The sequence below is a fragment of the Amphiprion ocellaris genome, chromosome 18, assembly GCF_022539595.1.
Source record: "Amphiprion ocellaris isolate individual 3 ecotype Okinawa chromosome 18, ASM2253959v1, whole genome shotgun sequence".
Taxonomy (NCBI): Eukaryota; Metazoa; Chordata; class Actinopteri; family Pomacentridae; genus Amphiprion; species Amphiprion ocellaris.
The window spans coordinates 28,623,280-28,767,458 of NC_072783.1; the positions used below are offsets into that span (position 1 = coordinate 28,623,280).

The 144,179-nt window shown below is 38.8% G+C and overlaps 6 protein-coding genes across 9 annotated transcripts in view; 4 read left to right on the forward strand and 2 right to left on the reverse strand.

The window, feature by feature from the left end:
- The first annotated feature begins 2,222 nt into the window (after positions 1 to 2,222).
- On the forward strand, positions 2,223 to 24,617 carry itgb3b (integrin beta 3b). The gene is made up of 15 exons (XM_023268281.3): positions 2,223 to 2,448; positions 3,909 to 3,994; positions 4,650 to 4,851; positions 5,012 to 5,264; positions 7,746 to 7,908; positions 8,159 to 8,320; positions 8,449 to 8,544; positions 9,432 to 9,521; positions 10,001 to 10,135; positions 11,388 to 11,832; positions 17,475 to 17,697; positions 17,794 to 17,894; positions 18,909 to 19,028; positions 22,602 to 22,768; positions 23,437 to 24,617. Exons 1-15 carry the CDS (start codon positions 2,379 to 2,381, stop codon positions 23,503 to 23,505), a joined length of 2,382 nt encoding a protein of 793 aa, XP_023124049.2. The 5' UTR covers positions 2,223 to 2,378; the 3' UTR covers positions 23,506 to 24,617.
- A 2,100-nt stretch (positions 24,618 to 26,717) lies between these two features.
- Positions 26,718 to 40,025, forward strand: LOC111567287 (serine/threonine-protein kinase tousled-like 2). Of its 3 annotated transcripts, none has more exons than XM_023268282.3 (21): positions 26,718 to 27,230; positions 28,609 to 28,703; positions 30,059 to 30,130; positions 30,840 to 30,909; positions 31,162 to 31,199; positions 31,419 to 31,511; positions 33,685 to 33,792; positions 34,294 to 34,386; positions 34,854 to 34,964; positions 35,233 to 35,369; positions 35,455 to 35,607; positions 36,046 to 36,112; positions 36,218 to 36,315; positions 36,423 to 36,504; positions 36,713 to 36,804; positions 36,920 to 37,009; positions 37,573 to 37,742; positions 37,901 to 38,039; positions 38,240 to 38,351; positions 38,432 to 38,539; positions 38,974 to 40,025. In XM_023268282.3, exons 2-21 carry the CDS (start codon positions 28,611 to 28,613, stop codon positions 39,145 to 39,147), a joined length of 2,100 nt encoding a protein of 699 aa, XP_023124050.1. In that variant the 5' UTR covers positions 26,718 to 27,230; positions 28,609 to 28,610; the 3' UTR covers positions 39,148 to 40,025. The 3 variants fall into 3 exon arrangements, with proteins under 3 accessions (XP_023124050.1, XP_023124051.1, XP_035803152.1); XM_035947259.2 differs by having other exon boundaries at positions 26,732 to 26,843; XM_023268283.3 differs by lacking the exon at positions 31,419 to 31,511.
- A 158-nt stretch (positions 40,026 to 40,183) lies between these two features.
- On the reverse strand, positions 40,184 to 46,479 carry becn1 (beclin 1, autophagy related). The gene is made up of 12 exons (XM_023268300.3): positions 46,326 to 46,479; positions 45,966 to 46,098; positions 45,778 to 45,842; positions 44,339 to 44,397; positions 43,774 to 43,864; positions 43,503 to 43,639; positions 43,171 to 43,365; positions 42,925 to 43,071; positions 42,629 to 42,778; positions 42,222 to 42,282; positions 41,979 to 42,121; positions 40,184 to 41,026 (listed from the first exon to the last, which is right to left on the reverse strand). Exons 2-12 carry the CDS (start codon positions 46,090 to 46,092, stop codon positions 40,858 to 40,860), a joined length of 1,344 nt encoding a protein of 447 aa, XP_023124068.1. The 5' UTR covers positions 46,093 to 46,098; positions 46,326 to 46,479; the 3' UTR covers positions 40,184 to 40,857.
- Positions 46,480 to 53,108: 6,629 nt separating this feature from the next.
- LOC111567306 (BRCA1 DNA repair associated) lies at positions 53,109 to 83,396 on the forward strand. 2 transcript variants are annotated; one of them, XM_023268316.3, is made up of 21 exons: positions 53,109 to 53,206; positions 55,888 to 55,976; positions 56,120 to 56,173; positions 56,300 to 56,380; positions 56,485 to 56,573; positions 56,660 to 56,696; positions 56,784 to 56,914; positions 57,575 to 60,277; positions 60,449 to 60,522; positions 61,488 to 61,623; positions 62,170 to 62,227; positions 66,619 to 66,704; positions 66,847 to 67,052; positions 67,135 to 67,222; positions 69,265 to 69,342; positions 69,536 to 69,576; positions 70,122 to 70,205; positions 73,338 to 73,395; positions 75,915 to 75,988; positions 78,343 to 78,403; positions 83,154 to 83,396. In XM_023268316.3, exons 2-21 carry the CDS (start codon positions 55,903 to 55,905, stop codon positions 83,246 to 83,248), a joined length of 4,308 nt encoding a protein of 1,435 aa, XP_023124084.2. In that variant the 5' UTR covers positions 53,109 to 53,206; positions 55,888 to 55,902; the 3' UTR covers positions 83,249 to 83,396. The 2 variants fall into 2 exon arrangements, with proteins under 2 accessions (XP_023124084.2, XP_023124085.2); XM_023268317.3 differs by having other exon boundaries at positions 66,850 to 67,052.
- A 13,908-nt stretch (positions 83,397 to 97,304) lies between these two features.
- LOC111567299 (rho-related GTP-binding protein RhoN-like) lies at positions 97,305 to 137,398 on the reverse strand. The gene is made up of 5 exons (XM_023268307.3): positions 137,088 to 137,398; positions 135,407 to 135,494; positions 109,554 to 109,663; positions 102,567 to 102,701; positions 97,305 to 98,452 (listed from the first exon to the last, which is right to left on the reverse strand). The coding sequence occupies exons 1-5, from the start codon at positions 137,190 to 137,192 to the stop codon at positions 98,198 to 98,200; spliced, it is 693 nt and encodes a 230-aa protein (XP_023124075.1). The 5' UTR covers positions 137,193 to 137,398; the 3' UTR covers positions 97,305 to 98,197.
- Positions 137,399 to 142,977: 5,579 nt separating this feature from the next.
- The window catches only part of LOC111567301 (synaptic vesicle membrane protein VAT-1 homolog), a 17,891-nt gene continuing 16,689 nt past the window's right edge, over positions 142,978 to 144,179 (forward strand). The window contains exon 1 of the mRNA XM_023268310.3: positions 142,978 to 143,593. Within this exon, the coding sequence (XP_023124078.2) occupies positions 143,195 to 143,593 (399 nt within the window). The 5' untranslated portion in view covers positions 142,978 to 143,194. The remainder of the gene's footprint in view (positions 143,594 to 144,179) is intronic.

Genomic DNA, 144,179 nt, shown 5'->3' on the forward strand with positions numbered 1-144,179 from the left:
GAGACGAAGAGGGGAAGGACAAGGATGGAGAGAAAGCGGCAGAAAAAGGATGAAAAGGAGACACAATTTTAGACACAGGCAATCACAGTGCTTTCAGTGCATAATAATTTGCTGTTCTGTTATTGATCTTCCTCATGTTGTAAAGCTGAAACTGTCTCACATCACATGACATCAATGCTTTTCTAATTAACAAGCTAAAGCGAATGCATTGGATCAGTCCTCAGTGTCTCTGCAAGTGATTGTGTTTCTTCTGCTTCATTGTTTGCACATGGTATGTCTCAAAGCTCCACTCTCCACTCCAGCAATGCTTACATGTAACTCCCAGCTGACTGAAACAACCCCAGAAAAATGCAATTAAATCACAAGGGTCCAGCAAAAATCAAATGTTGCAAAACATTCCTCTGCTGCAGAGATAACGGGATTGTGACCCTGAATTCTTACAAACTCTTGACGTCACATCTTCACGCATAAAATCTGAGTCAGAGAAGTTGAACTTGAATTGTAACCTTGAGTGACTGTGAGCAGTACTGTGTTTTACTTTAGTGAAACCCGTAAAAACTGTAGTGTTTCCTCTCGACGAGCTAGTCTAAGTGTACATTCCCCTGCAGCAGCATCAAGTCAACAAATACGCATTAAGTGTTCATGATCATTTTTGCCGAAACTAAAATTCCAAGTCTGAAAATGAAGCTGAAAACCTGAAACAGAATGTGTCTGATTCTCACATGTAGATGCATCATTCAGTCAGATGCTCTCAGTGCCTCTCAAGGCCACACATTGTAAGAAAAGGACACCTGGTGGACATACATGGCACTACAACCATGGACACGTTAATTTTGTAATGGAATACTAGCCTATGTTTTGCTTAATTAGCACATATAAATGTTTAGAATCATACATCTATAAGTTACTGTTATATGTAACTATATTTTTGAGTAATAATTGTGTAAAAGCTAGTTGATATTTTGCATTTACAACATAAACAAAAAACTGTTTGACCTATGTTTTCGGTTACCCACATTAATTTCATTACAGTTGACCTGTGCATGAATGAGATTAAATCTATTAAAGTTCAGAGGATGAGCAAAGAGAAGCAGAGGAGAGTTCATTGTAGCTGCAATAAAAGAAAAAACCTACAGAAAAGAATGTGTGCAATAAGGTTTTATATATTTACATCAATATTCCTCCCAATAATCATCTGTATTTTGAGTCAGTGGACCTTTAGAGGAAGACATCTAAATAACTTCAGTGAGATTTTATGTTTTTAAAAGCATCAGTTTTATTTAAAGCAACAACCATGTGCCTATTTAAAGATCCAATATGGAAAACTAGTAATCAGGTTGCAGATGCTGGTTGCAGATTCATAACACGGTGTTTCTAAGTGTGTAAAAGAACTCTACTGTGACTGCAAAACACATAAAAGCCCACTCTAAAGCCAGCATTGTCCATTCTGATACGATGTAGATATGTGGCAGTGCAACATTTTGGACTCTTTATGCAGATATTAAGGCCTCATTTAAAATATAATAAAAACATTTTTAACTTTAGATGAATATGCATGCAAACATAATGATGGAAAGTATCTTACAATGACAAGAGATCCTCTTAAATCCTACACTGGTCCTTTAATAAGACAAACCTTAATTGTTCTGTTGACATATTTAGGACATGTTTTCGTATTTGAAGTATTTTTTCAATTATTATTTGGTCATTTGTAGCACTAAAAAGAGATATTTGGTATTTTTTCTGTAAATCCTGCAGCTGAGGTGTTCTGACATTAAAATAAGCAAGTGTTGTACTGACAGTGACACTACAGCTATTGTTCACTAGAGGGCAGTGTGTACTACCGCAAACCTCATACAAACTTGGTTACATGCAGTAAGTAGTAAATATTAAGCCCACTGCTCATTTGCATCACTTAATGAAGCCTAATTTTGTGGTTAAGCCAATTACACACACTGTTAGATACACTAATATCCAATTTTTTCAGTTTTATTTGATTAAAATTATTTTTTTAAGTACATTTTTAATCATATTTGAATTTCAGTGAACCCAACTTTTCAACAGATACCAAAGCAGCAAACAGAACCCCAGCTGCTCCAACAATCTGGCATATTTGATGCTCAAAGTCGCCCTCCAGCAAAAATCAAACCTTGTACAACTCGCAGCTGTGGATGCTGCGCTTTCCACGCCCCCTGTATTACCGCTACAACACGGAGAGCTGTGGATGCGGAGCAGAGGAGGTGGCTTTAAGACATTTGACTCTATTTGGAGTTGTCTGGATCACAGATGAACAAAGTTTTTTTTTTTCTTCTTCTTCTCTGTTCTTACTCATTCCGCAGCTCACTGGCGCGCTGCGTCCTTAGAGAGTCCAGAGCAGGATGGGTGCGCTCCTTACGCACAGCATGTTCTTCTGGATTTTGTTCTGTACGGGAATAACAGCAGTTTGCGGTGAGTTCTGCTCCTTTTGTCGCCTCTCGTTTTATCCAAAACACGTCAATCTAGAGGCAGCAAAACGTTAAAATTCTGTTCTTAGATCCGGTCCTGGTTGCATGATGTCCAAGTGAGGGTGCCAGTGCCATTTAATAACAGGCTATTCGCATGCGTTTCGTTCAAGATAGAGTATAGATAAAAAGTTGTGCAAGTGAGGGAATGATGAAGAACTTATTATAGTGTTCTATACACAATGGTGGAAGAACTATTGTAATCTTAGCTGCATCTATGAAATGAATTTAAGAAAGAATGCACTTCAAGTGAATCAAAATTGATAATATCAAGGCATTAATGAATGAATAAACAGCCTTTAACTGTTGCATCTGCATTTGTGGTAGTGCAAGTTTAAGCAATTTAGGCAGAGGGGAAGGTAATTAAGTCAATTTAGTTAAACACTGTACCTAAGTAAAATTGTAAGGTACTTATACTGTCATTAACTATTGTATTTGCGTTTTCTACTTCAACTCCACTATATTTTAGAGGGAACTATTGTACTTTTAGTTACTACAGTCATCTTACAGCAGATAAGGACTCCAAAAACAATCAGTTGTTAATTCAAAGTAAATTAAGCCACCTGACAGTTTCTAAAATTAGTAAAATCTGCTCTACTTCAATCTGCTACAATATTTAAGGGGTGCTTGCATCTTAATTCATCAATAATAATCAAAAAACAAATAAACGCAAGACTGATGGGTCTCATTTTGGTTTATATTGAATGTTTTTTTATAGTTTTACATTTTTCTGGTAATAGTTACAGACTTTTACATAAATACAATGTGAATAGTGGGGCTTTTGGCTGTGACTAGATATTTTAAATAGTAGTTGTACTTACTTCTATATCTGAATCCTTTTTTTTTCTGCCACTGCTTTCAGTTAGTCCAGTGTTTCCCCTTGAGGGTTCGGGCCCCTTTAAGGGGTCACAATCTTTCACACATAAATCTGTGGGGTTTTAAGATGATTATTAGGACAGGAAAGTAGAAAAAAACAAAGGTCTCCTGTTTACATCTGTTTTCATTTGGATATTTGATGCATCTGGGCCTTGAATTGATGTTGAAATATTAAAAAGAACCTTGTTAGAGGTTCATGTAGAAAATGACAAGGGGTCTCAACAAAAAAGGCTCTGAATTGAATTTTACAAGCTTGTTTTTCATGGAACATCTTGATAATGACAGCTGTCAGGTAAAAGTAGCGTAGTAGTAGAAGTTGGCAAAATGTTATGAAATGCAGGTCTATGCAAACTCTATATATTTAACTTGCCTTTGTTGTTCAACTTTCCAGTAAAAATGAGCTAAAATTCTAGTGTCACGTCCAAATGTTACACATTATGATCACACAAGGATGTAAGACACTTCATCTGTTCTTCTACTTGAATCTTTCTAGATTCCAAACATATTTTTTTCTTCTTCTCTTGGCTCCAGGTTCAAATGTGTGCACCTCCAGAGGAGCCAGCACATGTAAGCAGTGTCTGGCTGTTCACCCCAGCTGCGCATGGTGCTTCCAAGAGGTGGGTTCCTTTTCCACTTCACTTCATTGAGGCAATGAGTTTTCTGCCAGGCAGGCTGGTGCAGGCTGGTACCAATCTCCTCATCAGCCAGCTTTAATCTGGTTGAAAAGAACACTCTCTTAGTGGTTATTTAAGGTCACATCTACCCTCAAACTCCTTGTACAATCCAGAACAGCTGGATTTGGACTTCTTGTTTCTCTGTTAGAGCAACGAGAACGGTGCAGATGAATGTTTTTGAGCTGCTTCAGTGACACTTCCAGCTGCTTATGTGACGGACATCCTGTGAGTGCACGAGGATAAAGTCATATTTTCTGGTTCAAACTCATGAGGGCAATGATTTAATATTGTAAAACACAGTCTGGGAGTCAACATTTTGACTTCTTGAGGATGACTTCAGCCTGAGGTCTCCAAGCTAAGAAGCATTCGTTAAACTATTTGAGGGTGTTCAAAGAGGATAGACATTTACATTTAAGGTGAAATTAGTCTCTAAGCACAGTTTTTTCCTAGACATAATGTTGGGCTGTTTCTGGATTCTAGTCTTTATTACAGATGCATCTTATGTATCACCATAATTTCACAAATTAAAGTACGTCCAAACTACCAAATGCTCCTAGAAGCTGCTGCCCTCTATAAAATGACCTGCCTCTCCCTTCAGGACTTTGGCCAAGGAGTCGCTGGCTCGTCCCGCTGTGATCTGAAGACCAACCTGGTGGCAGCAGGATGTGCAACATCAGCTCTGGAGTCTCCAACCAGCAAACTGCAGGTGATCGAGGACCGGCCGCTCAGCAACAAGGCGGCAGGAGCAGCACAGGTCACTCAGATAAAACCACAGAAACTACACATCACCCTCAGGCCAGGTGAGCCCATCTGTGGTGTTTAGATCAGACATGCTGTTTCGATTTAGAGGGAGCTAAACGGGAAATGAGGCTGGGTTCTTGCTCCTTGTTTAGATCCAAGTGTAGCATGAGCAGTGAGTGAATGAAAAGACCAGTAACATCAACATTCTTCTCTTCTCAGATGATGCCAAGCGCTTCACAGTGAAGGTGCGTCAAGTGGAGGACTACCCTGTTGATCTCTACTACCTCATGGATCTCTCCTACTCCATGAATGACGACCTCTTCCGCCTGAGGACGCTGGGCAGAGGCCTGGCCGAGGCCATGAACCGAACCACCAGCAACCTGCGCATGGGCTTTGGCGCTTTTGTGGACAAGCCGCTCTCACCTTACATGTACATTTCACCCAAAGAGGCCGTGAAGAACCCCTGCTACAGGTAAAAGAAATAATGCAGGATGAACTTGAACTTGTGCACCCACTGTTAGGTCAGCAGTATACTGTGCAGCCATGCTGACAAACACAAGAGAAAATTACATTCAAGTTCCTGCTTTTAATTATGCTGACCAGCATCAACTGAAATATTTGGCGATGAATCAGAGGAAATAGGAGTTTATTGTGACAGTTACAACAGTTTTAAGTGTCATTTCCTCCTTATAGTTGAATATTAAGCACATTTGCTCAGATTTAATGATGTACTGTAAAAGGGAAACCACTCCCTGTGTTTTTGTGCAGTTCTACCAGAATACTAAGGTTTTGCAATGCTATTTGCCTGCATTTTAGGAACATATAACAGCATATAACATTAACCATATGAAAAGCAAATATAAGATATTTAATGGAATAGTTTGACATTTTGTCACCTTTGGTCATTCAGTCTTTAGTTAAAGTGATTTTTTTCCTAAAACTACTCCTTCCTGCTCACTTAATTCTACATATTCTAATAATAAACCCTGTTTCAGTGTCCGCACAAGAGCACCTCAACTGACTCCAGACTTCACCGTAATGGAAAGTTTATTTTAGTGGCAGCATTCTTACATTTACCAGTGTTTTGCATTCCTAATATGTACCTACCAGTGCTGATTTCAGTGGCTGTTTATGTCTGCATGTGGGAAGTAACTTCATTATGCAGATGATGTCATTTTTGTGAGGACATCTTTAAACACAGCGTTGCTCGGTAATAATGCAGGCAGCCTCCAAGTCACAGCACTTGTTAAAGGCTCACAGTAGCTCCCAAGTGCTTGGTCAGCTGCTCTGAATCAGCCGCAGGTAATTTAGAGTGAGAGTGTTGCAATGTGAGCTGCTGTAACTCCACCCAAAGGCTCCACCGAGGTTGATTTGGTGGTTTAATGTCTCCTGGGGTCATTTACTTTCCCGCCTACAGACAGTCTGCTGAGATCCAGCCTCCAGGAATGTTTGGATAAAAGATAAGACAACAGAAGAAATTCAGTCTAGTAGTGTACAATAGAGAGACAAAAAGGGGTTCACGGTGCAGAAAATCGTTTTTAAAATGAATGATGAATAGAAGAAAAAACTCTGACATGTGCTTTGAAGGGAACTTTTAGAGCAGTTTCCCTAAGTTGGCCACACTGCATGTGGCTTTGGGTATGGTACTGCCACTGTGATGAAAAGTACTAATACATTAATGTAAAAACACTCCACTGCAAGTATAACATTTGCATAAAGAATCCTACTTAAATAAAAGTGCATAAGTATCAGCAGCAAAATGTAGTTAAAGTATCAAGGTAAAAGCAGTGATTTTGTTGCTTTGACTGAAATATTACTATGTATGACATCATTGGATTTTTAATTAATAATTAGTTATTAATAATATAAAAGCATTAGTGTGTCAGCATTGTGCAGACATTAGTGTTCCTCCTGAACAGTTCTGACTTTTCCTCCAGCATCTCTGTTAGCGTTGACATTTATGGTCTTGACTATAAAACCAATGACTTTGCCATGAGCATCAATTGTGTTGTGTTGAGCGCTCAGTAGCAATTGTTAGCTAACTAAAGATAATGTAGTAGTGAAGTGGTACCACATGTGGTACATTTTTTTCCCTGCTGAACATTAGCATTGTGATAGTGGGAATGCATTTGCGTTTAGCTCAAAGAATTGGAGAACACAGAGCAGGTTCTGGGTGTTTTTTGCTCCTGTTCATTTTTACTCACTGTGGGTTCATTTTTCACTGCACTCCCCTCTATGGAAACAGCACAACCATGGCGAGAAGTTGAGAGAACGCCGTATAATGCAGCATAACACAGTTGTAATGCCATAAAACCTAAAAACAGAAAAATTACAAGCTGAATCGTTTTGATTGTCTTTCAAAAAGGAAATAAAAACATCATTATTCATTCTTCAATCACCAAATATACACCAAGTGCCAACAGGTGTTACCAATCAAAGCACAGTGACTCTACATACCATTTTATACTATACTATTTTATACTATTTGCTATTTTACAGTGACATTTTGAATTTGTTCCCATACTTGTCCTATTACTGCTCTGTGTAAACACAGCCTGCAGTTCAGCCAAATTCAGGTGAATTTTTGTTACTTGACTGTTGGTTGCAGCAGAGTGCGTAATTTTATTAAGTTTTACAGAATCTGGTTCGTGCAAATGGCATTTATTTAAATGAGACACTTAGAATGAAATTATTCTGACAAAGTATTATGATTTAGAGCTTAGATTTGGTTATTTTTCCTGCCAAAACTGCGTGACACAGCAGTTTGCTTTAAGGACAGTCAGACAGTTAAAAACCCTTAGATTTTTTTGATTTCACAGTTTCTTGCTCTGACAAATGATAGAATTTTGGCAATTTTTCAAAACAATAACATGCCTTTTAAATCCACCTGCAGATTTTGGGATCTTGAGGGTTAACTGCTAAATTAAACATTTTATCTCTGTTGACATGGCAGCATTAATACCACCTGCCTGCCTCAGTTTGGCTACAAACACGTTCTCTCTCTGACGGAGGAGGTCGGCCGCTTCACAGAGGAAGTGAAGAAGCAGATGGTGTCCAGGAACCGAGATGCCCCCGAGGGAGGCTTTGATGCCATCATCCAGGCTGCTGTGTGCAAGGTGAAGAAACCGGCCACACGTGCAAACACATATTTCACTGTCTCACACACATGATTTTGTTTTACATTCTTTTTCTCTTCTGTCACACACAAACACACTGTGAAACTCTTTGAATTTGCAAAAGAAGCCCTCAATGTTGAAATTAGAGAGAACCCAACTCGAACTGAAAAAGAAATAAAATCCCTCGATCAAAAGCGGAGTTAATTTTTTTTGTCTTACCCGTTTTCTTTTACGGTTTGATGGGAACCAGGAGCAGATTGGCTGGCGGCCTGGCGCATCCCACCTCCTCATCTTCACCTCAGATGCTAAGACTCACGTTGCTCTGGATGGTCGTCTGGCTGGAATCGTGCAGCCGAATGACGGACGGTGTCACCTCAACTCTGAGAATATGTACAGCATGTCGACCACCATGGTTTGTGGATACCTTGTTAGAGAGAATGAAAGACTTGATCCAAACATGCAGGCCTCTGGAAGTAATAAAGCAAGTAATCATTTGTAGTTGTTGTTTTTCTAACCACACTGTCGGGTCTGGCCCCGCAGGATTACCCATCTCTTGCTCTCATCACAGAGAAAATGTCGGAGAACAACATCAACCTCATCTTTGCAGTCACCAACCCTGTGGTTCCTCTCTACCAGGTCAGGACACATTCAAGTTCGCTTCTGACTTTTAAATGCAGCATATTAAATGCACATTAAACAGTGAAATACAAACATACAAATACATTTTTGAACTGCAACTGAGATGATGACCAATCCCACTCCGTAATCATCTCCTCTTGCACATAAGGGAGTGTTTTCACTAAAGTCCTCTAAACCTCATTGGTTTCAAAGGGAGATTTTTTGGATGTTGCATTAGAGGAAGAATGGAAACTCAAAAAGAATCCCTTTTACACAGTGTTCAGACACTGAAGGGTTCAAACTCAGTTTTTCCTACACTGGAAACACTGTTACAACCAACTGTGTATCTACATGACCTGGTATTAAATTTATAGTTGTGGCTGCAGGATGGAAACAGTTGAACATATATCAGACTGCTGTTAAAATCAGTAAAGTGTTTGTGAACACTGAGTTTGTGTGTGAGGCTATATTCACGACTAATAATAATAATAATTAATCATCAGTCTTCCTTCAACAACAGTCACCACATTTTACGAAGCTAAATGATTTGCTCAAACAAATTTGACAAACTCATTTTGGTATTGCAGTTTGTAGGCCCCATTTGGTGCTATCCTCTGTGATGTTCCTGTTGTCAGGACTAATTTGTCCCTTTTGCAGACACACCCATCCTCTCTGGGCAGGACTGTTCTGTCCAGGATTAAATCTTTTTTTTTTCCTTCCTGAGAGATTTAACATTTTGTAGTTTATCATGGAAATTATAGTGCATTTTGTTACTTCTTACCTTCAGTGTCAGTTCAGTTTTCATTGCTCCAGATGTTCTGTTTAGTGCATCATGTTTTAGACCTCAGTGTCCTTCAAAAGAGTGTGTGTCGGGTGACAACACTCTTCCTGTCTGTGTCTTGTAGAACTACAGTGAGCTGATTCCCGGCACCACAGTAGGAACTCTGTCCAACGACTCGGGCAACGTTATTCAGCTCATTCTGAAGGCCTACGCTGTAAGTGCTACACACAGACACACACACGTCCTCGACTAGACGGTGTTTGAGAGGATGACATGTGTTTGTTGACACACACCCACAGTGTCTGAGTAATGCTCGCAGTGGAGCCAAAGTCTTAGTAGAAATTCCACAGTGGCTGAAGTGTGAAGTTGACCAAACCTGGGCGACTCCTGGCTGCACTTCAACATTTATATTCTACATGACTTTATTATGCAGATGACAGGTGAATGAGCTGAAAACTGATTCTTCGTCTTTGTGGTGTTTGTACAGCTGCGTGTACAAGCTCATGTTATACTGTGTAACTTTAAAAACATATGTATAGGCAGTTAGAGAACAGTGTTATGAACAGAAACTGAAACAGAATTTTCGCTTGTAATTTTACACCTGCTGTATTGGTTTCCTGTAAGAAAAAAGAAGAGGGACTTAACTGTTTGTAAAGCTGCCTTCTGACTGGTTTCTTTTGTTGGTTTTGTCAGAAAATCCGTTCCAAGGTGGAGCTGGAGCTTCAGGATGTTCCAGAGGAGCTGTCTCTGTCCTTTAACGCCACTTGCCTGAATGGAGAGCTCATCCCGGGCCTCAAGTCCTGCTCTGGCCTTAAAATAGGAGATACGGTCAGTTATGCAAGACTTTGCTTCAAAGCTGCTAGCCTGGTTTTAGTTATCAGTCTAGAAAAGAGAAGTAACAATATGTTAATTATATACATACCTTTTCCTACATAAAACAATGTTGTTGTGTGATTATTAAAATGGTTTTTGTCCAAAAGCACACAACCAGTTGTCTAATAAAGTCTGTGAAAGAGCAACATCTTATTTTCTGTGTTAAATTTGTCTTTGCCACATTTGTTTCTGTGTACACACTTGTTTTCTTGCTCCTTTGTATCAGGCTGACAAATGCACTGCAAAAATGTTCATCTTTACAAGGCAAACTCTCACATTCAGCCTTCAAGAAATATTTACAGGTGTTGTTTGATGGGATAAATCTATTTATTGCCCATTTTTTTCTTTTTTTGGATCATATTTTGTGATGGATTGCAATTAAAGTCAATTGGTTTGCATGTGAAACATCAAGCAGAGGCAGTGTTTCTATAAAAACTAAGCCTTAATGTCGTATTTACGCAGATTATACTTTAAATTGCAAACAAAATCTACTTTTTCTGCCACTTCTTGCTCAATGTGTGCCCTTCCTAAGCTGTAAAAACGCTATCAAGAGCTTGTTGCCGACCATAATAGCGTCGTGATTACAAAAATACCAAGCCAGTTAGTTCCATATGCTATTTTTCACTGTCTTTTTGGTATTTTTCCATTTCCCTTATTGCTGCTATCTACATGTCTTTAAAATTGTTTTTTCCCTCTTTTTTCATGAAATCAAAAAGCAGATGTTGGAAAAAATTGATCAGTATTGTCTCTCAGTTTGTCTTTCATAGTTGACATTTTCTTAACATCATTTTTCTGCCAGCTACATTCGAGTTAATTGTCTTCTCTTTATCTCAGCTGCTTTGGCTCTTTTCCCTGGTCTCTCCTCACTCCAGGTGACATTTTCTGGCCTCCACACATTTCTTTCTCCCTGCCTCAGCTCCTCTTATTATTTCCATATATGGCTGTTTCTCCAGATGTAGTAACTGCCCAGTTTTGGACATTTACCAGATTTGGATGCAGTAGTGAATGAACAAGCACTTTGACTAAATACATTTGGAGGCTTTCCCTGCCTTTGTGCTGTTTTTGCTGACACTGATTAGATAAGGCTGAAAACTTGAGCGCTTATTAAATGAACGGCCTGGATGTAGAATCTCTTTGCCATGTTTTAGCCTAAAGTTTCACTAAAAATTTTGCCATGTGACAGTTTTATCTCTGTCATCTCATTCAGGTCTCTTTCAGTGTGGAGGCTCGTGCTCGCGGTTGCCCCAAACAAAAAAAGAAAACCTTTGTCATCAAACCCGTGGGCTTCAAGGACTCGCTCTCCATCACCGTCACCTTTGAGTGCGACTGCAAGTGCCAGGCCAAAGCTCAGCCCAACAGCCCCAAATGCAGCCAAGGCAATGGCACCTATGAGTGCGGTATCTGCCAGTGCCACCCGGGTCGCCTCGGGCCGCACTGCGAGTGTGCAGAGGGCGACTATAATCCCACCGAGCAGGACCGCTGCAGCGGACCTGCAGGCACCGGAGGATCTCAGTCAGTGATCTGCAGCGGACGAGGAGACTGTGTGTGTGGCCAGTGTGTCTGCCACAGCAGCGACTTTGGAAAAGTCTGGGGGAAACTGTGCGAGTGTGACGACTTCAACTGTCTGCGCTACAAAGGAGAACTCTGCTCAGGTAAGGATTAGGAGCTACAGCGAGGAAGAGGTTTATATTTCTTGTGAAATCAATTTGCTCTAAGATTTTAAGCTGAATTAGTAGACCTGAATCAATAAGACGATTGATCAAGTGACAAAATGGAATTGATTATTTTCATTATGGATGAATTGGCCAAACATTTTCTCGATTTCGAATTTGTCCAAGATCTCTTCAAAGATGTTGTTTTCACAACTGTGACTAAGAGCAGAGAGAACACAAAACTGTGTTTTATGCAGTCTTCCAAAGTTTTAATGCTGTAAATGATCAAAAAAGAAATCAAAAGTTGAATTTCTTTGATTATTTTATAGAAATGTTAAAAACCTAAACTCAGCATGTACAACTTGTTTCTAAGTTTCCCCAGTTAGTAGAAAGAGGAAAGAAGAAATGGTTGTTTTATATACTATAGATATTTTATAACTAACATTTTCACATTCATTTGTTTCCATATGTATCTCTTATTTTCCTTGGGTAAACACGGCCTGCAGTTCAGCTGAAAAGTCCCAGAAATTCTGTCACATGTTGGTTGCAGCTGAGTCACTAATGGCTTCCTGGTTCCTCAGAACTTTCTGTTTTTCACAGAATCAAGAGCAAAAGGTCTATTTTTTAAATGAGGCATGCAAAAGTAAGTGATGAAATATCACAATTTTACGCTTGGATTTGGTTCCTGACAAAACAACACATCACAGAAGATAAGTTACTGGACTGCTGTAAAGTTACAAATCAGATGATTCACTCTGTTTTTGCAATTTTGGACTTGATAAATTGTTTAATTTAGGGAATTTTTTAGGTGCAGTAACTTTGTAAAGTCATCAGGTAAAAGTTGCCAGCTGCAGAATTGCTCAGCACCAGCCAAGAAGTAGTCCTACACATAGCCAGCTTCAAGTTTTTTTTTTTTTTATGCCAAGCTAACCTGCTGCTCTCTGTAGCTTCAGATTTAGCAGAAACACAAGGATAGCATTGATCTTCTCGGCCAACTCGAAATATTCCTTTGACGTTGTTTTGACATCAAACAGCACACTGTATGAGTACAAGTGAAAGGTGAAGGAGGTTAAAATAGCCCACTAATTCCATGAATATTGTGTAGGGTTGTGGTAGAGTTTCAGAATAAGTGTGTACCTTTGGGGATGTGGTTGGCAGTCCCATTCAACACGCTGACTTGCCACCCACCTCATCTGGGAAGAATTAGTTACAATAACAACAGCTCTCCCCTCTGCCTGGGACATGGGCTCCATTCACAATAAACATATGGGGTGTGTGTGTGTGTGTGTGTGTGTGTGTGTTTGCCATGTGTGTGTGAGTGTAAGCTCAGGTTGTGCGTTTGTGTCAGCCAAGCCAAGCCTTTGTACCACGGAGGTCAAAAGGATTCAAACACAAAATGTTTTTCCAGTTTGATGGTAGATTTCTCCAGTCAGAAGGGACTCTGTAGCTTCTCTGCTGTGGTTGAGATTCTTAAACAGTGGGAATGAGTTTGTGTTTGGTAATTGTTCAGAGATTTAACTCCGAACCTCACAATCCTCCTCCTCATTTGGCGTTTCAAAACAGACAGTATGTCACTGAGTCAAAACACATGATGGTACCCTGAGGATGTTGGTAATTGAGAGCTTATGAATGACTTTTCCTCGTGGAATTTAGCTGTTTAAAGTGTTGCACTGTACAGAACAATACAGCCAGTTTGTTTACGTTAATCACCAACAGGCATTACAGTTACATTACAGTACTGCATTCCTGCAAGAATCTTTGACCAAATTAGAGATACATATTTAAAAAAATTTGTCTGCTGAAGCTCAACAGGAAAAATGTTTGTTTATGCTGAAGAGCTGACTTTAGCAAGTCAGTTATTCTCCCCCGTCTCATGATTAGTTTTGTAATATAATTGATTCAAATCAAAAAGCGTAATTTGACATTTTGGCAGCAATTCACAGCTTTTTGGATAAGAGTTTGAGGAGAAGATCAATACCACAACCATGACGTTAGTGTTGAGTTCTGGTAACATAAGTTCAAACTCAGTTTAGCACCCAAGTGGGGAAAAAAAAAGTTGTACAAAAATAATGAATAATAATAATGAATATATATATATATATATATATATATATATATATATATATATATATATATATATATATATATATATATGTACACCATTTGTCGCAGATGAGGTGCTCATGGTTTCTCAGTTGTGTCGAGAAGCGCTAAAGCTGATCTGGTGCAGTATTATTTTTTGGATAATTTTTTACTGAGATACGTAGAATCATGATTTTAAGCATAAATTTGGTTTATTTTCCCAGCAAAACTTTTACCAATGATAAGTTCAAGGACAGTCAGGAAGATGAATACCCAGTGATTCTTTCTCTATTTACAGTTTCTTGCTCTAATAAGTTGTCTAAAAAGATAACATACTTATCAAACCTACTGGCAGGATTTCAGGTTCAAAGAGTTGAGGGAACTGTAAACTTTTTACATCTGCTTTCATTTGGTCATGAACTGCTACAAACATGTAACAAACAAAAGTAGGAATGAAGGGAAGTTTTTCCTATTCTGCCCACACTTCATGGACCATGCTTGGCTTCTCATGTAGACTGAGAACAGGGGAAACAGCTAGCTAGAGTCTGTCCAAAGAACACAAAAGCACCTGCCAACACATGTAAAGATCACTTAATAAGATGTTTTTTCTCCTTTGTTCAATCTGTACAAAAAAAACCTATACAAAACCAACAACTCTGAGCATGGCCAGACTTTACTCTTCATGCTAGGTCAACTAATCTAATCCAGACCTCATCCTTACCTAAGAGTCAGACATGAGTGTGGTACCATTCCTCACACTGAACTCTTAAAATGAAGCTGAATAAACAGTTCCCTTATTGCCCAACTATTATGTTTAACATTAAAATGTCAGATTAATGGAGTCAAATTTTACACGCCTCTCTTCCAATTGCTCCACTTCATTTAGGAAATCCCTTTTTGTTATCTATTAGCAGTTAAAACACAAACAGGTATTGCGTTTGCTCTGGAAATATTTTTAATTGAGCGCTGCTGATTGCATAATGCCATGTTTTGGCAGCAGACTGTTTTTCTGCCTTCATTGCATCATCACATCTCATATATCACTCAACCACCCCTCGGCAGCTCTCGCTGAGAAATGTTTTGCTGTACTCCCCAAAGCCCATAGCGTAACATGAAAATACCTTTGGACTTACTCATTGGCTGTTGTGGTCTAATGAGGCTAAAAATAAACCCATGTTTGGTCAGAAAAGGGCCAAGTGGGAGAGTTCGGGAAATGTTCTGAGAGTGTGTGCAGAACGTGGTCTGCTGTTGTCTTGAAATACCTTATTCAGAGCGAGGGCCATTCTTGCTCCCGCCACAAACTGGTCTAATTAAAAGCCAGTGGTCCTGTGGTCAAGTGATAATGACAGTTTGTTCATGGATTATCCTTTATCCAGTCACACTGTCCCAAGCAGCTTCCTGTCTCATTGTTTATCAGGGCATTGTTTTTTACGGCGATAGGCCACAGTGTTTTCTGCATTGTCACTCTTTGTGGCATGTACACTCACACGCACAGATACGGGGAATAACAACAAGCCAATGTGCACAGATTCACTAACACATGCGCTTGAATCATGCTGCCAAAAATAATGCAGACACCACAAAGCACACAATGAAACAGGGTACAGCAGTTTGTGAAAAACCACTTCTGCTTTCCAGTGTTTCCAATCTAATGTCCAAAACTTTAGACGTACAAAACCACTAGATGTCCTGAAGAAATAACACTCACTGTTCTTAATGAAACATTAAACTGTAACACTCAGGATTAATGTAAGCACATTGTTACTATTACCATGCAACGACTAACAAGGACAGCATGTTTGAATATATAAGAGTTTAACCCCTCTGAGCTCACCAGCAGGCTCGAAAAACATGTGATCTTTAAATAAACATCAGCAAGATGACACCATTTATCAGAACCAGAAACCCTAAAAACAAAAAAGGACAAATTTTCCACTTAAAATTTGGAGTTTCATCCAAATAATTTTATTTTGTATGTCGCTTTTTTTAAAGTGCCAAAAAATAAAGTCTTTTCACTGACCAGATTCTGTAAAAAAAAAAAAAAAAAACCTAAAATTCTGCACTCCTCAACATTACTGAGAAGTTATTTGTGACCCAGCTGTGACTAAAAGTCGTATGATATAAATTCAGGGAGATTTCAGCTGAACTGCAGGCTGTATAGTGCCACCGTTTGTTTTTCCAATATTGGTAACACCTGTCAGCACTTGAAAAATGTTGTATCTTTTTTTTTTTTTTTTTAAATAATAATCGGTTCAACTTAACTTTTTTCTCACTATTGATGGTAGTACAACCTTGTTATACTGCACAAAAGAGTAGAGTTCTCTCTACTTCTAGTCATGGTTGTGCTATTTCCATCGAGATGTAGGACTTCATAATGCAGTGAAAAATCCACAATGAGTAAGAATCTAACAGGAACAAAAACTGCCCACAAACTGCTTGGGGTTCAGAGGGTTAGAAGCAAAGTACAGGGAAATACAGAAGACTGTGACACAAGCTTGTGGTTCACTCAGTCATAACCACTTAACAAGCAGCGGTCAGTCATTACAAAGTCATGCTGACCAATGAAACATGGTTCAAACCCACACAATTTTATTTTAAAGTCTAGTGAAGTTCGTAAGAAATTTTTCAAAGATACTGCGTGTGTAATAACACGGAGTCTTGAAATCAAATGTTTCAATCAAGCTGAATGAATGCTGTTTAAAATAATGTGGAATACAATTATTTTTACTACAAAGCTACTGAAAGGAATTTGAACACGAGATGTTGAAGAGTTCGTGCCTACTTATCATATTAATCCTTGTGTCGTCCTGCGGGTCAAAATTGATCCATTTTAAAGTTTGAAAATATGGGGAAAAAATATATATTTTCACAGTGAAGCTTCTGATGTCCACATTTTCAACATTTTTGGGAAATCTTTGAACATTTTTTGGTGGAAAAAAAGAAATGTTAAAAATATTTCTTAAGAACATTCACAAAAAAAAATCAACCAAAATCTAGTGAATTTCGCTGGATTTTGGTTGATTTTTTTGTGAATGTTCTTAAAGAAAATAGAAGTTTTACTGATATATATGTAATCACTTTAGATATTTTTAAGATTTTTTTGGAAGATTTTTACTCATTTTTAAAAAATATTTACAAGAATTTTCTTGCCAAATTTGGGGGATTTTTTTTTTAAAGATAAAACTTTTAAGGAATTATTGAAATTTTCTTCCTGAAGGCTTTGCAAATTTTCAGAAATTTGGGGAATTTTTTTGCTGAATTTTTGGATTTTTTTCAGACAAAGAAACAATATTTTTTGGGTGCCCATAAGTGAAGACAACAGGAGGGTTAAAAGAACCACATATAAACTCATATTAGTATAACATACTTAAAATAGTTAAAACAAGTTTTAAGGAATTTAAATTTCTCTTGTCAAATGGTTTAGTCTCTTCATACTTCATCATTTTACTTCCTGTATAGCAGTTCCTTTCATAGAAAGGGAAGCTATAATAATAATAATAACATATGATTTAGTAGCTTTGTCAGGATATTGTTTACGGTGTCTTTTTTTCCCCTTACAGGTCATGGTGTCTGTAACTGTGGCTTCTGCCAGTGTGCACCCGACTGGCAGGGTGAGAACTGTAACTGCTCCAGACGGACTGACACCTGTATGTCCAGCCTGGGTCTGCTGTGCAGTGGGAGAGGCCAGTGTATCTGTGGGGCCTGTGAATGCACACAACCAGGAGCCTACGGGGCAACGTGTGACAAGTGCCCCACCTGCCCCGACGCCTGCACCATGAAGAAGTGAGTCTGAAAACACACGAGCCTGTATGTAGAGTTGCTACACTCTGTCCAGAAGGTTGTTTTAAATGATGTGAATCCTTGGTTGATGTGTTATAGGGAGTGTGTGGAGTGTAAGCACTTCAAGAGGGGCAGGCTGTTCGAGGACAACACCTGCTCCCGAATCTGCAAGGATGAGATCATGCTTGTGGATGAATTAGGTGAGACACCCGGCTGACCAAAACTACAGTCAGGAAAATAAGACTTTGAATGTTGGAAGCAATTTCTAGTAAGACACTGTTTAAAGGTTCTATGAGTAGCACCTACTTGCATTAATAATGGTTAATAATACTTCACTGGTGCATAAAGATGATGTAGATTTGTGAGAAGATGTTAATGAGTTTTGTGTTGTCCAGCTGAGAAAAACTACTATCACCTCTAAGATTCTACCTATGTGGTAAAAATATGGTAATATTGATTGATTCAGTCCAGTTCAATTTGGATTATTGACATTTAGGCATGTTAAAAACATGAAGTTACACCATTTCAATCAGCCATTGTGGTAAATACTAAAACAGTGTAAAGCCTTAGTAATGTGAGCTACAATACAAGATCTACTGGATGTTTGCTGTAACACCAACCACCATAGACTACTGGTAATTTCCACAGACTGTCTGGTTTGTGGACTATTATTTTGAAGTCTCAAGTTTTCAATTTGACTGTCGCCTTCTCGGTGTCCTGAAAGCAGCCGTAAAAAGCAAGGAGTTGATCTATCTGAAAGCTCAAGGACACTACAAACAGCAGCTTATCCTAAAACATACCCTATTTTCTCATCTTTTTTACTTTATGTGGGACCATAATTTACCAAATTAATCCAGTGCTGTATTTATGAGAACTGAAACTAGTCATTAAGACCATAAACTCTTCAGGAAAATGTTTAGTAAGGAGATGAATTAAGTGCAAAGTAGGGTCATTTTCTGGAATCTGACTTCTGTTTGCATCCAGAGGAGTCGCCCCCTGCTGGCCATTAATAAGAATGCAGTTTGAAGTACTTCTTTACATTTTAGACCCAGAAGCTACATCCATCTCTGAATGTTTGCTAATGGAACTTCAAAGCAAGCTTTATTATAAATCTGTAATTTTCAATCTATTATTTTATCCTTCACACCAAAAACAAAGCACTAGATACATGTCCTGACTAACCGATGGACCATTTCCTCTACATTTTCACACAGTGCTCCACGACACAAACGCTGTGAACTGCACTTATAAGGACGAGGACGACTGTGTTGAACGTTTCCAGTACTATGAGGACGCCAGTGGCAAATCTATCCTGTTTGTTGTCAAAGAGCCAGGTAAGAGAGATCCATCAGACGCCGATACTTGACCCAGCAGACATGTAAGGCTGTGTTCATCAATATTTTTGTATTTAATAATGGATCAAGTGAATACATGTACTGTAAAATAGAGCACATGGAGCAAAAAAATAAATAAAATGCACAATGAGTTATAATGGATTGCAAACAAAAAAAGGACTTTAAGCTGGAAATCATAGTGGAGCATTAAGTAGTGACAAAGTCAGATATTTCACATTTAGAACTGTTGAAAACTAGATGAAAAGTTAAAATTAGAAAGGATGTAAGACTAAAATTGGTTTGGCAGCTAGAAAAACAACTCCAAATGAATTCTAATGTTGCCCTGTGGATGCTAGATTTGCAAGTCATAGTTGTGTTTACAGGTGGTCCGTAAGTGGTCAAGAAAATCAATTATTACTATCCTAATCACAATATGGTTCAGAATACACAAGGAAGAGCTGAGGGGCATCGTAATGACAGATGTTGGTACTGCGTGTTGAGCAGAAAACAAGGGTAAATCCATTAACCACCAATGTGACACCATCACCTGTGATATTTAACTTGTGGCACACTTCCTTGGCACATGAAATCAGTGTTTCACTTCCCCCAAGTACAAATTGTCACTTCCCTGCTGCCTGCTCTTCATCTGCTTGTTAAGTGGCCAAACAGAAAGAGTGTTGGGCGGTAAAACAGCCTTTAATGGCCAAGATTGCCCGCAGAGAAAGCCTGTCCTCAGGTTTCCTTTAATGAATGTGTGCATTTAATTTAGGCACAACTGGGTATCAGAGACGTACACCGCAATTTGCCTTGAACACGGTACACCCTGCCGTGTCAAAGAGGGTTGTAAACAGCTGCCCAGCTCCTCTTGAAACCCGCTGACTCTACATATCCTCAACAGGGAAGGGAGGAGAGGGAGAAAAAATAAACTAAGTAAGCAAAAGAAAGGCAAGGAACAGTTTTAGAAAGGAAACATGAAGCTGTGTTATGAAGCGGAATGAGAAAAGGTGAAGCCAAAATGGGAAACACTCATCCTTTTTAGAAGAATAAGCATGTTTGACATTTAGAAGTTAATCAGTAGTGTTGCAGAATTATTGTATGGTGTGTGTATATGAGCTGTAAAGGTCGAGGTTAACGGGATCAAAAGGGTCAGTTGAGGAGCAGGAAATAGAGCAAAGTAAGAACGAGGGAGAGAGGAAGAGGAGAGGAGCTTTGATGTTGGCTGTAAAAGTTCAGCCTGGTTGCCTCACTTGGTTACCAAACACCATGATCCACATGCATATATGCACACAATCACACAGACAACGGTTAGCTGCAGTGACGCACTTCCAGTCCTGCAAACAAACTAACACTATTGCTGTTAGCTACAAGTCACTGATCCAGTCAGATCATCAGATGACTACTTGCGAGGCTGACTATCATCATCTGGCTCTATGGTTTATTTACAGAGAATTTTGGCATCTTCTAGCTTGTTTGGTTTTCCAATTTTAGCATTTGTATTCACACTGGCCACTCCAACGTCTTTTCCAGCAAGAATGTAGCTGCTTTTTGTGGGAAAAACGGTCACGATGCAAGTGGGGTTTAACAATTAATTAATTTCAAATTGAAATTGTGTCTTGAAACAATGCAATTGGCAGTTTGCAAGGACTGCAATTTCGAATGCACTTTACACAAAATAACTGACCCAGGGTTTACACTGTTGTGTCAGTGGTTTTACAAATTAATGCATGACTTCCTTGTGTGGCAGCCACAAGTTGCAATGGTCTATCACAGGTTTTAAATCTATTGCAAGGTAAATACTGAACTGAAGCAGGACTGAAAATATATACACCACCAGTCAAAAGTTTGGACACAATTTCTCATTCCATGCTTTTTATTTATTTGTATTATATTCTACATTGTAGATTAATACTGAAGATGAACACTTTTTTGTTTACAACATAATCCCATATGTATAATTTTACAGTTTTGATGTCTTCAGTATCAATCTCCAATGCATGAAATAATTATCAATCAATCAATCAATCAATCTTTTAAATTAAATAAAAACCCATGAATGAAAAGGTGTGTCCAAACTTTTGACTGGTAGTGTATACATGGCAAATGAAAGCACAATATCAATCAGAAAGATTGCAATTTGACAGCTTCTTCAAAATTTTCAGCCCTAGATTTGACACTACCTTGCATCAAATGGCAAAAGTTGTAGACTAGCAGGAAAAGGCTGTTGAGCATTTAGCAGCTAAAACATTAAACACAGAACCTCCAATAGATTGAATATTTTACTTAGTTTCAACAGGTGGCCAAAAAGATGACTCCAAATTAATGCTAGTGTTGCTCTGTGTCTGCTGGGTCTCCATCTCTAAACTTAAAGGTTGCTAAGTCAGTGTTCAGAACTTTTTACTGCTGCCTAAGAGTGACCAGAAATCAGTTGCTGCACATTTAGTACTTAAGACTCACTGAATCTGCTTCCTTGGGGTTGTGCAGTTGTGGATTGATCAGATTAGATTGGGTTTCTGGTGGCATCAGCAAACAACCACACAACGGTCATCACATTTTGACTAACATAATTCTAAGCTGGAAATTCAGTTTTTCCTATTTAGTCCTGCTCACTCCAAAAGAGGAGGAAGACCACAGACAAGACCAACAATCTCTCATCTGCAATAACACAAATTGTTCAAACTTTGCTAACCGAAACACTCAAAGTCAGATGCTGACTGAGAAAAAAAATGTTTTAAGGGTTTCTACAGAACCATAATTGAAAACTTTGACTTGCATTCTTTTTGCCTCAGAAGGTTGGCTCCATGTCCTCATTGAAGTTTTTGCAATAGGATTGCTGTTTGGGGCAAGGGGGGGGGGGGCTTTAAGAGCCAATAAAGCCAAGAAACTAGAGGTCAAACCAATCAATGAAGTACAAAGTGTTGAGATGATGACTTGTTTCCTCCTGCAAGCAACTACTGATGTAGGCGTAAAATGAAGAATGGCTTGGCCCATTACTTCCCGCTGGTTTACTCAAAACATATTTTGGTGGAGAAAGTTTTCCGGAACAGCTAATGATGGGAAAAATGACCCAGGAGAGCACAAGAAGTGATGTGTTATTCCATTCTGGTGATGGAACAGTTCATGTTAATGACTCTTTAAAAGAGAGTTCTGTCAGTCATGTAGCCCTCTTGAAACTGTGCAAATCAGACGCCTGTTGAGTTTTGCCAAGACCACAGTGAGGGGAGAGAGATTTGTGGCCTGGCTGTAAGATGTTACTCTTTTCCACTTCAGTCCAGCCTCCTTTGGTATTTGACAGTCTCTTCACCACTGTTGTGCTGCCCTTGTTCTCTTCTATCACTTTCTCAGATCTGATGCCACCCGTCAGCTAAAAAGAACCGCACAATTCTGTTATATGCCACATGTCGACCAGCATGACAGGCATTCTGCATGTAGCAAAGAATGGAGTTGCAGCAAATGCAACTTCAAATCCATGTGACTGAAGGAAGAGACAGGGAGGAAACTGGGTTATGAAATCGGCTTATCTTCCTCTGTGCGTCCATTCTGCTCATTCCTTTATCTCTTCCTCCTTCCACTCAGACTGCCCCAAGGGTCCAGACATTTTGGTGGTGCTTCTGTCGGTGGCAGGAGCCATCTTGTTCCTCGGCCTGGCGGCTCTGCTTATCTGGAAGCTGCTGGTTACCATCCATGACAGGCGGGAGTTTGCCAAGTTTGAGGAAGAACGTGCTCGCGCCAAGTGGGACACAGTGAGTGAATTTAGCACAACATGGCATGAAAGTGATCTGAAATTGTTTATTTTGAAACTACAAGTGTGCTGATTGTTTTAGATTAAGACAGAAAGCAAGCAGGAGTCAGCATTAATTTAGACTGAAATTAAAATTTCCAAAAACTCTTTCCGAGAATGGTATGTGGAAATCTTCCTATATAACTCTTTGAACACACTGAGATACACAAACACCAACACACACCAACACCAAAGGCCACACACACAGTCTCTAGTCTCTTAAGGTGGTTTTTATTATTTTTGTGGCATGCTGTTCCTCCCAGCAGAACAAAAGACAAGTCAACGGAAGGGCTGGGTTTAAATTAGCTAATCAGCCTTTACTGGTAATAGGTCTCTTTGTGGCCTCGAAAAACACACCCAAATCCCACAGATCTGAAACCACAAAGAACCACAGCAGGTTTAAGATGCTCACTGAGGAGTGGAAGTGAAAACAGAAGCCACATATTCAACATAATATGTGCAACTTACAAAGAAACACCCCAGAAGCGAATGGATGTCAAGTGTAGGTGATGAAATTTTAATGGCTATTATTATTAGAGACGTTTAAAGTGCCTATGTTTAGATTTTTTTTTTCAGGCTTTATCTGTGAAACTTACTTTAACTTCTCTTTATGTGTTTTTAAACCAACAGGGGCACAATCCTCTTTACAAAGGAGCAACATCTACCTTCACAAACATCACATACAGAGGAAAAGACTGATGCTACTGAACAAAGACGAAAGGATGAAATAATGGACTTTTAAGCATCCTTTGTGAGAAGGCAACGAATCATGTGCAGGCTTCTACTGTCACAAGACAATAATTATTAATTATTTGTTTGTAAATATGTAGAAATGATTCCGAGGACACCTTTCAGGGATTTTGTCATTAACACCCACCAATACTACACTGACAAATACTGTTTTTGTGTGATTGACTGAAATTCGTTTTGTTGTGCAGGTCAGAATAAAGGTTTGGTTCATCCCAATTGTTTGCCTTACCATAGTATCCATCCTTGCCATGGTATTCGCCCATGCATTGACAATCACCAAAATGCTACAAAATGTGGACTGAATGAGCAAAATTGAGAAATATATGTTTTGGTATTCCACAGACTCCAAATATCTGCTACTGCAACTTTACCTCTAATGTGTATTGATGGGAAATGGAACTTATCCCCTCAAAGCATGCAGAAATTGCATTAACAGCAGCATCACTTTTTCATCCCAGTTACTCCAAGAGTACCTAGAGTCGCTGCCAATATTGACAATATTTTTGACCGCTGGTGGAAAACATTGGCAGCAAGATGAACATTTTTTTGGCATATAAAATCAAAACTATCCCCAAGACTGTAAACCACTGAGGCTAAGTGGGAAAAAATGATATATATACATACAAAAAAGACGTGAATAGTGTGGGCTGATCCTTGATGTCAGTGGAGGGACTGAAGGGCAGATAATGTTACACAGAACAAGCTTCATTTCCTTATCACAATGTTGGGATTTCCTGTTTGTGTCAGTGCAGTGATATAAAACTGTCCTTAATTCAGTTGTGACGTTCTACAGACACTGTGGTTTTGGAGTAAACTGTTAATTTACTGACAACTTGTGTGTTACTACATAATTGATATTTTAAATAACAGATTTAGAGACATTTGTTTGCAAATTATTGGAAATTTAGGAAGTAATATTATTTTTAGATATAATAAGCAAATGACTATTGTCTTTAAAGGTACAAAAATAACTAATTTCTGCTGTATTTTTTCAAAAAATGCTGAATACCTGATAAATTGAACATCCCTCCATGAAACTCAGTAAAAAATTCAGAAAATCAGAGATGTGTTTTCCTTCTATGTATATTGTACTTAAAGTCTTCCTGCTGTGACATTGTTGCCTTTGACAAGCCTTCATCTCAACTTGTCAATCTTTAATTTTATATGTTGCTGCCTACTCAGGATACACATCGCTTATCGTAAACTGCTCATATATTTCATGCATTAGCAGAAATTTTTCACAACAATTTGAAAATTTAACTCCTTGACGGCTGAATTTATTTACAGTTATATAAAAAAATGTACTGTGTTTTTGCTTTCAAGCTGATGCTAAATTAAGTGGAGCTTGTTAATTTGTCTCTAGCACATAGAATGGATATATAATAATAATAATAATAACAGATCTATAACAAGAAAAGCACTCAGAGAACACAGTACTGTGCCAAGGCGCTCAGTCGTTGTATGATTTCCGACAGAGAAGTTCTGATAAGTTTGCAGTGGTTGATTTGTAGTAGGATCACAATCGTGATCGTCAGCAGGCAGCTGACGTAGCGTTCACTTGTTGTCATGGTTACAGTGACATTGTGCCGCTATCTCCAAATGATACAGAAATCTTTAACAAATCTGTGGGTCCAGACTATAAGCCGCATCACTGCCAAAGTCTAATCCCTTGGTCCTTGTGTCTTTTCTGACCTTCTCAGAAAATTTCATCCAAATCTATTAGTCAGTTTTTGAGTAATGTTGTGCACAGAAAAACAGACAGATAAACGTATTCCAATCGTCACATAACTACGCCGCGCTCCTTGTCAGAGTAATAATGTAGGTCCCACATGAAACCAGTGTTCGCAAAAAGTTCCTACGTATGTACTGAATATGCATAAACCGGCAGTGGGAGAATGCATACGCCATCTCGGCTGCAGTCTGAATGCAAGCGGTATGATGCAAATTCATGACAATCAGCGTTATAGGGTTAATTATACAAAATAGGATTACAAGATCAAGCAAAAGACTCGGCTCTAAAATGAAACTTGCTTGAAGTGATAAATTCAATGTGGCTGGTAAGTTACTGTGTGCTCTTAAACTCCCACTCAAGTGTGCAGAGCTCTTTGAATGCAATGCATTTCTTCCACCTCCTGGACTTAAACTGTAAGTGCAGCTTGCTGGTCTTTGTGCAAAGTGTATTTCATCTTCCCAAAATAGTGCAAATGACACCCTATGAAATATATCGGATGTACTGGTGTTAAAAAAATACTTGAGTAAAAGTACAAAGTACTCTTCTCAAAAACTACTCAGAGTATTAATTACTTTTTAACAAGTGGGTGTTTTGAGTCATCAATTGCAGGCATTCAATTTGATTCTCCTGTATAAAATACCTAAGTTCAAAGCACATTTCTTAGACGAACAATGTATAGAAAAATTACACAAAGGCAATTTGTTTTGTAAACAAATGTAGATATAAAGCAGGGATTTTGTTTGTTAAAAGAAAAAATGTTTTGGAACCTGCACAGAACAGTAAACTTTTCCCAATACACTGCAAACAAGAGGTAGGTAAGTGTCTTAAACTCTTAGACATACTAGCATTTCTGTCACACATCATTTTGATTTAAACGCTCCGAGATCAAAGATTATCTGATTGTGAATCAATGGAAATATGAGCGATAAAACTGGAATTTTCAGGCTTTTATCTGTAATAGTTCCTGAGATACTGTCATTCAAACTTAGTCTCATACTTCAATGTGTAAAAATCCAGGGCAAATAAAAAAAATCTCTGAAAATTATAGATACATTAAGCCAAAAGTTTTGAAATTTCTTCATTATTAAGTATTCATATTTTGAAATTGCTCTAAAATGTAAAGATTTATCGTCTAATGACCCACAGACATAAACTTAATCAAAGTTTTTCATTCAAATTGGAAGTTATAAAACTAAACCATCACACAGTCTTGCAGCCCTAGAAAACAAGGGCACAAAACTGCAATAAATGCAGGGTCTACTTGCACTTTGGCGGTTGCAAATTTCCAAATAGTTCAAATATGTCAGCTTTACTCACTTAACCCTGGGCTTGTGGGGCCCCTTGAGGTTTGTGGCCCCGGAGAAGTCTGTCATGGTGATCCAGCCCTGGCTGCAGGCTGCAGTGTGTTTCTGGGTGGTTCTGACCTGAGGAGCCACATTATGTGTTCAAGCAGCGCCTGGGAAGCATCACTTAAAGCTCTCCCCTGAGCTCTGAGCGGCCTGGCGGCGGGGGGTTATGATCTGTCACTACCTGGTAAAGAATGGACTCTAACAAGGTGACTCCTCCCGGTGCAAACGCTCCATAATGACAAAAGAAAGACCGAGTGAAGCAGAAATGTGACAACACTTGTCAGGAGGCTTCAGAGCATTGACAGCTCCCGGTTTGCCCGTGCAGGGGCCCCAACACGGACGAGGAAACCCCGAGGATCACGGCCTCCTGTCCGGATGACACCGGCAGGAGCCAGCCACACTGCTCTTTTTAGCTAGCATTGGCTAAGCTAACAAATGTCTTCCCTGAATTCGAAATAATTGTAAATGGATTACTCAATTCAGACAGCTTTATTTGAGGCGTGTGGGACTGGGAGCTGCTAAGGAGTTTGCAGTCGCCGGATGGACGGACAACATCCTTTGTAGGATTGTGAAAACTGTTAAAGGTTCTCCAGGTGAGACTTGTAATGTAGCTAATGCTAGCTTGCTACATAACTTGACGCTAGCTAGTTTAGTTAACCTGCCATTCAACCTTAGCTGCTCGTAACCAGCAACATCCTGGCTGCTTTTGGCATTAATCAAATTCTAGTGTTAACTGATACATAATTAGTCGCCAGTTCATGTTAACTGTTCGCTGTTCTTTCTTGAAACGATAGCAACATTTTCATTAGCATAGTTAGCATTAGCCAAGTTTGGCATTCCTCATCTACTTGTCAGTCAACAACAGTATCGTAACGATTGTTTTTCCAACTTCCACTAAGTCGGTTTTGCTGAAACGTCGGTTAAATGCAATAATATTGAGTCCACTGCTTTGTCTTTAAAGTTGCAGTGAAGCTGGATATTCTTTCTGTTTAGGTAACGTTTGCAGACCAGCATTGTTTTGACAAACAAGTTGATGGGCTTTGGGTGCTGCCTGAGCAAAAACTGGTGTTATTTAGTATAATTCAGCAGTTGTTATTGTGAGATTGATTTTCAGCCGTTGTCTTCACTATGAAAGGTCGGTTGTATGTCCTCAGATTAATCCATCACTAGTTGATGGACTCCCTGCCAGGTAGGGGATTCCAGATGACAAAATTCAGTCTTGTTCTGCCATTTATGATTACCCCAAAAATGAGAAAAAAATTCGATTCAATTTTTTTCCTGGTCCTTAATATCTTTCTGATTTGAATTATCTAATGACAGTGGAGAGTTGCTTGTCTCACCAGATTCGATGGGTCTCCTTAATCATTTAGTTGATTTATCATTTTGAATATTACTTTGCATCAAATTTAAATGCAGCCTTTTGAACATGTTGGAGTTTAACTAGTGAAACTGACCAAAGTATTAATGTCACTGGAAAGATTTGACATTAATATTGTCTTTTACATACAGCAGAGGCTTTCCTTACATTCTTGTCAGGGTTGAGCAATTTTCTGCTGCTGGTTCATTGATTAAGTTAATCATAAAATCACTAGTGTAAACATGAGTTTGAAGAGGCAGACAGGGGAGTTTCTTTTATGATGGATTTTTACGACCTTGTCATGTGAAATCATGTGAAATAATTTTCTCAGTAGCAGAGTAAATTTGTCAAGTTTGCCTTGTCTGTCTTTTGAGCACTGGATCTATTTGGTCAGTAGACTTTTCAATTTACTGATCCTGCATAGATCCAGGCTTCCTTGAGGCTGTAATTAAAGGTGTCACAATTTGCTGGTCAGGCCTGAAGACTGACTAGATTGTTATGTCACTTGCTTGAATCAGAAATAAGATTTTACATGCATCTTGTGTGACACTAACCCAATCCATCTAATCCACATAAGTTGCACTTTTGTTCACCATTTGTGTCCCTCTTTCTAGGCATGATGGAAGGACTTCATAGCCAGGCTATTAGCCTGGACCCTCGCAGACAGGAACTGCTTGAGGCTCGGTTCACTGGAGTTGGTGTGGCCAAGGTTTGCACATCTTAATTACATAATAATTGTTTTGCTTGAGTAGTGTTCAGATTGTATCTGCAGATGCTGGACTTTACATAAGTTGTGGTGACATTTGATTTGAATATAATGCAATGTTGAGAAATTCTGTCCTGAAAACTTAACTGATGATTCATTTTTATGAGAACTGAAATCATTTCAGAGATACAAAAGAGTAGCTGCCATTTTTAGAAATAGTTTTTATTTTTTTTGGAGGGTGTCCATTTCATAACCGACACTTTGAATGCAAACACAAGCACTTGTTCAGCTCTCGAAAAACTCGGAAATCCTTTCTATATATAGCCTGCGCTCTATATTCAGGAGTTTCCTTCAGTGGCGTGATCTGTTTTCCTGATCTAAAGGTAAAACAAGACAAGCTCTGTTTTGGCTGACATGGGAGCTGGCCAGCAGCTCTTTGTTTCACTGGAGACTAGTGACACTGAAATGGCACCGCAGCTGAAGCTCACAGCATTGACTGCATGCTATGCTGCAACCCTGCTGTTGAACTGGGTGTTACTCTGTGTGGGTGCGCATTTGAGAAAATGGCAACCCCTGAGAAAGCAATCACTATTATTCATGCTCCGGCCTATATGGTGCCCTGAAATGAATCATTTGGCCTGCCCACTCTGGTATTAAAGCGTGAGTGTGAGTAATTTGACGCAGTAAATATTGTATTTCAGTGCCATTCAAGGCATTGTAATGTACATGTGTAGTGTACATGTAAATGTAAAGAAAGAGAGAGTTTCTTGACAGCGTGTGTGACCTTGAGTAGCAGAAAGCCAGCAGGCCTTCAAAGCATTAGCCTTCTGCCCTAGTAAGCCTGCTGTTGCTTCTTAGTCTCATCAGGCAGTGCAGCTGGCAATGAATGAGATCAACTGATTCTACCTACTGAATGTGAACTGAAGATCTGCAGATTAGCAGGGAAATGGATATTATACACCAGCTGTAGTGTCCAAGCTTAGCATTTTAGCTTAGTGACAGTAGTTATTGAGCTGTAACTGTAAGATGCATTTGCTGAAATTGCCACAAAGATAAGGTCCAAGGAGTGAAAAAAGAATGTACATGCATACGTGTAAAGGGCTTTACAATCTGAATCTTTAGCGTACTTTGCCACATCTGAAAGCTGTATAGAAATTTGCACATGAATTAGTGATTTTATTTTAGCAGACCTCAGAAATGGCTGCCGTCTTTCTTTGGTTTATTTGAGTACAACATCCACATCTTAGTATAAAGCAGAATATGGCATATTATTTAAATATCTCTGATTTCAGCTGCACTAACAAGAGAGGCACTCGATCCTAATCAATCCTGTCTGTTGTGTCTGTTCTGTCCTGTAGAGTTCAGCCAACAGCGAATCATCCAACCAGTCTCTGTGCAGCGCTGGATCACTCAGTGACAAGGAACTAGAGGTCAGTCAAGATAAAAATTGACAGGTTGTTCCTCAGGTCCTTTGACCATGTTTGCACTTTTCAACTATAGGCGGTCACTGTTTGCGATTTTAACAAGGAGTCAAGTATTTTTTATACAGCAGTGCTTGCTAACACTTTGGTACTGTGCAGTGTGTTTGTCATTTATTCATCTGTCTGTTCCTACTTAGCTGTGGACACGAGAGGGTTTTTGTGTGTGAGTTTTAGGACAGAAAAAAGCTAGAAAGCACCTTCAGTAGTTCACTTCTCATATATATTGAAGGTTCCATGGGTAAAAATTGTGAGAGAAACTGAAAGCAGATCAGAGCAATAAACACTGGTGCAGATTTCAGTTTAGCTTGGGGCATGCCTGGAGGAAACCCTCACAAACACAGGGAAAACATGTTAAGTCATGACAGAAAGAGCCATGACCCAGTTGTGATCCTGGACCCACTTGCTGTTCGGTGATGGCACAGAATAATGGCAAACAAACCACTTTGTAAAGGGCAAAATTAAAAACTCCACAGTAAGCACTGAGTTCCATAGTTCAGAAATACTTGACTAAAATAAGAATGTGTTTTATTAAAATTAATTTTTAACTACGAATACAGTTCTATCCATGCAATTTAAAAGAGGGGATTTGCCCTTATGTTACTGTAGTTAATGAAATAAACTAAATTTAGAATATAAACAGCTTCTCTGCTCATTTCAGACACCAGAAAAGAAAGCCAGTGAGAGAAGCAGGAAGCGAAAAGGAGACATCTATGACAGCAACAGTCAAGGTACGTCTAGCCTACTTACTGAAAGAGTTCCAAAATCAGCACTCTCTGGCAGAAATGGCTCTCTGTATTCTGAAATGTACAGCTGCCCTGGGTTTCACTTTCATCACTTCTTTCCTCTTGGCTCTAAATATTCATGGCCGCAAATATTCCAAAAGTTAGTTTTGCTTTGAGTGCACAATTTAAATGCTCAGGAGCGTAATGTCAAATCAAGTGGCTACATTTTCTCACTTGCACCTGTTTCATTTCTTATAGGAAAGGGAAGAGGGCACAAAATAAGTGATTATTTTGAGGTGAGTACAAACTAAACGGGCATAATATGGCTTTGAATGGATTTTGTTTTCTGGCCATTTTGGTGTGCATTGCTTCAAAACACTCTCAAGCTTTACTGTGATGTCTCACGCTCATGTTCTGACTGTGTTGGTCCTACATCAAACTTTCTCCTAAATAACCATTCTGTCCCCTTTCTCTCTGTCTTGTTTCTACACTCTTGTCTACTGCCCCGTGGCCAGTTTGCTAGTAGCAGTGGCTCTGGCACCAGTCCTGCCCGGGGCATCCCTCTGCTGGTGCGCTCCTTTCCACAGCACTCACTGTCTAATCCTCCGGTGAGCACCAGCTTCCATCTCCATTAGCTCTCACCTGGTCTGTTGTTTGTTTACCAGCTGTTCAATCTTTAGACAGTGTTAACATAAACTAGTGGTTACTTGAGTCCTCATCCTAATTTCTCACAGTGTCGCTATCCTCTTAATTGGGCAGCGTTGGGCGATCATTTCAACCTGAAACTAACAAAATATTTTTTCTTTAGATTAATTTTAAAGAACAGTTGAGTGTGTGGTAGCTACTAGCTGGGAGGTTTTAATATAGGATACACTCACTAACAACTGAAAACTGTAGTTTACAGTAATATTTTTAGTAGTGCTGTCATCCTTTCAGGTGTTTCCATGTTTGTTTTAGGTTTTTACATAATGACCTGGCATATAAGGCATGGAATAGCACACAACAAATGTGCATTATGGAAATTGTCACATGGATTTTCAAATTCATAGTGGTTTTGTAAGACAGTGCTCAGAAATCAGTCCCTAAAATAGCTGTATGTAAGAATGTCTTCACCTGTCATTTGTATTCATTGAATGTTAGGTTGGCATCTTCCCTCATCACAACTACAAAATCATTTTCACTGAATAAGTAAACAACGTGAACCTTTGTTATAGTTGCAGGGCTCTACAATAAAGGTGTATATTAAGTGAATGCTGGTGTCTCATAGCACAAAAGGACTATACAAATTGTGTGGAAGATTGATTGGGTGTTTTAATCAATACTGTTGATTGCTGGATAAGTTGGACTCTGAAACTTGATTCATTGAAACTTTTGACTTCCATCTTTTCCAAAATCTCTGCCCCAAACATACTTAATATACCATTTTAGTCTATAAAAGACATGGGGCTCATTTGGTGAATTGCCTCAGGCAACTGATGAATTTGAATGCCAAGGAGATGCAAAAACACTGACTGTTGAGCATTTAACATTATGAAACAGAAGTTGTTTTATGACTTCCTGTGACCATTTCAAGGTAAACAGTGGATTTTCTCTGTTCGTGTTACAAAGTAACCAACCAGGAGTGTGTGCTTGCATACATTTGATTTGCCAGTGCTGTTTAATGAGCTCAGATTTGTTGTAGCAAAGATGCAGCAAACAGTGAACCAGGTTCAACTCTTTCAGAGGCGAACGCACATTTTTTTAGCGGCGGGCCTTCAGTCAGGAGTAACAAAGTTATTTTGTTTGTGATGCAAATCTTGTGAATTATAACTCATCCTGGGAGGAGGAAAGACCCAGATGTCTTCATCAGAGCGATTTATTGTAGCTCAATATTGAGGAGAACCAAACAGGTTATCACAATTCAAACCTTCCCTAATCCTGAAGGGTTTTTTTCCTTTCACAAGCAGTACATGTGTATTGCGCATATGTCACTCTGAAGACAAAACATTACATATGTTTGACGACCTTTTACCCCAAGACTTCCTTATCAATAGGGAGAGACAGATAATAACTTCACTGTTATCTCACCACTCAGATGACTTTGTTTAACAATGAACTCTTACTCACTTAAAAAGTAGACTTGATTCCCAGCATTGAAATGAATGAAGGGGCTGCATTTTCCCCACACATGCTAATGTCTGTCTGAACAATACATTATAATGTCATATAGTGCAGCAGATGACCAAAAACTATCTTCCATTTTGTTGCAAGAAGGAAAGTTGCATGTACAGTTGTTTTTCCAGAATTAACCTGGGAGTTTGGTTGATGAAGTAACCGAATCGTGAAAGATGCAGTCATGTTTGTTTCTTAGACCAACCCTGGCAACAACATAAGTTAACTAAAAAGGAGGGATTTTACACCACTCTATAGGTGCCTTTCCTGTAAGAACTTCTAAACTAATACATACCATTTTGTTGCTGTCCTGTTATCTTCCTAGAAATAATTACTATTGTGTGCAGTTTGTTTTCATTATTATTATTATTAACAGATGTTTATGCTTTTTTGAGTAGACTCAAATTTTTATTTCAATTTTTGTCTAATACATTTTTTGGAATGAACAGTTACCATAAATCCTTGTAGATTCTATTTCAAGTGTATAAACCCTAATAACTGCAGCATTTGCTCAGTTTTTAAATCATTTTAGCTACTCTATAATCCCTTTATGCTGTCTGTGTTCCATAATTGCTTTTTCTTACTCCCTAAGTCTTACTATTTTGCTTTTTTCCTGTCTCTGGGTTACAGTTTCAGCATGGCAGTCCTTCGTCCACAGGCTCAGCTCACACAGACTCTTCATCTTGCAGCTCCGTTAAGACAAACCCCGCACACTCCTGCTCACATAAAGCCATCCAGGTAACTGTCTGACTGACCTCCATCACCACTTGACACCCGGTTTTATTTTGCGTCTTTCTCAGCTTTTGGTGTTTAACTTTTGAAGCTGTTTTTCGTGCTTCCATTTCTTTCCACCCAGTAAAAAATGGTTTTGTTTCCCAACCAATTAAAAAAAACACCTTTTGACAAAACTTGTGGGGATCACACAACCACACACCGCGTTATGCTAAAAAAAAAAAAAAAAAAAAAAAAAAGGCTGCACTAGTTTGCCAAGATGTGGATGCAACAATTAAAGGTCAAACTTTGAAAGGCCCTGCCACCCACACTGCTGCTCATCTGACACAGTACATGTAACGCACGTCCAGCTATCCTTGCAAATTACACTAATTGGCCTAATTAAAGGTCAACATTTGGAACTCGCATCTAATATTCAAGACACCAGTGGCCGATTTTTTTGTAAATTAAAAGTGATGGAGATCTGATGTTAACTGTTGGCTTGTTGTGTTTGCTCTATTTCTCCAGTCAGAACTGACGCTCCTGAAACTGACAGCGCTGGAGAAGGACAAAAACTCCGACCTGGAAAAGAAAGAAGGGAGGATAGATGACCTGCTGAGGGTAAAATAAGAAAATACTTCAAATTTGTCTTAAAAATCTTATGAGATAATCTTAGTTTGGAGTGTTTGAAGCATCCAGAGTAGGATTATGAAAGAATTTATTATTTTATGCATTGAATTACACATATTCATATTTTAGTTTACCAACAATGGCAGACATCACACATAATTGAGTGTGTGTCTACAAACAAATACATATGTGACTGTGCTAATTACCTCAGAGTTCAGACAAATTTGCTTCCACTTGTCGCAACGATCCCAGTGATTAACCTGCACTGACCTGGTTGCAGTTCATCATGAATGACGCTTGTTAACCTGCAAATGCCATTGTTGCTTAAATTACATTGGTTAAATGTCACCAAACCCAGCTGAAACACTGCTGTTTGCTGCATCTTGTCGCTTTAGGAATCCTGGCATTCTTGCCTTAATAAGAATCAGTTGTCAGAGTGATACTGTTTGTGTTTGCAGGCTAACTGCGACCTGAGGCGGCAGGTGGATGAGCAGCAGAAGATTCTGGAGCGCTACAAGGAGCGGCTTAACAAGTGTGTGACCATGAGCAAGAAGCTGCTAATCGAGAAGGTCGGTATGAATAGGGATCTGGAAAAATATGTCTGTTTGATTCTCTTAGAAGCTGTGATTTGTTTGTCACGTGTTGGAACATCTTTGTGAAAATCAAAACAGTTGTTGTCTTTTTATCATTTACATATGTGAACATTTGCACATGTAGCTTTCTAATGGTTTCTCTTTCATTATGATAGAACTCAGCAGGAATACTCAGTTCCTTATATCCTCTGAGTTGTTTTGTGAGTTTGCGTGCACCGTTTTGATAAATCATCTTCTTTTGTAGTCAAAGCAGGAGAAGATGGCTTGCAGGGACAAGAGCATGCAGGATCGTCTACGCTTGGGCCACTTCACCACCGTCCGTCACGGAGCGTCCTTCACTGAGCAGTGGACAGATGGATATGCCTTCCAGAACCTCATCAAGTCAGCATGCATATCGGGCACAAACATATGTTTTTGCATTTGTCATACAGAAACATTCACACCAGATTGTTCTTGCACGTTCTAGGCAGCAAGAGCGAATCAACTCTCAGCGGGAGGACATTGAAAGGCAGAGGAAGCTGCTGGGGAAGAGGAAACCTCCCGCCATGACCCTGACACCCCCGCCAAACCTGGAACAGAACAAACGAAAGAGCAGAAGTAATGGCCAGGAGAGTGAAACGTAAGAGCAAAAACAACAATTCAGTCAGTGTACACAGTTGATGGACGAGGCAAATAGGGTTTATACTAAGGCAAGGTGTAGTTACTGTAGTGTAGCTTGAATGTAATATGCTTTACTGCACTGCAAATTAATGACACAGAGTCCTTGACATAATAGGTTCTCCAGTTCAGACAGAAGATGCCTCTGTTTACTTGTATGTAGTCTAATTGTGTGTGGTTGTCTTTGTAAATACTAAGCTTCAAATTTGACATTTAATTTTTCTATTTTTATCAGCAGAATCTCAAACTGATACTAGGTGATTTAACACTACTTGTCAGGGTGTTGGGCCAGCCTGGTAGCCATAGTCTGTGTGAAAACCTAATTAGTATTATTATTTTAAGTAAACTTACTACTTTTTGTTCTCAAAATGCTGACTTTTTGCTACACCATCCCACACAGGTTGTCCTTGGCAGAATATCATGAGCAAGAGGAGATTTTCAAACTTCGAATTGGTCATCTAAAAAAGGTAACGGCTCAATGCTAAACACTTTTTGTTGTTTCCGAGTTCGAATTTTAGACTCATGTCTACCAAAAGAATGGGTTGATGTTAAAATTGTGTGATTATATGCAGGAAGAAGCAGAGATCCAGTCAGAGCTGGAACATTTGGAGCGGGTAAGAAACCTGCACATTAGGGAGCTGAAGAGAATCCACAACGAGGACAACTCGCAGTATGTATCATCTCCGTTTAACACACTTTACTCAAGTTCTGTAGTGTCATTTTAACTTAAACACAGTTTGATAAAATCAAGCAATTTATTGAAATGTTTCTCTGCAGATTTAAAGACCATCCCACGCTGAATGATCGGTATCTGCTGTTACATTTACTTGGAAGAGGTGGCTTTAGTGAAGTTTTCAAGGTAAGTGTGTGCTATTTATTTGGCTTTCATTCTTTATGAGCACCAGTTTATTGCTTTAATTCTGTAAACTTTGCAAGGAATTTTTGAATATCACTTGGGAAAGCCATTGCAGCAATAAACAGCTTCTGTACACAATTCATTGTGACTTCCTGGTGATTGTATTCTTATCTGACATTGCACTTGTTGATGTATAATGTTCTTTTTGCAGGCTTTTGATTTAACAGAACAGAGGTATGTGGCCATTAAAATTCATCAGCTTAACAAGAACTGGAGGGAAGAGAAGAAGGAAAACTACCACAAGTGCGTGAAACTGTTCATTTCACTTTTCCATCACTGAAAACATTCCCTTTTCGAGATGTTTTTTTATAATTGCTAAACGATTAACCCCAAATGATCCTTTCATTCGTCTTTTCAGACACGCCTGTAGAGAGTACAGAATTCACAAAGAACTTGACCACCCTAGAATAGTCAAACTCTACGACTATTTCTCGCTCGACACAGACTCGTAAGTGCCTCACGCCTCATAAAGCTAATGAAGTTGTGCCAATAAAAGTGTAGAAATGAAGTCTTAATAAATGATTTTCTGTAGTGTTCCCATGCAGTAGCTCTAAGCTGTACAACACTAGACTGCAGAAAAGCATCTGAGGTGTCATGTGGGGTATTGAAGAGACTCTGAAGCTTGGATTTAAGTTTGCCATTTGATGCGTTGTTTGTAGTTTATGGTAGTGGAGATGGAGGTGATGAGGGAAAAGCCTAGGCAGAGACAGGCTGAGATACCTGGCTGTAAGTCAAAAGGAACTCTTGTAAATCAGGCAAATTTAATCCAGAAGGCATTTTTAATTTGCCATTTTGCTGAAAAGGGAATTCTGGATGCAGCAAAATATATCTAGCAGATTTCCAGTGTAATCTGACTCATTGGCACATAATGCTCCTGGTTGTTCACACAGATAATGATATTGTTAATATCCTGATATTAATTCGAAGCATCTTTGGGTTTGTGTGAATGTGTGTAGATGATCTATGGTAACACCTTCCCAAATAACCCATCTGTCTTATTATCTCTCGCAGGTTCTGCACAGTACTAGAGTACTGTGAAGGCAATGATCTGGATTTCTACTTGAAGCAGAATAAGCTGATGACGGAGAAAGAGGGCCGCTCTATTGTGATGCAGCTCGTCAACGCCCTCAAGTACCTCAATCAGATTCGGCCACCCATCATCCACTACGACCTCAAGCCTGGTAGTCTCATTGAGTTTTCATTTGTCATTTTGCAATCCTCCATTGTACAGAGGGTAGTATTCTCTGTAGTTCAGAACTGTTTCCGTAAGTGATCTGTCAGGGTTGCCATAGGAATGCGTTGCAAGAGCTCATTTTGCTTGATTTTGTACTGTTCTCAGGAAACATCTTGTTGGTTAACGGCACAGCTTGCGGAGAGATTAAGATCACTGACTTTGGCTTGTCCAAGATCATGGATGATGACAGCTACAACTCTGCAGATGGCATGGAGCTGACCTCACAAGGAGCAGGGACCTACTGGTACACAGAGGCACATTTCACAGCATTTAGTAACCACGCAACCAATATGGCTTCACAAGTTTGTAGCGGAGGTGCAGTGAAATGAGTGAACTGCAATTATATCCTCCTTCCATTCAGCAAGTAGTGTAGTGTAAAAGTGGGTAGAGAGCATTTAGAGGAAAATCTAATTCAGCCTTATGTTGTGATTGTGTGGCTTGAAGGTATCTCCCTCCTGAGTGCTTTGTCGTGGGCAAGGAGCCCCCAAAAATATCCAACAAGGTGGATGTTTGGTCAGTAGGAGTCATCTTCTATCAGAGCTTATACGGACGCAAGGTAACCACAGGATTTCATTTTCTGTTGGACCAAAATGGCATTATCAAAATATTAACGGACTCCCTGTTGTCTTTTTCCAGCCGTTCGGTCATAACCAGTCGCAGCAGGATATCCTACAAGAAAACACCATACTAAAAGCTACTGAGGTGCAGTTTCCTCCCAAACCTGTGGTCACCACAGAAGCAAAGGTGTGGAACTCAGTTCTTCTGAACTGTTGCCAATTCACTGCACTGTTCCTATCAAGTTGAATACATCGAAACAGTATCACTTTGTCAGTTTCAATGACACTTAATTCCTGTTCAAACAGGATCACAGCAATAAGGGAAATATCAGCAGGATGTTTTATGAGCCTGTTTGATCTGGTAATAGAGGATAAGGGATAAATCAGAGCTGTGTGTTTTATTGGGTAAGGCTGTGTGTACTGTAAATATGCAGCAGCCAGACCCTTGGAGCTATTTACATTTATAGTCTTTAGAAAAGACTTAACTCTGAGTTATGCATGAGTTTGTTTTAATAAGCATGTCAGAAATACGACACTGTCAGGACGGCAAGTAACTCGAGAAAGAAAAACATTGGTCCAGATGTAACGAGTCACTTTCTTTGTCCTTCTTTCCCGTCATAGGCCTTCATTCGACGTTGTCTGGCTTACCACAAGGAGGACCGGGTAGATGTGCTGCAGTTGGCCAGTGACCCCTTCCTAATGCCACATATTCGAAAAACCCTGGGAAACAGCACACCTCTGGCACCTCCAATTCCCTCCACCTCCAGCTGCTACGGCAGCAGTGCCTCCAACTGAAGCAAGCTGAAAGAAACTGGAATAAAACCCCAGGGAGGACAAAGCCACATGGAGACAATACACACTTGATGAAACTCCTCCTTTGCTCTCTCGATGGCAAAGGAGCAGAGAGCACGATGTGGTGGAGGGATCCTAAAAGTGTGAAACGAACCAAAATGGTGGATGATGTGGTGATGTAGTAGTAAATGTGCCCACCACTGTTTGTCCAGGTGGTAACAATGAAGGGCCAGCCTCTGGCTGTGGGCTCAGTAGAACCCAAAGATTTGCCCATATGCATGCACTAACAAAAACTGTCTCATTTCAAGGGGCTTTTTTACATGATAGATATTAAAAGCACCTGAAAAATTGCACAACTGACAGGCTCAGAAGTATGCCATGTGTGGAAGATCACTTGCCTATACTCTGGAAGTTTTAGAAGAGGAAGCATTAATGAAATTTCATCCCATACTGCTTGAAACACATCATCTATCAAACTATTTTTCAGAGCTAGAGTGGTCAGTTTCATATATGTATCCCTAAAGGAATGAACCTGGAACTTTTTAGGAAGGGCTGCTTGGAGTGATTGAGGAGTGACTGATGACCAAAGTTCGAGGCCTGCTTTGTTGACATGACACCATTAGAGGTTCAGAAGTGACTTGACACAGAGGAGGGCTGATTCTGGAAAGACTGTCTAGTTTTGACCTATTTTAAATATTTTACTTGATAACTGGAAGTCAGCTCATTATTTTAATTGTTAAGTCCATATTTTTCCATGAGATTTACCCTCTCTAATGTTGTTAACCTTAAAGGGGGGGATGACTCTGAGTGATTGTTGTGATGCGAGGTAAGATTCAACAGAAATAATTAATGAAAACATTAAAAAAAAAACATTTCGTTAACTTTGTGGTGTCATACTTGATTTGGGGAAATTAGGGGGCAATTAATAGATATTCAATTTATTTTTTCAACAAGTTTCATCCTTAATACCACGTGTCTGCGTTTGCAATTACACCAATACATGTCAAACACATTTAATCTTAAAAAACTTGACCAGACATTTTTCACTGCATAAAAATTTTATTGACTAGAACGGAAAAATACTTGTGATGGTCAGAGTATGTACACATAGTAGGTTTATCAGTGCACCTCTAACAGTTTAATTGCATTCAACGTTAATGAAATGCTGACACTTTGAATACTCTGCTGTACACTAAAAAATTCTACCTTAACTGTAAGTATCACATCTTACAGGTTTTACATTGTGGAAAATGACTTCAAAAGGTGCAGTGCAGCAGGAGACAGTATAGCTTTACCTGGAAACATGTTGGAGCAGAATTTATTTTAAAGCACATTTTAGTCTGAAGAACGGTGAAATAGTTTTGTGACATCAGCTTTTCAGAAAAAGCCAGTTTTTAATAAGTAAAGCAGATACCAAAATGTAACTAGTGACAGATGTTGTGATGCTTGCCCACTGTTCTTCCACAATGGGCCCACAAATCATTTTGTCCACTCTGCAGCAAAATGGATTCAGATGACCTGTCTGTAACATGAGAAACACAATCTGGGCTGAAGCTGGTGACATTGCTGAATGCTTTTTGTACTGAGAATCCTGCGAACATGACCATTTCTGTTCTTCTGGCTAAGTGTCCAAACAAGAAAAACATGACATCCATTCATTAGAGACATACAGGACTATGTAAAGTCAATGTACGAAGGCATTGTCCAGCAGGTTTATCTGTTGTAGAACTGTGAGGTGACCCAGGCCAGTCCCCACTTCAGGTTGGTAAGCATGAACTTCAGGGCCTTGGTCCACTGTTCTTCAGAGTTAAACTGGGTTTTGATGGAGTAGGAGCCTCCACTGCCACCTGTATCTTCAATCTTGCCTTTCTCTACATCCATCCTGAGACATGGGAAAAACACATCAGTTTAGACAAGTCTCCAATTTCTACTTAGACCTGTAGAGTCAAGTTATGTGTATTTTTGACTCTATAAATGTAGAATTTAGAGGTTGAAATGTCAAAATAATTGAGCAACAACAGAAATCCAAGATCTGTATCACATTTAAATGAGCCTAAATACTCCTTAACCACATGTCTGTGACCAAATTTAACTCTTCATATGTTTCCATTCTGCTAACAATGAGCTTTTAAAGATACTCTTGTTGGCGGAGGGGAAAACAAATATAATGTCAAACAAAAGTAAGTGCTGTCTCATACACTTAAATTTGCTTCAAGTCAGCAGTACTACTAGTGGTTTCTCGAGGCTGAAGTGCTCATTACATCCTATATACTGAAAGTTTTGCTACTAGGAACATTGAGCCAAAGGTCATACGGTGCTGTATGCACAGTTCACTGAACACAGCATACTGTAATTATGTCATACAAACACAGAAGTCTAACTTGCTTTCATTTTGAAAGACTTTGATTTTGTGAAGGTTTTAATCCACCAGTTCCTTTACTCTGGATTTAATAGGTGATATTCCCCGATGGTGCAGGCTTTAGCACAAGCAACGCACCAGTGCAGACTGAGTGACGTGGACTTTTTTTAAAATGTTGGACTGATGCCAGGTAGGCAGTGGGCTTAAGATTTGAGATGTGATTGTTGGTAACAAGTATATGTATTTTAAAACTTATCGAATTGGATGTCTTCTTTTAGATATTCAGAGGTTTCCCAAATGTCCCTAATTTGCCACAAATGCAGATTAAAGTAGTCAATTCTGTAAAGCCCCTCTACAATTATTTTTTTTTAATTTGCATTCAAACTTAATGGATAATTACAGTTTTATTTTAAATGGCTGCAAAGATGTAACAGAAAAATCTTCATATTATGCTGCTGGCTTGCAGTTTTCTGACCTATATGGGAGGCAGAAGCCAGTGTCTCCTTTTTCCACCTCTTCTTTGAACTGCTGGACACAATCCAGGAAGGCCACCATAGCATGATCAAACTTATTGTCCCAGAAGAACCTCAGGCCGCCTGAGCAGTACAGTGGAAGCTCCTGGACAGAGACACGGCAGGACAAAAGGGCACAATTGTAGCCTGGACGACTGTTCAAATAATAATGGAAGAACTGAGTGTAAGAATGCTGGATGTGCTACCTTTGACTTGTCTGTCAGTGACTCTAAGTATGAGTGGTTTCCATATGGGACGAGGCGATATCTAAAGAGACAAGAGAAGTGTTGGTTAGACTGAATTTTGCTTTGTTGATTTGTAGAGAAAAATACAACATATTTGTGATAAAGCCAAAGCCAAACCACAAAAACATAAAAGCAAGAGAATTAAGGTCATATTTAAGACATAAAACTAAATAATTTAGTCAAAATATGAGTAAAATACAAACAAGCAAGCAGCCCTTATTAGTGGGAGGGTATAAATGAAGGACTGTACTACATCAAAATCAGAAAGAAACGTAAATACATTTGCATTGCTTGGAAGATTTATCCAAAAATACATGTTAAACTAAATGGTCAGTGCTGAATGCAAGCGAATTAAAACGCATGTGCACCTCTGGAAGCGCAGCCCCATTTTGTTGGCCAGGGCATGCAGCAGCAGCACCGTCTGCCCCCACGCTGCATTTATCTCATTCCACTCCACAGGGACGCTGGGAAGTCGACCAAGACGGAAGTTGTTGATGGTACCAAACTGGCCGCTGTGCCTGGAAGAGAAGAGAAACTATTCAGACACTCAGTCATTAGCTATTGATTTATTTTGGTCTGAGGGCCGATGTTAAATATTTGCAAAGCTACGGCTGATTTGTGGCCAGAAAAACAAATTATTCCTAAGCCAACATCGTGTGTGTACCAGATGTGAAATGTAGCATTGAAGACGTTGGTCTTTTTCAGGCGATCTAGCTGAATCTGGCAGTAACGCATCTGGTTGTCGACACTCTTCAGCTCATCGTCCAGCTCGAGCTGCTGCCGTTTAAACTCGCTGTACTCCTTTTGGTACCTTTGAGAAACAAACAATAATAGGAGGAGGAGCTGTTAGGTGCTGTATCATTTATAATACCCTGCGGACGTGTGTCTACATTGCTGCTAAGTCACTCACTGTAGCTCCTCAGTGTCCAGCTGCTGAGAGTGGATCCTGCTCTGAGTTAAGTCCTGGGCCACAGCAGCCCTCTGCTCCTCCACCGCCTCCAGCTCCTGGACCAGAGCCTCCTCCTCCTCCTTCAGTTGCTGCAGCTCAGCAAGCAAGGTTTCCTCTTCCTCCACCTGCAGGTGTGACAGCAGCTCCAGACACTGCCTGAAAATACATTCACATACATAGCTAGTTCAATGCATTAGGCAGGCTGGTATCACCTGCAGCAATTTCTGTCTCTCAGAAACCTCTTTGGAAACTGATACATAAAGAAATTTCACTTTTGCTGTGCACCAACTCACTTGTAATTCTGGCATTCATTCTCTGTGATGTTGAGCTGTGTGTCTAGGTGGTCCAGCAGAGTGTCAGTACATTCCTCACACAGCGGGTGATCCACATCTGTTTGGCCTGACATGATGTCAAACAGGTCACTGGTTACCTGGGTGGGGTAGGAAACAAAGCTGTTAGAAGTTACAACCCCACAACTATTATTGTGAGGATGTACCTCACTTGTCTAAGTCACGTGATGAGTAGACTGACATCATTTATTTGCAGTATGACAGTAAACATTACCTTCAATCTACGGCTAAGATTTTCCATTGTGCCGCCATCGGATGCTTCTCCAATCAGTGTGAAACTGTTGGCACTTTCTGTTGACATCATTCTGAAGGGAAGGGCAGAATTCAAGATTCAGCAGTTCTGTCTACTTTGTCAGATATGCTGCATTGGCAAGTGCATTTGCAGCCATATTTGTCAGAGTAATATATCAACTAAGAGATAATGAAAGGACATAAATTGTAATCAGTATTCTGCATCGCTGTCCAAATAAATGGTTTGAGAGAGGAGTGAAGGAAGCCATCTATGTCAAATTGGAACAGCCATCTCTAAACAGAGGAGGGGGTTTGTGACACCACTTATCAAACACCTATATGTAAACATTAGCCATGTGACCTGGAGGGACTATAACTTCTGTAACCCCCCCATTAGTCAGTTGGAACTGAAGAAGCCTCTTGGAAGAGAGGTAAAACATCTTCAAGAAACCACAAGAGAAGTCCAGTTGATCTTTACTGAAGCTCCTATGATTACCATGACCTGGATGACAGAATCTTCACAGATATGTCTAAATAAAAAGACTCACCTGGCAGGAGGGATGTATTTTCTTGACACTCCATCTTGCTTGTTTTCTACAAAAGTCTCCTAGAAGAAGAAGGGAATTCTGAGACTCAAATATGCTGCTTTGTAACAAAATATTGTCACAATGGAACAATGACTCATTTCAGTCCTTTACAAACATGCAGATTACATGTTTCAAAATGTGTTGCCCAATCACATCAGACTGTTGTGCATAGGTAAAATACATAAATATACATGACATTCATAAACAAAGCACTGCATCTCTACCTTGTGTGCTGGTTTGGTGGAAATTAATCAAAGGCTCATATGTCCCCAGAATGTGCCTTTCAGTTTGTCAGCTCAAAATACTGCAGAGACGGCTAATTTTACTATGACTGTGTAATCCCTGGTTTTAGTCCTGTTCTATATGGGTTGTTTAAGTGTTCAGCAGAACATTTGGGGTAGAAATAAACTTTACAAGTCCAAGTCTATAACAACCACAGGGATTACAATGAAATCGTTCACCATAAGGGTTCTTTGATAGTATGACTGAGGGACATGAGATAAATAAAATATTAAGATACTGTTACGGCCACAGGTATTTGTGTGCCGCCTGGTTTCTGGGGTGGTGTCCTGTTAGGCTTTTGTGTGGGGAGATTGCTTGTGTGGCTTCAGCTGTGGCTGGTTTCAGAGTCTCTCTGGAACCCCAGCTGCCAGCCATTCCATCTGATGACTCCGAAGTAGACGACCTGCACTGCAGCCTTGTTCTCCCCGCCTCCCAACCTTCCTGATTGGGCCACCATCCAATTCCCCTCCACCTCTAACCAACCGGACACAGCCATCACCACACCTGCAGACTATATACCTGAAACCAAGCTCTTAATCTGGGCGGCTGGAATCTGTGACCAGTCTGCCCTGGTGCCTCTCTGTGAGTGATATATTGTTGGTATTCCTGTGATGTGTTTCGGTCTGTAGATACTGGTGGTGGGTATTACAAACACTTCAGGCTTCTGTTGGCGGCTGCTAATTTGGTGTGGAGACTGAGGCTCCAGTTAGCAGTAAAGAAGCTGTTTGGTATTTAGAGTCTTCGTAAACTGTGTGATCAGTATGTGAGTTGAGGCACCAGTTTTGTTTAGTTCGTTTTTGCACTTTTGTATTAGTTTTTGTTACTGGTGGTGGGCGTTGCTGATGTACTTATGTTTGGCTAGGGAGTTTAGTAGTTTTGTGTTTAGTTTTGAAACTGTTAGCCTTTGTTTTGTTATATTCTGTTCTTTGATTTAGCAACACTCACCAGTCTTGTTTTTTATTATCACTGTTATGTTCTATTTGCTATGAAGCAATAAATTCATCTACCTGAACCAGTAACTTTCTGGTTATTTTGTTGCATCCAGCCAACCCCTAGAGGTTGGATCGTAACAGATACACAAGATTTCAGTTTAGCATTAATCATGACCAAGAACGTACCTCTGGTACGGTCTCCCCCTCACTGCTGTCAGCCTGTTTGCTTGGGGTCACTGTGACCAGTGGAGCTGAGGACCAAATAATCACACTCAGAATCACTACATGACATATAAAACAGAGTCAACACCACTAAACCGCATTGTTTCCTACATTTTATTGCACTGTTGATCAATCGTTAGAGGTTTACATACCAATAAGCTCGTGGATAGTGACCCGATCGAGCACATTGAAGGACGTGTCCAGCTTGAGCGGCTGGCAGCATCGCTGGCACACGAAGCTGACCTGCATGGTTGTGCTCGACGACTTGGAGCCCTCCATCGATAGCTGCAGAATGACAAGGAAAAATAACGGGTCACTGTAAGCGGGGAAAAAACTGGAGTTGCACAACAGTTTTTATCGATAGCCTAAAAATAAACTCCTACACATTAGACCTTGCTAGCTAACTAGCTGTTTGGCTAAACTGTTGGAGAGCTGGCTAGCGATGGTTAGCTTTACAGCTAGCGTACATGCAGCGTTCAACCACACGACAAATAAGCACCAAATAGACTCACCGACGCTTGTCCAAATTAAAAGTTATTGCATTATAATTCCAATTTATCCACGTCTAAAATAATAATCCAGTCCTGACATATTTAGCGTGACTGTTTCATTTTGCACCTCAGGACTTCCAACTCCACTTCCTTATTGTTGTTTACTGCGGTTATGACGTTGATGGGAAAGTCACGTGGAAAACTCAAGAATCAGTATGTAGATAGTTTATATGACAAACTGGTTTATATTAGTGTAATATTAATTTTACCGCCTAGAAATATTAATGAAAATTTAACTGTTATGAATTTAGTGTTTAAAGCACAAAAAACGATTTCCCCCCCAGAAAATTATGTAATAAATTAAAGCTGCAAGCAGCGTTGGACAGGTCCTCGCATCCTTGCCGGTCGGCGAATCCACGCACGTCCACCAGGTGGCGCTGCGACCGAGAGTGCATTTCGGCCTACGGATGCGATGAGGGCCGGACTCTGATCACACGTGTAAAATTTCACGCAGATTGGAGCATGTTCAGGCTACTTATAGAGCTTTTCTGTCCATCCACTGGGTGGCGCTGCGACCGAGAGTGTATATTGGCTTATGGATGTGATCAGAGTCGGACTCTGATCACACATATAAAATTTCAGGCAGATCGGACCATGTACAGGCCAGTTATAGAGCATTTCCTTTCATCCACCAGGTGGCGCTATGACTGTGACTGTATTTCAGCATGGGAATGTCATCAGGGCAGGACTCTGATCATACATGTAAAGTTTGAGACAGATTGGAGCATGTTTAGGGCAGTTACACAGCAGTTGATGTTTCATGGCGAAGCATCAAAGTTCAGGAGGCCGCCATGGCCACACCCTCAGACTTTTGCGGAGCATTTTGATAACTTTTGATCACCCATGCCTGGAGTACATCCTGGCTGAATTTCAGCTCTCTCGGTGTTACCCTGTTTGAGTTTATAGCTTTTTAAAATGTCTCAAAATGACCCAAAATTGTCAAAACATATGACATGTTTAGGGGTATGATAAGGCTGCCAAAAATGCAATTCAAAAGACGGTAAAAGAATGAATAATAATAAATAATTCCTTGCATTCCAATAGGGTCTTCGCACAATTCAGTGCTCGGACCCTAATAATTCCTAGGGTTTCAATAGGTCCTCGCACCACTTCGTGGTGCTCGGACCTTAATAATAATAATAATAATAAACCCTAGCATTCCAATAGGGTCTTCGCACCATTCGGTGCTCGGACCCTAATAATAATAATTCCTAGGGTTTCAATAGGTTCCTCGCACCACTTCGTGGTGCTCGGACCCTAATAATAAATAATTCCTTGCATTCCAATAGGGTCTTCGCATCATTCGGTGCTCGGACCCTAACAAGGAAGGAAAAGAAAATCATGGTGCACAAAGTGTGAGTACTAGACAGCGAGAGAAAGACAACAGAGAGGGAGGGAGGAATGTCAAACACCAACAACATTCCTATGCTTCTCCTTGCACTGCCTGCAGCAGTGTCACATTGTATTTTCTTCCTTTGTGTAACTTCAGTGTTCACAAGTCACCTACAGTCCATGAACAAAAAACGTGAGAAAGAAAAGCACGGCTGCATGTATCAACTTTGGACTAAGCACATGAGATTATATCAATTTCATTGCTTTGGCGCTCATTTGTAGAGGCAAAAAAAAAAAAGAAAATGCTACAGGCTGTTTCAGATATCTCTGAGGAACCACTGAAACAAATATAGGGAAATAAAACATATTACAAAATCATCCTCAGGGTTTCAGGAAAAAGGAAAAAAAAAAAAAAGTCAGACACTCATAATAGCATTTGCATATAATGTGCTGACAAAAGAATAAAACGCCTGACCCTTGAAGTAGACATCCTGGCCAGAAATCAGAAATACATGAACTGAGGAAAATTGCAAATTCTATACGTAACCATGAATGAAATGAGAATTAACATAAATGTAGAGATAAATGATCCCCAGAACATTATGCAAACTGCATCTTATCTTAACTAGAGATATGTAACCAAATTTATGTATGTTTGTATTTGCAGCGCTGCTTTACAATAATTTCACACTAAAAAGCAAACTTAAACTACTAGGAAGGGCCTGAGTGAAAGAAAATGACCTAAATTAGCAGGCAACATGTCAGACATTAAATATTCATCTGCTGGCCTCCATTACAGTGCACTCTAAGATACTTCAAGTGCTTTTATTCCATGCAAGGCAACCTTTCACTCCTTCTAAATCCTTGACCACTGTGAGTTGACTCATTGCCTAATCACACACCATAGGACCTGCTAATGGGCCCCAGTAAGTGGACACTAATTTGAGCTTAAATGTATGACACGTTAAAGAGACACAGAAACGCATAGAAGGTGTTAAATTTGAGTGAAAAATGTCATTTCCAATCACATTTCTGAGAATTTCTCAGCCCTTAGACCTATCATTTGGCATTTAACCCAAAAGGCAGTGCTGGGTTTTAAGAGGAGGGGGGAAAAAGCAAGTTAAGTCCTGAAACTCTACATAAGTACAGTGATTTTGATGGAGTTTTATCACCTCCATCACTGGCACTGGCTCTCTTAATCCAAGCAGAGCAGTCAAAACAAGGTTAAGTGTCCATTTTGAATTCTTTCTCTAGCTCTGGCTGTTCAACATCTGGGCAGCAGTGCGACTCTGCTCATTAGTAGGCCGTAGTATCCAGATTAACCCTCTTGTCGTCCTGCGGGTCAAAATTGACCCTTTTTAAAGTTTGAAAATGTGGAAAAATATATACAGTTTCACAGTGAAACTTCTGATGTCCACATTTTCTACATTTTACCAGGATTGTCAAGCTTCGGTGTCTTAAAATAAGCCAGATATGCTAAACAAAATAGCAGTTTTTCACTCCAAAATAGATTTTTGCTTTCATGTAACCTCCAAATTTGAGATGTATTAACCCTCCTGTTGTCCTCATTTATGGGCACCAAAAATATTGTTTCCTTGTCTGAAAAAAAATCCAAAAAATCAGATAAAAAAAAAAATTCCCCAAATTTCTGAAAATTTGCAAAACCTTCAGGAAGAAAATTGCAATAATTCCTTAAAAGTTTCCTTTAAAAGTTTTATTTAAAAAAAATCCCCCAGATTTGGCAAGAAAATTCTTGTAAATATTTTCAAAAAATGAGTAAAAATCTTCCAAAAAATGAGTAAAAATATCTAAAGTGATTCCATATATATCAGTAAAACTTCTAATATTCCCTTAAGAACATTCACAATAAAATCAACCAAAATCCAGTGAAATTCACTACATTTTGGTTGATTTTTATGTGAACGTTGTTAAAGAAAATATTAGAAGTAGGATTTTGGTTGATTTTTATGTGAACGATCTTAAAGAAAATATTAGAAGTGTGATTGGATGTCAGGTGGTGGCACGACAACAGACGCTGCTCAGGCATTTGGTCAGATGTCGTTGTTAATGGTAAACGTTTTCTCATGTTAGTTTGTTTGCACTCCTGCTATCCATTAACCGATGTGTCACTTGTAAATTTTAGTTCTGAGGCCTTATTTTCAATTCACGACTTCTTCTCTTACACACTTTGCTAAATATCCTATTTCGCGGTGCAGCCAGTCGTCCTGTGAGCCAATAGTAATGTTATATAAATCAGATCAGAGGTTCACTTTGTCTGCAGCACTGTTTTCCTAATGATGTCACTCCAGATGTGGACTTGTGTAGTTTGGCGAAAAAAGATGGGGTGAGAAAGGGTGTGGCTCTGCCTCGCAAGCAGAAAACACTGATTAGTTCCTCCTTGACTTTGCGCTGATGAAAGACTATCAGCACAGAAATCTGACAAGAAAAATGGATCATTAGAAAACAAAGCAGTGGGAAAGGTCAACGTCACCGACGCACCGGGTTGCGAGCGGGAAACGAACCCGGACCTCAGCGTTGGGGACCTAGTATATGCGTCAGTGGCTTAACCCGTGGAGCTATATGATCACACAGACCGACACAGAGGCAGGTCCTGACAGTAGCAATGTACAAAAAATGGGTATTAAATTTTACATATTTCCATAATTTAATATTAGGTCAAACAAGCCAAAAAATTCAGAAAAAGAATGTAGGGTTTTCCCGGTGGCTTTTGGCCGTGCTATACTGTTAAGGATATAGACCGGCCAAAAGCCAACGGGAAAACCGGGAATTATTTTCTCTTAATATTCGGCTGTTTCGTTTGGACATTAAAAATCATTTTGTATAAATATTTTTTAACCCTATTTTTGTTATACAACTGTAAGGACCTTGCTCTGTAACCCTAACCCTACCCCTAGACTTTCTATTTGATTAATACACGTTTTAAAACACACCACATGCGTGTTCATATAGCTCAACGTGTTAAGCCACTGACGTATGTACTAGGTCTCCAACGCTGAAGCCCGGCTTCGATTCCCCTTGTCAACCTCGTGCTATATAAATTGCCCTCATTCTTATTTCTGCCCCATTTTCTGGCTGTCTCTCACTGCGCCTATCCATCAATTAACTGAAAAAGAATACAACACTTATTTAAATAGTTAAATGTTTATTTACAATTAAAAATCTTAAAGACAATAACACTTTTACTAGGAATTAAACACAAATTACTATGAAAACCTTTAAATATACAATTAAACAATAAAATCTACTACAAGTTTTTCCAATTATTATCTACAGGACTCTATCTAAATATTTAATATTGAAATTTTAATTTAAACTCATAACAGCCAATATTACTTTTCACTAAACAATTACACATTAAAGCTGCAAGCAGCGTTGGACGGGTCCTCGCATCCTTGCTGGTCGGCGAATCCACGCACGTCCACCAGGTGGCGCTGCGACCGAGAGTGCATGTCGGCCTATGGATGTGATCAGGGTCAGACTCTGAGCACACATGTAAAATTTCAGGCAGATCGGACCATGTACAGCTGAGTTAGACACCACTTCCTGTTTCATGGCGAAGGATCCATTTTTTTGGGAGTCGCCATGGCCACGCCCTTTCAAATGAGATGAACATTTTGATACCTTTTCATCAGGTCGCATGTTTGCATGTATTGGCCAAATTTGAGGTCTCTCGGACTTATCCCCGATGAGTTATTAATTTTAAAACATTTACGGCTAATTCAAGATGACCGACTTCCTGTTGGGTTTCGAGCGTGGCCATGATTGACTTTTTTGGGTTTCCTGATGTGCTGAATATGCTTACAAAACTTTGTAGCTGTAGATGAAACGTCGTGCAACTTGGCCTAATGACCAAATTTTCAATTTTCCAGGGGGCGCTATGGAGCCATTTTGCCACACACATGCGCAACTCCCATAAAATATCAAATTTTTCACCACTCCTGATGAGCATGCCAAGTTAGACACATTTTGGGGTATGATAAGGCCGCCAAAAATGGCAATTTCCCGGCAGGCTAAGAAAAATAATAATTCCTTGCATTCCAATAGGGTCTTCACACCATTCGGTGCTCAGACCCTAATAATAATAATTCCTTGAATTCCAATAGGGTCTTCGCACCATTCGGTGCTCAGACCCTAATAATAACTAAGATAATTCGTCATAATGTTCTCCATGGTGATTGCAATGGTTGCAAGCAAAAAGAAACACATTACAACATCTTTTCCATACCAATACTATATCCAGTCTTTAAATTCTAAGTATTTGCAAATTATAGTACCATAAACATTAGTCAAACACATGCTTTACCACAGTAATATTTAACAAACTGAGATCAGAATAGAAATTAAAGTTACTTACATTGAAGGCTATTCAAAAGACGCATGCAAAACACATATAATCACTCAGCCAAGGCGTATGTGCATGTTAACAGTGGAAGAAGCATCGACTGCATAAAAAAAGAACAAACTGGAACTGAAAAAGTCATTTACATACAGTATATGGGCAAAACCCCCTACCTAGCCATCTACTTATGAAGTAGGAGTTACTACCACAAGTACTCTGAACACCACTTACTGTCTCCATAAGGAATGAACTTTAGTAAACTTGCTGTTTCTAACAGTAAGTCTATATATTCAGATAATAGACCAAGGAGAGTAACTGATTGTAGTAGCAGTATGTATTAATTTATTTTTAAATTAAGTTGTTAAATTTCAGTACACCAAATAGCAACTCTTAAAGTTTATGGCCTCTCCACAATAATTTAGGGGGCACAATTTTTCATCACGCCCATCAGAAGTAAAGCATGTGCTGAAATGTGAAAAAAAATTAAAGTGGCCATATGCCTAAAAACAAAAAACAAGAAAGCCAATCAGATCACAAGGTTTGTTGTGAAGTCATTTTTCACAAGTCAAATGTTGGTCCAGAAGTACATCATCTGCTCATATCAGTTTCAGCTTCACACAAAAATACAAAATGCACCCAGATATACTGAGAACATATAAAGGTGGTGCTTTCAAAATAAATATTTTATTAGCAATTGATCATTATAAACATCACATGCACAAAAGCACATAATATACAGAAAACTTGGTGTTAACAGTGAAACAATTCGGTTACCTAATAATATAGACTATATATTTGAAATTCCTGCTGATACCTCTATATATTTTCTGCAAAATAACTGGATTACTGTTGCACTACTATACTTCACAAACTCCACTGGATTGTAGTGTTTCACATCTAACTGTTCTCTTTGCAATTTTGTCCATGTATTTGAATTTATTTTAGTTCAAAAAACATCAAACAAAAAAAAGCAGAAAGGAGCCTGTTCGTTTAAGCCACCGCTGTGTGTAATTCATACATTTGACCTGCAGGCGGCGCTGTAGCGTGAGATGCAAACAGCAGTAAAGCTACTGCAGAAGAAGACGACAGTTGCGGGAAAACTGAAGCGGATGGTTCCTGTGTGGATAACTTCAACCTGTAACAAAACAAGGTAAATTCGGAAGTATTACTTTCTTTACAATTACCAATTAGCACGTTCTGCTTCTTCCGGTCAAACAGGCCTCTTCTAACGTTTTTGCATCTCAATTTTGAAAGTGTCAAACTAGTGCCGTAAGTTAACGTCCCAAAACAAAGCATAGCAGCTAGCAAGCCTCTAGTTTAGCTACAACTAATTCCAACTTTAGCTACTGACTGTGCTTTATAACGTTACAGTGAATTTAAGGAATATAGTCAGTGGGTGTTTCTGACTAACTTCACCGGGATCTACTTTGCTTGAAACACATTTACTGTTACTAATGTCCCGTTGGTTTACTATTATTTAACCGTAACTTTAACGACAGACACTAAAAACACTTGATAAATATAGCGTTGACATTAATGAAACTCATTGTCAGTGGAGCCAAATGCACAAAAAAGCACATCTGGGCAAGTGGGATTTTGTGTTGTGTAACCCTTTTATGAGCACATGTGTGGTAAGACCTCCTGAACACTGGAAACTTGCCTGAGTAGCTCCTTTTTTATACATCTACCAGGATAACAATAGAAGCTGTGTGAGCAGTGACCAAAGTACACACGGTTCATAACTGATCTGTCAAGGTTACACTGCGTTGTTCACCATTCAGTCAACAATAGGACCTTTCAGAGACATAGTGTGGATAGTGAGTAAGTCATTATATAACCATAACAAAGAGATGTTAATTCATTGTTAGTTTGCTGTATATATCAATATCCGTTCAGGTCTGTAAATCTTATTGTTAGTGTGTGATAAAGGAAAGTGTATAAAATCTATCAGACTTGTTTTGTTGATTTAAACACAAAGCAGTACATCAGAATTCACGTTTTTTTGCTTTATTTCCAGCACTATGTTGCATTTAGCATGTTAATAGTTCAGATAATGTAAGTTAATGAGCTTCAAAATCTAAACAGATGCTTTATTAATCCATTTGGGGTAATTCAAGGTATCGAGTAGCTCATACATGTTACATACAAGATAAATAAAGAAGCAATGTACAGAAGAACCTGCAATTAATGTGCAAATTGTGCTGGTCGAGAATGTGCACAGATTGTTGGTATTTCCAATAAGGTGCAAAATTGCTGGTATTTACAATAAAACTGAGTAATAGAAAAGTACAAAAAGGTGCAATGTGAAATAGAACTAATAATAATGAGCATATAGGGTGGGTGTGGTTCATGGATCCTGGTGGACACAGATTGTTGGTTTATTGCACGATTGAGTTGAGTCACTGGAATCATTTTACCTTGTTAACATAATCGTATTGTGTTTTTTTATATGCTGGGAGACATATCATGTGCAAAATGTGCAGTCAAATGCCATGGCAAAGCATTTCAGCATTGAAGCTGCAGTGTACTGATGACCAAAACCAACCCTGTCAACTTGTGGGATTGGGCTGTGTCATTATTCTTCTCAAGAATTGGTTTCTGGTGGTAACGTGTATGGCTGAAGCACAGCTAATTTGTTGGAGCATTTAAATCCACATCACAAAGCTGCCACAAATTAAAACCACTTGACTTCCTGTGATGCAGCCCAGAATTCTTGTGTCTTTCTATATCGCACAATGTCATTTTTTATTTATTTATTTTTTTTTAATACAGGGTATTCCCAAAAAAATTGACATCATTTGAGATGTCCATATCGGAGTGACTACATGGTCAGGAGAAATGAAACTTGATAGGATTTGTTTTGGACATAAAATGTTTTATTCTACAGATTTCAAATGAAAAATGCTGGGGGGTGGTAATTTTATAATGTTCCAAAGTTATTACAAATGTTCAATGTGTGCGCCGCTTCTGAAACTGCCAGCCATCCAGATTCATTTTCCGACACAAACAGCCCTCCTTTTGAAACTTCTAATGCCACATCCAGATCTGCTTTCCTGTTGGCTCTTGTTTATGAAATTTTCGAACAAATTCACGTTGTGCATTCACATTTGACAGAGTTTGGGCATACTTCAATACACAGAACGCCTTTTCTGTTGCAGTAAACAGCATGTCTATTCCTGAAAGGTGTTGTTGGTCCTCTGACTACTTTTACTGAAAAGCCCAACCAGGTACGGGAGTTGAAAATTACCCCCAATGCTATACACTCTATATGTAATACATCAGATGTGTTCTATGGTAATTGCATGGTCCCTGATCAAATAAATGAATAAATAAATACATTAAAAAAAATAAAAATGATTACACTTTTTTGAGCAAAAAGAGCAAACAAATTTTAAACTAATTACTAGGTGATGAAATAATGTCAATTTTTTGGGACACCATGTATTGTGCAACCTTAGTTACATCAAAGGATCATAATTTTATTTATTTATTTATTTATTTATTTATTTATTTATTTTTACACTGCAGATTTTTTACTTTAATACACAGAGATGGGTTTTCAGGGGTTTAATCAATGACTGGAGAGAGATTTCAATCTTATAACTTTGGATGACAAACAAATAACTAATATGCTGTATGTTTGCATATCAGTGCTGCTAGATCTCCCATCACTGAATCATGTTTTACTGAATAAACGGCACCAATTGCCAAAAATACCAGCAACATTGCTCACTATATACTGTTACTGGTATAATACTGACAATTAGTCATGCAAACTGAGTTCCTTTACATCTTCTGTGTGGACTCTGATTTTTTTGTTTTTAATTGTAGCCTTTAAAAGTCGCTATGAAAACCCCAGAGGCCACAGATGTCAAAAAGGGGATTTCAGTCCTTTGGGAGACTCTACAATGTCCCATATGGTAAGTGTCATTTGCAACAAGATTTGTTAATAATAAAAAAAATCTTATTATCAGGTCTGTCATACATATTTTTATAGCGCAATGAAAACTCATTTTGAAGAACTGTCAGACTCTAAACTGATTTTGTGTTCTGTCACCTGTAGCTTGGATTTAATGACTATGCCTGTATCCACTAAGTGTGACCATCAATTTTGCAAGTGAGCAACTGATGCATCCTCTTTACTGAGATGATTTGTAGTGTTTTGGTAAATAAACTCCACTTTTATTTATTTATTTGTACCAAGCATTCATGAATAATATATTTGTTTTCTGTTTTCTACCAGATTTTGTATGATGAAAATTTTGGACAGCTCCAAACAAAACAGGGCCAGCTGTCCTGTGTGTAAAGCCAAGATAACCAAAAGGTTGGACAGAATCAGTAGGATGACAGCGTAACATTTACTTGAGTCCCTGACAGCCAATTGTTATTAATACCTGCATCATTATACTTTCATATGTGTGTCTGCAGGAGCTTGCAAGAGAGTCCTGGATTTCAGAGACTTGTAGCAGGATTGCAGGATTTGATACAAGCATATGAACATGACACTGGCACAAACTGTAAGACTGCATCACAGACTAATTAAAATGACCTTACAGAAATGACTTGCATTGCATCACCTGACATTAAATTTTTACAATTTCAGACTTCACTGGAATGCCCAAGCCAGAAAAACACTCAAAGTAAGACCCATTAACCTTCAACATGATTAGTAGTGCTCCTTTATTCCCTCTGTCTGTTCCATTATTGTATTCTGTGTTTTCCTCCAGGGTCACAGATGCTGAACTTGCCAAACATCCTCATAGTATATCCTCTGGAGATACACTTAGCACTGGCCATGACAATGTGCAAAGTGCAGACCATGATGATCTTCCACAGTCAAACTCATCAACTGTAGCAGGTAAAATCTGGAGTTCTTGCATGGCTGTTCAAGTTATGACCTAAAATCAACTGCTGTGTTTATTTCTAATCTATTTTATGCCACTTTGGTGTGGATCTGCAGCTCTGAAGCACAGTCTGAAATGGATACATGAGCAAAATTGGAATTTCTCCAGAGTTTTTCTTGGCTTAGAATGACTATGCACGACAGGAATATTGATGCGTGTACAGCAAAGGCAATGAGTCTTATGTGACAGAGTGACAGAAAGCTATGCATTTGCCTGTTTTATGACTATTTGATAAGCAAAAGTGTATATTGTGGTTGAGTAAATGAAGCCCCAAAGCCACTTAGCTTTTTTTCTTAAATTTTCAATCAATGTCATTTCATGCTGGTGATTTTCTTTTTGTACTGGCTAAAAAGTCTTTGGGGATGCAGCAAAAATTCCTCTGTGGGAAAATACTTGTCTTCTGGTATCTGTCCTGCTTGAGATGCCTTGACAAAGACAAATAAAACCCTTTGCTCTTACTTAAACCACCTGAGGCACTTCTCCAGTAATGACTTTTTAGTATTAGATGACATAGGAATGAGTGTAACCTCATTATTTATCCTATTTTAAAAGAGTGTTGTCCTCCTAAAGGTTCAGTATTTATCATTATTTGTCATTTTCTCATTTCCTTTTAGCCCAGAATGGATTTGCAAGACTCATGGGTCTTGAAGACTCAACTCCTTTGGCGACAGAAAACGAAGGTCTGGATAGCGGCCTTGGTGACGCTCCTCCGACGTCTGACAAGAAAATGTCCAGCCCTACGGATAATGTGGACCCAGTGCAAACAGAAATGTCAGATGTGGCAAAAGCTACATCAACGCATAAAACTAGAAGCAAAAGGAAATCTGTCAACTCGGAGAACCCTTGTCCATTATTAGTTTCAGATGAAACTGAACCCCAACCTCTGAGAAAATCCTCAAGGAAGAAATGCAAAAAGGATTTGGTGCCTGACAAGATTCTTGAGCAGAAACAGAAGAAAAGTTTAGAGAAGGTCGCTGAGTGGCTCATGAAAGTCCCAACTGAAGGAAGTCTCGAGTTAGAGAAACCAGATGAAGACGCAGACGACTCCGACAGCTGTTCTTCCACTTCAACAATAAATATCAAGCAACACATTAGGGACTTGATTCCTAAGAAAGTAGAGCAAGCTCGAGCCCTTGAAGAGCAGGTGTTCGGTGCCGTCTACAAACGAGAGCGAAGAGGAAACCGTACCGTCTCTCCTCCACTTAACGTTTTTATTGAGCCACCAACACCTTCAGAGATGCAGACACATGAAGGTGTTTCCATACTAAGGGAGGAAGACAATCTCACGCCTGCTGATTGTGAAAGCAACACAGAGGGAGATAAACAAATGACAGAAGAAAAAAATGACACCAGCAGTGATATTTTTAAAGTAGCAGAACAGATGGACATCAGGGAGGAAAATAACACAGACACACATGTGGACGATTTGAACAACTTCCCAGAAAGTGACAAAATTCAAGGTGAAGATGAAGGTCTCTGTCCTGTGTCTGATATTGTACAACAGCAACCGGAAACCAAGACAAAGAAAAGGATGCATAACCCTGTGCAACATGTTGACAGTGATTTGAAAGAGAAAGCAATGGCAAAATCTGAATGTACTGAGCAAAAGAAAACTGACAAGAGGAAAGGAAAAAAGTCAAATAAAGGCAAGCCTGCGAGAGTCCCGAAGCCCCTTGTTCTGGTTGAAGTTCAAAATGGAGAAACCAGTCCAAAGACTACAGCAAGATCAGAAGAAGTACACGTACAAATTGAGAATTACCCAAGCAGTGAAGACCAAGAAACTCCTGTCATGAGGAGCAACAGGAGAAGCAGAAGACTTCAGCTCTTTGCCAGTGAAGTCCAGGAGGGCTTCAAGAAATCAAACTTGAAAGCAAATGTACCTGAGAAAAACAACAGCGCTGCAAAGAAATCTGAAAATGCAAAAGGTGAAACACTGGGTGATAAATCACCTAAAAAAGACTACATGACAAAGGCAGCTAAAAGAAATGGATGTATTTACGATGAAGATATAGGAGGAATTGAAAACTTGGAGTCTGCTGAGGGAGCATCTTTTCTGAAGACAACAGAAAATGTTAAAGAGTCCATTGCTGATGCACCAAATGCTGAAGCCAGTGCTGCTGTTTGTGTTTCTGCGGTCCCAAGTTCTTCAAGTCCACCTGATACAACTGTGGTAGGTCCAACTCTTGAAAATGACAAGCCAACAAAAACTCTAACAAACAGTGTTCACCTGGAAGCCTCAGTTTGTGAGATTAAATGTGCTGAAATGGAAAATGAGGAGGAAAAGAATGACAGTGAGCTGGACACTGAGCAGCTACTCAGGAGCTTTAAAGCTGCTAAAAGGAAGTCTTTCCATCTTGGTCGTCCAAATGTGAAAAAGAGCCGCCAGTCTGACAAAGAAAACATGCTTGTTACTGAAGCAGAGGAGGACTATCCTGATTGTTCTGGTGTTGCAAAGACATCTGAAACCACCAAGCAAGAGGCTTTAAGAGACACTGGAAAGTCATCCTGTAGTGATTTGATCCCACCTTCTAATTCACCCATCCAAACAAGAAAACCAATCGCTGAGAAACCAGATCAAGTGGCGATAGAAGCCTTGATCGCTGATAGCAGCTGTTCAGGTCAGGACAGTGCGTCTAGTAACCTCAGGAATAGTCTTAGCAGTGTCCTCAGTCCGAACAAAGTGACAAAATCTGAATCTGAAAGTCCTCAACTTTCTGTTATCCCTCAAATAGTAGATTCTGGGCTTCGTTTCACAGCAGTTGAACATGAGGAGCCAAACGAAGTCTCAAAGTCCTCTCAAATCGAAGACAGTCAGCTTGATTGCACTGCGAGGGATGCTAGCAAAGGGAGTGAGATAGGAGGTAGTGTTTCAGTGAGGAATTCAGCTTCTAATGTAAAATACTGTTCAGTCAATACAGCTGAACACATCGTGATTGCAGAGTCTTCATTAATCCATGACGACCTGGTATCTCCATCTGTGGAAATAGTCCACAAAGCAAAGACAAACAGTCAAGGCAGTGGAGAGGTCAGTGGCCATTCTTCCATTAATACCAATGTGAGGAAGACGAGAAGGGCTCAGAGGCTGGAGTCTTCATCCGAGTCCGATTGCAGCGGATCCAAAGAGGAATTACCAACTTTGACTCAGATCTTTGGAACGTCGACTCGTCCCTCTGCTGTGAATCAGGATCAGAAAGAGTCTAACGAAGCTGACAGATGTGAGGATGCTGGTGTTACAGCTGATGCAGCAGAACCGTTGAGCCCCAACAGTGTTCACTCCAGCCAAGGGTCTGTGGACTTGTTTGGCACACCAGATGAATGTAAGTTGAATCTCTGAAGTTTCTTCGGTTTTCATTTTTAGGCCTGTTACCAATCTAAACAGTATGTGTTTGCTCTGTTGATTCCTGCTGCAAGAATGTATGTGTCCCTGGGTTTTAATACATTCGTAAAGATTGCGGACACAAAGCAATCAGATTTTTGCCTCTCTGCAGGTGATGTCCCAGTAAATGACACCAGTGTTTCCTTTGAATCATCACAATTCTCAAGTGAAGTCCTTGTTACACAGGTAAATATAATTAGATTCTTTCTTTGCTTTCATGTATAGTTGTTTGAATGCACCCTTTGTTTTAAAAAAACGACAGTCAATTCAGTGTCTTAACAACATTCGGTCCTTGCCAGAGTGTGATTTTCCATTAATTCCAGCATTAGAATCATTTTGCTTGGTCAGCGTTACCTGTCTTCATTGTGCCTCCAGTGATGCACCGTCACTTTACGCCCCATAGAGGGCAGCCACCACATTTTCCCCAAACCCAACTGTCAGCCTCTGGATGACAGACTACCTCGCTCAGTGAAAAATGTCCCCCTCAGCAGCTTTCTAAATTGCATTTCATTTACGTTAGAGGAAATGCCGCCTAGAAGATGATTCTTGTTTTCTACCTCATCCGTCTTCCAGCACGCTCACTTTTATCTGTCGACTGTATTTGACTGGGGAGTTCAAGTTTCACGCCCTGGGCTTTAGAAAGGGCCCAGGATTACACACAGCTGAGAATACAGAGCTTTGCTATTATTTTGTTGTCTGTCTGTATACATAATCAATGCACTGGCACTGTAAACTCCATGGAAGAAATTAAAATAATGAAAGCATTAGTCTAGTGAAGCAAAACACACAGTTATAAACCAACAGACTGTTTTTTTTCTTTCAGCCTCCGTAGAAAAAGCCGGTGTCACTTCTCTCTCATATAAATATTACACAATCGTCTTCTCACTCACTTATTCTGCCATATGTTCAGCACAGTATCTGCTCTCTGGCACAAAAAGCACCCATTCCCTTCTAGTAATGAGTGTAGCTGTCACTGACTGACAGTTGTTAATTGTTTTCATACATCAGTGCAAGACTCCAAATATGCAGCCAGTGGGTGGTCCTCTTTTTTTGGGGGCATTAAATGTTGCTGCAGCTTTTTAAAAAATAAAATGTGTGACTCATTTTGAATTTTAAGCTGCTGTACTTTACTGTGTTTTCTGCTCTTTTAGCAAAAGATAGAAATGCAGAAGGAGCTGGTGAGGCTGGAGAAGCTGATGGCTCTGGTGTCAGAGGTGCTTCAGGAGAAAGAAGGAAGTCCGGCGAAAGAAGTCCCCTCAGAAACCCATCAGGACAGCAAAACTACAGGTAAGCAGATGGTAAAACTGTGTGCTTTTTTTCTAGAGCTGGGAAGATTTATTCATGAAATGATTGTTTACGATGTTTCTTAAGAAAAAATGGCTCAAACTCAGTTTCTAGCCTCTCAGCTGTAAATATTTGCAGATTTTTATTAGTCTCCTCTGATATTAATTAGAATATCTTGGAGCGTTGGAAAAACAATCAAGCTGAACACATCACCTTGGGCTGTAAGAAATTGAGATGGGCATTTTTTTGTATTTTCTGACATTTAATTTACAAAATAATTAATTGAAAAAATAATCTGCAGATGATCTGTGCTATTAGTGGAATTAGTGACTTTGTTGCGATTGAGCATGAATATTTGCCTGCTGTTTAAATTCAATATGAAGAGCAGATCAAAGTGAAGATACTCTTATTTGTATCTTTGTCTTGTTTCAAAGGAATGTGTTCACATATCTTGGCAAACCAAAGTGTTTATTTTAGTTCAGCTCATGGATTGGCTTTGTGCAAGTATTCAAAGCTGATTTTAATTTGATGGTAATTTCATGTCCTCAGGCCAAGATGCTCACAAATCTCATGTTTGTGACCAGGATGCAGGCCAAGGGTTAGACGGGTAAGTAAGACATGGAAGGGTGGATTATTTAATGATACTGGATAGAAATTTCTGTTTCTGCATAGAGATTATGTTAGTAAGTGTGTAATTCATTACTATAAACTGCAGCATTTATGAAGAGAAGAGTTGATGGCTATGAACGATGTTGAAGAAGTGATACATAACACTGAACAACACATAAATGTGAAAGAAAAAAATTGAAATTTGATTTAAATAACATATTTCATTACACATGTTTTACTTGATTCAAAAATAATAGCATGAATGTGAGAAAATAGCCAACAGAGACATAAATGTAAGAATGTAAACATGACTAAAATGCAGAATCTAAATTAATATAGCATAAACCCAATGTTCATCACATTGCAGCAATAAAGTCTCAGAAACCATCAACACAAAATATAAACTAAATCTAAGAAGAAAATGAGTGTTTACAGTGATGTTTAACATCCCTGTGAACACACAATTTTTTAGCAAGACAAAAGTACAAAAATACTTTATTTTAGCTTCATTGCTTAATTGTGAAAAATTTCAGCATCTCACTAAAAGCAATAGGCGTTATGTAAAACCACAGCATATCTCAAATAAATGGCAATTAAGCTACATTTATGCAAGTTATATTATTACTAGCTGTGCACTGTGTGGTTTAGTGTCATTTTGTGTGGTAGCGCCCCTCCTAGTTTTCGCAACCTGGCAGGTGTGGCGCATCTGCAGAATGGATGAGCTGCAGGCACAAATCTGTGAGCAGGTCTGTCTCTACAGGCATCTGCAGTCCATCTCTGCGGGAGCATAGGGATTCCCAGAAGGCACAGAACTCAAAGAGGGAGATTGTTGCAAAAATTTGGAAAGAAAAGATGTTCTCCAGAAAGTTGCGGAAGAACGGCTATTTTGTTTGTTTTTAAATGGCATGCTTTCTGTACATTGCCTCTACTGCTGCTGTTTCAGCAGTGTCGGCTGTATTTTTGTCAGCAGCAAGTCAAGCGTGCCTAAAGAGAGAGTACAAAAGGTTAGGACACTTTGCTGACGTCACAGTTCACATGTGCAAGTGTACCAGCGGCTTGCGAGAGGGCTAAGGCAACTCCTGTCTAATGTGAGAGCTGGCCAGCATTAACTTTTGCTGAGCAGGGACAGCGCGGCCACAAGTGGTACTTACGGGATTCTGGTGCTTTAAATTCCGCTGGCCTCTAAATTCAAGTGGTGAAGGGTACTGGAACGCAGTTGCAAAATCATCTTCTGAATAGAAACCAGCAATTTTCCTGTCTGCAACAACAGGCAACTTAATTTTATGTGTGCTTCAGCTGAATAAAGCTTGCTATTTTGCATAATGTTAGTTTACTTTGAGCCGTTCAGCCTTCTAACTTTAGGGTCTTGAATCACAGCACAAACACAGTGAAGAAAGAAAAATTTAATTCTCGCACTGAACTGCCACTTCAACACGCTATATCGTAGATGCCAGTATTGGAAGCTGTATTACAGGTGGAGGAGAGCAGACGCTATCTCTTTTGTTGAAATAGGCTGACGAGTCGTGATGAAAAACTAGCAAGTTGACAACTTTCACAACCAAAAGAGAGGTCCTGTTCTTTATTATATTTCAGTGTGTCATCGACATGTCTCTGAAGCTGTTTGAGGTAAAATATTTGCACAATGTTGCTTCAACTCCCAGTTGTCAGGAAATGCAGGAAGTGATTAGAGGAGCTGATGATATCACAGCTGAGTGATTGTCAGGAATTGGACTGTTAGAAACCAGTTCTACATCGTAGCTGCATTCCTGCAGAGAGGACATTCTTGATGTTGGCAATCCTCGACATTCACCAATCTGATAGCATGGTTATTAAAAGTGATAGAGAGCTTTGAAGCAACTTTTAGTCTTTCTGGTCTGATCAGTTTTGTGTTTGTAGTAACTGTCAGTGAGTACATTTAAAGCAACAGTTTGACGCGTTGGAAAAAAAAATGCAAATTTATCATTGATGATAGAGCTGTTTCATCCTGTTTGTGGTTTTTGTAGTAAACTGAGTTAACCAGCTTCTTCAAATTTACCATCCAGATATGAGAGTGTTATTGATCTTTTCAACAAACTCTCTGCCAGCAAGTGAATAAACATAAAACAAACCTAAATACCAAAAAAGTAAGCGGACCACTGACTGTACAAGGAATATGAGAATAGTATAATAGCAGAAGAGGTTTTCTTTATTTAGTGAGCAGGCCAATTAACCTGATACTGGCCTTAAGTCATGTTGTGACAATCTCCAAACTTAAACTTCAATAACAAATGTAATTAAATAATAGATGCCTCAGTGCGTCGCATTTCTGTCCACAAGAGTGCTGTATACATTGTTAATAAATTTTAAATGAAGCTATATTTCAACACAGCCACATTAAGCAGTACAATAACTGGAACAAGTGGCATGTAATTGGTCTCTTTCAGTCTGTAACTGAAAGAGATTTTTAGTGAGTGTGTATGTGAGTGTGTGTGTTGTTAGGCTTGTTCTCAGAGGGTGATGCATCTCAAGAGGACAGGCGGATAATCTCGCTAATGAACCCAGAATCTGCTTATGCTGTGGAGAATAAAAAAGTCATTACTGACTGCATCTTATATGTCATTTAGAGCACTTAGAGGGAAACTTGTGTTGCCACAGTAATTTATCTCTCCCGCCTGAATGCCGCCCCCCCTAAACCTCTCGCCTCGCAGGGTTCTAAGTGCTGTCCTCCGGGCAACAGAAAGAGGGAGCGGTGGAAAGAGTTGGATGACACTCGGAGGGGCTTAGAAGTACAAGTTCTACATTAAAAAGGAGTGCAATAGTGAAATTGAAAAGAATAGTTGGCACTGGAGTATAAGTGTTCAATGAGCTGCTATCACTTCGGGACAGGTAATTTTAAGTACAGGCGCGCTGCCAGTTATCAGTAATACTGGAATCTTTCCGTGAAGAAGAAAAACCAAAAAAAAAACCCAACAGACAAGCAAGGAGAACTTCCAAAATTTTATTTGTATTAGATATAGAATAGCTTGTAATCTATTATGACTAAATGATGGCATGTGACATTGGAATCAGTGTTTTTACAGCGATATGTTTTCTGTTGCTTTAAAAGGACACAATTACTCTGCGTTTAAATTGCTGTTATTCAGCTGCATGGCTACAGTACATTAACCTGCAATTACAACATAATGCAGCACAATTATGATCAGAAATGTGCAGACAAGGTAACCCTAGACATGTTTTTATGGCCAAAGTGTGAAGTTTAGGTCAGTCTTGTGTCCTTGATCTAAATGATGATATGTTTCTCTTGCTAAAGACCAGACTTAAAAGGGAAGAAAGCTGCAAACTGCAGTACATCCCTGTTTGAGCATCACCGGGGAAGCATTTACAGCTCAGTATTACATAATAAAACTTAATTGCAGTGTGTTCCCCTTCTTGTCCAGTTTGCTCTGCCTACTGAAAGTATGAAAAGGGCTGCAGCGTTCATCTTATGTGGAGGCAAACACACTCAAAATGAAAATGAAGAGACATCACAGTCATTGTTTCATTTCAGATGTCTTATGCACAAGTGGAATGTGTCACTTTCTTATTGCTTTCTGCACTGTATCCTAAAGTGAACCTACACTCAAATTATTAAAGCCAAAGTAATATATATTTATATATAACCCGGGCCACAGCTTTCCTTTGATGTTTCCCTGCTGTATAGTGTTTTATGTCATATCCAGTGCAAGTGCTGTCCAGTCCAGTCTGGGACTGTTGCAGTGTAGAGGTTTGGACAGGATGTGATAAGCATCAGCAAAATATTCAAGTTTAGCTGGTCTAGATGAAGTTAAATATAAGAAAATTCAATCTGAAATGGATCAGACTTAAACATCACCCACCAGCCTGTTTGAAGATGTATAAAAATACCCTGCTTTGAATAATAATGTGTGTCTGATATGATTTTTCCATTAAAAAAGTTCAATCATCTGGTTAGAAAATTCATAAAAATATCATCCACACCCTCCTCCTTATTGAAGAACCCAGAATCTATGCCTGTGCAAATATTTTGCATTTCAAAAGTTTACCCACTGGATACAAGATGTCACCATATATCACTGAAAGTCCTATCTCAGTCTGCAATGCAGGCTTCAAGTTTCTTGCTTTAAACTCCAAACTTTTTACCAGAATAATCTGAGAGCAGCCTAGTGTCAAACCCTGAACATATAGCACATCATTCTGTACTTGGAGGTCAAACATACAGGAGAGGTAGCGTTGACCGAAACCTGTTTTGAATAGAGCGAAACTTCAAATCATTTTAAAAATGTGTTATTTAGCCCCAGTCGAACAGATCAGCTTAGGTCATCCCTGAAGCTGCTGATGGGGAAGTGTACTGCGGTGTTCCACAAACGTTCATTGGTACGTCTTCTTTTGCAGGAAGCATGTTCCAGATGCAGGACAAGACCCAAATGCAGGAGTCATTGAGCCCAATGTATCAAAGCATGGCGGCATCACAGAGAACAGTAAGGCTATTTGTGATTTGGTTTTGTCTACTGCATGGTGCCTAACTGTATGGTAATGAGGTTTTTAAAAGAGAAATGGGTCTGGCCAGAGGTTCTATCTAACTGTTGATGATTCTCTGCCTGTTTTTGTCTCCTTCCTCAGCAGTGCCGCACTCAATATGCACAGAGTTGAGTGTAAAAGGCTCTGGAGGCTCCAAAATGCCAGGTCCGACTTCGGCATCCAAAGCACTAAAGAACTACAGTTCACCATCAGATGGGCATGAAGACAAAGAAAACAACAGCCCTCCCAAAGATGGATGTAAAGCTAAACTGTTGCTTGTGTCGTCTGGATTAGGCCCCAATGAGCAGGTGCCTGTTCAGTCGATTCATACGTTCACTGAGCGCAGTCATTTGTAGAATGCACAAACCAATTAGATGTTTTTGCCAACAGATAATGGTGAAAAAGTTTGCAAAGAGAGTTGGTGCCCGTGTGGTTTCCCAGGTGACCCCAGATGTGACTCATGTCATAATGCGAACAGGTATGTATGCTCTGTCCATTTACTAACTGCTAGAAGTGATAAATTGATGCAGTAGACTTCAATCAGTGGTTTAAAATTTGCTTGATACACAACAGAGTGATTAAATTGGCTCCTAAAGTTTCACTTTAATTGTTTCCAGTTCTACTTCTAGTTTTAACACATTCTCTCGAGAGTGAACATTTGCATTTCCAGAAGTACATTTTCTCTCTACATGTAGTTACAGCTTGTTTTGTGCGTCTTCTAAAGCGCTCCTTAGAGATAAGCTCTCCGTTGCTCCCTCACCCACACGCTCTCTCCTCCATTCATCCGCTTGTTGCTAATTACCCTCTCTGATAGATTATTTTTAATTTCAAAGCTCGCTGTCTCCAAAGCACCATATTAACTGTCACTGTTTCAGAAGTCTTTTTTTTTTTTTTTTTTTTTTTTTAATGGCAGCTGTTTCCCAGGCAACCAAAACACTGGACTGGTGGGTCTCTTGATCCTCATGGTTAAAGGTTGGAAAGGAGCAGTAGGTCTCGCATTATAACCGTTAGCAGGATTTAATTGGAAATCATTCAAAATGTAGTTTCTTTGAGCAACGTCAATAGCCAGCACTTGACTCATACTTGGAAGACGAACTTTTTGTCTTCTCTTGTCACAGGTTTAATGAGTTGTGACCAAATTGTTGGATTTGATTATAACTAGGGCTTGAAACAGTAAAACTATCCAGCAGTGAACCCTCTGTTTCACACATTATTACACCACCATGTTTTATTTTCTAACTTATATCGACTTTAATTAACAGGTTTAATTTTTGGTGTGGTGCTAACCACCATGCCACCGTGCAGCCTGAACTTTAATCAACATGTTTAATTTTTTAATAAATAATAGTTTATGGTAGTTGTGCTTTGAGTGGCATATGACAACGCTGTGCAACAACAGAAACAGTGTATTTAAATTTCTTACTAAATGCAAAATCAAATTAATTCAGCATCACACAAGTTTGTTGCAATGAGTCTCTCCAAGAAATATGGTACACTTGACTGTCTTTTGCTGTCTTTGTTAACCATTTGACATACAAGTCAAAATTTCTGACAGATAAAATCCAATTACAGTCTTGCCTAACAATAAACCTATTCACCTAGCCTACTGTATATGAGGTGTTTTTAATCACAGGAGAAAAAAATGTAGAATGTCTTGCTTTAAGTCATCAGAATAAACTTTGTTGGTTTAATTTTAATGCATGGGACACTGATATTGTACAATAAGTCCCAAATCTATTCAGGAAGTAACCTATTAGTCCATGTGGCATCTGATTGCATCTTCTGCATCAGCATGAATCCTAAATTTTATCTCAACTATAGCGCAACAATTAAAACTCTTAGATTAAAAAAATTTTAAGATGCCTTTATAGAATATCTTACAGCTATGAGTTTAAAAAAGTGTCACTGTACTTGCAAACGTTATGATACGGAAGAACATTTAGTTCCTTACAGTACCTTACCACCAAGATTTACCCAAGTAATTAAAATGTAATCAGTATAAGTGATAACATAGTAAAAATGTAATTTCTGGGAAGAGTGGGCAGTAGATACAGCCATATATTGTGCTTTTTTCTCTTTTTTTCTTTTTCCATCACATTAAAGCTCTCAGCATCGTCTCTAACAGCACACAGCGCTTCACATCTGCACATAATGATCGTCTGTGTACTATAATTTACTGTGCGCTCATTCTGTGTCACTGCCATGTCAGGTCTTTTTTTTCTGATCTGACTCATCTCCACAATTCCAGCACCACCACTTTGTTACATCCCAAGAGTCATTTAGTACATTCGTCTTGGCTCGTTTATCTAGATTTTTACATTTACTTATAAAATATCTCCAGAATAGCAGAACTTAAATCAAAATGTACTGTTTCTGAACCTACATATCCAGCCATCAATCAAACTAAACCTCTTTTATATCACTTAAATTTTAGGTTACTAAATCCAGGCATGGGAGAGGGCATACATGTATTCTTGCACATTTTTCACACATCTCTGCTTGTTCTCTTTTCTCTGCCAGATGAACAACTGGTCTGTGAGCGCACACTGAAATACTTCCTTGGCATTGCCAGCAGGAAGTGGGTGGTGAGCTTCCAGTGTAAGTATGACTTTACTTTATTGTGGAGCGCTATCGCTGATGCGCTTAGAAACAATGACTAAATGCAAAACAGCGTGATGTGGGGGGACAGGCTGGAATAAAAGGACTGTTGCATAATACAGGAGTCACCGGAATAGTGTTTGTGCTTGTGACAATAAGCTCATAAGTTTCTGTTCTTCTCTCCTCTCCGCAGGGATTACTGAGTGCTTCAAACAAAAGAAGCTCTTAGATGAGGTATGCTCGCCTGTGTGCTCCTTGAATTTGCACACCGGTGATTTCCAGTTTCATCTCTCCCAGTCTCAATGTTGAATTAAGGCTGCATGATGAATCTTTCCATGCCGTTTGCTGTGATACCTCATGAATTGTTTGTCATCCATTTGCTTTAGCAATCCCTACATCTGGTTCTTTGATATGCTGCTGTAATCCTTTGCCAGGATTTATTTAGTACAGCCATTAATTTAAAATTATTTCTCCGTCATCTGTGCCACTTTATAAGCTTTATCATGCCTCATATAGTCTATGTAAAAATGCACTCATTACAATTAAAAGATGAACACTGTCAAATTGAAGAATGTTCAGTATATTCTTAAAAGCATGGCTGGCTCTTGAAAAAACTAAAATAACTATTGGCAGTCTCCTTATTTGCATTTAGTCACTGTATTAGATGAGACTGAATAATTGCTTGACTTATTTAAAAGATAATACAACAGGAAAGTTTTACATCATTGTGACAGATTGACGTACACATGATGAAGTCATTTTACTTTGTTCGTTAACAGAGTCCATTTGAGGTGAGAGGCGATGTGGTGAATGGATTCAACCACCAGGGTCCCTGGAGAGCTCGTACTACTGACAACAGCAATGTGAGTCCCGCATGCACTGAACAGGACTGTCAGTTATGTAGTGTTTAATTAATGTAAGTAGCATTTGCAAGCTATAGTCCAGAATGTTAGAGTGGCAATGTATTTTATACAACACTTGATTTGCCGATTTAAAATAGCGTCTTGAAAGTTGTGTTTATTCCTTTCAAAATTCAGGTGTGAAAGATTTATGTGCTTTAAATATTTTTTTTAAAAAAAAAGACAAAATTGTGCTCTTGTCACTTTGCAAGTTCAGGGGTAGCTACACGCCTTTCTCTATAACATTAAAATAAACAAGAAACTATCACAGTTAAGGTTTAGAAAAGCACATCTTTAAATATTATCCTTGTAATTTACTTTGTTTAAAACTTAAGCCCTTTTTACAGCTGTCTGGGTGTGATTTGATCAGATTTAATTGACAGTGACTTTGAAACTAAGGCTGCACAATAATTCGCATATTGATCATATGTTTGGCTTTTCACAATTAAATGAACAGGATCGAATCTGATACTGTGATATATTTAAAAGGTGCGCTCAAGGCTTTTCAAGATCCAAGATCAATTTCATAATTTATCCAGTCAAGTTGGATACTTGAAGGGGTGGCCCTACCATATGAACAGGTCCCTAGTTCCATTCCTGACCAGCCTCTTTCCACTGTCTCTGTCCAATAATGGCTAAAATACTTAAAAAAAAGAGAAGGATAGTCTAAGTTCTTAATCAATCAGCAAAACTTTCAATGATGATCTGGTTTATTGCTTCTGCTAACAATAAGAAAATATTTCAACCTGTCTGGAAATCTGAAAAAAAAAACTGTTCAGCTCTTAGTGTATTTATTTAGTTTTACTTTTCTGGTTTTCATGAAATGTGTCAGCAACCCTATACAACGTAAATCAAGCATTTGTTCCAGCTTTGTTACAGATTTAGCTACTAGCTTCTTCCACTCTGCAGTCTCGGGTAAATGCAAGAGCAGGTGTCAAAAAAGTTCACGTTTGTGTCTGAGTGAAAGAATTGCCGATCGTGGTTGTAAAAATTGTCTGTGTCAATCCAAACTTTTGTGTGGCTATATTAAACCAAGGTAAGTGATCATGTACCATTAAAAAAAAAAAAAACGCGGAAAAAATTGAGGGTCTGTTACAAACAGAAATTTGAAAGTCCTTCGTAATTTCTGGTCATTTTGAACTTTGTTAAATTGAACAGCAGAGAGAGACAATGTAAGACAAGGGTGTCCTTTAAATAATAATCTCATTTCCCCCCTCTTTTTGCGTGCGTGTTTATAAGTAATCTCAATAACTTTTATTTCAGTTCTATCTTCTGATTTGTCCAAGGCATTTACAGCAGTGCCTGTTATGGGCACTACCCCGTTAAATTAATCAACAAAACTATAATTTAATATAATAATAAAATACACCAATCATACCACTGGACTTTATCCCTAAAGTCTGCTGTTTACGAGTAATTTAACGGCATACTGAAGCACTGCTGCGAGCCAAAAACAGCTTTACATACAATATCTAGTGAAGAGGCACTGCTCTTTCTCACCATATAAACGCTAGTTGCACTCCATTTCATTCACCCTTTGGACTTATCATAATAACTGTCATTATTTTCCACTTCAGTTCTTTCTATCAGATTATCATCCCTCTGTACTGTAGATTATAGATCTTGTGTAGTGACACAAGGCAGCCAATCACTCTAAACATGTCAACAACACTCATTTATGTTTCTGAAGAACTGACTGATTTAATACTAGTTGAAACGCAGTCATTTTTAACAACAAAAACCTCTCTAGAAAAGAAAGAAAAGCAAATCAAATCAACAAATTAACAGCTGCTATTATTGGCAGTTATTGCCGTCCCTATTGTTTGCAAGAGCACAATTTGTGGTCACAAACAACTGTCTGATTCTGTGAAGAAAATCAAATAAAATGTCCCAATTTCAAGCAGCACTTGAACTTGTTTCTTCCTATTGCACCAGCCTCTTAGCTCCAGCCCTGTTGTGAAACCTAATTGTAATTTTCCTCTTGGTGTAAGGCCAGCAGGACCGGTTCTGTTGCCACTGAGGGGGAAAATTAGAAATGGCTAGATGTCATGTTGGCCGTATCGCTGCCTTTGAAGAACCTCCGCTAATTGAATTAGCTAGTAATTTCAGGCTTATTTAAGTGGCTTCAACGCAGCGCCGGCACTTTGATGGAGCCAGACAGATTGTCCTGTTCATATTCACTTTCTGTCACCTGCACCGGTCTGACAAACAGACTAACAGATGAAGTGGAGAGGCAGGGAGTCTGTCACCAGAATGTTGATGCTCAGGAAATCACTCAAAGAAAATCTCAGTGTGTGTGTGTGTGTGTGTGTGTGTGAGTGTGAGAGAGAGAGGTGTGCACGTTATCACACTCTAATACCTCCTGAAGGACATTAGGTGTTGTCTAAATTAAAAATCTGTAACAGAAACACTTTTTCATCTCACCAAGCACCTCTGGCTAATGATCATTATGGACATACAGGGAGGAGAGAGAAATTAGTATTTCTTTCTCCAGTCACATGGACATTTATCTTCTGAACACTTCCATCCAGCCAAACTCTGCATATGAGATTGTGATATGAGTTGCGCTTTTCCTTTTCTGTGGCTACCATGGTTCAAGGAAACAAGTTTACGTTCCCATTTCAAGCAAGCTTCTTGACCCTGAGCGCAATAAAACAATGTGTCCCTGGTGTCGAGCGGGTCGTTTTTCTTTGCGTGCTTTAAGCGTGATATTACTTCAGTGAAGGTGGCTTTTTCTGTTCAACTCGTCCCTGAATTTACAGTATAACAGTGAGAGCAAAAAAAGAAAAGAACAAGGTCTAGAGGCTTTATTTTACACGGTAAATGAGGAAGCCCTGCTGTAAATTGCAGGACGCTTAGAGAAGTGTTTCAGCTCTCCCAGTGTAACTCTTACACAGGTGAAGAGTTCAGAAACACACTCGGCTGTAATGTAATAGCAGTGATGACTGCTCTCATACAGAGCTCCTGAACATTCTCTGAGGGTTAATTTCACTGTATAGATGTCTTCTTTTGCCTGACTTTAAAAATTGTGTAGTTTTTCAAACATTTCACAGTAGGTTATTTAATCTTTACCTTACATGTTCTTTTTGCCTTCAGCTGCTCATGAGGGGCTTCAACATCTGCTTCCAAGGACCTTTTACAGACATGACTACAGGTAAACCTGAACAATAACATAATGTGACATGGGTAATGGCTTGTCACGGCATTGTTATGTTCATATTGTTATGTAGAATGCAACTATTAGAGAGACTTTGTTTGGTATATTAATTGACTATAAATTAGGTAAAAAAGAATTTGTAACCTGTCGTGCTGAATTTTTGTCTCCACCTTCTGACAGTGAAAACCAGTTATGACAGAAACACGAAACAGAGTCGGTGCATGAAATTGCTTTCATTTTTAAACCATAATTCCTTCTCAGAATGCCAGATTTCCTTTCATCTGGATTAACAGAAAGTTTTCTTGGATCCCTACCAAAAGCTAGGGCTTTATAACCCTTGGTTCAAGCCCTGTTCAATGTCTGTAGCTGTAAATGTAGCTACACTGCTGCTATCCCCGCCCCCTTTTCAGAAAGAAGACTCTCTCTGCGTCTGTGATTGACAGTGTGAAACAAAACGATTGACTGCACAGCAGCTGACAGACAAGAATAAGTGTGTGAGATGTGTGTTTTCTGTTGTGCTTGTTAAATGGAAATTTTGCCAAATTCGCAGCTGTTTTATCCGTTTATCGTGAGGCTGTTGGACAACATTGCTGTTATAAACTCAGTAGTTTAGCGGTGCAGAGCAGCAGCTTAGAATTAGCTATAAAATGGCTAATATGCAGGCTTAATGGGGTGCACTTCAGTCATTACTTCATACAGAAACAAAGAAATAAATTTAAACACTGCTTCTAATTTCCTGCAAATTTGCCTCTGGCATTTTTGTCAGTGCATCCACTTTTAACCCTTTGATGCACAGTGTGGGTCAGGAGATACCCAATTTCCATTAGATTTGTGTCACTTTTGACCCATGTTGTGCATCAAATGGTTAAGATCTAGTCACTTAAAAGAATTTATTTTGAAAATTTGATGTTAAGAAAAAATTCTTATGATTAGAAGGGTTCATTCGGGTGTCTGAAGTTACCTCTGTGGGATCAAACAGCTTTTTTTTTATATGCCTGTGTAGGTTAGCTAAGACTGCTAATAGTCTGTAAAATCATAAACATATTGATCTTTCACTGTGTAGACTTCGCTAATTCCTTCAGTTTTCTCTCTCACTGTGGTCCAGTCTTGTTGGATTTGTCTGAAGAACACAGCACAAAAACACCACAGGAATTACAACAACTCGATGATGTCAGTGATCACAAAAGTGAAGTTTTAAAAACTCCCTTTTGCATGTTCTTTGAACAATAAGATGGCTGTTCATTAAATTCTTACTGTCATGCTGTTTGCACTTCTTCTTTCACTCAAGAATTACTTTTCTCGGCCTCACTTGTTCCGTCTTATTGATGTCTCCGTCCTGCAGGACTCCGATAGACACCCACCTCGCTTTACAGAGAAAAACATGACAATAAAAAGAAGGACACTTATAGCTCACACAGCTTTTGACTGACACGCAGACTAGCTTGAAACCTGTGCTGTTTTTAACCCCAGTTGTTTTGGCACTGGAGAACAATGACAAGTGATTCCATCGCGTGGGTGGACTGAATACCGACTTACCGAGTTGTGTGAGGCGTTTTTTTGGTGCGGTGTTGTCACATTGCACAGCGGTTGCTATGGAGCCAGTTAGCTGCCTGGAAATTATTTTTTCTAAAAAGAAAGCGGAAATGAGCTTTCGCTTGTGGACCAAATGCCTCTGCAGTTCTCCCTTTTCCAAAGGTACAATGGTTTTATATTTTTAACTAAAGCTCAGTTTGTGAACTTTGGTCTTCAGGATTTAAACTGTTAATAACCTTGAAGTTGAAGGTTAAAAGGAGTTTAGTTGCCCGTCATACAAAATACTTTTTAGCTTTACCCTTCCCACACGGCTGAATGGACAGATAGATCATGGGTGAAGGTCTCAGGGGGCACATTGCTTAAGAACTCACAAGGCAGCATTCTTCGGTTTTCTTCTTCCTGGGGCTCTTTAAGTGCTCCTCCAGCATCCTCCCGCTGCCTTCTGGATCGATGAAGCTTTGCTAATGGGTTGACATCTGTGAGCTAGCGTGAGTAGCTTAAAGACTTTCTTTTGCATGGCACAAACATGAGGATGGAGTCTGTTTTCTTCAACTCAACAAGATTTCATTCATTATTTAACCACAGAAGTTTCTGTATGATACATGATGAGGTTATATGCCGCCTCTACAACAAGTTGACTCCTATGTGTCTCCTGTAAAGGATACCACACAAGTGAAGCTGTTTATTTTTCGCTTCTTGTAACTGTGTTTGGCATTTCCAGGCACATAGACCCATTTTTCTAAACCAAGTTGAATGTGTGCTGATTGAGTGAAATGCACATATTGCTTTGAGTGGTATTGACCTGTTTTCCGTCCCTGTGATCAAAGGAAGTCTGAGGTTGAAATACGCCTGCTCTGTATCCCCTCAGGGTTAAAGAGATGAAAGCAGAAAGAATAAAATTTAGGTGTAGCTGCTGATAACTTTTTGGAGTACCCCAAATAGCCTCTGTTTACTTTCAACAGTTTTCTATGTGTTTATTGTAGATGAAATGGAGTGGATGGTGGAGCTCTGTGGTGCAGCTGTAGTTAGAGATCCACTTTTCCTCGACAGCAAACAGGTAAGAGTATCTATCGTCTGCCACTTGAAAAAACAGTCACTGCTGTGCTGCCTTCATTCTCAGTCAGTATAATTTTAAAAATACAATCTATACTTCTTTAAAAATCAGATCAGCAGCATTTAAGTTTGCAGGTGAGTGCTGATCTATCAAAATAGAAGGAGACCTGTCAACAAGGGCTCTCCTAATTATCTTATTCAAGTTTTTCCTAAATCCTCTATGAGTTGTTTCAGTTTAAATGTTTCCAATGCTTAGGATTTCCATGATGGACACGTATTGCAAGGAAAACAAGCAACAGTCAGTGAAGTGCCTCCCACAACAACTCTTTGCCTCACAAAGCTGCATTATTGCCTGTTATTGTCTCTAGGCTTTGATTTTATTTTTGAAAATTGCACATTAATTCCGTGTTGCTCAGCAAATGTGACATTTATTGTGGCTGAAAAGGCTAAATGAAATACAGTGCATTCAGAAAGTATTCGAACCCTTTCACTTTTTTCACATTTTGTTATGTTGCAGTCTTGTGCTAAAATCATTTAAATTCACTTTTTTTTCCCCTTCTCAACCAGCACTCAATACTCCATAATGACCATAATGACAAGAACAGCTTTTTAGAAATGTTTTACATTTATGTAAAAGAAAAAAAATGAAGGATTAAACTGACATAAGTATTCAGACCCTTTACTCAGTGCTTAGTTGAAGCACTGTTGGCAGCCATTTCACCCTCACGTCTTCTTGGTAGAGCCTGACCAATAATTCTGTTGGGTTGATAATATTGGCTGATTTTTGACGTCATGGATGTATTGGTAACTGTGTACATGTTGCTCAATATATGGTGATATGAAACCTTTATTTTACAGAGCATAATACAGTCAAAGATGGTTTGGATCATTGAGAAAATTTCATAGTTTGTCCAGCAGAGCAGCTCCGACTCCACAACAATCTCAGCATTGTCTGCAGCACATGTAGCAGAGTACGCATCACAGCTGAACAGTTGGTGGTACGGAGTCGTGCAGTGTCTTCTTAGTAAGTCATTAACGATCTGGTGAAATACATTGCTGGAAAGATAACAAGCAATGAACCCATAGCTTTTCCTTTTCAATATAACTCTAACATGCAACCCCCTAAAATCAGCATCAGCCCCAGAATCAGTCAGTCTCGAAGTCTTGGTTAAGATGCAGCAAGCTCTAGGATGCTGGTTTATTGGGGACTGTCAGTGGGCAGCCATTTTCAGGTCTCTCCAGGGATGTTCAAGTCAGGGCTCTGGCCGTGCCTCCAATGACATTCACAGAATTGTCCTTAAACCCTTCCAGGACTGTGTGCTTCAGGTCATTCGGAGCATTTGTGTTAGATGCAGAATCATCAGCCCAAGCTAAGGTCCTTAATGCTACTGAACCAGTTTTTATTAAGGATATCTCTTTACTTTGCTCCCTTTAGCTTTTCCTCGACATTGACCAGCCTCTCTCTCCATACCCCTGACAAACAGCCCACATCATGATGCTGCCGCCACCGTGTTTCGTCACTGGAATGATATTAGACCAGTTTATGAGCAGTGTCTGGTTTCTGGGGGACATGGCAAACATTTTAGTCCTGATTTAATCAGATCAGAGAATCTTGTTTCTTGCAGTGTTTTTTTTTTTTTTTTTTTTTTCTAACAAACTCCAAGCAGACTTTTAAGTGTCTTTCATGGAGGACAAGCTTCCATCTGTCCACTGCGTGATGAAGCCCAGATCGTTGGAGTTCTGCAGTGATGGCTGTCCTTCTGGAAATTCCTCCCAACTCCACTCCTGATCTCTGGTGCTCAGACAGTGATCATCAGGTTCTTGGTCACATGTTCCCCCAGTTGCTCAGTTTGACTGGGCGGCCAACTCTGTCAAGAGTCTTTGTTGTTTCAAACTTCCTTCGAATAAGAGTTGTTTACCATAGCTTCATATTGGAAAAAGCTAAGAAAAACATTTCAAAGGTGATCAAAAGGAGTGGGTGGCACCTGAGCTAAATTTTAAGTGTCATAGCAAATAGTCTGAATACTGCAAGTTTTTCTGTGGTTCTGTTTTTGCTTTGTCAGTACAGGATATTGCATGTTGACTGGTTTTATAATTTAAACCATTTTAGAATTGGGTGTCAACATAACACAACATGGGAAAGGTAAACTGGTCTGAATACTTTCTAAATGCACTATGATAGTGACAATCAGATGTAATAGTCACTTTTTAATCAACAGTCCTTCCAGAGCACAGGGAAGGGTGAAAATGCAACTGTTTTTTCCAATTTTACTGGCTCTAACTATATAATGTATGCTACAATTGTTTTTTGTTTTGTAATACTAAATTGGTATATGTTTTTATGTTTTTGCTACACAGAAGTCCCATCAACTGGTCATTGTACAGCCTAGATCAGAGTCGTCGTCTTCTACATACAGCAGTGAGTCTCATCTGAAAACATTTAATTATCACCTTCTATTTTTACATAAGACCATAAAGGAACACATGAGTTATTTTCACTTAATTTCTTTCTCTCTCCCTCACCCACACACATGTCCACACACAGTACTACCACACGCTCACACATACAGGGTTCATAAAGATACAGATTAGACTGACAGCAGCAGCAGGACTAGTTACATAATTCATGCACAGCTTCACCCAGGGGTTGGAGCTGACAAAGGGGCAGACTGATGGACAGTCACACAGAAACCCCGTGTGATGGGAAATATACCAATAGAGGCTAATAATATTCTCTAAGGTAGGGTTGCTATATATCATGTTATTGCATAGCAATGACACAATTCGTTTAAAATTAGCCAAAACGTTTTATTTTGCAAGTTGGTAATGAAAGAAAAGGATGTCACCAAATGATTTCCTGCCATGAAGTCTGTTTGTTTCGCGTATTACAATCAGGCTCTTTAAAAAAGGCATTAACACTTAATGAAGAAGCAAAAGGGCGGGGAGGCTATTTTTGAATAACTGAAGGAAATTAATTGAGGCAATTAAGATAATTTATTGAAGATTGCCTGCAGTATGTAGTAAGACAATTAAAGTGTTTCTTAGGAGGCAGAAGGCACCTTAATGGCTAATGTTTTCAAATAAGGCAGCTAAATTATCAGGAAACAGTTTGTTCCAATGCTTAAAAGTTACTTATCTGTTTGCATTTTCATTTGCATTTGTAGAATTTACTTACATTAAGCAGTTTGTTGTGATATGGGGAAAATAAACTACATGTTAGCAAAGGGCAACAAAACTGTGAGTACAACATTAGTAGGATACAAGTGTGAAGGTATTTCTCCAAAGACTTATTGCACTTGTAGGCAAAATGTGGTGTAGCCACAGACGTAATTTCAATGTATTTGTTATTTCATATAAATATGCAACTATAGGTGGTGTGCTGCCACCAAGAGGCTTGAAGGAATGTCGTAGCGGGAGCAGCTGTCTAATGTGTAATGTCCAACATTGCTGTAACACACAAGTGATCGGGGGTTACAGGTTCAGCTGCTCTGAAGGTGGAAAATGGCTTCTGCCCTTCCAATATCAGCAGTGCAACTCTGTGGTCTGTGTTTCTTCTTCTGTTAGCTTGGCAACTTTGGGTGCAGTTAGCAACAACAAGGTTGTGGGTGTCCCCTGCTTGGAACATTATTTTTCTTATTACTTTGTTGTTGTTGGTGGTGGTGGTAGGGAGGGCAGGATTTGCAGTTAAGATGCGCTATTAGTTTCGCACAATAGTCGATAAACTTTTTCAATATTGGAAATCCCACTGAAATGTCGTCTAAATGTGAACATTTAATCAGTGTTTTTAAGTAGTCATGGGAAAAAAATGTCATGTTTGAACTTGCTCTTGACGTCCTATCACCAGTGGTCATAGTTGTTTTTGTAAACACTGCGCACGCCAAAATATGACATTTTTTCCACACTGTTAAAGCTCACTAAAAATATATATATATATAAACTATAATTATTATCATCTCACATAAGGTTTTGATGTTTGAAAAAAATCCCATGAAAGCACCATTGCAACTGTCGTCCCCTAAATATCTTCACATTCACATCAAGGTTATACCAGTTTAATCCCCCTTTTCAGCTGCTTTGAGTTAAAGTCAGTAAATTTGTGTGTACATATTATACTAAATATCAATTTCCGGTATTGGTGAGTGGATATAATGTTGTTCAAGGTCAGGTTTCTTATGGAGTGACTAGACGGTCCTCACAAGTATAGACATTTTGGCTGCTGTGCTTGTCAGTGTACCTGTCTGTCAATTAGTGCATAGATTTGGATGCACTTTGTGCCCCTGCGAGGACCATTCAGAGAGTGACAGAATGGTGAAATGGCAGATGCTGCCAACCAAAATGAGTCAGGTTCCAAACAAGAACGAGGAGAGTGACTTGCCAGGAAAGCATGTGTGAAGGAAGTTAGGCAGCGGAAAAACGGCCAAGAGAAAATGTCAGATTGTAGCGGGGGGGAATGTCAAAACAAGTTGGCCACAGAAGAGAGAGGCTGACAGTTTGAAACAGAGGGAGCAAGTGGCTCCGAGTCTCCCCCACTCCCTCCTCCTCGCATCCTAATTTGCACTGCTGCATATTTAATGCCGCTTTTCCTCTTCCACATCCTCTGGCACTTATAGACCAGGTAATCGAGCAGCCCCTCCATTCTACCCTTCTCTGTCCCTGCTTTATGCTCTTTTCGTGCTTTACTGATTGAAATCACAAGTTTGCATTCATATGTGTAAATATATAAACGCAAATGTGTTTTACGAGACGCAGGTTATTGTTCTTATCAGACATATTTGCACATCTTCTTGGTCAGTTAAGTTGACGTATTTAAAATTACCCTGCTTTTGCCACTTGATTTTGCTTGTTTTTGCTATACTAGTGATTCTCAATTATTCGAGTCTGCAATGATGATCAGAGCTGCTATCGCTGTTTTAGAAGTTGTTACGACACGAACTAAAAAAATAAGGCTGGTAATGTTCTCCTGTATATTTGTCTTTTTGTCACAAACCCCATGAAGAAAACCAAAACCGACAATGCATCGATTCTATACACTAGTGTTTGCTATGTAGCTTCTGCTTTCTTTAGACATCAGTAGAGATGCATGAAGAAATAAGAGAGAGTGCCAAAGTCAAACCAGGATTATTGTGGTTTGTGGGAAGCGTCTCAGCCCCTCAGCCACAGGGATGCCCCAATATTGCTCCACTGTGGTTGAAAAACAAGTAAAACGTGAGCCTCACTTGCATTGGCTGACAGGTCCCTTTGTTTATTTGGAGTCACTCCCAAATACATCATCATGGTCCCATAAATACTCTACAGGGCACCAGTCGTGTATTAATCCACAGCTGAAAACAGTCCCAGATAAATGCAGTATGCACTCCTGTGTCAGTAAAAATAATATCACCAAGTGAGTTTAGGTAATTGAAACTTTATGTTTACAACTTACTTTTTATAGATTTACATCTTCAGCAGTACCAGTGGACTCGGGGCTGAGTGTCACTGAGAGACAGACTAACAAATTGTGGGTCTTTTCATGGTATTTACTGAAAATATAGAAGAATATAGAGAAACACAAGACTCGTGTTAGCTGTAAGAGATGAATATTGACATGCTGCCAGAACTGTAAGCACTGAATATCATGTAAAAAGCTCCAGCATATGACTACAAAACAGGAGTCGAGCGGTTGTTGACCTTGCCAATCATCACATCTTATATTGAGCATTTTTCTCCCAGTATTTTTTAACCTATTTCCAATAAGCTCTCATTAAAATGCACTATTGTCACTCAGATGGAGCCCCCTCTCTCTATAAAGCCCTTTACAGACCTGCACTCCTGTCTATTAATCTGACAGTAACTGAACATGTCAGCTTCACGTCTGAATGAGTTCACCTTTCCCTAAAAACTGCAATGGCAATCTTACTAGGTCGTATCTCGTGACATTTTCTTATCACTTTCAACACAGCACAAGTCTGAACTGCATGCAGTCACATTAACAGATAAACATGTGCAAGTGATGTACTTTGAGCTGTGTAAAGAGGTTTCGGGAACACTTTTTCCGAGTTTCAGCACCAATATTGGTCTAAAAACATCACAGAGCACAAAAGACAGAGAATCAAAAAACACCTTTCTCATTGACTTTGCTCTACAATTTCACATCAACAATGAAGTGAAATGTCCATAAAAACAGAACTTTACTGCGATGATCAGACACTGGATTTGTTGCTGTTTGTAGGAATCTTTCTCCTGAGTTTATTAAATGGCTGGAGCATCCAACAGCAGCAGGATCCATAAGCAAGAGATTTACACAAATTTCCGCACTTGGAACAATAGAAGAACAGCTCTGGAAATTTCATTAAATAAATAAATTATCCCTGACATGGAGACAGAATCGTACCTGGTCAGACTCGAATGGCAAGTCACACTTTGTACTTTTCATCACTTTTAGATATATGATCTGTCACACCGAGTCACAGTTTATAGGCTTTTGTTAAATCATTTGCTACCTTCCTGTTGTCCTTAGGTTGAGCCCTCGTCACCTTTACAGCTTTTGGGATGTTTTTTCTGTACTTAGATTGTCATTACAAAATACAGAATTTTCAGTAATTAGGGTAAGCATAATAAAACTAGGCAATCAGTTATTTGGGCAGTTTGATTAGCTCGCTGGTAATTTAGATTTAACCTTTTGTTTATTAGTGCTTTATTATGTATTATTCGTCACTTGATGTGCTGTTCAATGTCGCATGAATGACTAATATTGTGTGTGTGGCTCTCTTTGTCACTGTGGTGGGTGTGTCTGAATGGAGTCATGAGTAACAGAAACGGAAACATGACTTATGTCTGAATAACAGAGCACCATTATTTTAACAGATCATTGAAGCAGCCAAGTCAGAGACTGTTGTCACTGCTCTATTATTCCACCCACAGCACTTTCTGATTGGTTACATATGACGAGGCTGTAAACACTGAAGGATAAATATTGAAAAGTGATTTTTTTTTTTTAAACTAAACATATGTAAATACACAAACGCATTTCAATTAAGTTTTGTGTTGGAGATTGTGTCCTAAATGATTATTCATTCCAACTTGAGCTGCTCCAGACTTAGACCTGCGCTGCACTCGTGTCTTGTTAGAGCCCGTATCTGCTCATACTTTCTTTCACTTTTACAAGTACCTAACTGCTGTCCACTCCACAGGTCTCTCCAGACAAGCCACAGTTTTGACCCGTGGTTGGCTGTTGGACACGGTTGCGACCTACACGCTGCAAAACTTCAACAATTACACAGCATGAGCAGAAGAACACACAGTAACACACAGTCCTCTCCTGACTTGTTTTATAATTCCATTTTTAATGAAACATTCTTAAACTAAACTGTCATTGTGCTATTCTGTGTGTTGTATTTGAAAAATATGATGTATATAAAGTTTAATCTGCAGAAGATGCTTGAATTGAGTATTCTTTTTGTTTGTTTTATAGCACAGGTACACAAACATCTATCAAAATCTATAACGCAGCAGGTGTTTTCTAAATCAGGTCAGAAAAAACATCTTCATAACTATATTGATCCAAATGTTACAGACATGAGATAATTTGTTTACTTACTGCACAAAGTGGGAGACCTTGTAAAAATACCTATGTGAGTGTGTAAGTGGGAATTTAAAACAGTTGTTTGGAGGGTAGAGCATTCTCCCAACACACTCAGTATCCTCCTTTGGGATTTTAGAAACCAAACCATTTATACTTTTTACTGCTTGATGTCTCCTCTCAGGCTTCTTGTGTTTTAATAAGCTCTTCCTCATCCCTGCTTTGTGATGTTTTCCCACTGATGTTCCGCTGTTCTCTGATTGTAGTTTCTGAATCCCTTGTGTATGTCAGCTTTCTGGAAACCTGTAGGTTTTCTGAACATGGTCTGCATGCTGCAACATGTTCTACACAGGATTTTTCTTGAATTATTGAACAGCCTTGGTGTGGGAATAAAATGCAACAGAGCAGATTTACAGGAACAGGTCGTATGAAGGCAGAAAAATGGCCCCTCGGTGTGCATCATGTATCCCATGCAAGCTGGAGAAGATGATGGTGTGTGTCAGATTCCACCACATTAAAATTGTGCTGTTGTGCTGCTGTAGCACATGTTTGTGTGCAGGGCTTCGTAAGCAAAAGGTCTATGGAAAGATATTTAAATTAGGAGTGCAAATCATAGTTTTTAATGATGGGCTGATTATTATTCTCATTTCAGTCAATCATTGGGTTATAAATTTGCCAAACTGATCAAGTTAGTGTTGTCTTTGTGTACTATATGTGCATGGTGCTAAACTGTATAAATGTGAATCAAAAATTCAATTAAGTTCAGTTTTATTTATATAGACCAAGCCCTAAGGTGACAGTGGCATGAAAAAACTCCCTTTCAATGGAAAGAAACCTTGAGCAGAACCTGGTTCGTATGGGGGGACCCATCTGCCTGCTGGCCGGTGAGTTGAGAGGGTCAGAAGAGGTAGAAGGGGAGGAAGAGGGGTGGTTAACAAGGAACATATAACACACAATTGGATACATGCATGATGAGAGTAACAGATGATTACTCTCATATATAAGCTAACATTGAAACTGATTCATAAGTTCACTGTTATGGTGTATGGCTCTGGCCTTAAATATACGACATATATAGCTGGTAGTAAGATGCACACAGTGTAGATGAGCATGTCATGTATAGTGAGGGCGATGCAGAGTAAATTGGTGGAAATGGGCAGCTGGCAGCAGTGGGCTGGAGGAAGATCAGAATCCATAGATGGAGATTAGGCCAGTTGGTGGGAGAACAACCACAGATCTGAAGCATCCAGCTCTGGGACCAGGGACACTTGGAGAAAAGGACACGGGGAAACAGAGTGAATGGAATGCAGTAATGGTATATATAGTAAATACATAGGTAATGAGAGAAGTGCTCAGTGTATCAAGAGAGGTCCCCCAGCAGCCTAGGCCTATAGCCTATAGCCTATAGCCTTTTTCATGATGGAAATTGGGTTTAACAGTTTAATCTTGTTGGCATCTCAAACAAATGAACAAACTTCATTTCACTGTTGCAGTAAATGTAACGTTTTGATCCGGCTTCATTTTATAAGGCCACATTCTTACCTTCTAATTTGCCTTGCAGTTTTCAAAAACATTCACTTCTTTCTTAACTAGTAGCTACGTACTGTTGACTATTTTTTATTCTCTAATCTGTTGAAACAATATTGTTGAACCACTCATTTTCCAGTAAGTGTGAATGTACCTTAAAAGTTAATAGACTTTGATTACATTTCAGAGACGGCAGCTAATTATACTGCAATAATATACTGAGATCTGCTGTTTGATGGTCGAGTTTTTCAGTTTTAATCTCAGAATTCTGCAACCGAATGCTTGTCTTGTATGTCTGTTCTTGAATTGTTTAAAGCAGGGAAAGTATTTCATGTGTTACTTTTAATAATATCTGACTGCTTCTACTTTCAAAACATTAATAAGATTTCAAGGGCTGGCTGAACTAAACCATATATATAAAATGAAATAGCTACATTTCACTTTAAGCAAACACTGATTGCAGTGCAGATATAGTTCTGAGGAGACCATCTATCCTCCCATTGTAAATCCAGTTTGTGGGAGCCGCTCTGCTCCATCCTCATCACTCTTGCCTCACCAGCTCCCCTCTACCTCTGTTTTCTATATTTTATTGGAGGACCATTTTCCAGGGGTGAAATTCCGTCCTAACTTAAAACTGGGGGATTCAAGCTCCCAAACGCTCTGTGCCAGTGTCAGCAAATTCCATTCTCATATTAAATTAGTATAGTTCATTATATATTAAAATTACAAGGGTTTTTGCGAGGTTTTATGACCTGTCTGTGTATATCAAAATAGCACTCTTGGCTCAGCTGATAATGATGGATAGAAATATTTATTTAATATAATACAATATACAAACAACTGGTCTGAGACTTTGTCTTCGTGGAAGGAAATTAGTTGACTGGCCAGCTATGCATAATTTAGTTATTTTGAGAAACACTTTTTGACTTTCTTTCCATCTTTGTTGAGAGTAGGATGACAAGATGGATACCACATTTGTGAATATTTATTCAAAATGCAGCTTAGTATAGCCAAAAAAAAAAAAAAAAAATCTGGCTACCAACACATCTAAAGATCACAACTTTTTGCACGGATTAAACAAAAGGGATAAAACATGTTGAATAATGAGCTTTGGAGATGCTTGTGGGGTAGATTCTGTTACCATCGAACAACGCTTGTTTTCAATTTTGGTGTTAAGATAACTGATTCCTGGTTTTATCTTTGTAATAGATGGACTTAATGTACATTAGAATGGTTTGTAGCTCTCAAACTGCACATGTATCATCAGAAAGTTTATGAACCAAACAGGTGTCACAGTGTTTCATTCATGAATTTAGGTCGCCTCGCTCACATTCATGAGAAGCAAGACCACTGACTATATGTAGGCAGTGTGTCTTTGCAAAGCGCACCTCCTTAATAATGTAGATTCCCACTAACTAAAGATCCCTCAGGATGTGTTGACGGCCTTCATGCTGCTGAGTGTAATCTGTGCCATAATCCGAGCTCGTGTTGTAGTTAAATCTGACCTGCAGAAACGTAACCCACTCAAACAACATGGAAATGAGCGCGTTTGAAGGGCAGAGATGTAGCAGGGAAACATTCGCCTTCAGCAGCGATGCTCGAGCAGAATGAGACGGGAACAAGTGTGCCTGAAGGACATGAATCTACTTGAATGACGACACGCTGCACCAAGCCCATATAGATCTTTGCTTAAAGGTCAAAGGGGTGATTGTACCATCCTGTGTTTTGTTTTTAAAGACTGAAAAAGCCGATAATGTGAAGTACTTTTGCTGAAAGTGGATCTGCAGACTTTAGTGAGATTTTATTAACTTAATCACCTACAAGCCTGATGAAAGACAAACAAAAAGCCAAGAGAACATGTTTTTTTCCCTCATAAATGTATTTCAATAACTTTTGCAATTTGAGTCAGTGACATTTGGTTGCGGGGTAAATACACACTCCACATTCAGTCACTCATCGCTATGACAACAGATACCAAAAACCAAGTGGCTGAAAATAGAGAATGAGCCCACACGAAACAATAACGTCAGCTTGTTTGCTCCGAGGCCTTTTAAATGCCAGATGTGCGGTGCCAGACGCCAGTGTGCCAGGACGCTGCTTTCCTCCACTCAGCTGATTTTTCAATGCAGAGCTGCAGCCAGGCGTACGTTTAGCTCCGTTACTCTGTATGGGACCTGGGGTTACTGCATGGTACACAGCAGAAGCTCGCACAATGCAACACTGTTTGCTTTCTTTCGGTACACAGTCAGCTGAGAGACTGCAGCTTCAGTGTGTTGAGACAAAAAGGGTCGTGGCGCTTAGAAATGCTAATTCACATTCTTAGCTTTCAGGTGACAAGAAGTGGATTTATTATTCTAGTATCAGCAAATAACCTGAACCCATGTTTAACACTAAAAGTAACCGTGATTGTGACATTTAAAAAAAATGAGTATTGTTCAAATCTGCTTTTTAATTCAAGCCTGCAGCCCAAGCAAGAACAAAAACAAGAGTATGAGTCAACGGCCATGCAAGTGTCTCTGTGAGGCTGTATTAAGGCACAGCAGTGTGTGGAGCAGTTATTTGGTAATAAACCACAGGACCTGATAAATAAAATTCAGACTTGATAATGGCACAAGGTGAATAGTTTCAACTAATAAAATTCATCCTGAATGCCCAACCTAATGGCAAACCATCAGATATTTGTCAGGATGTTAACTTTGATCTGCTACAGACACTTTAGAAAGTCAACGAGTCACAAAAGTCATCAAGATTTGTCCTCTGGACACCACGAATCCCTAAAAAACAAAGGTGTCAAACACTTGGTTGAGTGAGGGAAAAGGTCAAGGGATGGTCAGTGTCAGTAGGATCTATCCTCTGGGGAAAATGAATGTTTGTACAACATTTCATGATAATCGCTGGTTATGTTTATGTATTCAGTCGAGCCCAAACTGATGGACCGACAGACAAGAGGACATTCTTATTGCAATGCATGCTATTACAAAAAAGCTTTTCAGTTAAACATTAGGTTCAGGCGATGAAGTCAGAGAATTAGTATCAGAGCTGGAAAGTGTTGTAAAAAATATCACTTTGTCATAAATATCTGAGGTTATTGAGGCTTTAAATATAATTCCTGTTTGTAAAAAGATAATTAAATGTCTACAAAAAAATTCTTGCATATATATTTTTTTACTGACGTGTAGCAAGAATATGGCTGAGTATGTATGTATGTATAGAATCATAAGAAGCAATATATTTTATATTAGTTATGTAGACATACTTTATTCATATAAACCTTTGTTAAATAATGCATGTGACTGCAAAGAAGAGGCTGTTAGTTTTCTTTTATCATGTTGCAATCTTCTGGAAAAATTTGCATACAATCTATGGTTTGACCACAGTCGGCCTTTTATACTGCAGACAGTGTTTAGAGAGCAATAATGGAAAAGTTTGAAAGATATTCTTTATGGCTTTGAAAGTTGAATAGCCTTCAATTATCAGGCTATGTCTTCCGACTGAGGGTGAACAGATTATGCATTTTTCTTTTCTTTAGTTCTTTTAAAAGTAATATGAGGATTCACATTAGAAGCGATTAGATTTCTCTTTGATGTCACCCTTCGGTTTCCATAAGAGCAGTTTTAAAGCTCACTGTGGGGCTCTAGCTGTCGTCATCTTGGCAGCGCCTAACTCCTGGCTAATCCAAAATTAAGGTGGAGGTGAAGCATGAATAGAAGTGAGACAATCCTCGCAAACACCTCTGGACCACTGACTGTCCTGTCTGTGCCACAGCCGTCATCCAGGCTTGTAGTCTCGAGCTAGCTCGGCCAAGCTTTTAGCTTCTTATGGCAGTAATTTCCCACCAGGAGTAATTGTAGCTCAGGAGGTAGTTCTGCCGTTTTCAAGGGGTACATGAAAATATTAGCAACTGATATATTGTTAAACTATGTTGCTAAATATTAGATAAATGGTCAGTATAGATGAACTGATTAATCACAATGCTAAAAGTGATAGAAAATCATTTTAATAGTAACAGGTGATAGAAAAAATGCTACAATAGTTTGCTAAAATGATGGAAACATTGGGAAGTATCCATAACTAATGGAAAAATACTTGATTTTTTATTTCATTTGGCTAAAGGTAATGGTTACATGCTTGAAACATCCAAGTTGTACCTCAAACTGGTTGTATAATGCAAATTTTACCAAACTGACACAAACACTGACTGTTAAATTGTATGAATTGTGAGAATATTTAAAGTATTTTAAAAATCAGATCAGAATAACACATTTGGAACTTGATGGGTGGTAAATATAAAGAGTTCTAGAGCTCATCTTACCCCCAAACACATCTCAGGCACAGAAATCTCCCTTAATTTGAGCTCTGGGTTATTTACAGTGCAGGGAATAAGCCATTTAAATATAATTATTGGTCACAAGGTGTGGTTTCTCTGTATAAATACAGTCTTGTGTCACAACCTCTTTAACAGTAAGTGAATTAAAGCTGCATGTGTGAGTGCGTCTTTGTGTTAAAAACAGGTTAGTGGTTGAATATTTGTCGTGTTTAAGTCTTAATGCATCACCAGAGTGGACCAGGGGATCCCACTGTGGATGATATTTCTGTTTCACGGGGGAAAATAGCACAAAACAATCTGCTTGGCCATCTGGAATGTTTCAATGTACTTGTTTGTTTGTGAAACTGCACATCTGTGTGCACGCGTGCGAACATGTACAAGCAAGCAGCCATTTGCTTCCAACACCTGAGGGCAATGATTTACCCCCCGGCTAAATTTGGCTTAAGCAGAGTGATTGTTCCTATTTTTTGCAGTGACACAAGATTATGCGTTTGCGTGGGATTGTTCTTTATCTCCTTCCAGAGCTTAAAAAAAACCCACAAGCAGTGTGATGAAGAAAACGAGAGCAGAACCACTCGATGCCATGTTGTTATTTCCCTTCTTGGCAAAGTCATTGCAATGGAGCTAAAATAATACACCAATTAATGGAGTGGTTGATTATACGGAAATTAATGTGCAACAGTTTTAATAATAGAGTTACTGCTTAATTCATTTCAGCTACATTAGCAGTGCAGCTGTAGGGTTGGCAATGATGGCCGGTCAATCAAACACTTTGGTCCAGACGGAAATATCTCAACAACTGTGGGATGGATTTGCTTTAACTTTTGGGCAGAGACTCGTGTTCCATTTAGGATAAGTTGTAATTACTTCATCAGTCAAAATTTTAATTTGTCCTACAGAGGTAGCAGCATTCTTATTAAGCTATACCTTTTGTTTAGTGCTGATTAGCAAATGTTGCTATTCCAGAATGTAATGTTAACCGTGGTAAAGGTTATACCCACACCCGCCTACAGTTGGCATGTTAGCTGATTACATTCCAAAGTAGTTTTTCTTCTTTGTTTATATTTCAAGTTGATCCCGAAAGTCCCACACCAATGACAGGTTCAGGCCGTGTACACATTAATACAGATATTTTCCTCCCTGTGTTAAAAAAAAGGCAGAAGTCCTGTCTCCACCAACATCGTTTTACAAAAAAAATCTCAGTACATATGCATGAAAAGTGTGCAGACACTCTAACAAGCATGCCAGGCCAGTTTACATCTATGAAACATCAAATACCAGAAAATACTGTGATTTCATCATTTCTGATTTCTGTGGACCCATTAATATTATACAAGCAGTTAGAGAGGCTTTTGTGTGCTGGTGAAGTGGTGCAACATGAATGCCAAGCTGAGTTGTAAACTTGCTACTGGGTGCAAGTGTTTTAGAAAATCTCAGTTTTTATCATCTTCAACAGTGTTTGCAAGTGAATGGGACTTCAAAATGTAGGGGAAAATATTGGTTTTGCCCCATATCTTTGTTGGTGTGAGAAAGGCATTATTCCACTAAATAATGATAATCACAAAAAAACTATTTTACTACAAAAAAAACAAATCATTAGTAGGTGCTTGCTTCCGGGCACAATTTCGGACAGACGTTTGGCTCAAATTTTGGTTAAAATCTTTACATCAGTCAATGCTGATGTAAAAATTTACCTCTAACAGTCATGCTTCTGTATTAGTTGTTGATTTTAATGAAGGAGTCGGTGATTCTGGGGAAAGATTGTTGATATTCAGCAAGCTTCAGTTACTATATTTAGATAGTTTTCATGTGCAAAATTTATTGTACTTTTTGCTCCCGCTGCCCCATTCTATCTGTCCTATGCATGAAGACAAATGTACACAAGTTTGAAAGCACAAACACAGCCATCAGTTTGAACCTCTTTGTTTGCTTTCCATTTACACTCAGGACTCTATACTAACACAGAATAGGAAGCTGGAAGAACATGAGGAAATATAAGCTATATTTGACAAAATGTGCATCTGATTAGTATCACTGACTCTAATTCCTCTGGTTTAGATATATCAGATGCTCCTGCGCCCGCTACATGCACGTCCATGTCAGTTGTCTGTAGTCGAGCTGCTGTGAATAATGAGTGCACTTGTCCATGATGACCCTGGCTGCTCTCACGTTTGGCTGCTGCGATCCTCATTAGTTTCTCGCCTGAAGCCTCCCAGAGTATCTTAACAGTATTTTTGGTCGCACCCTTTGGCTGCAACCCAAACACTGTCTGCAAGTGTCTCTTTAGCAAAGTCCTTAAAGCCAGGTCATGAAAGGGGGACGCTCTCTAGAAGGTCGACCGGTTTGGTTTCCCTACAAACGAGTCCGTGCCGCCTTCAAAGCCTTCAGAAAGAAGGACGCCGAGCAGTTTTTTTCAACAAGTCGTGCTCTCCAGTTTGAGCTTTGTTAAATTTGCAAGAGTTCCGTGGTCATAAAAATCCAATTTCAGAAACACCACCCTTTCTTGTTTTGTGTGTGCGACTGCGTTTTGGTTTGTGAATGTGCCGCCTTCATCGCTGCACTGAGAGAGAGCAGAGGAAGCTTTAGCCCTCGTGGACGTGGGGCACATATATTTTTAATCTGCTCAATTTTACATACTGTTTAAATGGCTGCTGCATTTTTAATGGCAAGCTGTCCCACTGACACGGCAACCATTATCCAGCCGTTGCTATTGTGTCACTTGTACTGGGTGGTTGATGCTTGTTTGCCAGCCTTATTTTCACTAAATCCCCTCTTCCTTGTGATGTTAAAAGCGGAGATCTGGATGAAAGTGAACTGATAATAGAGCGCTGCTGTCAGCCGTCCTCCACCCTCGCAGCGTTAGGGTGCACTTTTATGGCCGCTGACACTGTGTAAGCAGGAAGGGCATTAAAGATGCAGAAGGGTTGAGCCTCGGTGGTCACTGATCAGTGCTACTTTACAGCAGAATTAAAATGAAAAATGGACCCCCTGCAAGCTTTGTTTGTATGGAGATAATGGTGCAAATAATAATGATGCAGGAAAACCAATACATTTAGATAGATTCCTGTCTCACGGCAAAGTGGGTGAACAAACTTTCCTGTGAACGAACCATAATGAATATTACATGTCAGTATTTCCATAATTACATGTGAAATTTTCACCTGATGCAGGGGATTTATAATGCAAGGACTGGACTGGATTAGAAAGTTGTTGGTCGAGTAACACTTTCCCTTCCCATTCCAGGTAAATGCCCTTTGATTAGATGGTAAGATTGAAAAGCGACCCTAACCCTAACCCGACCAGTCCAGAGTCATGCAGCTAACTTTGCTAAAAACTACAAATCCCTACCTGGCTGATGCTCAGGGCTGCTGGCTGCTTACAGGAGGGGGAGGCTATAAATGCCTTTTAGAGGAAAAACACCTGGTAATGAGCTTAAATCGATCTTTATTGTAGAAGAAGATATCCTAGCACAGTGGCTTGGTGGTCAGCATTTTCGCCTTGCAGCTAGAAGATCCCTGGTTCGCGTCCCGGCTTTCCCGGGATCTTTCTGCATGGAGTTTGCATGTTCTCCCTGTGCATGCGTGGGTTTTCTCCGGGTACTCCAGCTTCCTCCCACAGTTCAAAAACATGCTGGTTAATTGGTAACTTTAAATTGTCTGTAGGTGTGAATGTGAGAGTGATTATTTGTCTCTATGTAACCCTTTAATAGACTGGTGACTGCTGCCTTCGCCCTAAGTCAGCTGGGATCGACCCCCCGCGACCCTGATGAGGATAGATATAGTATAGTATAAGATATATACAGTATAGATAATGGATTGACGGATGGATGGAATGGTTAAACACAGCCACATGTGACTTACAACAATAAAAGCAATATAATACATGGAGAATTCTGGGTTTTGTGAGTGGTCATCTGGGAACTTATTATTGTTTATGTGCTATCAAGTGACAAAGTTTTCCTTAAAATCTTATAAACATTCACCAGTCAGATGAGTAGATGATTGCGTGCATTCAGTTTGGCCACATAATGGCCTACATGATTTTGATGATAAACTCTCAGTGTTATTTAGGTGAAAATGCACATATCTGCGGTTTTCACATATATGCCAGTAGCCAAGAGAAGCCGACAATGCAAAATAAAGGTGAAAAATGTAGTTTTTATGGATATGTGGTTAGTTTGAACTCATTACCGACATTTTCTAGAATCATAGCCCTCCCCTACTTACAGTATGTTCACCTTCAGTATGTCAATCATCACAATACAAGGGCTCATTTCATCTACCTAGTGACCTTCCACTTGGTAGATGAAATTTTTAATAGATTTTTTTCTTCATACATTCGAGTGATGCTTTCCATTTATCCCTCTTCGCTGAGCTCAAACTAAGAATTATGTCTCATCAGACTCCTGTAAATTGCAACTTATTTGTTTCTCTTTTTTTGTTGTTCTCCTTCATTTGCTGCACTTTTGAATCCACTTTACATTCCTACCCGGCTGCTGCATTTTTCTTTCCTTGGCACTTGTCTCCTACATGGTCATAGGAAGGTTTTTGAAGGACTCATTCCTGGTTGTGATTATGCCAGAAACTGCATTATACTCTTCTTACTGTAAGTGGATCTGGCCAATATTTGGTAAATGTCAAAAACATGGCCTCTTCTGTCTTATTTAGCTTGACAACAGTAGATTTAAACAAACTCGGCTGTACTCTGACTATAACATCTACATGCGGACACATTACCTGTGCATATAAAGATGAAATATAAAACCGGGTGCCCTAATGGGGAACATTTCAGAGCATTGCCTATGTTAGAGTGCAATGTTTTTATCTCTCTCTGTGGTCTTATATCTTAACAGTTCTGCAGTATTTGAGCCCATTTGTTTTGGCTCACACAAATCCCCTGAACCTAATGGGAAGCACCTGACAATCGCTGAGAAATTGTTGCCATTAGCTGCACTGCGCTCTGCGGTATCATTTGGATGTTGAGTGGAATGTTACTGAGCCAGGTGAGGACAAGACGAATGACTGTTTGCTAAATATGTTTGCTCACTTCAGCAAAGTGACATCTTTCACATTCTCTGTAGCATCAACAAACAGCAGCGACTGACCCAGTGCCCGAGGCTGCAGTCGCTTCGGCCTGCAAGTTTTTCCTCTAACTCCATTTTACTGGTTCTTCAAAGGGGCCGCGGCTGGTGTTCAGTATCAAATCTAATTAGGTCCTATTATGTCAGTACAGCTTGCTACCAGGCTTTTTTCTCTCCATGATAATAGACAACGTGACTTTGTACGAGGGTAATAAAGGAGCGTTTAATGCACTATATTTAGAATTAGACCACACTAGTGAGAATGATTATCCGTGAGTCTGACGAGCTATTATTAGACGCCTAAAGCTAGTGATTAAATTCCTATGCGGACATTGTCATACACTGTATACATGCATGATTGTTTATATTCCATCTGTGTGGACATCTTCCCACCCCTGATGGAGGTTTGGCCCAGTCTAGCCTCCGGCATGTGATGTGACCTCATGCTCCCTGCATGGCAAAATGGCAGCGATGCTGTGAAATGTCACTTTGCTGTTGTTCAGAGGCAGCGAGTTGCTGTGGGGCCTTATCCATGGTGGTGGGAAACAAAATGGAACAAAAGTCACACTTAAAGGTCAGATTGCAAAGCTCATGAATATGGACAATCCAGAAGAGCTGCATTCATTTTTAATATCAGGGGAATGTATTCATAATCAATAGATTCTGAGTATTTGTAAAAGAATGAAAACTGTATGCTTTGCATGTTTTGCTATTTTACAATAATTACAGCTTCTTTTAGAGCACCAGCTATTAATTGTTTGATTAATAATTAATGTGCCAATTATTTTCTTGGTTAACTGTTTGGCATATAAAATTGTAGAAAGTCATGATGGGATGTCTTTAAGACCTTGTTTTATTTGACCATTGCACATTCTGTATCTGTCCTGAGGTTTTTGAGGGCCCCTACACTCAAACATATTCAAATTGCTGTTATATAAGATATCCTCTATTCTAGATTGGAGAAATTAGCATAAAAAAGGGCATTTTTTGCCTAAAATGTGAGAATAAAGCTGTGAAGGATGAAGCGATCACAAAAAAATTCAATTCATTTAGTGTCAGTAAATCTATTAATTGTCGTAACGCTTGTACTTTATTTCTTTTTCAAAAAGAGCACATTGCATTCTGGTTTTGTTGCCCACTGCATGTGCATCTAAATAGCTGTAAGTAGACATTGATGCTTTATTTAGTGGATTTTCATCATGCAGTTCCTTAAGACTTCCTTCAAAATACTTCTGTTGCAGGTTTAAAGGAAATACTTTCATATAAGTCCAAATATTTTTTAATCAAAACATCAGGGTTACACTTTAAATTCAATGGCCATTGATTGAGTTGCACTTTACTTTTGCTGATGTCACAAATCCTGCAGATGTGTACATACTGGTGTGAGTAAGAAAACATGAAATAGTCTGTAGGTTCACAGTTCAATATCATGTTGTTATTGCTTCAGAAATAGTCATGAATTTATTTTTGCAGAGGTTGAGAGCCGTCATGAGTGAACGTGCTGCCTTCTCTTTATGCTTTGAAGTCATAACCTACATAGAAAACAAAGTTATGTGTGTTATGTAGGTCACGTTGTGTTTGTTGATAAGAATTGTTTCTCTACCTGTAAGCAAGAAGCCAGATTTTATTTTCACATAGAAGCTTCTTACACATGATTTCGAAATTAGAAATGGCAGATGGGAAACTGTTAGCCAGTTTAATCCAGACTAAAATATCCCAACGATATTGGATGAATTGTCATGAAACCATAGACTGTACAGAAGTTGCATCTAAGCGACTAAATGTTGGATAAATGCACATGCATTCTTTCAAATGGCCAGCAGGGGGCAACTCTTCTGTTTGTTAAAAAAAAAAAAAAAAAAGTGTAATTGTACAGTAAATCTATGAGAAAATGACCCTACTTCTCACTTAATTTATCACCATAGTACATATTTTCCGAATTAATTTATGGTCTCACTCACTAGTTTCAAGTCTCCTTCAATCCAGCATGATATTCATTTTGTAAATTATGATCCCATGTAAAAAGAAAATGACAATAAAGCAGTCTTAGGCATGCTGTGATTTACAAGTTGCTACCATATTGGTGTGACGTGTCTTTGAGTTCTCAGTGAGATCCACCCTTTAATTGTTGCCTATATGTCCAAGATGGTGACAGCTTTTAAATTCCACACATTGATAGAGATTAAAGTCATGGTTTTGCAGGTTATTTGGCTTCTGACACCTTATAAAAAGCAGTTTGTAGTTTCAGATGTCAATGAGTTGTTAATGACTCCACCTAACTGGATTTTCCCTTTAAACTTTTCACATGGTTTAAATTCAGTAAATGTTAAAAGGTCCAACGTTGCACCTCAAATCAGTCATTAGAAAGTTCAAAAACTGGAAACAGATTTGTGTATCAGAACTTAGTTGTTTCTTCTTTCCACTTCGATTTTTCTGCTGTCCCTGTACATGAAACTGTAGATAACGTGGTTTAAACTTGCTCCATGTGCAGCATCTACAACAATAGCTTGCTGCTGACACACTGATGATTTACTATTAAGAATCAAATGTTCTGCCAGAGCAACCAAACCAGTTCTTTTACTTTAATACTTAACTACCTTTTGCTCCTACATATTTATGCACTTTTACTTGTAACTGAGTAAATTTCCTTTTCTGTATTTGTATTTTTACTTAAGTAAAGGGTCTAAGTACTTCTTCCACTGCTGGTCTCAGCTTCAAGTGTTAATAGGCAAAAAGAAATGTTCTCGTCTTCCACAGACTAATTATTCCGAGCTGCAAACTACTGTGGCCTCTGCTCAAATAAACCGAAATGCAATTAGGGACAGAAGTAGAATGAATCAAAGAGTTCCCATTTATTAACTTCTCTAAGCATAATAATTCAGCATCAAGGCCAAGTCACGGTCAAATATAACACTTAGCAGAGCAAGTTTTTTTTTATTTCATCATTACATATACAACATAATATTCACCCTCTTAACTCCCTCCGTGACTTTCCTTCCCAGTGTCGATTATTAGAACAATTAATTGCACAACACTTCAGTATTATGTGATGAGTGGTTATTTAGTTTTCAATATTAAAAGCACTTGTGGTTTAAGAAAATTAGTGTAACTCAGCCCACGAGTTGTTGTTTTTTTTTTTGTCTGTCCAGATTTTCTATTCAATTTATCATATGAAGTGGAACAGCAGAGTTCATTCCCTGACATTTACAGATTTCTCAGAACAGTTTGCGTGCATCTTATTGTGCTTGATTTACTTAAACACTTGTAGACAGAATAGCATTTCAAAAAACAGGAAAAAACATAATAGGGGTCAACACCAGCACCGTTTCTGCTGCTTCCTGCAAGACGATCTTTGAAATCATGTTTTCCTTTCATCTCCAAACTCACTATTTTCGTCCTGTGTTTCGTTTGCGCAACCAGCCTGTTTTCCTCCTCTTTTTCCAGTAAAAGCATAAAAGAAAAAGAAAAGCTTTTGCGTCTAGAATTGCCTCCCCTGGTGAGAACACAGCCACAAAAAGAAAAACAAGCAGAGTTTTGCTAAAAATGCAGAAGCCGTCCCTCAAAGAGCTCCACAGGACAGCATTCATTCTTGTTTTCGTCACGTTGTCCTTTATGCAGTGCAAAGATCTGACAAGAATTCACCAATAAATTAAGTTCATGTGCAGGATGGTCTACGGCCATCGGCACGCACAGGTCAGGTCGCTGGTTTGGCTCTGGTGCACTACATGAGCACACAGCTTTTGGCTCGGTCCTTTCTAATGGGCGGCGGGCGCTCATGAATCTCAGTCCGAGGTGGCTGCTGGGAGACCCGCTTGAGGCCGCGACGTGAGCCGGCACGTTTGAGCTGCGGTCGGTGGATGTTGGACACGGACGACAGGGTGGTGACGTGAAATACATCACGGACGCTGTTCTCTGAATACTTCGAGGTGCACTCTGCGTAGGCCACGGCACCAATCTGCCTCGCCAAATTAGTGCCCTAGAAGAAAAAAAAAAACAGAAAAAGGGTCTGTTAGAAAATAGCAAAAAAACTAAAACTGGCATTCATTATTTTTTTTTGGCCACTCGAAGGCAGCACAAGAAGCTGTAAACAAAACATTGATATATTAGCTTCATTCTTGCTCTACTTTTGGTGCCCTGAAGGACTTATGTAGCTCTGACTTTAGCTGCTAAACACAATGTAGCATTAGAACACAGGAGTGATGGTTGCTGGAAATGTTCCTCTGTATCCCTATGGAGAGATTCCATTAAAAATCAGCTGTTTCCAGCTAGAATAGTCAGTTACCACATTAACAATGTCTAGACTGTATTTCTGGTTAATGTAATGTCATCTTCATTGAAAAAAAATGCTTTTCTTTCAAAAATAAAGACATTTCTAAGTGACCAGAACTTTTGAATGGTAGTGTATGTTGTAAAGCCTGCAGGTTAATGAAGGAGGTGAGACTGAACTAAAAAAGTAAGACTGTGAGCTATAGAACCAGAATGAAGAGGTAGTAGGATGGTGCAATGTCGTAATTCTTAGAGATTCATCACTACAAGTGCTGCTGCTTTGGTCACACATGCAGCTGTGAAGTAATTACAACTATGCTGCAAAATTATAGCAGCACAACCAGGCTTTACAGTGCAAGAATAACTCTGGCAACGTCAAGAGTCTTCTCAAGACACCAATTTCACCAGTCAGAATTCACAGTTAAAAACAGAGATTTGGTGAGTCATGTTCTAGTTTTAAATCACAAACTTCACTATCTGGAGCAATAAGTTTTTGCAAAATAAGGCGTGCGGTCTATGAAGAAGTGAGGAAATATATACTGTGTCAGTGCGACGACTCTGAGGCATTTTATTTGGCATGTTGGAAAGTTAATTTTCTTTTACTTTATTTGTGCAACAACTTCAATACAATTTGCCTGTCCAAACAAATTGCTTGGGATTTTTCCTAATCTAATTTAATCTGCTTAATTCCGCATCTCCATATGTCAGTTTGAAGTTGGGGTAAGCAACTGGTAACTTTTTCGTAAAGTTGCGACATCAGTCTTACTAAGTTGGACCTATTGTGTCGCTTTTCAACACAGCACAATTCTGAACTGTAGTTGCATTATCTGTTAGGTGTGCACAAGCAGCAGTTTTTCAGTTGTGTGAAGTGATTCAAGGTTTTCTTGCACGTTTCAGCACCAATATTGGTCCAAAAACATCACAGAGTGCCAAAGACACATTCTTGCAAGCCAAAATGAACACCGCTCTCATTCTTTTTTCCCTACAATTCTAATAAACAGACTGATGAAGCCAGCAATATCGCTTATCACATGTCTAAAAAGAGATTAAAAGGAAGTTCTTGTCATGAAAAATTTTGCTTGCATTACTGACATCATCATTTGCAAACCAAATTTTAAATTTCAAAGCACACGCTCTTCAAGTCAGAAAGAAATAAATGTAGTAATTTTACCTGTTTTTGCTATACTGTTATATAGTGCAGCTTTAAAATTCAAATATTTATCCAACCATATGTCTCAGTTTGTGTTTGTTTGAAGTCCAGATGCAACTGACTCACCTATAGAGCTGCTCAGAGCCGATACTGTTTTATTTTATCATGTATTATTAAATGTCCTTCAGTCATGTTTATTCTCTGGATTCCTGTTGGAAGTTTCAGTTTAATTCAAACAAAAGAAGCAGCTACGAAACATAATATTTGGCATTTGGTGAATTGTTTTTCTGATTTTTAACAGCCACTGCATACAAGCATATACAGTGGACGCTTTTAAAAATTTGAAACGTGTTATTGGAGGCATTCATGCTGTTTCATTATCCCTTCCTTGCTTTTATGAATATCGGACCATTATGCTTGGTCATTTACAGTAAAAACTCCCACTTAATAGAAGCCTACACTCTCAGAAGCCTGATAGTTAGCTGGCGTGTGCGGAAAATATCACTGCTCTGAAATATTCAAGGTCTGTTTGTGCAACTGGAGTCCAGCACAAAGGTGTAAAGTCTTAAATATGATGGTCGAAACGGCATATGGGGCTTTCATTTTCCTCACCTGCTTATCTCAACATGCGAGGGGGAATCTAGACTTTTTTAGCTTTTATAAACAGCACTTCTGCTGTATCATCTCCAGATCGACTCACTTTATTTCTCCCTTTTTTTGATTGTGCAATTTCTTCGGCAATGGAAAGTCTACACTGTGTGACAGCGTAGGTGTGCAGCCATCAGTGTCACAGATAAACCATATTGCAGAAGCATCAAGCTGCCATCCGGGGCAACGTTACTCCGTCTGAATGAAAAATATTAAAGGCTTGAGCTGTACTCACGCAGGGAGGCAGCATTATTTCTGTATTAATGAAAACCCTGCGACACTTTTAGAAGTGTTTATTCTGATGCCTGTAAGCCGATTACAGCAGTCATCACGCAGCGTGTGCAGTTTGTTCTGGTGGCTGCACTCACCCTGAAGGTTCAAGTCAGTGGGTCAAGTGGCTGGAAGGTAAAGAGGCCAGTTAGCGGCTGTTTGCAGCGCAGCTCTTTGAAGGTGGCTCATTAGGAAAAGCAGCACACTTCTAAGTACTGAAAACTGAAACCATTTCAAACCTGTGCTTGGTTTTCTGTTGTTTTCTGACCACAGTGCTGCCACTTATTTCACCACAGAAATAGTCTGCTTGTGTTTATGTTGCTGAAAACTAAGGATTATCTTGTAGAACACTAAAAAGCAGATGGATGTACTGGTCGATCAGTCTAAAAACAGATAATATTCCACTGAAAAATATAATTTCGGTGGTCATGGTCATATTTACCGTAGCAGTCTCATTACCCACTGAAAATGTGTGTCTCACTGCATTTGTGAAGTTATTTGAGGTTATAAAATGACCATTTGTGACGCATGGATGTCATTCCTGCATATAATTCAGTATGAATACATTAAAAAGACAAAAGACTTGATTTTGCTGCATCATTTAAAGTGCCTTGCATGGCTGCTTTCATATTATTTTTATATATATATATATATATATATATATATATATATATATATATATATATATATATATACATATATACATATATACATATATATATATATATATATATATATATATATATATATATACATATATACATATATACATATATACATATATATACATATATATATATATACATATATACATATATACATATATACATATATACATATATATATATATATATATATATATATATATATATATATATATATATATATATACCAATTTGTTATTATTATGTTATGCAAGGCTAAATATCAGCTCTTATATATTGTAGATTAATATTGAAGACATCAAAACTATAAAAGAATACATATGGAATTGTGTTGTTTTGAGATCATCAAAGGCTTCCGCAAAGTTGAATCCAGACAAATTTCTTGCCGAGACACTAATCTGAGATTGGATGAATCAATTCCGACGCCATTACTGAAGGACAACAGAGGTTGTTACGTTTGCTTTGTCGGAGGTATGGGAAAATATTAATTTGTTGACAAAAGGCTGCCAAGAAGTGGGAATTCACATTTACATGAAAATAGGCTATTAAAATTCATGCATGCCACTGTTCATTGCTCTAAGACACAAACAAAACAATTGTATTATCGCACATCCTGCTGTTTGTCTCCCTCTTTGTTTGGTTCCAGCTCCTTTATACTCCTTGTGTTTCCATATTTGTGGAAGTTATGATCTGAAGCGAATGGCATTCTCTGAATTCATTTTCTGAAGTTTTGTTTGTGCGCAGAAGAGAGGGGAAAGTAATAAGTGTTATTTTGTTTGGACTGATGCTATTATTATTATTACGTAAATCAGCGTCCCTACAAGCAGATAAATATCACTGCAGCGGAACGTTACAATATGCACTTAAAATGATATGTTCCAGAATATTATACAGCTGAATTACACAGCTGCTGTTCAGCTCTTCACACATGCAAAGTTTATATTGCACTGTTAGGCCGTGGAAGCAGGAACAGCAGCTAATTTCAAGCTAGGTTTGACACAGCTGATGGTTGCGGATACTCAACGGGCTTTTATGGAAAAGCAGACAAACAAATTTAAGAGCTGAGTGGCGTTTTTCTCTGCACTGCTCACCTGTTCGTGGGTGACGGGGATGAGTCTGTGTTTGGAGAGCTCTCTCATGACATTCAGGTCCGTCCTCATGTCCAACTTGCAGCCAACCAGCACCACTTTGGCGTTTGGGCAGAACTCCTGCGTCTCACCTTGCCACTGTGTAGCAAATAGACAAAAATATATCAGTTCACAGAGAACAATAGCGTAATTTGCTGCATCTCATTTCAAAACTGTGGACATTGAAGGGATAATTTAGTTACTTTAAAGTGGGATTGTATGAGGTGCTTATCCATGTTTGTTGTATTAGACTGTGTTTGGCAGAAAGCAGTACTGGGATGGAAGCTCAACAATGAACTATTGTGGATGGTGTTTACAGCAAAATGTATTTTAACCACCAAAAAAATCCATATTTCTTTAATCAGTCGCTACATTTAGAATATTTCAACCACTTTACCTCCGACAACCCTTTCTGACAGTTGAATGAAGCTGTTATATCCATCTTTGCTCCCTTCAAAGCCACCAAACTCCATTCACAAGAACAGTAATTTTACCTGGCAGAACACTGGAGTTTCTAGTTAGTTTCAAAGAACCTGAACTATCCCTTTTATATGCAACTCATACGCTCTTCTAAGGAGGCTTTCATAAGATTGTGGAACCTGGCAGGTTGAAATTTGCTAACATTCAGCCTCAAGATAAGACAAGGTGAATCACTGATGATTAATTGATGCATTAAGGCGTGCAGTCACTCCGTTTCATTTCAAACTGCTGCTAAGTCTTCGTGCAGAATAGTCAAGTTCTGTCACACTAAACTGAAGAGGGAAAAAATCTGTTTTCATGAAACTGAACGCACATTTCTATCTAAATTCTAATTTTATAATAGGAGTTCCCTTAATTGGAATGAAGCAGCCTTGTGCAAACGCAGAAAAATGCAGGCACAGTCAACATTTATTAAACTTCTCATACAAGAAGTGAACCAACCTGAGTTGAACTGACGTTCAGTTGAGTTGAAAACAGTCACAAAATTTCACACTACCTGTTTAAAGAGTAATTTAATGCCACTTAAAAATCTTATTGTCTCTCTAGTGATGTGCAATGAATCAAACTTTATTTTTGTAGCAATCTTTGTACAGATTCAAGAGTCCTTGCAGATAACTGGCAAGCTGATAGTAAAGACAATTAAAGAATAATACACAAAAAAATTTCAGAAAGTAATAATAAAACCAAACAGAAAGTAATTACCAGTGTACTAAACCCTTGTGTTGTGAAGTGGACAAGTATTGTAATTGACTCATAATAACATCACCACTATCAACTCTCAAGTACCAAATAAATTGCCATTACATGCTAAATTAGACTCATATTTTTACAGCTGCTGTGTGTCAAAAGAGAAAACAAAGTTGTTTTGTTTTTTGGGAAAGAGTGTTTATACTTCTCAGTGCCATGTAGCATTAAAGATGCAGAATATAAATTGATACCAAACTGCAGATATTGTATTTGGAATGACAGGGGTGAACGTAATCTTGGCAGTGGTGGAATGTAACTAAGTATATACTACATTAAAGTACAAATTCAAGGTTTTTACTTAAGTATTTCCATTTTATTCAACTTTATATTTCTACTCCACATCATAGGCAAATATTGCACTTTTATTCCACTCCGTTTGTCTTAAAAGTTTAGTTACTCTTTACACAACCTTCCTCTCAAATGAAAACCACCCAACGACCCAATGATTTGATTTATGCATGATTTTATTCTAAACTTCAAAATTCCAGCATTCCTCTAACACACAGCTACCTTATGAGAATGCAGTTTATTGGTATAGGAATGTAGTTTGTGGAAACTGGGTTGACAGAGACCATTTTACTGCTTAATGAGTACTTTTACTTTTGATATTTTAAATACATTTTGTTGCAACTGCTTACATACTTTTATTTATGAATGTTTTTGATGCTTTTACTTGTGGAATATTTTCACAGTGGAATAATTACTCTTTTACTTACATAAGTAAAGTGTCTGAATACCTGGAAAATGTCATTTACCCATCTACAACTATTAAGTGCAATTATTTTGTAACGCAAAAACACGTTTCTTTTCAAATTTGACTCCATGCGCTGATTTACGTTTGAAATTAGCAGTGTTAGTGTAAAGTTGCAGTTGAAACTGTTGACCGTGTTGTGCTTTTTTTTTTTTCTTGCTGCCTTAATAACTTTTCAGATATGTAAAATCATGGCTGGAGTATAAACCGCTGTGAATGATGGACTGAACTTTCCGGTTCACATTTAATCTTCTCATCTGTAGCCTGCAGCAACACACCAAACACATCCGTGAGTATTTTTTTGACACTGTGCTTTTGTGCAGCCTTAAATAAGAAACATTGCTATGGTATCCTTTAGGGCCCCGAGGCCACGACTTGCAGCACATTACATCTTTAAATGTTCACTTGACATGACAATCTGGAAAAAAACTGGCCCCAACCAACCACAGAAGGATGGAAGAGAAACAAGAACTAATACACTGTAGCTGCTTTGTGAGCTGCTGCACAATGTTCATGTTCATAAACTGCCGGCTGACAAGAAAAAAAAACAGTCAGACAATACTCATTACAGGCCAGACACATGACTCAAGCTAACACTAAATGCTTTTCCTTCTCTCTGTATCGCTTGGTTCTCTCTGAGACTCCTTTCATTATCTGCTCACACCATGGCAGAGGCAACCACTTTGAGCACCGTTGCTCCATTTGTTCTCCTTTACAAAGAGATCTTTTCTCCTGGATGCCGGCGTCGCTGCTGTTACGGGGCTGCAGCGTGCTGATGTGCAGAGTGAGTTCTGCCTTTCAATAGGCCTCTCTGCCAAACTGTGTGCAACTGGTGAACAGCAGCAATTTAGATGAGTCACAAAGGGCCTGTGGGGAAGAGCGGCGCATTGTCTGTGTTAATGTTAAGTATTGGTAAGCAGCATAAAGCAGCAGAATGCGAGCTGCTGGAGATGAGAGTCTGGGTTTATCGAGGGACAAATATGGAGGTTATTTTTGGTTTGTGTATTTGTTTGTTTGTCTCTTTTTTGTTTTTTTTGATAGCCTCAACTGAGAATTCAGTTCCAGGTAGCTGCACTTTTAAAAATGCACATATCGGAAGCAGTGAGGCTGAAGCTACAACTAAAGAGGTCATGTCCTCTATTATTTAATGGGATTTAAGGGGTATAATGACCTGTTAATGACACTGTGTGATTACACACATTACACATGTTGAGTTGGGATATTTTTAGCCCTGCCAGCAGCTTTGCTCCAGGAAAAGCAATTTGACTCAGTTGGGCAATCCACCTCTTTAGTTCAGGGGCAAATATCTCAACAACCACTGGATGGATCGCCTTGAACTTTGATGACGATGCCCAAAGGATGAACCCAAATGATTTTCTAATGACTCTGGTAACCTGACTTTTCATTAAGACCATCTTTAGATCAAAAAAAAAAAGGCCAACTTTTCAGGCCTTAGCTGTACTTTGTGTTTAGTTAGCAAATGTAAGGGTGAGCATGATTAACATCACACCTGCATGTTGTCATTGTGAGCACGTTAATGTGCTGACGTTAACATTTAGCTCAAAGCAGTGCTGTTCTACAGTGTGAAATAAATGACAGTGTGACTTTAGGGTCATATATGTCTATAAATGGTAATGGTTTTAAGCAGAAATTAAATTAAAATGCAGTCTTTGTCACCAAAATTAAATTTCACTGAAGGCTGTGAAATTACAACCAGCACATAGAAAAATTATCTTACTTGATGCTTAAAATGCCTTGGACAATAGAAATTCTTTCTACATATTGAAGACTGTGGAATATCAATAGAATCTATGCAGCATGAATAGTATCTTTCTACTTATGGACGAATCTGTGCATCATCAAGGTCTTTCTACATGAAGAATACTGTGTGCAGTGCTGTTATTTTCCACATTCAAATGAATCTGTGCAATAGATACATTTCTACACATAGAGGAATCTGTACAATATGAACACTGCAAATTGTCTTATCTTAAATTACATTTATACCAAAAATGTTCATGAGATAAACTTTCTGTACATTTTTTCCTTACTATATTATTAAATTCTATGATTTTTTTTAATATAAGGGGAACAATCTTAATTTTTTAACATATAACAATGATTTTCTGAGATTTTTTTTTTTTTTTTTTTTTTACATGTATAGAAAAGTCTATTTGTAAATTAAACAACCCAACAGTTCCATTTATTTCTATTTATACTACACTATATTATAACATTACTATAATATTTAAACAGTATGTTTTCTGCTCTCTCAAACTGCATAAGGTTTGCATAAGATGACAATAATAATCTCTAATTAAACATATAGCCCCTTATATAAAACTTTGTACCCACAGTATCACTGTAACGAAACCTAAATCTTATCAGTTTTACATTTACGTGAACGTTGACATTCAAACTCTTTCAGTTTTGGACACAAATGAAGCAAACCTTTTCTTCATTACCTCCAATATCATGCATAGACTTTTTTAAAGAGAACATTTGTGAAATAACAGTGTTAGTCTGCAACACATAGAGTGAAAATATCTGTAAATGTATAGTTTTTGCACTTTATTTTAATCAGGATATTTGGCTTTAATTTTCCAGAGTATTTGGCAGCAGTTGCACCCAGTCATTAGATTTTTTATTTTTTTTACAGCGTACATTGAAATAGGGGTTTTAATTCCTGTGCAAAAATGCAGTTATGATCTACAATTATTAACACTGACTGTTTGTCTAACAGGAAGCCTTGCAATTTCACTATAAAGTATTAGTCATAGTAGTAACTGTGTTGTAGATTCACAAGTGTTGACGTATATACACACATGTAGTAATTTAATTAGTAAATTGATGGAAGAAAACTCGGAAACAACATTGACTGTAAATGTACTACAGCTTGACAGTCTTTTTTTTTCTTAAATCCGTGGAAAATGATATGAAATTCCACATATTGCTGTGTGTAAATTTACATTTTCCGTTTGCAATCACAGCATCATCCGGAGCTGTTTGTTTGGTTGCTTCCATTCTGCTTATAATTTTGCACAGTGTCTTGCCTTAACAGTCGCACGATCATGTGTCCAAGCTGAGCATTACACAGCAGCAGCTTTGTTCATCGTTAGCATTTCATTTGCAAAATTTGCTGCTGCTTCAACCAGGCAGGAAAAAGGAAAAAAAAAAAGAAGGAGATAAAGGATTGTTGGCAGGCTGCTAGTCAGAAACTTAGGAAAAACAGAAAGGGTGAGAAAAGGGTGTTGCCAGCAGCAGAGGAGGGGGATGAAGTGTTAAAACTAAGGTGATAGCCGGGTAGAGAGAGTTTGGTGAGAGAGACGCGAGATGGAGAGATTGATGAAGAGATCAGCCGTGAAGAGAACAAAGGATACAAAAAGTAAACAGGGAAATGATAAAGAGTCGAGAGGCATTTTTGCTGAGAAAGAAAAGTCCCTCTTAAAGAAGAATTGGAGGATGCAAAAACCAGTTAGGCACAAGTCTGTCACAAATGGCAGACAAAAAGTGTTACAAACTGCGACGAACACAAAACACAGTGGCACGTTGCCTTAACACTTAAATTAGTTGCTTTTCTTTGCCTCTAGACTTTGAATAAAAACCCCTCGATGTGTCACTTTGGCATCCTGCGCATGCATTGTAGTATCAGTATATTCACCACTATTGCTGAGGTCATTTGATAAGGTCAAAGCTCAAGTTAGCTCTGGAGTAGACCCCCTGTAGGTGTGAGAACTCGCCAACCATGAAAGATAAGTGTTTGGTCTTGTATTGATGATGTCATTGATGAGTGATGGCGCAGGCTGCAGGAATGTCTGCGGCTGAAAGGAGGTCAAACGCCCCAAACACTTCGGATTTCACACATTCACACACTGACAGTGAAAAATTCAGACACTTAAAAACTCATGCCAGCAAATAAAATATTTATTTGTCTCCCAAGCAGATAAAATTACCCAAAAATTAGAAGTAATTTTCTCTTGTTTTTAGAAAATTAAAGCTGTCAGGGACTGGGATTTTTTTTTCCAAGTGCATTTTAACAGAATATTATCCTGCCATATTTGTTTTTGAAAATGTTGTTGCTTGCAGTAATCTCTCAAGTATCTACAGGTCATAATAATGTCTTTATAGCTCTGGTACTCTGTAAGACAACATCCACATTCTGGAGAAAATGCCCTCTTAAGTTAAGCCAAGAACAAATTCTCTATTGCATTTCCATGAACAGTGTTTCCATACTGAGCGTTTCCAGACTGACCTATGGTGTAGGACCAGCAATGGACCTATACACACTATTACCAAGACAAATATAGCATTTTGATTTGGCAAACACATATTTCTCAAGCCTAAAGTAGCTAAAAACGTCTATTCCTAAAGTAGCAATGGAGAAAGGAACTGATCACAGTGTTAAATTAGAGATAAATGGTAATTATCACCTAAATCTGTAGTTCTCCTCGGCTCTACAGAACTTCAGTCAGTTTCAACTCGTTTTCAGCTCATTTTACTGTTTTGGTTCGCGCATCAATGCTTTATTTTGGCCTCAACAGGCAGATATTCGTTCAAGAATCTCAGCATCAAATAGATATAAATAGGAAGTAGCTGGTGAAGATCGTAGAGCATGGTAGAGACCAAAGCCAGAGTTGAAAGGAGAGCGAATATTGGACCTAAATTTGTCAAATGAGCAGAAACATAAGTCCAAATAAATGATAATGTTGCTTCGGAACTGCTAGATGTGCACATTAGAAGGCCTTTTTGCACCATGTGATTCTTCCGTGAAGTGATTTTATTCAGGAATTTATTCCATGACTCCTCAACTCTACCTACATATTGAATTAAGACAGAGTTGAAACTGTCAGAACCTGCCCATTTCCCTCGACCGATAAAAGAGTCAACGTGTACCTTGAAAAATGTCTCAGCCATGTCAGTAAGAGAAAACTTTAAGGATGAAGCATTCACACTTGTGCTAATGTGACACTGACCTTCTTCAGCACACTGTCCAGCGTCTCTGGACGGCTGATGTCGAAGCAGATGAGAACGGCGTCTGAGTCCGGATAAGCCAGCGGCCGCACATTGTCATAGTAGGCTGAACCTGCGGGTGAAAACCACACATGACGTGACCAACAGATTGATTATATGTGATTTAGTTACTTTGCCGAAGAGTGAATGCTTTTTTATCACAAAGCGAGTCACATTTGGTTGTAATAACTATGATTAAATGCAATTATCATGAACTAAGCCACTCTGCAGTTGACTACGAGTGGGTGTGATTCATGAAAACAAACAGAGTGGCCTCGTCCACAACCCCTGGTCTGAGCCCGACCGTCTTCAATAAGCCCAGAGACGGACATGTGACAGTGATATAATGAATGGCTCGCACAAAGCGTCACCTGGTATTTCAGAGGGGCATGTTTTTTAGTCGGGGGCCCAGCCTGAATTGAGTATTGTGACCTGGGCAAGGGGACACATTCCGATCGTGAGAGGACAACATTCCCTCTCCGCTTCCCTCATTGTCTTCAACACTAGGTGCTTTTGTCAACACACACACAGCTTTGGCGACTTAACAAAAAGTGCGTTGGACAGAAAATTCCCATAGAACCTCAGTGAATCTACGTGTCTGCCACACATTTAGCACAAACATAAACACACAAGTTGAAATGTAATCTCCAAATAGCAATTTGTGTTTATTAAGAAATACCGAAGGAGTCTCTTATTTTTCTTTAAAAATGTTTAAGTATTTCAGTTTAAAATAACCAACAATACATTAGCTTAGCTGCACTTAGCGGCTCGTAGTTTCCAGTGGTGTGTATTTGTGGAGAAATTATTCATTTATAAGGAGGTGGGTAAAAGGTGAGCTGATCCTCCTGAACCAATACACAAAACACTAAAATCATGACCACGTTTGAATGAAAAAATCAAATATTTCAACAGTTTGGTTTTTGTTTCCCTCTGAAATATTTGCACAGTACTGACCTTCTAATATGTTCTGAGATTTTATTTCAGCCATGAATAGCCAATTACTGTTTTCCTGGTTCTTTTTCTTAATGTTGAAGGCTTTTATTGAACCCTCTGAACCTGAAAACTTGCAGTCAGGTTTGAAAAACGTGTTTTTTTAAAAAAAAATCACAGAAATGACACAATTTACCAAAGCCAGAAACTATAAAAGTGGAGCACATGATTAAATTGTTACCTTTTTAACAGTCCTTGAACTTTGCATCAGTGACATTCCCTTGGAAAACTGAACTAAATCTAAGCTGCAAATTGTGATATTTTAATTAAAATCACTTTTATTCTACTTTTGTTCGAACTGGAGGCAGTGTTTACACAGCAGATAGGAGGATAAGTATACGTTAACTTAAGTACAATATGCATAGTATGTGCAGCCACTAATGGAAAGAATCATTGGATTTCAAACTTTCAGACAGTCCATGAATGCAACATCTGGGACTATTTGAATGAAACTTAGAAAATCATGAATTTTTTTTTTTTTTTTTAAAAATCACTTTATTCTACATGTTCCATCTAAAATTTCACCAAAAGAAGCATTTCCTCTAACCCAATTCAGGAAAAAGAAAAAATTTGGCGCAACAGTGAACGTAAAAGTACCTCAAGCTGCATTACACGATAGAAATTCTGGGACTTTTTGTCTGAACTGCAGGCTGTTTTCCCGTAGAGCAGAAAGGAGGCAAGTATGGAAACAAAATAGAAATGTAGGTAGTAAAATATGTATGGTATGTAGATGCACGTTGATACGTTTTTCTCCAGTATTGGTAACACCTGTGGGCTCTAATTTTGTTGAAGTGCACAGAAGACATACTGGACTTCTCTTTATCGCTAGCCATGGTTGTGTAGTTTCCATAGATGTGCAAGGGTTTATACTGCAGTGAAAAATGAGCCAGTCACATGAGTCAAAAATGTGTTGCTTTCTGGCACAGCTGTGCAAATGAGTCAAATGCAGAAACTAAATTGTCAATTGCCTCAAACATATAGTACACAATATACAGTTGTAGATAAAGTTGTAAAAAAGGGTTTGTTCCCAGCCTGTCTTGTTTTATCTCCACATTTTAGCATTTAAATTAGGGAGTAAAAGTGCAAATACAGCCGGCAAAAAACATGACAAAAACTTCTTTGTTTTAAAAGTTAGGACCAAGTCATTTCTAATTTTGATTACACAGCACTAACACACCTGCAGGCGAACATACAGGTACAGTATGTGTGCGAGACACGGGCCTAAAAAAGCCGACATATTTACCCTCATTTGTGTTGAGCTGTCAGAATTTGGCCTCAAAGCAAAACGTGTTTGCTCCTTTGTGTTGCTGTGGTCAAAAATGTCAAACTAAAGGCCACAACCATTTTCCCCACGTTGTCTCTTTGACTAATTCCTGCTCCTGGGTTTCGCACATAAAGCACACCCACCTTCCCTTTTGTGTTTTGCAGAAGCAGATTAAAGCCTTAACATCCACAGAAAATGAGGATGATTAACTGAATAAAAGGCGAGGAAACAAAGGGAGAGTGGAAATGCATGTGACAGTCCCCATAAAGCGCCTATAGGGGCTCCTCAGACTCAAACAGCCGCCGGCATCAGTGAACCGACTCAAACAGCTGTAGCTCAGCTTCACACCGTCGGCTTCACCTCCGCATCAGACGGCAGCTGTGATCACAGTTGAAAAGTTGCCGTCTTCGAAATCTCCACTTGAGTTGTTCCTCTACATTTTTTTTTACATTTCTTCTCTGACAGCGTTCTCTTCTTTTTGTACCAGTGCCAGACATATGGGTCAGAAAAGAATAATAGCGAGAAGACCACGAGATCCGAGCCACGCAAACTTAAATTTACTGTATGAAATACTGCCGGCCCCAGTAGGTTGAAGACGCTGTAAAAGAAGTCATTTCCAGAGCTGCTTAGCCAGCACTTTTGCCAGTGCACCAGGTCTATATAGGCTACAGCTATGCAGAGTAATGCCTTTTATGCAGGTACTATCATTAGAACTCGTGCAGACCATTGCAAAATAGCAAAGGATGTGTTTTCCTACACATCTTAAGTTACTACTTGTACATAAAGACAACAAACATAACATGTCAGCTGACTGTTTTCACTTCTGGCTCATTTGTGCACCAGAATGTCTCCAAAAGGGTGGAAATCAGCAAACACTGGCTGCATCAGTGTATATAAAGCTGAAATATTGCCGTTGAGTGTTTGACAGAACTGACATAATAACTGTGTTAGTTTTTGACAGTGTTTATTATGCGGCTGTTATTATCCTGCTGTAAACTGTCACACGCTCTACGTATCTCCTCTTAACTTTCAAGTATCACTTTAAGGCCGTAATGACAGCTAAAGTGCCTCTGAGTCTTCTTGGAAGTTTCTGCATTCCCTAACCCTTGATGTGAAACGTGATGAATGCGCTTCGTACCTTATAGAACTGGTTTTAAAAAAAAATGGTGAAACCTGCATTGTTTACATCCTTTTTCACCAACCAGCAGTCTTCTTATTCTTCTTATTTTTGGCACTTTACAAAAAGCTGTAGATCTGTGGAATATTTTAAATAATTTGGAGGACACAACACACATGAAGCAAAGACCCAAAAACATCACTCTGTAGTGCTACTTGCGGTCCACTTTTTAAAAAAAATTGAAATAAACACTGTTTCATTGTCGGAATTAATGTTAAAGAATGGAAGGAGAGTAATTTTTTTCTTAGAATTGTTATAAAATAAAGAATCTTTATGCATTTTGTCGGGAGAAAAGGCAGGAAAATAACTTCAATTGTATATATTTTGTTCAGTTTATATTGTATATAAAGTCTTATATTGGCATAATTAGTTTTTTCCCAATACAAGTACTAAAAAAGAGCACTGCAGAATGCAGGATGATAACATAATACAACTCCACTGTGTAATTTTAAAAAGCCATTTTACATAACTTTCCACTCTTCTACTTTATTTCAAGCGGAAATATTGGAAATGCAAATTCCACTTTCTCCATTATAAAAGTTACAGCAACTAGACTGGTAAATTAGGTCAGAAATGTTTCCAAAAACTTAAAAACTGACAAGAACAGTCTGAGGCGTTGATCCCACCGTCCATCAAGGGGAATTTCAAAGACAAGTGACTAGAGATCAGTCCAGTCAACAGTGTTATCTAATGTATATGTGTAGAACTGCTTCGTCCACCCATTAAGACAACAGGAGCCGTTTATTTAACAGCCTGTCTGTCGCGTTCAGGTGATTGTTTTACTCCGGTGTGTTCAGTTACTCCTTCAGCAGTTTTTACATTGTTTATTGTTCTGCCAAGTCCTTCGTTCAGTCGGCCTGCTCCTGCCAGAATAAATAGACATGAGGACTCTCATGAGAGTCAAATCTCTGTGAATCCTCCTCTTTCTTTCATCTTTCTTTCAGCGCCTCCGTAAACAGATGCCTGCCAAAAAAATCACCTTTAAATAAAATACTTATTAAATTAGGCTGTCGGCGGTGTCGGATCTGTGTCATCAAGCATCCTGACAGCATATAGGACATTGTACAGATGCTACAGATGTTTTTTTAAAGGTTGCTTCATATAGATGTAATAGGACTCGTTGTAAAGTGCTTGTTAGCTTTTCTCCTGAAAGTTGAACGAGCAAAAGAGATTGAAAAGGCTGACTCAAAGTCACATTTGCGTGATAATATTGGAAAAGACTGAGAGCAGCAGCTGTATCCGAAGTACAAAAACATGCCAACCAGCTCACTAATTTACACATCAATGAGCACGTTTTTTTGTTTGATTAGTTCACAAACTGTAAGTGCGATCGTGAAGTTTAGATTCTGTTCCTGTTGTATACAGCAGGTGCGAAATAGCAACTCTTGTGAGTCAGAGTTTCACATGAAGTCACACAATCAACATCAGGACATGGGGAGTTTTGTGAGTCATCACCTGGAAAATAATAGTCATGCTCCGAACAACATGTATTGAATCACAACCTCATGGTGGCATTTGCTTTTCTCTGAAGAAGAGCATTTATGCCGTGAGGTAGTAATTTAATCGATATTCTTGAGAGTGTTTGCACATGGGGACTATATTTTTCCAGATGATTTTTGATCAGCATCCAGGACACTCCACATGAATGTGCATACTTGTTGTATTTTTTATTTTCTTTTTGCAATTGTTTTTTTGTGACCACTTGCTTTAACCTGCGACTGATCAACATGCCCAGTATGACCCAACCTTCATGTGGAGGATCCTCACTGCTGACAACTTCTATGCCTACGATCTGAGACCAAATATCAGTGTTCACAGTAGAAGAGCACACAGTCTGGAGAAACCTCGACAGGTCAGGAGCACCAAGAATAAGCTTGTAGTTTCCTTCGACATTAATAGGGTTGTGAATTCAATTCACATTCACTGTAATGAAAGTGTACTTCAAATGTAGAAAATAAGGAAATCACTCCTGCTTCCAAATGAATCCAGCTTCACTCTTCCTCATAAAACTTGCATTAGAATAATCGGGGATAATGGTGATGCTTATTTGACTCATCAACAGAGGAACTAATTCTCGCTGACAAACACACAGCGAGTCTGCAACCCTCAAGGCTCCATGATGTCAACTAATCCATGTTCGGCGCTGGAGAAGCAGCTAATGTGTATTGATCTGTGAGCTTTTCTGACCCTCCCTCGAGCCTGTAGCATGATGCCCCTCATGGGAAGATTCCTGCTGTTGTTGCAGGATCAACCCATCTGTCTTCTGTCTAAAACCCTCTGATCAAACTCATAAAACACACACACGACACGACTGGAATACCGCGAGCGTTCAGTTATCTCAAAGGACAGTGTCAGTGTCATTTAAAGCTTTTATGTCAGAGCTTCCGTCGATCATACGGAATTAGATTTGGGCTGGTGTTTATCCATATTCGCAGCAAAATACAGTCAGCAGAGGCAGCTGGAAATGGAAACATCCAACCAAAATGTAGCTTCTACGAGTGAAAAAGCTCTCGAATGTAAATAATACACAAGGATGTGCTTCACTTAGAAGGAAACAATGAAACGTCAGTGTGTTTCAGATGTGTGGCTGCTATATAACAGCAGTCAGGGAAGCAGCAACACCAAACTGTGACTCCGCATGTGGTTGTCACTGATTTTGATGTCTGATGCTCACAAAACGCTGTTTCCCTTTTTCTCTCTTCTGTTATCTGTATCTGGTTAACATTTTCTGACCACGTCCTTTTGTGATTTTATGTAATCCACTTGTGTGCCACTTTTGACTGATGTCGCTGATAGGTTCAGTGGCTGTTTAGCGGTGTTTGTCCTTGCTAAAACCCTGCTATGTTGTTGAGAGGATGTGTTTTTGGAGAGTTTCTTACAATAATGTGATACATGCAGCCAAATTCAACCGTGAGCGCAGAGAAGCAGGTACATAAACCACCTCAGAGGGCACAACACAGGTCCTTTGGCTAGTTATTTTTTTAATTGTGCACCTGAAAAAGCATCCTCAAATGTAGTCAGTAACAGCTGCTGAACTGCCAAAATCATCAACAGTGGGCTTCACGGATAATAGACACTTATTTTGAAATGCAACAACTCTCAAAATCGCACCAGAGGGAGATTTGAAAAACTCCAAGTAATCAAAATGGTAAATTACAGAGGAAAAAACAATGTTTGAGTGACACTGATGTTATTGAACCTGTTCTACAAATTCTCAGCTGCAACTCTGCCAAATTTGATGCCACACAAATGAAGCACAAACACGCTACATCCATTCTATTCACAGTGATAGCAGGCGGACTCTTCAATGGATGTGCCGCTTGGCAACCTTGGAAAAAAGGCACCAGTTGTTTTTGTGTAACAGGTGCAATCTGGATCCCGCTGCAATCTTCTCCAAGCTAGAACTGGTTAAGTGAGATTCTTCAATGCACTTAAAAAACACGTGCGGTTAACTGCAAGTGATGCACTTACAACTAATTGCAACATTTGAGTCAGATGTCATCGCATGTCATACCAACCGAAGATGTACAAAAAGTGCCTTAGGCAGGATGCACCGATCTAGAAAGCAGATGTTAGACTCCAGCGAATCAGTTTTCAAGAGCTTAAAGCCACATATGCAAATCTTTTATCTTGTCTGACCATGAAAACTCAGTTTCCAGTCATATAAGACAAGAAAAAGCAGCAGATGTTTACACTGGGGACGCTGGAACTGGAAATCTTGTGGCATTTTTCCCTTGAAAAGCATTTTAATTAAATAATCATCCATAACAGCAATAGATGCCAAATAATTTACTCATAATTGAGGAATCAATTAATTGACTAATCAGTTTCGCTCTGTTGGATAGTTGACGTGTGTCCTGACAAACTGCTGCATGTCATCATTGGCTGACGTAGGAGTCGCATAGAAACAAGTGAGTGTTTTGCCGTGCGTCATATGTTGCAAGTGTGTGTTGTTCTTAACAGAAATGTGAATCTTATGGCAGGTTTCAGTGGATTCTGCATCCTCTGATTCTCGTGTAATTATGCTGAGAGTAGCTACAACAACACGTCTAAACAGATGTCCAACTAAAAACATCAGCTGAGATGTCTAGATGTTTTTTTTAGCTCGTCACACTAGAGATAATCCAGACAGACACAGTCAGAGAAACTAAGCAGTTTACTGATATGTCCAAAATATTAATCATTACACTTATTGTTATAGAGATAAATGTCAGGTAGCTTCATGAATGACTAGTTTTATTTTTGTGTCTGCAGCGATTCATCACTACACATCATCAAGGGTGTTACGCAGAATAAAAAAAAAGATATTTATATATTTTTTGATGATTTTCAGATTCTCACATCTGCAGCAACATTAATAAATCACACACATCCTATACTGTATATTTACATTTAAAAGAGTAATCAGAATGAGTAGTATTTAGATTCAATTTTGCTCTTTTCTTGACTTTTCAAATAGTTTAAGATTAAAAAAAAAAAAATATATATATATATATATATATATATATATATATATATATACATAAATTTCATTATAAATTATTTTACATTTTTTCTATATTTTTGAAATGCATAAAAATATCATAGAAAATGGGCTTTAAATGTACATGTCCAATGCTAAATAATATTAAAATCTGTAGCTTTGAACTACAAAATTTACATTTTCAAGGAAGTAGAATTTTTTTTAGCATAAAAAAGACATTCTCAAATTTAGCACCTTTTTTCATCAATATTTCCTTTTAATTCAACAGATGAAGCTGTTGAATTTAAGTTTTAATACTGTAAATAGACACAATCAGTGACAGTTAACAGAAAAATATACTGATTCTGAAATTTTGCATAGATGTGTTTGATAAATGAGGAATATCCTGAATATTTACAGATGTTTTCACAACAAAAATGCTGAATTGATGTGTTTTTAAATTAGTGTAGATATGTCTATAAGCATCAATAATACAGTTTTTATCATTATGTACATCAACTATAATTCTGTCCTTTTAGCTGATTTTGTTATTTTGACACATGTAAATATCTTTTATTAAGCCTTTTAAATATGTCACACACACAAGAAAAACATGATTTCACGCAAAATTAAGACTACAAATTTATTTTAAATATGGAAATGCTTTTAAAATTTCATAAGATGTTTTGGTGCCCTAGTTGCCAGACCTTTTTTTTTCCCTTGTAAAGCATAACCTATTTAAATCTTTAATGGTACATCAGGATATTTTAGGGTTTTGTTGAGCCAAACAGAGTAGGAAGAATAGAAAATCATATTATTCAGTGTTGAGTAAGCACCGGCAGCAACTCAACTTAAAAATAAACTCAAATAACCAGAATAAAGCTGAGAAAAAACAGTATATTGCAGTAAATGTCACTATACACATACCAACCAGTGGCAAAAACAAAACATTAAAGCATCCTAACATTCTCCAATGCCACCAGATTAGCTTCAGTTCTCTACAGGAAAAGACTTTGCCTCATTTGTTCTTTTATCTTGTCACTTGTCGTGTGTTTGAGATAAGATCTCTTGTGTTTTGTATGGAAGCATCTGCATTTGTTATGATTCTGCACTCATTTATTCTGTTTCTCTTTTTGTTATTGGATTTGTCAGCCATCTGTATTTTAAATTAGAGAAACAGCTTTTTATGACGCAGAATTCCTTGATGAGCAACATGTAATGAGCCCCACCAGGCAGGTTTCTTAATTATGAAATGAAGGTGAGGCATATTATCTCTTCTATGTTAAATATGCTAAATCTTGTTAGGGATTTTTTTTCTTCAATGCTCCAGAGATATCTCCCCTTTTTTTTTTAATCATTTTTGTCTGAACTGCTAAAAAACTAATTATTAAAAATGCGCCGCTGTATTTTCAGAAATGTCTCTGGTTAGTCAAGCTCAAAGCTGTAAAGTGACTGATAAGAGACAATCAGACTCCTTGTATCTTTCAGCATTCATCATGCTGCATGATTCACAGGAAACGCACACACACACCTTGAGATGTTTGCACAGAAAATCATTATTAATCCTCTCTTATGACACTTTTGTCAGCCGGCTTCCATCACAGCACAGCAATGTTCATTAATATTAAAATCCTGTTTGTCCTCATCATGCCCTTCTCGAGAAATACTGCCTTTTTGGGGTCTAAATTCCTGAAATGCGTCCAGAGTGGAAACAGCAGTAAAATTAAATGCTATTGATTAATGCATTTCGCCGCCACCACCTGAATGTGTAAATAACGCCACCCACGGAGATTAAGCTTCGCTATTGCACACTGAGTGAACTGTACAGACAATATGGAATCAGACTGCACCGTCAGATGATTATCAGAGAGTAATAGAGTCCTCGCTGTCTTACTGCTGCTAATCACTGCATTAATACACACTTAGAGACGCCCAGCAGAGCAGACAATGAGCTGCTCAGCCTCTGATGTCAAACTTAATATCATTTTAACATAAAGGTGCTATTTCTGATACTGTATTATTCTTCCTTCTTTCATTTTGTCGGCCACTTCAGCAAAAATGGGTTTCTTATGCATGTTTAGTTGTTAAATTCACTTAGTAGCTTAGATTTTTATTACAGTTTCACTGTGAGGTTACTTGATTGATAGTCAGGAGTGAAGTCTCAGTAGAACAAAACAAAACTACAACAATGGTGGCCTGCGTTCTCTCAAATCTGAGCAAATAATACCAAAATGTATTATCTGGGTGGTCATTATGGGATTGTTACGAGCCTGTGTTACAAAGTCATCATATGAAGTTAGAAAACTAAGCTTCTGCCAGACAGTAAGGCTCTAAGATAGCAGTCAGTTGCATTGTGGGTAATGTAGGCTCCACTGTGTTAAAGACTGACAATCTGAATCTTATGGCCGAATCTCTGGAATATCCCTTTATTAGGTCTTTAAATGACCTATTGGTGAAGGATTCTGCATCTTTTGTGAATTTTAGTGCATCAAAATTCAGCCTGGAAGAAAAAAAAAATCAAATCAAGCTCTATTCATGAGCAGATGGAGTTCGCTCAGTTTCCGTGGAGATGGTTCACACGCAAAGGTCAACGGGCGACCTTTGAGTGGAACTTTGGTCATGCGATGACAGGTGGTCATACATGTAGAGGGGATGATGGCAGCTGAGCTCATCGCCATGACAACTCTATGAACTCCATCCGCTGAGTGGTTATTAGGAAGACGAATGTTGTATTTTCAAGACCAAATGGGTTTATATTGAATTAAATTCTTCGTATTTAAGAGAACTGTCATTTCTATCGTGTTTCATGATTATAGATAAAACATGCCGTAGTATTTTTATAGTGTGATTGTGGTTAAATTGGCTGTTGGACAAAACATGCACGAAATCTATTACTTTCAGTGACGCACTATTGATTTATTTCAAAGCTAAGTGCAATTTCTGGTGAAATTAAACAATGTAGGGTGAGAATAATCCATTTAAGGTGCCATAAATCACAGATTTGTGGAGTACATTTGTTGCCGTGCTTACTTCTCGACTTGAATACCAAACAATAGCCCGAAAAGCAGCGTGGAGGACTGATGCTGCTGGCAGTCACATCAAGAGGCAAAGAGTTTTTGCACAAAGTGTTTGTCACCAGATTTAGACTTTCTGTACCACACAGAAGGTGCAGTGTTGGATATACAGGTTGTCTCACTTTGATGAAGCCAAGTGGACGAGTCTTTATTGAAAACTTGACTCAGTTTAAACAGATTACTAGAGTCTGACTTAAGTGTTTCTTTTAAAGTGTGCCAAGGCTGAATTTCACTGAAAAAGTCTACGTGATGTTCTGGCATATTTCTTACTCAGTAGGCACAGAGGGAGAGCGCTGCCAGTGAGCGTGGTTTTGCCTGGAATCAGCAGTAATCCTGCAGGAGTCCTTAAAATTAATGACACAGGGAACAGACTGGCATCTGGGCATCTCCCCTTCACATTAAACCTCGCGGCTCCTGTTGTCAACTTCAGCTACAGCCTTATGTTCCTCCGTTCAGCCCCCGATTCTGGCTCCGAAGCCAGAGAAAAGAAATGAACCTCTGATATATATGCTGTTTAGTGCAAGCAAACACTTTGTCCTGCTGCTCCCACACCTTAGGGTTTCAAATGTCCCGCAGCCATAAGAGAAGAAAGAAAGATCAAAAAATACCATCAAAAAAGTGAAATGCAGAGTTAAAGCACAGTATATTTGAAGCCGTCTGCATGTGTGTTACCCACAGATTTACACTCATGATCCAGCCACTGAGTTAAAACTACTTCTAAGGCAATTTCACTTCAGTTAGGGTCAATATAGTACAGAAGCACAAGTTTGTTTACCTTGGAGCTTACATGAGGACAATTTCTGAAAATGTTGCTGTCACTAATTTCTTGTTCAAAATTAAACTTTAGAAACATTTTGTGCTTGAAAGTACATAAATGTTTCCAAAGTTTAATGTGTCATACTACTTAAAAAGTCAGCGATGCAACACTTAGTTGCTTCATCAACTGACTGAAAATTAACTGAGGACTATTCTGACAGTCAAGTAATTGTTTAAGTCATTTATTAAACAGAAATGATTCTCCCATTGAAGCTTCTCAAATGTGAAAAGATGCTACTTTCCCATGTCTTACAGTAAATAATATTTAGTGAGCTTTTGGACTGTTTTAGATAGTTTTTGATGCAATATGCACCAAATAATCTGCCATGTGAAACCAAAGTCCACTGCCAGGTTTGTGAGGTTTGTCTTTAAAAAAATACATCATTTATCAGAGCCAGAAACTGTAAAACTGAGAGAATTTTCAATTTTCTGATGGTATTCAACTACTCATCTGTGACTTGACATTCCATCAAGATACTTCAACAAATCTATGCTGAAAATTGTGGTATTTCATCTAAATATGTCAAAAATAAATAGTTTGCTCCAATCAGATTCAGTTTTTTTTATTTTAAAAAAAAAAACTAATTTTAAAAACTTTTGGGACTTTTCTGTTGAACTGCAGGCAGTGTTAACACAGAGTTTAGGAAACAAGTATGCACATAAATTAGAAATGTAACTAGTAAAATACCAATGCAATCTAGAGTCTTCATTTTTTCCAACACTGGTAAAAATGAAGACACTTGGAAAATCATTGTACATATTCCAGGTTTCTTCACTGTTTGAAAATAAATAATCAAAAAAAAATGACATTTTCGCTTTTGCTTTGTATGTGATTTCTAGCATTTTAACTTTGTTGTACTTCACAGAAGACACTTTGAATTCTTTATACTTTGGTGTGGAACTTTATATTCCAGTGAAATATGAATCCACTGTGAGTGAAAATGTGACAGGAGCAAAAAAAATTCCAAGAATCTGCTTGGGGTTCAGATGGTTAAACCTCGTTTAAAAAAAAAATCACTTTAAATGAACACACACTGACACTCGAGGCCTTCAGATGGCGTTGTACATGACACCATTTGGACAGCATTTCATGTCACTTTAATTTACTGTTTATTAGATTTTTGTGTTCCCAGCATCTGTGTTATGTAACATTATTAATCCTCTTCCTGCCTGTGACATGCTTGGCATCAGTGAACACGTTCCTAACGTGGCAAAGTATTTAGGTGATTTATTATAGCAAAGAAAATCTAGAAACACAAAACCGGGAAGCCCGAGTGCTTGTATAGTAATTACAGTATATCAAAGTGCAGCAGAAACAGGGTCAGCAGCATCCAGCACCTCCTGCATCGACGATAATGGCTGAGGTGTTGGGGGTTGAACTGAGTGGTCGTAGCTACGTCTTGCATTATATATAAGGGATAGAGAGGGTCTTAAGTGGATGGATGGACCCCTGGAGTGGCCTCTGTGTGTTTGTGTGACTAAACAAAGTGCACTGAGAAATCTAATTACATTTTTTTCAGCCACATAATGCAACAAATACTTCACTTTGCCATGAATGTTAGCAGTTGTGGTGTTGGTTTAAATGGAAAGCAGGTGGGCTACGAAAAAAATTCTTTGAGTTTGTTGTGTTTGTCCTTTGCTGCTCTTTCTAATCCCTTTTTTAAACAGGTTTTACCAGTTTGGGGCGACTTTCATTTCCCTTTAATTCCAGTTTATTCCCTTAATAGTCTTTCATTTACTCAGTCAGGATTTTTCCTAATCTTCCAATTTCCCAAGATTTGTAAATCTTGCAAAACCCACCACTACCTCTAAGTCTAGTGCAAGTGGATTTCTAATCAAACCGTTTTTCTGTATATACTGTGTTTCTGATTAGCTTCAGAGCAAATGGAATTCACTTTTTTATTTTGCAGTTTACCAGATTCATATAAAGTCACATTAAAATGCTCGTTTTAGTGAGATTTTTAGGGAGGTTTCTGCAACGTATCAGGTTAAAAAAAAAAAGGTACATCTAGAAAACACTAATGCCACTAATGTATTAAACTGACAGGTGTTTCTCTGACTTTGTTCTCCACATTTATATCAACGAGGACAATCTAAAACCTCTATATGCTGCAGGGAGCAGTTCAATGGCACCACAATCTACAGCCTCCAAAATTTAGCATGCACTTGAAACAAAAATGAGCAGACACTAGAAAATGCAACACCAAAAAGAAGCACATCTTATTAGGTTTAAGTCTGCATTGCTGGTGGTAAATTTAAGAATAATACTGAAACGGGAAAATCTAGGGCGGAAAAAATACAGTATTTGTAGCACCAAAAACAAACAGAGTACTTTACTGAGTTTTGCATTACCGGCAGTAAATTTGAGAATATTAATGAAATGAAAAACAGAAAAAAAGTACAGTTGCAGTCTATAGAACTGGCTCAGTGAGTTCTTACTTACAAAGGAGCAAACAGCAGAATGTTCCCCAACAAAATGATGCTGCACAACAGTTGCTGACATGTAATTAACAATGAGAGAGAGAGAGCTGCTGCAACTAACATGCTGTACATTTTGTATACAGTTTGCACATGTATATGTAGATATCAGTGTGCACGTGTTATATTTCAGTGTTTCTAAAAACAGTTTTACTTTTTCTGCCACAATCTAAAAGTCACAAGTTAAATAACACAGCTAATAAATGCAGGATAGCTTGAATTCCACCAGTAAGCACTAAAACAACAGCAAATAAATGTTCTCTCGTGGCAAAGTCACATCTAAAAGTTCATGTTCATTCAGACTTGGTGTCTCTTAGACCAGACTGCTCAGTTACACATGCACCAGTGGCTGAGAGACAGACCAGGCGTCCCCTGAGAGCCGGAGTGGAGATGCATCTAGGCCATTGATTTTCAATGTACCCTTGGTCTTCTAATGGGCTGCATGAGCAGAGGAAAATCAGAGCAGGTTGGCTGGAGCACAGACTCGCGCCACGAACGCCTACTGACACTCATCTAGCCCTCGCTCGGCATATTTTCTCCCATACACGACTGCGCTTTGACTCCCCTCCATCTCGTCCTATTTTTACATTTTCGCACTTGTGTAATCTCTCGCAGCACTTACTCACACCCTTACTCACACGCAAACACACACAAACGCCTGCACATGTTTAGCAGGAAAACAGCACTTGGACTAAAAACCCAGTTCCCCGCTATCTGCGCTTCGATCCAAAAAGCCTCGGAAAGGCTTTGACACACTGAGCTATTTCCTCGGCTCCTTTCTGTCATGGAGTCACTGTCGCTCAAAAACTTCATGAATTTTTGGCGCATGACTGTTGGTCGCAGCCGAGTCATTAATGTCTTCACTTGTGCACCGAGAAGCACAGAATTTTTAGTTTTTTACAAAATCTGGCTAAAATAAAATATGTCGAATAAAGTGATTTTTAAGAAGTATAGATGTGGTTAATTTTCCTGATGGAGCTGCATGTATCAGATGATGTATTCAAGATCATAATTCAATTATTCTTTGTGTTTTAACAGTCTGATAAATTGGTGTAATTTTGGCAAATTTAACAGCATGCTTTTCACACCAGCTGGTGCGTTAAAGAAGCAGCTAAAATGTCAAATATCTGCATTGGATTCTGTTTGGCTACACCTATAGTGATAAGTGATAAATGCCGGTGGGTTTTTGAACCTCACTTTGCAGAGTTTTTAACAGTGTCTCCTGTGTGACGCCATCATTCTTACAGTCCCTTTGCTTTTATGAATGTTGTCCTTCTTCAGAACAATAAATTAGTTGCTTTTCCTTTAGACTTCCGCTGTTTTAAAGTCTTACACACAAACACACACATCCCTTCACACTTAGCAGAAAGTCGTAGAGATTTAGTAGTAAAACAGCACTTGGACTAAAAACCCAGTTCCCCGCTATCTGCACTTCAATCCAAAAAGCCTCGCTTCAACACACTGAGCTATTTTCTCGACTCCTTTGCTGTCATGGAGCCAGGGCCACTCACTTGCGCAGATGCTCGCTCAGAGCACATCTGGATAGTGCTTTCAAGCAGCCAACATGTAATTGGGGTCATAAAAGCTGCTCATGAATGAATGATGGATTGTTAAGGCAATCTCTCCTGCAGACTTTGCTGACCTGGGATGAAAGGATGGATGGAAAGGATTCAACAGGGGCTTAAAAGGACGTATAGTGCAGCGATATTGGTACAGTAGTGAGAGTGAAAGCAAACAAACATCCGTCAACATGTTGGGACATGTACTTATTAGCCCTCAGAGAAGTATCACACTTAATTGAGGTTAACTGCTACTGAACTGGAAAGACTTTAAAGCAGAAAACCTTGTTGCCTTCCTTCGTAGGTGTGACTCTGCAGGTTGAGCCAGTTGTTTTATTGACTCTTACCTCACACTTTCACATACTCACCTGTTTTGAAAGCTTGTTTTCGAGGCCGGAGTGTTCTCCAGGCATAAATGTGATTTCTGTCGTCAGCCACCCACTGAGAAAACCATCTCATAATTCAACTAATTTCCTTGCAGCAAACAGTAAAACAAACCGACAACAAAAAGTTTCCAAACCATTTGGAATCGTGCAACTACAATTAAAATGTGAATTATGTTGCTGAAAGCAGCTTAATTAAGAATAGTTCTTAGCAATTATAGATTTTTTTGGCTACTTGGGGACAGCATGAACCAGCTCATATGGCAAACAGCTGCTTATTTACACTTCAGGCTGACATTAGTGTTTATCTGGAGCCCGATATCAACTTTCCTTTTAGCAGTGTTTTGATTTCTGTCGCTTCCTGAGGAGAACATCTGGCTCTTTAGCTGCGAGATGCTCCATTAGGTTCACCAGCAAGTCGCTAACTGTGTCTGTCTGTCATTTGGTGCGGAGCAGGTAGTGTGCAGCAGGTTTTAGAGATTTTTGTCTCTGAAAACAGCTGCCTGTTGTAGCTGAAAATGATGAGAGTGATGACACCGAAACGAAAGAAAAGCTACAGTCCAGACACGGATGTTACTGATACTGAAAACAATGGTGACTGATTTTATTAACTAGATTTTTGATTTATTTGTTTCTATAATTGACTCCTTTCTGGTCTGTCTAAACACAGCTTGCAGTTCAGCCGAGTACATCTGAAAAATCCCTGAATTTTTGTCACTTGACTGGTAGTTGCAGCTGAGTCAAAATGGTTTCACCTCTGCATCGAGAAACGTGTATTTTTTTGCTTTTTACAGAATCTGTTAGAGCAGTTTTAAAAATGAAATATGTAGAATTCAGTTATTTTGAAGAAATATCACCATTGCAAGTCTCAGATGACACATTCCAGGTCTGTTGGAAAGATCATTATTCAGTGACTCTTTGTGTTTTTACAGTTTCTGGCACTGATAAATTGGTGTAATTTTGGCAAATTTTGAAAGACAGCATGCTTTTCATGGGTTTGAGGGGGTTAAAGTGGCAGCTGTAATGTCAAAGATGTGCATTTGATTCTGTTTGACTACACCTATGGTGAAAAGCAGTAACTGCAGGTCTGTTTCTGAACCTTATTTTCACTGAGATTCGAACAGTGTCCCTGTTTGACATCGTCATTCTTACAGTCCCTTTGCTTTTTTGAATACAGTCCCTCTTCTGAATGTCAAATTAGTTGCTTTTCCTTTGGGGTTTGACTGTTTTTGAAGTCTTTATTTGTTCAGCCATGGCAACATTTACATGCTTCTACGTGTTGATATAATTTAATCAGTGGGTCACAGGCTAAATCACTATTGGGTTATATTAGCTAATGATAGATAATGACTTCATAGGCATATATTTAAATGAGAATCTAGTTTCTCAGTGCTTTACTTCATACACTCACACCTCACAGTCTGGCTTCCTTGTTCAACACTGTAAATATGCTCAGTGCTTTTCCACTTGTGCAACTGTGCTTCAACCAAAACCCTTGTCACACCAGCTCTACTGTATACATTAATGCTTGACATACACACTACCAGTCAAAAGTTTGGACAAACCTTCTCTTATAATTGAATGAAAATGTGGCCAAACTTTGTCTGGCAGTGTACCTCCTCATAAAGTTAGAAGGTGAACCAGGACAAAGTCTGATTTAGTTTTAATATTTTAACGGGATGCCTTATAATTACCTCGGATTTGTAGGAAAAAATGTTTTTAGGGCATATTCATAATTAGCAACGGGCGATTAGCTAAGAATGTAAAGGTTGCCCCTGGAGTCTGTGTATTAATCTAATTTATGACCTTTTCTAGCCTTACATCGCAAAATTGGTTGATAATTGACTTGCACAGATGCTTGGGAACATTGAATTCCTTTGGGCTCAAGAGAAAACAGTTTTCACTCTGACACAGAGCCACAAAGGGCAATCAATGCAGCAAAAGAGCTGCTGGGTTAAAAAATAAAATAAAAGTCACACTACGAGACCTGAGAGAACTACAGGAACACAGTTCATTATCTCACACATACTTGTGGCTGTAGATCATTTGTTGCGGTGTTGCAGGATGTTCAGCAGCAGATCAATCAACGGCGCGGTTAGACCAAGTCTTTTGTTTTTGTCGCAGCACATGAAGACAGATTACAGTGAGCCGCGTGCGCTGTAAGGACTGCCAGGATGCACCAACGACAGGAGTATGGGATTTTACGGAGGAAATGGGAAAAAGATTGAGTGAGAAGTGAGGGAGAGACATAAAGACGAATAGAGAGACAGACAAAGAAAACGCAAGGTAAGCTAATCAAGTGCAAGAGTGCTGAGAGGGCAGTGCCCCAATACAGTGGGACTCCTGACCTTGACTTGTTGGAAACAGAGAACGAGAAAGACGCTGGTGAGAGGCTGGCAGCCGGAGGGGATATTAGAGAGGACGGATGAAATTAAAGAGAGGAAGAGAAAACTGCAGAGAAGGGGCGATTCGAGACGTATAAACCGGCGAATTAGGTCAGCTGGGATCAGATTTTAAGTTCTTCTTTATTCTTTACTTGAAGAGTTCTTTCTGCATAACTGCTGCATCATTGTAATGCTTGCAATTTTAGATTATTTCTTTGTTTTATGGTGATTCGATCACCTTTTGATGACTCCACAAGGTCCATTGCTCATTAAAACATCGCAGAAGCTTCTTACAAAGGAGAATTTGATTAAGAACTTACATGCAAATACAAAATAAACTGAAGAGGGTGATAAGATTTCATGCAGGGCATGCTGTAGGATCTCTGGATCGAGGCCCACATCGTTACAAGGCTGCCATGAACAACCGATTTTATATTGATTACTTTGCTTTTACAGATTAGTCAATTAATCTAAAAGAGGGTTTTCATCAAAAAAATGCAAAATGAGCAATTATTTCAGTTCATTTTATTTCAACAAAGTGTACTTCATTGTATAATGCAGCACAGAATGAAAGGTTTACATATTAAAGTGCAAAACTAGAGAGTTAAATAAATAAAAGGAGCCATCATTTTATAATAATTCAAGTGAATAGGGTCATTAGAAATGAAGGGCAACATGAAAACGATGAATAATTTTTAAAACATGGATTTCTTTTCTCCTTATTGTGTGACTGTAGCTTCTAGTTTTACAAAAATGTCCCAAAATTCCCAGCACAGCTCTTGTCTTCAACTCATGTGTTTGGTGAGTTTGTAATGCAACCTAAAATCCAGATTTTAGTGGCGTAAAGCAGCAGCTTGGAAGCGTGTTTCAGTCACTATTTACTACTCATTCCGTAACAGTAAAGTGTTTAAATGAGGACAGCTTTATTGGGATATCGACTGCATTAAAATACAGTATATGTGAGCACAGAGAGCAGGAGAGAAGGAAACTGATGTAAGGAAACTGTACACCGAATAGCACCTGTGTGTTTTCTCATTATTATGCTGGTGTTTTACAACATCCAAACTCTACACAGTGTACAAACCATCTTTTTGGTCTGTTATGATATGAAGTGTTCCTATACTTTCAAAGCCTTTTAGAAACGGAATCAGACTTTGCTGCCACTCCGATTATCTAAAGTTGTAGCGCTGACTGCAGTTGACCAACGACTGGGGTCAAAAATGAATCATGCTGTTACATAGCGACATTACAGAACTACATTTGTTAGACTAAATGAAACTGTGTTAGAATAAGACATCAAAATTTTGCCTCGGTTTAAAATATTGATGTTAATTTACAGTAGTCCCGCTTCTGAATTAAACAGAACCCATCAATGTCATCCAATGAGATGATAGCTGTACAGGTTGTTTTGACACCTTATGACACCAAATCTTAACCAAAAATGGCATAATCAGGATAGAAAATATAAAATAAAAAGGCTAATGTGAACCATGGATGTATTAAAGGTAGAGTCTGCGATTCTAATCCAGTACACTCGTCAAATTCTGCAAATATTTCTGCACAGTCTGCTAGCTGTTCAAGCTGTGTGTGCATTGTGTTCATACTCAGCCTCGGCTCTGTAAACAGGAAAGCGGCTTGGACCTATAAACACAACATTATTCTAGCATTTCCTGTACAAGTTCATGCTTGTGCATAAGACGCAGGAAGGGCAGATGGCACAAGCTAATGTGCTAACTTCAACAGCATGATGTCAAGATGGAGAGATGGCCAAGAAACAGCGAAAGACGAGAAGGTCAGAAGAACAGAAAGTGAAAAGGGTGAAGATCGGTGCAGTTTTCCAACAGTGAGGAAACCTCTGAGAGTAATCTTGACAGAAAAAAAAACTTGAAAATGACAGGGAGCGAAGAATAAGGGCTGAGATTAACATAGGGAACAAAGAAAAACATAATTCTACTCTACGAGGCAGGGAGCTTGAGCACATGCAGGTTTTGATGTGGTGGATGGAGGCAGGAGGCTGAAGAGGCAGCAGGAGGTGAAGAATGAAGGACACAGGGAACAAATGTTTGGTTAAACAGCGAGCGGCTGATTAATTAAATCCGCTGTTTGTTTCTGCACAATGAGCAGACAGGAGGAGGTTCGTTCTGGTGTCCTGCCTCACACTCTCCCCTCAACAACTCAACCAGCTTGTTGTCTCTTCATCTTCCCTTATTCTAATAGGATCTGCCCCACACTGCAAAAACTCACAATCTTACCAAGTCTGTTTGTCTTATTTTAGTCACAATGTCTCATCCCACTTGATTTAAGATAAATTCACTTAACAAGTGACATTTCAGCAGATGGAGGGACTTGTTTTAAGACAATGCATCTTAAATATCTTGTTAAGTCAAATAATCTTGAAAGTATCTTGTTTTGAGTTGAATTTTACAAGAAAACTCAAAATAAGTTTAACCCTTGTGTCGTCCTGCAGGTCAAAATTGACCCGTTTTAAAGTTTGAAAATGTGGAAAAAATATATTTTTACAGTGAAAATTCTGATGTCCACATTTTCAATATTTTAGGGAAATCTTTCAACATTTTTTGGTGGAAAAAAAGAGAAATGTTATAATGTTTCTTAAGAACATTCACAAAAAACTCAACCAAAATCCAGCAAATTTCACTGGATTTTGGTTGAGTTTTTTGTAAGCTTGTTCTTAAGGGAATATTAGAAGTTTTACTGATATATATGGAATCACTTTAGATATTTTAAGGATTTTTTTCGGAAGATTTTTACTCATTTTTTGAAAATATTTAAAAGAATTTTCTTGCCAAATTTGGGAGATTTTTTTTAAAAAATAAAACTTTTAAGGGAAACTTTTAAGGAATTCTTGGAATTTTCTTCCTGAAGGTTTTGCAAATTTTCAGAAAGTTGGGGAATTTTTTTGCTGAATTTTTGGATTTTTTTCGGACAAGGAAACAATATTTTTTGTGCCTGTAAATGAAGACAACAGGAGGGTTAATACATCTCAAAGTAGGAGGTTACATGAAAGCGAAAATTTATTTTTGAGTGAAAAACTGCTTCTTCTTCTTTTTTTTTTTTTTTTACCATATCTGGCTTGTTTTTACATACTGAAACTTGACAATCCTGGTAAAATATAGCTTAAAATAAGTTTTCACAGCTAATTTTAAGATCTCAAGATTTTACATATCATATCTTATTTCAATAAATCTTACCAAGCCATTTTTCACTTGTTCTATTGGCAGATTTTTTTTCACTTATTTCAAGGTAAAAGTTCCTTGAAATAAGTTTTTTTTTTCTTTTGAGAGGAGCATTTTTTTCCAGTGCACTGTTATCCACACAGGAGCTTCACAACTTCAAATCAGTTCTTTTATCATCTGTACTTGCAACCCTTAGCAATTTGAATCCATTTGTAACATCACTGTCTTTTTTTTAAATATAAACATCTAAATATCCAAAGGTATTGCTTTTATAACCTCACCTGTACAGACAAGCATTTGTCCTGTTATTGATCTTTTTAAGGTTTTTACATATGCTCTATTTCTTTTTTCAGTTTTATCAAATGTTTTGTGTATTTTTTTGAATGGTACTATTGAAGTAGAGTTAATTATTATTGTTATAAATCCAACATGCTCAGCTAAAATGATCATTTGATAAAATGCATCTCCATTTTTACACTGAAACTGAACAGATTTTTCTATAATTGCTCATTTGATGTGTGAGTTTCGTCCACATCTTCCCTCCCACTGGGTCGGATCACCTGCTGTCATGTAAATCGCGCTCACAAACTGGCTGCTTACAAACATTTGCCTGCCTGTTTCTCATGCATGCCTGCACATGCCTCTGAACACACACACACACACACACACACACACACACACACACACACACACACACACACACACACACACACACACACACACACAATCACACACATCAGCAAAAGTATGAAAATTCTCAAACAAAACTGCGATTGCGTAAGGAGCAGGATATGCCAATGAGAGCAGAAGTTGAAAACTCAGGGGTGTTACAGCAGCACACACAAAAGCTTCCCTGTGTGACTGTAATCCCCCAGTTCAGCCATTAGCAAGAAGAGGCAGGTTCCACAGTGAGTTGTGGTGATACTGATGCAGCTACCGATGCACCTGTCTCCTGAGACAAACCCAGAATAGCCGGCAGGGACACTGCGAGGCAACGCACATATCTCTTTTTACTTGTGGAGAGCTGAGGTCAGGTCAGATATGGATCACCTGCCATAAACTCCCATCATTCAGCAGCTGAACCTCAACCATCTCAACCCCAAGCACTTTCAGGGCTTTTTTTTTTTTTTGCTCTTTTTACGATTTTTACTGACTTCGGGCTCATTTTTCACTGCAGTATAAAGTCCTGCACCTCTATGGAAACAGCACAGCCACAGCTAGAAGCAGACAGAGATCAAAATGTCTTTTCTGCAGTCTAACAAGGCTTTATATCATGCCATACATAGGAAAAAGGAAAAAGAATAAAAGTTACATTTTTAGGGGAATTTTCGCCTTTATTGGATAGGTGCTGTGGAGACAGACGAGGGAAGACATGCCAAGAGCGGGAATTGAACCCAGGCTGCTGCATCGGGGACCAGCCCCTGTACATGGGTCACCCGCTAAACCTATTGAGCTATCAGGTGCCTGAAAGTCACATTTTTAATCTTTCTGTATTTATTTTGTTGATCGATTATGTTTTACGTGTCTCTCAGTCTCTCTTGTCATCTCCTCTCTGCTCTGTCTAAACACTGCCTGCAGCTCACTTGAAAAGTTTCAGATTTTTTGTCACATGACTGATGGCTACAACTGAATCAGTCAGAATTCCCCCTTTGTGCTAAGAGGTGCGCATTTTTTTAAATAGGATCTGTGCAAAAAAAAACTTGGCAAATTCCCAAATGGCATATGTAGAGCAAAGTCATTTTGATAATATATCTAGATTTTAAGCTATTTTTTCGGATAGAACCATAAGCCACGCATGATTAGTTCAAGGACCATCAGAAAGTTGAAAGTCCAATGGTTCTTTTTGTTCTACCACTGATAAATAGCGTCAAGTTAAAGTCAGCGTTCCTGGAAACCAGGGTAACGTTTATTTCTGCTGTAAAGTTGGGCATTTTAACATGGGGATCTATGGGGATTGACAAGCTTCTTTTTGCCTCAAGTGGCCGTTTAAGGAACTGCAGATGTCACACTGGTTTCATGGTGGACTATGCGCTGAAATATCTCTTTTCTGAATGCAGTTAGACTTTTTAAAAATGTTTTGGAAAGTTAAACTAATGCAATATAAAGTACAACCTTTCAGACATGAGTGTTGACTTTGTAGCTGAATGAGCATAGAGTCCATTTTTCTGTTATTATTGTAATGGTAATCTTTCTAGATTGGCCCAAGTAATATTTCTATTTCACTTTCAACAAAGCTCAAGCAAAAGTTATGGTACTCAAAGTTATTTGAAGTGTTTTGGGAGAACCTTTTCCCACCTTTCAGCACCAATATTGATCCAAAAACATCACAGAAGGTGCCAAAGACACAGTTTACATTCCAAAATCACAAAACACCTTTCTCATTTACTTTGCAATGCAATTTCACATCGATTACAATTTCGTATAAATCAAACCTTACTACAATGAAAACAGTGACTAACTCCTCAGATTAATGATACTCACAATAATAAATGCAATCTGGAGTTTTTGTTTTGTTCTTTGAGAAAACAGTAGCTGTTATTTCAGTGTTGCTTCCATCTGATTCGCAGCAAGTCATCGAAGAAGTGTATTTAACACTCTGCTAGTGTCACCAAGGTCTTCACTGTCTTCTTCAACCTTCAATACAGTTTCTCTGCTTTCTGAGTTACAGTGAAGGGTTAGATAAACAATCAGCTATTATTGCTTTCTAAATCAGTCAAAATCCATTAATAAATTCAGCATTTGGGTTGCCAGGTTGTAAAAAAATCCCTCTCGCTGGTGTATATCCTCTCCTAAACCCTCCTTATTAAAAAATAATACCTCTTTCTGTAACAGTAGCACACACACACGCTCACATAGAAAGAGATTTTCTTTGGATTAATTTATGGGGAACTTTTAGAAAAAGCTTGGAGGCTGGCTGTCATCTCGCCTCTCTCATTCACACCTCATGTCCACTGCAGAGATTTCAGTAATATGACATCCCAAAGTCCTGAATGGTTCACACCAAAAAGATGAATTGAATTCTTGTGTGAGGGTGGAGCAAATGACTGTTTGAGTGTTTCGCTGCTGTAATTGTCCTCCAGCAAACGGCTCAGCGAGAATGAGAGGTGTGTGTGTGTGTGTGTGTGTGTGTGTGTTTGTGTGAACCAGGCAGCAATTTCAGAGGGTTTTTGTTTACACACAGCGGAGTGGCCTCACCCACTGCAAGCCCACATGCAGCACCAGCCTCAGCCAGCTGCAGCTCTTAATCTGCAGCTCGTCTGGCTGGTCGGCGTGTCGACATGGGCGGAGGTTAATGGAGCGCCGTTGTTGTGCGAGAACAAGTTTTTTGGGCGTTGTTATGTAAGTGGAAATGAAATGTGAAAGGAGGCCTGAAGGCTGACAAAAGGGTCGAAACTTAGCTCCCATGCAGAGGCTGAAAGAGTCTGACTGTTTGAGAGCCGTAACCTCAGATCTCCACGATATAAAATGACTCCCAACTGCAGAAGTGTTGCTCTAAAAATAAGATTTTCAGTCGCAGCTTCCCCTCAAGCCATCAGAACAACAAGTGGACAGTCAACAGTTGTTAACTTCAACGAACACTCGCCTCGTCGCGTGTATTCTGTAGAATCATAATCATGCATCTTGTGCATTTCTTTTAGCGTGTGTTGATTAAGCTGTGGCAGGAGAAGTGTTGATTGACAGGTTGTTTATCCGCTCAGGGAGCTCATACGCTGCTGAAAACAAACTACAAGTGTCAAATTAGCTCTAAGGGTGACGACAGGACTGAAGCTACATAAATACTGTACGGACACATGCTGCGTCTGGATCCAAATCTGAATTAAATTAGCCGAAAACGTTTAAAAAATATATCCATCAGTGCTCCCAGCGGATTACCCTGGCACTCTGTGTGGTTGCTCATGTTTTTGGCCCACTGCCTGGAAGTTGTTGTACGCTCTGAGGAGTCAGCTGTCTGCCAGTCTGGAGCGCCTCATACAGTAACTTCTTCCTGGGGTGGGTGGCGTGACAGTCTGGATACACAAAAGGCTGAAATCTTACCTGAAGTGTCCCACATGTTGAGCTCGATCCTCTGCTTCTCGATCTCGAAGCTGGCTGTGTAGTTCTCAAACACCGTGGGAACATAATTCTGAAATCAAGACACGAGCGGCTAAAATTAGATCTAAGCTTGTACAGAAAATTTGGTGTGATTTTTTTTTTTTTTTTTTAAGAAAACACTCAGATTCCTGATGAATTGTAACGGTGCGGAGGATAGTGCAGTGATGAATGTCAGGAAGCAGGGAGCGGTGTGTGTTTGTGTTTGTGTTTGTGTATGAGTGTGTGTGTGGAAAGTAGATTAAGCCAATTCTTAGCTTTGACCTATTTCGAAAAACAGAAATTTAGGTCAACAAGCTTTGATTTCATTATCCTCAACAGTTCAAGACTTTCAAGGGAAACTCAAATTCAGTTGGTACAGAGAATATTTTAACCCAGAATCCTGTATTTCTGTCATTTACAAAACAAAATCTGCCAATTAATTACATTTTCTGGTGCTTTTCATGTATTGAAAATGTATTGCCATTGACAAATTACAAACCACATCACAGATCTGACAACAATGAAATAATCCTGGATTTATCTGTTCACTGCTCCCTAAATAGTGCGTATTTGTTGCCAGATTTGGGATTCCTGGTGTTCAAAACCTTCATTCTTCCTGATATTTTCAGATTAGAGCTACAAGTGAGCACAATTTTCATTGTCGATTAATCTCTCCATTATTTTCTCAATTAATCAGTTGGTTGTTTGCTCAATCAGTTTTTCCAAAAAGCCAGACATGACTCATCAAATGTCTTGTTTTGTCAACAACCCAAAGATATTCAGTTTACTGTCACAGAGGAGGAAAGAAACCAGGAAATATTCACATTTAAGAAGCTGGAATCAGAGAATTTAGACTTTTATTGTTTGAAAAATTCCTCAAATCCATTATTGAGATAGTTGGGGATGGATTTAGTAGTTGACAACTAACTGATTAACTGTTGCTGTAGTTTAGGTGGGCTAATTTCATGACTAAAATCCTGAATAATAAGAGTACAGGAGATAATGTTTTCTAGAGACCAACTGTTTCTTGTGTTGTTTTCATTCACAGTTTTTAGTCACCGCATTAAAATCTTATAACTGCACATCTAATTATGCGCCACTCACGATGCAGAATCACACAATCTCTCCGGGCAGTGGGTGATTCATTGTGTTGCTCATCGGCAGTTGTTCAACTGAAACCAGTGATGCCTCAGTGTTTACTGACCGAACTGCTCCGGCAAACCACAGATACGCACGATGCGCAAAAGCGCACCGAGGTCCTGTTCTGTGGCAACTGTGCGCACCGAATGTTGTTATTCTATACCCTGTTAGTTTCATGCCTTGACATGAGTGACAACAAACACGTGAAAACTGTCTGTGACGCGCAAAAACCTCAAAACCTTCCTGAGAGAAATCAGCTCCGGGCAGCTTTTCAGTCATACAGTCATTTACATTTAAAGAAAAGGCAAAAACACACGAAAATACACGAATAGACAAAAAAATAACCAAACATGAATGAGTTTCCATATTGATAGAATCACATTTTGAAGTTTTTGAGTAGAAACATCAGGCTACACGGAGACTGTGCCGCTTGGTTTCGGGGGTTTTACGCACCTGTGCAGCAGCAGTCTCCACTCGTGTTTATCTCTGTGAAAGTCTGTCTTACCTCTGGGTACGAGTCTTTGGCAAAAACGTGAAGGAGAGCCGTCTTGCCACACTGCGTATCTCCGACAACCACGATCTTACAGCGCAGTAATCCTTTGCTCTCCATCGTGGCCCGAGTATCACTGAAAGGTTCCAAGTCGCTGCCTATTTGTCATTTAGCTCCCAGCAGGTGGAGAGTTAAAGAAATAAGCAGCTCTGGATGCTGTAATTGTTCAAATCACTTCGGACAGAAACTTCAGCTCAACAGTCTGGTGTAGTTTCGGCCACATACTCTGCGCAATGAACGCTGCGCTCCTCTGCGCCTCCAGCCAAGTGAGGATCACTGATGATACCTGACAAAGGCACGGCGTTAGAAAGCTGTTGCCTGTTGGGTTTTTCAAAATGAAAGCCTAAAGGTTTGGAGGGAAAGTCATTTATTATCATGCGTAAAAGATAGTCACACACTACTTGTTTCTAACAGTAGATTCTTATTTAGGAGTTGTAGAAGAGTCACATTGTGCTCAACAAGCTTGAAAGTTCTGTTCATATCTGGCAAAATGAGCAAAAGGTTCATATATTTACCCAGGTGGCAAAAGTTCAACATTGATGTATGAGCCAAAATGGTTTGTTTTTGGTTAAGGTTAAACATCTGTAGTGGATCAACCTTTAAATAGCTGCAATGGTGGAAAAAATGTGATTAAATCAACATTTTTTCAATTTAAATACCATCATTCCACCACTGTTGTGTCCATGGGCTGTGCATAAGTGTCAATAGTACACTGTAATTTCAATGTGGAAATGCTCAGCTACGTTGCTGACTGCTTACTTTGATCATGATGTGACTTTTAGCATATGAAAAACACAGCTTTGACATGTTTAAAAGCAAAAATCAAAAATAAATTAATAATTGTCTGGATGGGATCAATTAAAAGAGACCATTGTTAGTGCTGCTGCTGTGTTGCAGTTTAAATGTAATGTTTTATTCAAAGCATGTTTTCCATCACATTTTTCAGTAACTGAAATGTATTTCAACACAGTCTTATGTTTTTTTATTGATTTATAAAATTAATTTTGAGCTAATAATGCAGCTTTAATATCTGCCAAAGAACATATGACTTAGCGTGTAGTATGTTCTAACAAGTCTGGACCACTTCACACATACAAGGCAGTATCCAGGGGATGTTGTATTTCTTAATTTTCAGTTTTGTTTTGATGTTCAGATGTATTTTAGCAGAAAATCTTTGCTGTCAGGGAAACTTTTTGAAAAGGTTTTGCCTTAATAATTTGAGTAAAAGTCGATGTAGACTACCTTGTGCATGAAGGTTTTAATCAGTATTGCTTTACTAACATTTTAAAATATTTTATCAGCTAAAATGTAGCCCAGACAATTTTTGAATGAGTCAATAAATACTGATTCGGTGACAAGTAAAGCAGATAATCTGGTGTTTACTCATCATCGACCAAAAGAGATCTTTCAGTTAAGTGAATTCTGCCTGACAACAGTTAAATGTGGTCTCAGTCAGATTTTGCTCTCTGTATACTAACTCCTGTAGGAATAGAACCATCAGTTGCATTTGAATCACTCCAGATGCTTCTATTTTGAAGGCAGAATCTCGGTGCTTTCTGTCTTTCTCTGACTGACTGTGTTTAACTTGACGCAGCTGCTTTGCGTTTCCATCATCATCCAGTGAGTTTATCGCAGCCAGTCAGAGCAGTTTGTGTGTTCCAGCAAACACAATGAAAAACATGAGAAATGAAGTCACTTCCACTCTGTATGGATCTGTTTACCAACATGTTGCACGTCAGTGTGAGAAAAGGATGCAAACACACAAGAGATGACGAGACAAACATGAAATACCAGATATAATTATCATCATATCACCAATGACAACAGTTACTGTCAGAATAAGCATATTTTGACAGGACACTTTGTTTACAGACTTAGATAGTTTAAATATAATAATGCACAGGCTTTGAAATTCCTTGGACTCAGTGATGAATTGATGATAGAAAAAAATGTGTTTTGGCTCTTTTTTTTGGAAATATAGTGTGTCAGCAAACTGCACTTTTGTTGTATTCTTCAGTTCTAATAAGATCCCTCATCTGCCTCAGGACATCAGAACTAACTTTTGACAAGTCTGTTAGCGCCATCTGCTGGTCAGAAACAAGTTAGCTGCACTAAGCATGTCCAGGTCAAAAACTCTTACAGGATTTTTTACCTTTGCAGGTAGAATCCTACAAGATTCCTATAAATTTCTCCCTGTCATTAAAGACATTCTATGCATTTGATGGAAAATATGTTTGGTTCTACAAGAATTTATAAGATTTTAATGAGAATTGTCGCAGTCCTGCTTGATGTTTTGTTCTCATTCATGTAGGAAATATATATTATCTCCAATCTTATTTTACATTACTGTTAAAATGATTGTTTTTAATCATTTTATGAGTATAAAAATGCTCTTCTTTTTGAAACTTGTTTCTACCACGGCACGAAAGATTAAATGTATTATGTATTTTATCCAATTCTGTACATTTATTAGATTCTCTCTAAAATTTTGGACATTGCAATCATACTTAATGCTATAAAAGTTATGAAAATGATCGAAATATGTTCACTGTAAAATACAAATACACATTTTTCACAATATGTCAAACAAGCGCAAAAATAACAGCAGATAAATTCCTCTAATATCTTTTAATACCGATCCAGAGACATGGCATTTGACCAACATTACTTATTCATTGCATGGACGTTACCAGATGTTTGTTTGATGTTTGATTAGATGCAGCTGTATGGGATCATTCATACTATAGTTCATTTGATTTCATTTGTGATCCTATGCTTTTCAAAATAAAATAGCCTTTTTTTTAAACTAATTTTCTTATGGAACCCTTAAGGGTTGTTTTTGATTGTTTGTTTTTAGTTTTATTTACTTAGGCAGATTTTTGAGTTTGTCAAGTTACACATTAAAATTTAGATTTTTTAAAAGTTTTTTATAGGACACATTTCAAAGTTTTGTAGTGAAATTTGCAATGTTAATAATAATTAAATCAATATATCTCTTGTTTACAGGCATCTTGTGCAGTGCAGAATTTATCTCGATCATGTTTTCAGTTGTTTATTAGTTGGTGATATTATGAAATGCAGGTGATGATAGCATTTTACATTTTTTGAGTGACTTTTCCTTGTAAGTTTCTGAATTTAGAAAAAGCTGTGCAGGAAAATGTGGCACAAACTGGTTAAAATATGACCACAGTTGATCATCACTACAATAAAATGAGAGCATCTGTATGGAGATGTTAACCCTCATGTCGTCCTGCGGGTCAAACCGACCCGTTTTAAAGTTTGAAAATGTGGAAAAAAATATATTTTCACAGTGAACCTTCTGATGTCCACATATTTTTAACATTTTTGGAATATCTTTGAACATTTTTTGGTGGAAAAAAAGAAATATTAAAAATGTTTCTTAAGAACATTCTGAAAAAATCAACCAAAATCCAACGAAATTCGCGGGATTTTGGTTGATTTTTTTTCTGAATGTTCTTAAAGAAAATATTAGAAGTTTTACTTATGTGTATGGAATCACTTTAGATATTTTTAGGATTTTTTTGGAAGATTTTTACTCATTTTTTGAAAATATTTACAAGAATTTTCTTGCCAAATTTGGGGGCTTTTTTTTAAAAAATAAAGCTTCTAAGGGAAACTTTTAAGGAATTATTGGAATTTTCCTCCTGAAGGTTTTGCAGATTTTCAGAAATTTGGGGAATTTTTTCGCTGATTTTTTGGATTGTTTTTTCAGACAAGGAAGCAATATTTTTTGGTGCCTGTAAATGAAGACAACAGGAGGGTTAAGCACATTCCTGAGATGTTAAACTCGTCTTCAAAAGCATCCTGAGTGTAACCAAAGGAGACTTTCAATGAAAAACTGTTTGTGTTTGTGTCTAGAAAACACAAAACATCTGAGAGCACTTACACATTTCCCCTCAGACCAGAGTTATTTACCACAGCTGTTTGTTTTCCCAGCAAACACCATGTTTGTCGCAGCTGTGTACAGTATCTGTGCTGCTGGGTGTGCACACGCTGTATTTTATCTGCTGTTTCCTCTCAACATGAATGAAGCCAAAGGAAGTGTAAAGAAAGCAACTCTCTCATCATGCTTTCACTTCCTCATCTGACACTTTCAACCAACTTGACAAGATGAGAGAGACGCTCCAGTTGCAAGATGGAACAATTTGTGAATTTGCACAGCTAAAAGAAGTTGTTGCAATTGTGGAAGAAAGGATTTCCTTTCAGATTTATATCTCAAATAACTTACAATATGTCAAACTTAGAGCAGGGTATAGAAGGTAAATCCACCTCGGATTGTTTTTTTTTTTAATGCAAAAAGTGGCCGCGCCCTCTGATTATTTCAGCATGATGGTAAATCCAACACATCTGTATGCTCCAGATGTAACATAATGGCCTCCTCTGGGGCAGGTAGGAGCTGAGCTGAGGCTGTTTCCTCCAGATGTAGCCTCAGATGATCCCTCCTCTCCCTCCAGGACTCCAGTGTCCGGGGTTTGAAGCTCTCTGCAGCTCTGGCTCACATCTCTCAGCCTGTTGCCAACAAAACACATCGGTCACTTTTTCAGCTTCGTCAAATCAGACGCAGAGAGTCAGGAAGGGACCGGAAGTCGAGGAATTTACCATTTAAAATAAGGTATTTTTAAAATGACATAATCTCATCGGTATTTAGAACTAGAATCCTTTATGCAATATATTTTAGTGAATCAGTAACTACACAGGAGCATCATTGCAGGTTATCAGTCCTCATTTTGCTGAGTAGTTTTATGATCAATAGTAAGTGTTACATATGCAGACTGGAAAAGTAAGGCGGATTTTGCTAATTGAATGAAATGCTTTGGTATTTTTACATTATTCAGTGGAAACAAATAGCAGTCCCAGACTCAAAATGTAGCGTTTAGATTGTTTTCTCTCAGTAAGTCACTAAAAACTAAAATAAAGTGCAGAGTGCCATTTCTGTAGATCTGATTTGTCCTTCGTATTTCTCATAAACACAAGGTTAGAGGCTATAAACGTGATTCTAAACACTGGGTCGCTACACAGAAAGGAAGTGTAACTATTAAATTATTTAATTATTTTACACAGTAAAGCACAATGGGCTGCAAATATGATCCTTTGTTGGTTTTGCAATTGTTCTTACTCCTCATAAACCAGATTAAGATGCTCATCTGAGGTAATTTAGGCTACAAAAAGAAATAAAAGTAAATAAGATTTGTAAAATAATAATAATATTGCAAAATCTTAAGAAATTATCTAATATTTTTGTTGCAGTTAAAGTCAGAGCAGCATCAAAATTTGAAAATAAAGTGTCTTAAATATAGAGTTGGCATTGATCAAAATGATGCGGTTGTATTCTGTCATGACTTAATAACCCCTTAAAATTTTTAAAGAAAGAAGATATTATTCTCGAGGGGGGCGTCTTATCTTGATTTACCCCTAACAAATAGTTTTCTCAACTTTTGGCTTTTATTTTAGTTTTTGCTTCTTTTTTTTTTTTTTCTTTTTTTTGCTTTGTGTTTGATTTTCTTGACCTTTTTTTTTAGGTATTATTGTCAAACAACATGATGTTTTTGTAATGCTTTAAACTATTGTGTGTATTTTAGGGGGTGAGTTTGTTACCGTCACAAATAAATAATGTGAAAGTAGCTAAAGTAGCAACAATTGCGTGAATTACATCATTATAATAAAACTGAAGCTGAAATGTGGCATGATTTGACAAATCTAATGGCGTTTGAGTCAGAGGCCAGAAAAGAACGAAATGCTGAATTGTTTAGGTGTTTTATTGTGGAAAACCAAAAGCGGAAGTGTTGTTCTAAGTGCGTCTGTCTCTAAACCACTCACTTGTTGAGCGCACACACAGGAAACCACACAAGACGCTCATTTTCCAAAAGCCTCGACTGTCTGCAGAGAGGAAACATCTTTAATGAGCAGAAACATCTGCAACGAAGCGACTCCTACAGTTTTCAGTGTGTTTTATTAAAAAATAAAATAAAAGAGACGCCCGAACAGGCAGAACTAGTGATCTACACTAAAAACCACTGAAGGCGCACGTCACAAGTGTCATCATGTCTGGTGAAGAGGCTCCAACTCAGCAGCAACAACCTGAGCAGGAGAAGACGCCCGACGAGCCTCCACCGTCGGCGGCGGCTGCTGCTGCTGCTGAAGCCCCGCAGGGAGACTCCGGGAGCGGCGCAGCGGCGGAGGAGAAGCCGCTGACCTGCCGCGCTCTGGTGCTCATCGGGCACGGAGGCTACGACAAAGTGAAGCTGCAGGTGAAGACGCAGGGCAAACCGCAACCGAAGGCTGGAGAGGTGCTGGTGCGCGTCAAGGCGTGCGGGCTGAACTTCGCCGAGCTGCTGGGCAGACAGGGGCTGTACGAGCTGCTGCCCGCCCCGCCCGTCACGATGGGAATGGAGGGCTCCGGGGTCATCGAAGCGGTCGGAGAGGATGTGAAGGACAGGAAAGTGAGTAAAGGCCTGCTGAAGGCTCCCACACTCCCACAGAACACCACCGAAGCAATGAGACCTGAAATGTGTCTTTATAATAACCAAAGGGTTCTCGTTTTTGGTGCGTAATCTTTGCGTAATCTTCTCCTAATACCTCACCAAACCATTTCTGTCTTTAATTTCCTTAGTTTTAAAGTAAAATCTATGTCGAAAATCAAGAAAACCTATAAATTGTAAACCAGATCCCCTTTTATCCTCCTTTTACTTTAGCTCCAGCCACTGGAAAACGGTTAAAACGTGCTTTTAAGGTGCAATTTCTTCAGAAGACATGCATTTGAAATGGATATTTGTGTTCCTTTGTGTGCCACTGACCACCAAAGTTTGTGTCAATGCAACATGCTTTATATGCACAATGAAAAAAGCATGTGAATATAATGAAAAACCTTCATCATCCTGGTCAGTTAATGTGTCTAGATTTGAAAGGCTGCAAGGAAAGAAGCTCTTTTCCTGAAGATTCCCTCATTGTGTCATAAAAAGTGAGTGTTTGGTTCACAGTGTGTCCTTGAAGTGTTTCTACATTCTTCTCCCCTGCACAAGAGTACAT

Excerpts from the sequence above, each read along its gene's own strand:
- itgb3b (XM_023268281.3), top strand. The coding sequence starts at position 2,379 with ATGGGTGCGCTCCTTACGCACAGCATGTTCTTCTGGATTTTGTTCTGT. Across the intron at positions 2,449-3,908 it reads GGGAATAACAGCAGTTTGCG|GTTCAAATGTGTGCACCTCC; the intron begins GTGAGTTCTGCT and ends TCTTGGCTCCAG. Across the intron at positions 11,833-17,474 it reads CAAAGGAGAACTCTGCTCAG|GTCATGGTGTCTGTAACTGT; the intron begins GTAAGGATTAGG and ends TTCCCCTTACAG.
- LOC111567287 (XM_023268282.3), top strand. The coding sequence starts at position 28,611 with ATGATGGAAGGACTTCATAGCCAGGCTATTAGCCTGGACCCTCGCAGA. Across the intron at positions 30,910-31,161 it reads CTATGACAGCAACAGTCAAG|GAAAGGGAAGAGGGCACAAA; the intron begins GTACGTCTAGCC and ends CATTTCTTATAG. Across the intron at positions 35,608-36,045 it reads AATGGCCAGGAGAGTGAAAC|GTTGTCCTTGGCAGAATATC; the intron begins GTAAGAGCAAAA and ends CATCCCACACAG.
- LOC111567306 (XM_023268316.3), top strand. The coding sequence starts at position 55,903 with ATGAAAACCCCAGAGGCCACAGATGTCAAAAAGGGGATTTCAGTCCTT. Across the intron at positions 69,577-70,121 it reads AAAAGAAGCTCTTAGATGAG|AGTCCATTTGAGGTGAGAGG; the intron begins GTATGCTCGCCT and ends GTTCGTTAACAG. Across the intron at positions 78,404-83,153 it reads GTCGTCTTCTACATACAGCA|GTCTCTCCAGACAAGCCACA; the intron begins GTGAGTCTCATC and ends TCCACTCCACAG.
- LOC111567299 (XM_023268307.3), bottom strand. The coding sequence starts at position 137,192 with ATGGAGAGCAAAGGATTACTGCGCTGTAAGATCGTGGTTGTCGGAGAT. Across the intron at positions 109,664-135,406 it reads CAACATGTGGGACACTTCAG|GTTCAGCCTACTATGACAAT; the intron begins GTAAGATTTCAG and ends TTTCACCCGCAG. Across the intron at positions 102,702-109,553 it reads TGGACAGTGTGCTGAAGAAG|TGGCAAGGTGAGACGCAGGA; the intron begins GTCAGTGTCACA and ends TTTGCTACACAG.
- becn1 (XM_023268300.3), bottom strand. The coding sequence starts at position 46,092 with ATGGAGGGCTCCAAGTCGTCGAGCACAACCATGCAGGTCAGCTTCGTG. Across the intron at positions 44,398-45,777 it reads AGGGGGAGACCGTACCAGAG|GAGACTTTTGTAGAAAACAA; the intron begins GTACGTTCTTGG and ends TTCTTCTTCTAG. Across the intron at positions 42,283-42,628 it reads ATGGGGCTGCGCTTCCAGAG|ATATCGCCTCGTCCCATATG; the intron begins GTGCACATGCGT and ends TTGTCTCTTTAG.